This window comes from Pteronotus mesoamericanus, unplaced genomic scaffold (genome assembly GCF_021234165.1).
Source record: "Pteronotus mesoamericanus isolate MK-2021 breed Mesoamerican mustached bat unplaced genomic scaffold, CSHL_Meso_final scaffold_125, whole genome shotgun sequence".
Classification (NCBI taxonomy): domain Eukaryota; kingdom Metazoa; phylum Chordata; class Mammalia; order Chiroptera; family Mormoopidae; genus Pteronotus; species Pteronotus mesoamericanus.
Genome location: NW_026555304.1, coordinates 7,965,711 through 8,109,889, shown reverse-complemented (window position 1 = coordinate 8,109,889; position 144,179 = coordinate 7,965,711). Strand labels below are relative to the sequence as shown.

The 144,179-nt window shown below is 40.2% G+C and overlaps 2 protein-coding genes and 1 non-coding gene across 5 annotated transcripts; all 3 read left to right on the top strand.

Moving 5' to 3' along the window:
• The first annotated feature begins 33,725 nt into the window (after positions 1-33,725).
• Positions 33,726-109,746, top strand: SPIN1 (spindlin 1). Of its 3 annotated transcripts, none has more exons than XM_054588068.1 (6): positions 33,726-33,748; positions 61,746-61,955; positions 82,153-82,201; positions 96,847-97,100; positions 101,547-101,780; positions 106,202-109,746. In XM_054588068.1, exons 2-6 carry the CDS (start codon positions 61,904-61,906, stop codon positions 106,399-106,401), a joined length of 789 nt encoding a protein of 262 aa, XP_054444043.1. In that variant the 5' UTR covers positions 33,726-33,748; positions 61,746-61,903; the 3' UTR covers positions 106,402-109,746. The 3 variants fall into 3 exon arrangements, with proteins under 3 accessions (XP_054444043.1, XP_054444042.1, XP_054444044.1); XM_054588067.1 differs by lacking the exon at positions 33,726-33,748 and adding an exon at positions 33,933-34,022; XM_054588069.1 differs by lacking the exons at positions 33,726-33,748; positions 61,746-61,955 and adding an exon at positions 33,933-34,022.
• On the top strand, positions 56,829-56,935 carry LOC129082387 (U6 spliceosomal RNA). Its single transcript, XR_008530407.1, has one exon. It is a non-coding gene; the product is annotated as a U6 spliceosomal RNA (small nuclear RNA).
• Positions 109,747-123,588: 13,842 nt separating the features above from the next.
• Positions 123,589-132,008, top strand: NXNL2 (nucleoredoxin like 2). The gene is made up of 3 exons (XM_054587956.1): positions 123,589-123,657; positions 124,160-124,494; positions 131,570-132,008. The coding sequence occupies exons 2-3, from the start codon at positions 124,193-124,195 to the stop codon at positions 131,736-131,738; spliced, it is 471 nt and encodes a 156-aa protein (XP_054443931.1). The 5' UTR covers positions 123,589-123,657; positions 124,160-124,192; the 3' UTR covers positions 131,739-132,008.
• Positions 132,009-144,179: the final 12,171 nt, after the last annotated feature.

Genomic DNA, 144,179 nt, shown 5'->3' with positions numbered 1-144,179 from the left:
ATGAACCCAAAGAGTTCCCACACCAAGACACATCATCATAATTAAAATGTCAAAGATAAAGAGAGAATCCTAAGAGCAGCAAGAGAAAGACAGTTAGTGACCTGCAAAGGAGCCCCCATAAGAATGTCAGAGATTTCTCAAAAGAAACACTATAGACAGAAGAGATTGGCCTGAAATATTCAATGTGATTCTTTTTTAAAAAGCAAGACCTACAAACAAGACTATTCTACCCAGCAAAGCTATCATTTAAAATTGAAAATGAAATAAAAAGCTTCCTAGACAAAAATTTAAAAAATTAAAAGTACATTACCACCAAACCAGTATTATATGAAATGTTAAAAGGTCTTCTTTAAGAAGAAAAAAGTAATAAAAAGGTTGAACAATAAAATGGCAATAAATATATATCTATCAATAATTGAGTCTAAAAAACAAAATAAATGAACAAAAAGAACAGAAACAGACTCATACATATAAAGAATGTTTTAATGGTTGCCAGATGGGAAGGGGGTTAGGAGGATGAATGAAAAATGTAAAGGGATTAAAAGTACACATTCGTTGTTACAGAATAGTCATGGGAAGGTGAAGTACACTATAGGGAATACAGTCAATAATATTCCAATAACTTTGTATGGTATCAGATGGTTCCAAAATTTACTGAGATAATCATTTGTTTACTTATGTAATGTCTAATCACTGGGGTATACACCTAAAATTAATATAATACTATATGTCAACTGTAATTGAAAAATGAAAATAATTAAAAAATAAAACTTATGAATTGTTCTAAAAAAATAAGAAATGTCCAAACTCGTAGAAACTTTTTGACCACAACTGACAATTTTCAGGAAGCAAAATTTCATCAGCTTGAGAAAATGCTCTTGAAAATAACAGTTTCACCACTTATTTTATACATTAGAATCAAATGAAAAGGCATAGTGGGTTATATGAAATCCACTGGTGAAAGATTAGGGAGGCAAAAGAAAGGAAAGCAGGGAAATCTCTAAGACTGGATAAAAAGTAAAATATATAGACACATACTTCTTTACATTGGAGTGTATAGGATAATTAACAATTAACATTTATGCACATAGAGATAGTGTGTGGGAGAACTAGATAATAATGTGGGTTTCTGTGATCTTGTGTCCTGGTGGGAAATTGTGCCCTCAAGGGTCTGAAAAAAAAGTATTACTCTGATTTTCCAAAGGCATATTTTCCTAGATGCAAAAGGACAATAGACAGGTTCAGTTAAGGTAAAGATTGACCTGTGTCAAGGAAGACATCAGCCTAGAACATGACTACCTGTCATGACTCACTTTTAGTTAGGAAGTTTTAATTTTAGACCATCCTATGTGGTTACTTTAGGTTTCTGAGTTTGTAAAACCACCATACGGGCCTCCTTTGAGCTTGTCAGAGTTAGTATGTGGCCCCCTTTTCATCCATATCCATTTAAAATCGGTGCCTATTTTACAATTTCAAAAACACAATACTCAACTGCTTTGTATAGCTGTGTAGCTTCACACAAGATGTCTTATATACCAACATATTGACCAATTTTTGTATGTTATGAAAATATTTTTGCCCCTAGGATGCTATAGAATATTTTTTAAGAATTTAAAATGTTGCCCTGACCAGAGTGGCTCATTTGGTTGGTTGTCATTCCACAAAGATTGCAGGTTTGATTCCCAGTCAGGGTATATGCCTGGGTTACAGGTTCCGTCCCCAGGCAGGGTGGATAAAAGAGACAACTGATCAATGTCTCTCTCTCACATCAATGATTCTCTCCCACTCCTTCTGCCTCCCTTCCCCTCTCTTTAAAAATAAATAACTTTTTTTTAAAATTTAGAATATTGAACATGGGGTGCAGGTGAAGGGCAGGAGTAGTTAGAAGTCTTTAACTACCAAGGAGAAATTTCATGGTTTATTCTTGAATATGTAATTTCATTAGTGGTATATATTTTTTTCTTTCTTTGTTCTTTTTGTTGTTTGCAGTGACTATTTCAGAGTTCAAAATTATAAATTTTATTTTTAAGTAAAAATAAAATTGTCCATTTTAATTTATAATATTGAATTTTCAAATAAAATAAAAATATATAGTAGTTGAGGTCCTGTACAATGTAATCAGATAAAAAGGAAAAAAACTAGGATGTATGAATCATGGAATGATGATTGTCTTACGCACAAAATTCAAAATGATCAAAGGAAAAACTCATGGAAGTAATGGGAGAGTTTCCTTAGGGAAGATAAGGTTTTAACAAACAATAATTACTTGCTTTTCTATGGACAATAAACATTGAATTAGAAACATAGTGCAAAATAATCCCCCCAAAACTAGGAAAAATTAATCAATATTAATCAGTAATTCAACCAATCCTAGGCCTTATGGAGCTTTAAAAGTTAATTCTAAAATTCTTTTAAAGATAAAATAAATAGCTCAATTGGCTGGGTGTCCTCCTGCAAACCAAAAGGTCTCCAGTTTGATTCCCAGTCAGTACACATGTGTGAATTGTGAATTTGGTCCCAGATCAGGGCATGTATGGGAGGTAACCAATGTTGCTTCTCTCTCACATTGATGTTTCTCTGCCTCTTTCCCTCCCTTCCCTCTTTCTAAAAATAAATAAATAAGTAAATTTGTATAATTAATTAATTAATGTCTTCTGTTTTAAAAAAGAAAGTAAAATAAATTAAATATGCCTAAAATATGTTGAAGGAGTAGAATAATGAAACATACTGTCCTATTACATCTAAAATACCAGTGGCTTTGAAATGAAATGGTTTTGTCACTTCTGGAGGCAACTTGACCAGTAGGAGTTGAGTACATGACAAAGGTCATAGTTCAAAAACGTACAGAAAGAATGAATAACGTTTTGAATGATTTTGAGACAACTGTCCTTACAGAAAAACTGGTATGCCATCCTAGTTTGAGTCACATATTCTTTAAAAATTTGCATTGATTAAGAACCTAAATGAAAGTGCACAGGTCCACTTATACAGTGATTTTTTTCAATTGACTGTAGTTCAGTTTAACACAGGTTAGGAAATTCCCTGGCAAGTGGAATGAGGAGACTGAGACAAATGGCTGAACCAAATGGCAGAAATAGCAAGGCAGATGGAATAGCTAGGCAATTAACAGCTAGCTAATAAATCACAAGACCAAATCCTTCCTAACCAAAGATACCTAAGAGCAAATGGTTTAAATCACCTTAGTCAGGGAGATAAGTAACAAAAAACAAAACAAAACAAAACATAACAATCAGAGCCAGGCTAATCCAAGATAAAGATGAAATTAACCAGAGAATAACCCCTGACCCCACTATATGCTCATTTTGATACATCAGCACATGAAATAACACACCTATAAATCTATGAATATTTTGTTGAGATCCTCTCCTGGGACCACCCCCCCTAAAATACCCACTTATAAAAAATAGATAAAACCTCCAGGACAAAGGATGCCAGCATGCGCTCCCCCCTGAGCATGCCCAAATCCCCTTTTTCTCAGGTGAGTACTTTGCTTCTTCTATCTTAAACTCGAAAGGGTCTTCATAAGACCTGCACCCAGGGGAGCAATGGGCAGCAGTGTCTTGTCCCAGGCTCACACCTTGTGTCCAGGGATCATTCCTTTTCCTCACTGTTCCAAGGTTTAATAAACTTATTCTCTCTTTCACCTGGACTATGTCTTGAAATATTTCCTGCACAAGTCAAGAACCTGGACACATGCAAAGTTCCAGACCATGCCAGGGCAGGGCCATTCCACAGAACTGAAGCAGTCTGGTGACAAAATGACCCATGCAGTTCAAACCCACATTATTTAAACGTCAACTCAAAAGGTCAATGCTCCTAACCCCAAAACCTCCATGTTGTTTGAGGGTTAAATATACCAGAAGAAATCAAAGAAAGGAGTTCTCACCAAGATGGAGGTATAAGTAGAAATTCTTTGCTTCCTCGCACAACCAAAAGGATAACAACCAATTTGAAAACAATAAACAATCAGAACTGCCAGAATAGCAAACTGCATGGAACTCCGACAACCAAGGAGTTAAAAAATGATTCATCATGACTGGTAGGAGGGGCAGAGGTGAGTGTGGAGGGGAGGTAGGAGGAGGCAGGAGAGGACCCCTAACAAGGCATGGTTGAGGAGGAGGGACTGGCTGACCAGGAAACCAAGGACTAAAAACCTCAAGCTATAAAATACTGTAGGGTTGCGAAGGTGGGAGAAACTCCCGGTCTCACAGGAGAGCTCCTTGAAAAGTGGGCTAGGACAGAGCCAGCTAGCGCCTTGTTCCCTCTCTGACTCTTCCCCCATAGAGAGCACCACAACTCAGCAAAGAGGGTTGCCTCACCCTGGCAAATTCATAAGGCTCTGCCCCTGTATTGCAGCCCCTCTAGGGTAGGCAGGTCCACTGGAGGCTCAGGTAGATGGAAGAAGATGCGTGGAGCCATGGCAATGCATGACATGCCTTTATTCGGGAGAGTCACACAGGCAATAAGCCTGTGTCTGGGGAAATCACACAGGCCACAAGCCCATGTCCAAGTGTGTGCCCTGACTCCCTTGACTTGTCCAAAGATTCTACCACTTAAGTACTAGCCCCAAACAGAGCAGGTTGCAGGCCAGAAAGTGAAGCAACCTAGCATGAGCTGTGCATTTGAGCCTACTTAAGGCTATGGGTCAGTTTATCACACCCAGGCTCAAGGCTATAAGAACACTGCTTTTTCAGACTCCTTCAAGGTTGTGAGAAGCTGCTCCCTCCAGTTACCCACACATCTGGGTGAGGGAGCCAGACTGCCTCCACTTACCCTATAGCCCCCTTACAGCATAACAGGTGCACTGAGACAAAGAAATATGGCCCAAATGAAAGAATAGGTCAAAACTCCAGAAAAAGAGCTAAGTGGCAAGGAGATAGACAACCTGTCTGATGCAGAGTTCAAAACACTGGTAATCTGGATGCTCACTGAACTGAGCTCAGTCGCAAAATGAAGGAAGAAATGAAGGCTACACAAAGTGAAATAAAACAAAATATACAGAGAATCAAGAGTGAAGGGAAGGAAACTGGGACTCAAATCAATGATTTGGAACAGAAGGAAGAAATAAACATTCAGCTAGAACGGAATGAAGGAACAAGAATTCAAAAAAATGAGGAGAGGCTTAGGAACCTCTGGGATGACTTTAAACATTCTAATGTCTGAATCATAGGGGTGCCAGAAGGAGGAAAGGAAGAGCAAGAAATTGAAAACTTATTCGAAATAATAATGAAGGAACACTTCTCCAATCTGGCCAAGGAAATAGAATTCTAGGAAGTCCAGGAAGCCCAGAGAGTCCCAAAGAAGTTGTACCCAAGGAGGAACACACCAAGGCACATCATAATTATATTACCTAAGATTAAAGATAAGGAGAGAATCTTAAAAGCAGCAAGAGAAAAGGAAACAGTTACCTACAAAGGAGTTCCCATAAGACTATCAGATGATTTCTCAAAAGAAACCTTGCAGGCAAGAAGGGGCTAGAAAGAAGTATTCCAAGTCACAAAAGGCAAGGACCTACATTGAAGATTACTCTATCCAGCAAAGCTATTATTTTGAATGGAAGGGCAGATAAAGTGCTTCCCAAATAAGTTCAAGTTAAAGGAGTTCGTCATCACTAAGCCCTTATTATATGAAATGTTAAAGGGACTTATCTAAGAAATAGAAGATCAAAAACTGTGAACAAAAAAATGACAATAGATTCATAACTATCAACAACTGAACCTAAAAAACAAAAACAAAAAAGCTAAGCAAACTGGAACAGAATCACAGAAATGGAGATCACAGGGAGGGTTATCAGTGGGGATGGGGAGAGGGAGAATGGCGGGAGGAACTTTGTACAAGTTATAAGAAGCATAATTGGTAGGCATAAAATAGACAAGGGGATGTTAATAATAGTATGGAAAATAGAGAAGCCAAAGAACTTATATGTACAACCCATGGACATGAACTAAAGGGGGTGGAGGAGAATGCTGGAGGGTGGGAGGGTGGAGGGCAGAAGGGGATAAAGAGGAGAAAAAACTGGAGACAACTGTAATAGCATAATCAGTAAAATATACTTTAAAAAAGGAATCAAATAAGATTTTTTTTATTTACTGATTTGAGAGAGAAAGGAAGGGAAATAGAGAACCAGAGAAATATTGATTTGTTGTTTCACTCATCTATGCATTCATTGGTTGATTCTTTTTTTTTTTTAATTTTATGTATTCATTTTTAGAGAGAGGGGAAGGAAGGGAGAAAGAGAGGAGAGAAACATTGATGTGTGAGAGAAACACACATCGGTTGCCTCTTGCATGCCCGAGCTGAGGACCTGGACTGCAACCAAGGCATGTGCCCTGACTGGGAATTAAACTGGTGATCTTTCAGTTTGTGAGACAATGCCCAACCCACTGAGCCACATCAGTCAAAGCCATTGGTTGAACATTTTATGTGTCCTGACCAGGGTTTGAACTCCCAGCTTGGGCAATTGGGATAACACTCCAACCAACTGAGTAACCTGGCCAGTGTTTAATGGGGAAAGTTTCAGTTTTGCAAGAAGAACAGAGTTATGGAGATTAAGGATGATAATGGTTGCACAGCAGTGTGAATCAATGTGTTTAGTGCCACCAACTGCACACTTTAAAGTGGTTAGTATGGCACATTTGTTATTTGTATTTTACTACAAATTTAAAAACTAAAACCAGGATACTATGAAAAATAAATAACTAAAGACAAAGAGCAGGCTTCTGACTAGCAGCTACTTGGCATTGTGCTCCTTGCAGCTGGTGGTAGCAAAGTAGATGTGACTGGAAGCTGTAGTTTGACATGTAGTAAAGCTCTTGCAGACTGACAGCTGTCGGAACCAGAGGGAAGGCAGGCAGGAGGCAGAGCCTTTAACCATGGAGTATAACCTTGGCTCTTCACTAACAGCCCCCACTTTGTTTTTAATAAGCCCTTGTGATGTGAGCCACCCTTATTAAGGGGTATATGCAGCCAAATGCAAACCCTGACTGATGTATTTTTGTTAAACAGTATGACTGAGACAAAGAAATATGGCCCAAATGAAAGAACAGGTCAAAACTCCAGAAAAAGAGCTAAGTGGCAAGGAGATAGACAACCTGTCTGATGCAGAGTTCCCCCAGCAGCACCTGTCAGAGAATTCTGTTGACCAGTGTCTTCACAAATATTTGTTGGGTGATAAGCATAGATTTCTATAGTAGATTATTATAATATATCAAACCAAGCACAATACAGCAAAGGCTCACTACCCTGAAGGCCTACCAAAGGAAAATAGGAGCCTCCCCCAGGAGGAGGCAAGGACTAAGAGTCCTGGCCCTCTCCACCAAGGCACCTTCCACCAGCCCAGACTAAGGAGAAGGTATATGGATAACACCCCAGCAGATGAAGCACTAAGACAAAGCCCTCACTGTAGATTTATGTGCTCGAGCCCCTTGGGACATCAGTTGCCTAAAGGCAATCAACTTGTAGACATTAGTGCCAGGGAGCAGGTGATAAATCACCCCTGCCCTTTGCAGCTGAAGCCAGAATACCTCAGCTTTCAGGGAGGGAGATGTTAACCCTTTACCATCTGCTCCCATGATAGGGCCATTCATGAAGACTACAGGAGAAATTTTCCTTTATCCTTGGCAGTCAATGGGAATCACTTTTTTGGGCACAAGGGACAAAAGAATTCTTAGCCATCCTCATTAAAATGACTGTTAAACCATAAATCTCACAAGTCATGGAGACATAGAACATTTGAGCAGCTAGCTCTCCCCTTTGATTTTTCAGATCAGAAACTTGGGCCTGGGAAAGCCCAACTAATTAGAGCAACTAATTTGGAAACTTAAATCCTTGTTTGGCAGTGTAGGGGAGGAACAATAATTTTTTGTTTACCCTCTGAGTTACTTTTTCTTTTAATTTGCGGGAGAGAGAGAGAGAGAGAGAGAGAAATACCTATCTGTTGTTCCACTCTTCTATGCATTCATTGGTTGACTTTTGTATATGCTCTGACTGGGGATTTAACTCTCAACCTTGGTATATTGGGATGATGCCCTAACCAACTGAGCTATCTGGCCAGACCATCTTCTGAGCTCTTGGCCGAGACACCCCCCACCCCCTGTAATAGAAGAGGAAAACAAACAGAAGTTTTTCAACATGTATACCTCGTATGCATGAGAGAGACCCAGGGAACAGAGTAACTCCCTGGATGGCTCAAGTGACTACCTTAAATACCATCTTCAACTAAAAACAAAAGAAAGGTATTGAGAGAGGAGGAGGACAGTTATGAGGAGTGATCAGGAAGAGCCAGGTAAACAAAGGTAAGGTTATACAGAAGATTCTTTCCTGGTTTAGTCAACCTCCTCTTCCTGGTTCAAAGAAGAAGACAGGAGACACCTACAAATGGAGATATCTTTTATAAATATAAATGTCCCTTACAAAAGAGGAGTCTGCTTTGCTGTTTCTCAATATTATCCTAGGGCCAAAGAGGCATGTTTTGGACTGGTATATTGTGGTATCCTTCAGCAAGCTCTAATAAATACCTTGAAAAAACTAGATAATTTTGATATTGTTCCCAAATAACTACACATTTACTATCACCCAGAAAAAAAAAATTTAGATGCTTGAATGTATTTTGCTTGGTTGAGATTTTAACTGATCTGGTATTTATGGTTTATAGCTATTTCCCTAGTGAAGCCTATGGTTCTAATGGCCACAGCCCCTCCCCCCCACCCACACACATACCACTACCTCCCTTTCTCTTAATTTTCTTTGACAGTTGGGCTCCAGGTCAAGAAAAAAATCACAGTCTAGGAAAATTATCTAAAATGTTAGTTTAAAATTTTATACATTTTCTATTTTGGATCTTATGTAGAACTTTCAAAAACCATAATGTAAACTGTTGAATTATATTAACACCCAGGCTCATTTTTTCTATAAATCTTATTTGATAGCTAGAAGATATTTTTTCGTAGAACCCCAATATTTTGTTTAGCTGCAGAAATGACCTATTCTCTCTGTCAATGTAAGAAACATCCAAACCTGTGAGAAAGAATTTTTATGAGTTTATTTGAGGCAAACTGCTGGGGAAAAAAATCTCAACGGATTGAGAAAATGCTCCAGAGAATGGTAGTTTTGCACCTTACTTTACACATTACAATCAAAGGAGGAGCCATAAGGGGTTACATAAAATTCATTAGTGGTAGATTTGTAGGGTGAGAGAAAGCAAAGAGGGGAAATCTCTGGAATTGATTGGATAAAAGTAAAATGAATGAATACACACATACTTGTTTTACATAGATGAGTATAGGACAGTTAGCAATTGACAATTAATGCAATAACAATAACAGTGAGGAGTTCTATGATCTCCTGCTCTGCTGGGAGATTGTGCCCTGAAGGTTCTGGAAAAAGAAAATTACCCTGATATTCTAAAGGTTTGTTATTGTAGATGCAAAAAGATAATAAGACAGGCTCATTTAAAGTAAAGATTACCCTTTGTCAAGAAAAATACTGGCCCAAAACATTACCACCTTCAATGAATTGCTTTTTATTAGAAAGTTTTAATTTCAGACCATCCTATGTGATTACTTTAGGTCTCTGAATTTGTACAGCCTACAATGTAGGCCTCCCCTGATCTTGTCAGGTTTAGTATGTGCCCCCTTTTTTATCCACATCTCCATATAAGCTGTAAGAAAATAACACAAATGAAGCCACTTTTAAATGGAGTCAGAGCTGCCATCCCAGAGGAACTGCCTTGTATGTCTTACTCCTCAAACCTTAGGAATGTTAAAAGTGGGCAAAGTTACCTTTGAACTGGGCCTGAAGAAACATCGTATCCCAAATAACTATTGCAAAGTAACAAGAAAGCAGACATTGATTACTGGACTAATAACTTAAAACATTCTTTAGAATTAGCATCACTACGAGACAGGCCAGCAAGCTACGACAAGGAGAATAAGGAAAGTGAGACAGATAGCTGAACAAACTGGCCAAAAAATATACAGCCAGATACAGAAGGCCACCTCCCTAGAGAGAACATCTAGGCCTCACTTGTATTTCAGCTCCCTGTCCAGAAAAGTGGCAAAACTACGTGGGCGGTGCTTGGACCAGCTGCAATGACTAACCACCCCCTGCCCTGGCACTGACCAGTCAGTGGAAACCACTGCCGTGAAACAGCACACCTGGAAAACTGATGAATATTCTGCTGAAACGCTCCCCTAAGATTCTCACCTGCAAACGAGAGATAATACTGGGACAAAGAGTCTAGCACATGCTCTCACTCTGGGGATCAGCCCAAGCCATTCCCTTTCCCTTCTTCTTCCTTCTCTTCTTCTCCGCCAGAGGCATGTATTTCCTAAACTCTAAAGGACCCCAAGAGACTTGTAACCAGGGGACCAATGGACAGTGGCAGCTCATCCCAGTATAACACCCTGAACCTGTCCCCAAAGCCCCCGTTTCTCTGACTTCCCAGTGAACTAACAGCCTAACCAGGGCTCTCTTGTTTCTTCCATGCTACTTTCTTCCTTGTTTCACTGTCACCAGCTTTAATATATGTAATCTTAGAGTCACCTGAACTTGTGTTGTGAAATCTTTCCTACATGAAGTCAAGAAACCACACACTACCAGCTGGTTCTTGGCAGACCCACTCAGGGCCAGGTCCCATGTCTGGTAATGATTATGTTAGATTATCTTTATAATAGAAATGCCTTCCTTCTATTGATGTAATTGTTCCCCTTCCCTTTCTCATGAATACCCCTTACTTTTGCCTCCTAATCAGAACATTAGTTGGGCTTCTGCCTGAATCAGTTCTTCCTCAATAGCTATTTGTTTGGATCTCACCCCAAAGTCACATCAGCTGTAGTCTGGTCACTAGTTGGAACAAAATAAGAAGCCAACACTAGGTTACTTTGCTGTTTCTTTCTCAAACAAACGAAAGAAAATTATTCTGACACTTGTTCAAATGGTGAGAAAGACTTTATTCAAGACTACTACAATAGGGCAAGATACTGGCCCTGCTCCAAATGCAGCAAAGTTGGCTAGGGGTTGATTTTCAAGGAGCATTGAGGAGTTGGTGGGTGGAGAATTACTGAGAAGAGACACCCAGGGGGAAGTGCAGGGGGACTCCTGCTAAACTGACTAGGCAGGATGTTTGCTGAACCGAATGAGTGTGATCAGACATAAAGGTGGGGGGATGAGGAATTTGATCAGATGCCAAGAGTGGGGGAAGCTGGCTAAGCTGACTTAGGGTTCTTTGCAAAAATTGTCTTCAGCAGACCAAGGACAAGGAGGCTGTCTAGTGTTTGGTCAAAGAGAGAATCTTTGTGAGCCGGCAGATTTAAATTAGGGCAGCTGTGTGTGTGCATTCATGCACATTTATTTATGGGAATGGAAGAGGCAGAAACAAGTATATTTTCAGATGAGACAAGTCACTCCTCCAGGCAGTATGAGGAGCTGTCCCTCCCCTTCATCCAGAGATGTGAACCAACAAAAGTTTGCTCCATTCATTTTTTTGCAAATACAACTATAATCTGCTCCCAGGGACAAACCAATCAGAGAAATGTCAAAGTGAGACAAGAGTTAGGGGAGTGGCCCACATACACTGTTGTACACATTTGTTTCCACCTGCAGGATGCCACCTCCCATTGTCCCCACAATGTTGGGGTGATCTGCATTCTAAGCCCTAAGGACAGAACTTGCAGTCTTTAAACAGTCCCTGAGAAGATGCTAAGAATCCACCTCCACTCCTGTGGTCTGGGAGGAGAGGTGGGAAGACCAACACTCCCAGTGCCCTAAGGAAGTAGAGAATGGGAGAGCTGGGTGGGGTGCAGTGTGGTGAGGGGAAGAATGAAGGAAAGGGGGAGGTTCAAGTCAGAGATTTCCTCTCTTCTCCCTCCTACCACTCCTAATCATAGGAGAATTTGTTTTGCTGTTTTGTTTAATCCCAGTACGGTCCCAGTGCCTAACTAACTGCTGGCACATACAGGCTCAAATAAGTAAGTAAGTAAGTAAGTAAGTAAGTAAATAAATAAATAGTTCTTTTGGATTCAGTTAATGAACAAGCCCTATTCTTTCAGAAAGTGGAAGAAAGGCCCCACCACTTGTGGCTTCATGATCTTCTGGTTGGCAGGGCAGTGCTGCCGACTGTCTGCTGCTGCTCTTTTATATTTGAAGTCACCAAGTCCTACTCTAGAATACTGATGAGGGTGTCTTACCCCACTATGAGGAAAAGGTATTCCCTCTGTAGGAAAACAAAAATGTTTTTCCCTCTTCCCTTCTAGGTTCTGCAGGTGTAAATTAAAGCAACGAGATGCAGATTAATAGACAATTGGTTTATGCATCTGTGCAGCACACACAAACACAGGGAAACTCAGTGATGAGTGACTCAAAGGATGATTAGAACTGGGGCTTGTGTAGCATCTCAAAGTAGAGATTCAGAGAAAGTCACCCTAAGATATACCTTTGGTATGCACATTACTTTGAGCAAAAGGCAACCAAGACCCTCTGGACTTGAGAAAAACTTCTGTTCCCCCCTTAACTACCTAGAAGAATCTAAATGGGGAGTTTTGCCTATAATGAATCATTACCAGAAATAATGTTTTATGACCTATATATATGGCAGGACATATAACTAATTACTGATTATCTACTCTTCTCATTATCCTGTAATGACTGACTCCTCCCATCTGAAGCCTCAGGCCCCCTTACTTCATCCTTAGCTCAGAATGTCATCTGTACCTATTACCTTTCTATTTCTGAAAATCTCATGCATGTGGGGTTTCCATGTACAAGAAGTCAAATTTGAATTTCTCTTGTTAATCAGTCTTATGTCTTTTTAATTATTTAACCAGACAAAACAACCATGGGAGGGAAGGGGAAATTTTTCCCTCCCCACATTAACAACCAACAATAAATTGTGAACATAAGAAATATCCATAACTGTGAGAGTTTTTATAAGTTTACTTGAGCCAAACTGACAATAATTGCCAGGAAGCAAAACCTCAACAGACTAAGAAAATGCTCTGGAAAATGGAAGTATTGCACCTTCTTTTATACACTACAATAAAAAAAAGGAGGCATAAGTGGGTTACATGAAATCTGTTGGTGATAGATTGGGGAGGCAGGAGAAAGCAAAGCAGGGATTGGATAAAAAGTAAAATAATGGACACATCTTGTACATAGATGGGTATAGGATAGTAACAGTCAATGATTAACATAACAATAACAATGAAGGGATTTGTGGTCTCTGCTTTGGTGTGCTGGTTATGCCCCAGGAGTTTGCAAAAAGGGTAGTTAACTGACATTCCAAAGGTATGTTATCAAAAATGCAAAAAGACAGTAGACAGGCTCAATTAAGGTAAGGATTGACTTTTTGTCACAGGAGATTCTAGCCTAAGACAATGACTGCCTATCATGACCTGTGGAAGTAGTGGCCCCTCAAATACAATTTATTATCAAATGTCAAACACCCTTATGAAACACATGTTATAAACAAACTGACAGCTTAATCATTATGACTTAACATTAGTCACATACAAATGTACAGCTAACATGACCTTGCACCCATGCACTCTATATATGTAACAGTACTTAAGAAAAGAGTTTATTTGTATGTCTCATATCAGCTGTGACATCAACAGTGTTAATAAATGTTAATTTCAGACCACCCTTTGTGATTACTTTAGGTCTCTGAGTTTGTAAAGCTGTTATACAGGCCTCCTCTGAACTTGTCATATGTTGTATCCACACAGTCTATGGAGAAGTAACAAGACTCAGGAAGAGGTATTCAGGCCTTAAGTGTAGAAAACTGGGGAGGTAAATATGTGAGGGAAGTCTAGTCATCTCAGGTGATTAAGAGTCCAGGTCATACCCTTCCAGGTGCCCTCTATTAGTGGGAATTTAGGTCTTTCTCTGAGGCAAATGGGGGAGGGCAGAGCTTTGTTTGGCAGCTTAAAATAATCCCTATGCTAAAGTAGCATATTTTGGAGTAGCATGTTCTGAACATCTACAGCCTTTAATAATCCCAAATTTTGAGTGGTGGCTAAATCTACACTGCAGGTTTCAGGACAATCATGGTGAACTGGAATTTATATAGTCTATCAAGTTTAAATTTCTGGCTTTGTCATTTCCAAGTGGGGAGCCATGAATAAGCTCCCCAGTCTCTCTGGGCCTCGGTTTACTCATTAGTTATTAGAAATTCTAATTCTAAATACATACTAAGGTTGCTATAAACACAATATTAGTTAGTATACATAAAATACCACATTACTGAGGACAAAGTAAGCACTCTGTAAATGTCACAAAAAGAGTTTAGCAATGATTTATAGTCAGAGGATCTCTGTGAACTTTAGGGTGAGTGTACTTTATGAATTATATGCAAATAAGAAAATTTTAATCTTGCTGAAAGCAGTAACAACATTTATTTAGACCTACACAGAAATCCATGGATGAGGAATATTTCAGACTAACATAATTTACAAGGAAAAATGAGGAGACATAAAGAACTTTCAATAATTTATTTTATTTAAAACATGACAAAAACCAATTTAAAAACAAAAAAACAATTATAACTGTCAGAAAATCAAACTATATGGAAGTCCACCAGCCAAGGAGTTAAAGAAGAAACATTCATCCAAACTGGTAGTGGGGGCAGAGACGGGCAGCCGGGGCAGAGAGGATGCATGGCAGCTGGCGGACAGGGTGGTCTTGCATTTGCATGTGGATAAACTGGGAAGAACAACAGGGAGAATAGGATATAAGAAAGCAGGCTGGCTTCCTCACGCAGGTGTCTGGGTAATTAAGGGAAACAGTTTCCTATAACCCTGAGAATGGGCCTGATACATAGTGTTCTCATAGCCTTGAGACTGGGTCTGATAAACTTCCCATAGCCTTGAGTGAGCTAGAATTTGTAGTATGAAGCTCTGTTGCATAGGATCTGTTGGCATCCTGCTGGCTTTGTCTGTTTTCAGTATATTAAGGGGCAGGGGCCTCATGCTGGGGAAATGCAAGGGCCACACGGGGGCCATACAGGGGGACAGGTGACATGCAGTGTGACACACAGCTTGCTGCATGCGTGGATCACCCACCCTTGAATAAAGGCATGTCAGACATCCCAATGGCTCTGTGAATACTCTTCTGTCTACACAAATCCCATGGGCCGGTCCAGCCTTGAGAGTTCGCAACACAGAGAGTGAGACAGGCTGTGTAACCCAGGGTTCCAGCACAGGAAAAGAAAGCCTCAAAACCTCTGGCTGTAAAAAACCTGTGGGGGTTTCAGCAGGAAGAGAAAATCTCAGTCTCACAGGAGTGTCTACTGGAGGGACCCACAGGATCCTAGAATGTACACAAACACACCCACCTGAGAAACAGCACCAGAAGGGCCCAATTTGCTTGTGGGTAGCAGGGGAAGTGACTGAAAATGGGATGAGAGCTGGACAAGTGGCATTGTTCCTTCTTTGAACTCCCCCACAACATACAGCACCACAACACAGAGAAGTGGGTTTTTCCTGGTGAACCCCTAAGGCTCCGCCCCTTACAATATAGACAGTTATGCCAAGACAAAGAAACATGGCCCAAATGAAAGAACAGATCAAAACTCCAGAAAAAAAGGACTAAGTGACGAGGATATAGACAACCTATCAGATGCAGAGTTCAAAATACTGGTAATCAGGATACTCACAGAAATGATTGAGTATGGTTGGAAAATAAAGGAAGATGTGAAGCCTATACAAAGGGAAATAAAGAAAAATATGCAGCGAACCAAGAGTGAAGGGAAGGAAACCAGGCCTCAAATCAACCATTCGGAACAGAAGGAAGAAATAAACATCCAACCGGAACAGAATGAAGAAACAAGAATTACAAAAAATGAGGAGAGGCTTAGGAACCTCTGGGACAACTTTAAATGTTCCAACATCCAAATCATAGGGGTGCCAGAAGGAGAAGGGGAAGAGCAAGAAACTGAAAACTTACGTGAAAAAAAAGGGAAGCTTCACCAATCTGGTGAAGGAAATAGACATACAAGTCCAGGAAGCTCAGAGAGTCCCAAAGAAGTTGTACCCAAGGAGGAACACACCAAGGCACATCATAATTACATTACCCAAGATTAAAGATAAGGAGAGAATCTTAAAAGTAGCAAGAGAAAAGGAGACAGTTACCTACAAAGGAGTTCCCATAAGACTATCAGATGATTTCTCAAAAGAAACCTTGCAGGCAAGAAGGGGCTAGAAAGAAGTATTCCAAATCACAAAAGGCAAAGGCCTACATTGAAGATTACTCTATCCAGCAAAGCTATTATTTAGAATGGAAGGGCAGATAAAGTGCTTCCCAGATAAGGTCAAGCTAAAGGAATTTGCCCTGGCTGGTATGGCTCAGTGGATTGAGCGCTGGCCTGTGAACCAAAGGGTTGCCAGTTTGATTCCCAGTTAGGGTACATGCCTATGTTGTGGGCCAGGTCCCCAGTAGTGGGTGCACAAGAGGTAACCACACATTGATGTTTCTCTCCCTTTCTTTCTTCCTCTTTCCCCTCTGTCTAAAAATAAATACATAAAAAAATTTAAAGGAATTCATCATCACCAAGGACTTATTATATGAAATGTTAAAGGGATTTACCTAAGAAAAAGAAGATTAACACTGTGAACAGTAAAATGACAATAAACTCACGACTATCAACAACTGAACCTAAAAAACAAAAACAAAAACAAACTAAGCAAACAACTAGAACAGCAACAGAATCGAAGAAATGGAGATCACATGGGAGTATATCAGTGAGGAGGGGGAACAGAAAGGGGAGAATGGGGGAAAATATACAGGGAATAGAAGCATAATTGGTAGGTACAAAAGAGACTGGGGGAGGTTAACAATAGTATAGGAAATAGAGAAGCCAAAGAACTTACATGTATGACCCATGGACATGAACTACGGAGGGGAATGCTGGTGAGAGGGAGGTGCAGCGCAGAGGGAGATAAAGGCAAGAAATAAATGGGACAATTGTAATAGCATAATCAATAAAATATATTTAAAAATAAAAGAAAGAAAATAAGCTTGCTGTCTCTAAGAGAGCCCACCTCAGAACAAAAGTTTCACACAGGCTAAAAATAAAGGGACAGGAAAAGATATTTCATGCAAATGGAAAAGAAAAAAAAAAGCTGGGGTAGCAATACTTATAGCCAACAAAATAAACTTTAAAATAAAGGCTGCAGTAAAAAACAAAGGAGAGCACTACATATTGATAAATAGAACACTTCAACAAGAGGATATAACCCTAGTAAATATTTATGTACCCAACATAGGAGGACCTAAATATATAAACCAAATCTTGATGGACATAAAGGGAGAGATCGAGAGATATACGGTAGAGACAGTGGCCTTAAATGACACACTAGATCAAATAGATTTCATTGATAAATTCAGAGCATTTTACCCAAAGCAGCAGAACATACATTTTTTTCAACTGCACATGGAATAGTTTCTAGTGTAGATTAAATGTAAATCCACAAAACAAGTCTCAAAAAATTTAAAAGGATTGAAATCATCAAGCATCTTATCTGACCATAATGCTATGAAACTACAAATCAATGAGAAGAAGAAAACTGAAAAATACATGAAGACATGGAAACTAAATAACATTTTACTAAACAACAAGTGGGTCAACAATAATCAAGGAAGAAATCAAAGGATATCTTGAAACAAATGAAAATGAGAACACAACAACCCAACATCTGTGGGACACAGTGAAAGCAGTCCTAAAAGGGAAACTTATAGCATTACAGGCCTATCTCAAGAAACAAAAAAATGTGCAAATAAACAATCCAACTTTACACTTAAAGGAACTTGAATAAAGAACAACAAACAAAGCCCAAAGTTAGTAGAAGGAAGGAAATAAAAAGTTCAGAGCAGAAATAAAGGAAAGAATCTAAAAAAAAAATACAAAAGATCAATGAATCTAAGAGCTGGTTCTTTGAAAAGATAAATAAGATTGACAAATCTTTAACCAGATTCATTAAGATGAAAAGTGAGAGGACCCAAATATTTAAAATCAGAAGTGAAAGAGGTGATATGACAACTGACACCAGAGAAATACAAAGGATTGTACAATAAGAAAATATTATGAACAACCATGTGCCAAAAAATTGGACAATCTGGATGAAATGATAAATTTTTAGAAACATAAGTCTTCTAGAACTAAATCAGGAATGAATAGACAGATTACACCTAGTTAAATTGAAGCAGGAAAAACAAAAAACAAAAAACCTCAACCAAACAAAAGCTCTGGACCTGATGGCTTCACAGGGGATCTTCCCAAGCATTCTAAGAACTAACACCTCTCCTTCTCAAACTATTCCAAAAAATTCAGAAGGGGAGACTCCCAAGCTCATTTTCTGAGGCCAGCATTATCCTAATTCCAAAAAAAGATGAAGACACTACCAAAAAAATTATAGGCCAATATCCTGATAACACAGAGGCTAAAATCCTCAGCAAAACATAGCAAATTGAATACAGCAATACATCAAAAAGATCATACACCTTATCAAGTATGACTTATTTTGGGGAGGCAGGTTGGTACAACATTTGCAAATCAATAAATGTGTTTCACCACATCAACAAAATGAAGGATAAATACCACACAAGATCATATCAATAGATGCTGAAAAAGCATTTGATAAAATCCAGCACCCATTAATGATAAAAACTCTCAGCAAAGTAGGAATAGAAGGACCATATTTCAGTCAGCTGCGAGCATTACATTCAATAGGCAAAAATTACAAGCATTCCTCTTAAGACTGAGAACAAGAAAATGGTGTCCACTTTCACCTCTTTTATTCAATGTAGTATTGGAAGTCCTAGCTACAGCAATCGGAAAAGAAGAAGAAATAAAAGGCATCCAAATTGAAGAGGAAGATTAAAACCCTCATTATTTGCAGATGACACGATATTGTACATAGAGAACCCTAAAGATTAAACCAAGAAACTACTAGAACTGATAAATGAATACAGTAAAGTAGCTGGATACAAATTAATACCCAGAAATCAGTTGCATTTTTATATGCCAATAATGAACCATAAGAAAGGGAAATTAAGAAAACAATCCCATTCACAACTGCTTCAAAAAGAATAAAATACCATGGAATATATTTAATCAGTGGCATAAAAACCTGTACATGGAAAATTATAAGACACTGAAGAAAGAAACTGAAGAAGATACAAATAAGTGGAGGCACAAACTGTGTTCATTGATACAAAGAATTAATACCATTAAAATATCCATAATATCCAAGTGACCTATAGATTCAATACAATTCCTATCAAGATACTAATGTTGTATTTCACAGAACTCAAACTAATATATCAAAAACTTATATGGAACCACAAAAGACCCTTAATAGCAACAGTAGTCTTGAGAAAGAAGAACAGTTAGAGAATCAGTGCTACTTAATATGAAACTATACTATAAAGCTATGGTAATCAAAACAGCATGGCACTGGCATAAAAACAGACACATAGATCAATGGAACAGAATAGAGAGACCTGAAATAAACCTACACCTTTATAGTTAATAAATATTTGACAGAGTAAGCAAGCACACACAATGGACTAAAGATAGATTATTCAATAAATGTTGTTGGGAAAATTAGACATATATGTGCAATTAAATAAAACTAGACCACTATCTTATGCCACACACAACAATAAATTTAAAATGGATTAATGATTTAAATGTTAGACCTGAAACCATAAAAATCCTAGAAGAAAACATAGGTAATAAAATTTTGGACATTTCTTGTAGCAATATTTTTTATGATATATCTCCTCGGGCAAAGGAACAACAACAACAAAAAAGCAAATGTGACTACTCAAACTAAAAAGTTTTTTGCATAGTAAAGGAAACCATCAACAAAATAAAAAGACAACCCACAGAATGGGAGAACATATTTCCAATACATCTGATAAGTGGTTAATATCCAAAATTTAAAAAGAATTTATGAAACTCAACACCAAAAAAAACAAACACTTCAACTAAAAAATGGACAAAGGACTTGAATAGACACCTCTCCAAAGAAAACAAATGGATCCAGTATACTTATGAAAAGATGCTCCATGTTAGTAATTATTAGAGAAATGCAAATTAAAACCATAATATCATCTCACACCAGTCAGAATGGCTACCATCAATAAATCAACAAACAACAAGTGCTGGCAAAGATGTGGAGAAAGGGGAACACTTTTGCACTTTTGGTGAAATTTCAGATTGGTGCAACCACTGTGGAAAACAGTATGGAGATACCTCAAAAAATTAAAAATGGAACTGCTGAATGACCCAGCAATTCCACTTTTGCCAGCATGGATGAACTTGGAGAACACTATGCTAAGGTAAATAAGCCAGTCAGAGGAAGACAAATACCGTGTGATTTCACTCATATGTGGAGTCTAATGAACAAACTTAGCAAACAAGACAGAGAGCAGACTGACAGTTCAAGGGGTGGGAGCTAGCAGGAGGGAGCGGGCAAAAAAGAAAAAAAAGTCATGGACATGGACAACAGTGTGGTGATTTTGAGGGAGTGGGGGAAGGGTTGTGACTGGAGGTGAAAGAGGTTATAAGGAGAATAAATGGTAATAAAAAAATACAATAAAAATAACCTATTAAAAAATAACTTTCTAACTAAAAGTGTCATTGCATCAAGTCATGTCCTAGATTGATATCTAACCTAGATTGATATCAATCTTTAACTGATCCTGTCTATTGTCTTTTTGCATCTTGGGTAAAATACCTTTGGAATACCCGGGTAATCTTCTTTCTTTTATTTTTTCTGGACCCTTGAGGGCACAATCACCACACCAGAGCTAAGATCTCAAATTTCCTCATTGTTATTTTTATTCTGTAAATTGTTGACTGTTAAGTATCTTGTACTCACAATGTAAAAGAAGTATGGGTTTATTCATTTTACTTTTTATCCAATGCTAGAGATTCCTGACTCCTTTTGCTTTCTCCCACCTCTGTAGTCTATCACCAATGCATTTCAGATAACCCCTTACATCTTTCCCTTTGATTCTAGTGTATAAAATAAGTGATAAAACTGTCATTTTCCACAGCATTTTCTCAACACATGGAGTTTTTGCTTCTCAGCAACTGTTGTCAGTTTGGCTCAAATAAACTCATAAACATTCTCTACAGGTTTGAATGTTTCTTATGTTAACATAGGTCTACATAAAATTTATTTTGATTCTGACATAACCCTGTAGGGGTAGGTAAGGAGAGTTTAAATTCTGGCATTTGAGGCCCTTCATGAGCTCTGTGTCCTAATAAATTCACATTTTCCAGTATTCTCAGAACAAGTCATGCATATTTATAATAACTAGTAGTTAGCCACTTACCTTCCTGTAAGAAATATATTGATAAGAAAAACATAAAAACAGATCTTGTCTCTTCCTTCTGGACTTTATAATGGGAAGGGAACTAACAATACACAGTAAGCAAATCAATGCCATATATAATTACAACAGAGAATCAGTGCTACAAAGAAAAGTAAGCAAGGATGTAAGTAAAAAAAAAAAAAATAGGACAATCTTCTTGTGCAGGTGGAAGTTCCTCTGAGGAGGTGACATTTAAAAGCATTTATTCGTCTGCTCTGTAGAAAATTGAGGTGGGAGTGATCCAGAGGAGGAAGGTGCATAGTGGACCAGATGGATGAACTCTGACGCTGCTGTTTCTCTCTTACAGTTATTTATTCAGTAAACATTTCCTTAGCACCGTGTGATGTTCCCTCCGTGATTTGTAAACATTCCTTTTTTGGTAGACATAGTGACTCCTTCAGAGGGTACTGCAGTGCCTTCCAATGATGGGTCCACTGGATATTTGTTGAGCCAAGGAGTGAAAAGACTTCTGGTCCTCCTCTTCATTCAGCAGTGCTATGACAGTAAGTTACAATTGTTTGAGAGAAGCCTGGGAGGTGTTGGGAAATGCCCTGTGTAGTTTCAGGAACTGTAGCCTCACTGACAGGCAAGAGGGCCCGAAGGCTGGAAGTAATCAAGGAGGCCTTGGAAAAACAGGCCACCGAGGAGACAAAACCTGTCCCCCTGGCAGGGGCTGCACCCCTGCCTCCTTCACATCACCTTGCTTGGCCCTGTGATGGTCGGTTAGTCAAAGACGGGTAAGATCTCTCACTAGGAGGGACAACCTAAGACAGACATGGCTGGTACGGGCAGCAGACAAGGACTTGGGGGACATGGAGAAAGGGCAAAAAGGCCCACACCCCTTGGCTCAGCTTTGATATGGCTGGAGTCCTCATTCTATCTGAAAGAAGTCTCCTTGTCTCTTGGTGGCTTTGACCCCCCGCCTGGCTCAGGCTTGGAACAATACTAAAGGGAGGTACATTCCTAAACAGGATCGGGCAGTTCCTAGGGGGAAGTCAGGCCTAGAAGTTTCCTGAAGCATGCTTTGTCCTTCCCTCAAAAGCTACGTTAACTAGCTCATACTGGGAAGGAGATTTACATTATTCATAGACCATGACCTAAGGCAGATCTCTTGTGTTCCTTCAATTGTTATCTGTGATCTCTACTTTTTTCCTGTAAACATAGCCTTTTGACATTGATCGATGAGCTTTGCATCCATACCCCTGTGTATGTGGTTCTCAGTAAAAGCCTTTGGACATGGGTGCTTGGGGTCTTCTCCACTAGAGGGAAGAGCCATGTTCCCTCTCCTGGCAAACAGAGAAGTGTTTTCAACAACTCACGTTTATTCCCCCTATCCGGGACAACTCCAAGATGGGCTCTGCAGGATTCAGAGCCCCGCTCCCTCCTCAGCTGGCTCTGGACAGTAACCCTCAGATCCAGGAGCACCTCACGCAGCGTTCCCCTGACAGGGAGGAGCATGGCACTCTTAACTTTTGATTTTGCTATGATCAAAGGAACAAAGATTCTAGGAGCAAATTATCAAGCCAAAAATGAGTGTAGAGAGAGAGACTACCTTCTGAGTGACATGGTTTCTGAAAGGAAAGTGAAACCTTTGGGCACCTTTAGTGCCATTGCTTCCAGACTTCTCAGGGGAGGATTACAGTAGGCTGGCTCCCTGCCCCTTCAACAGGAGACACTTTAGTGTGGGGGTCCACCTTGTTTGAGGTTTCCAGGGAAGCAACGTGGCCAGAGCCCTCCATTCTGAATGGGAAAAGAGGAATTCATACCCTAGTCAACGTGGACCCAGAGAATATTGGGGTGGTCAGTAATGCAGGCCATGAAAGAATTCACAAAGAGAAGACAAGAGAGCAAAGTTTATTCACTTTCCAAAAGGGGAAAGGGGCATGGCGTGGAGAGCTGTACCAGCAATGAAATGTAGGGGCGTTGAGTTATTAGGTTATAATTGGATTATAAAAGGGTCAGGGGTGTTGCAACACAGGAGATTTATGTTGGTTTTGCATAAGCTGCAGTTTGTTCCACTGTTATCTTTTGCCTGCTAGTATGGGGTGGCGGGGTGCGGAGGCAGTTAGTCACAGTCTGTTCTTTCCAGTAATTTCCTGTCCTGGGGACATAAGCTTAGAAGAGTAAAATGGCAGTCATGTTTAATGAGGTCATAGGCCTGCTCAGAAAAAGGCACCATGAGAGCAAATGGTACTGGCTCTATCCTTTCAGAGAGGACATTGGGCTGATGGGGAGAGAGGTCAGAAGCTCAGGGCCTGGGCATTGAACTAGCTGTGTCACCCCTAGGCCCTGCATTAGTATCTGGTGGTAATGGGCTCATTGGGAAAACCTGGGTGTTTTTTCTAACAGGTTACTTTCCCTGGAAGAATAGCATTGAAATTGTGGAGCAAACCTGTAGAAGCCATCTAGAGACCACAAGGGTCTTCAGTAGAGCTTTTAATGAACCCCTTCTCTCCCCAGGCTCTAATCCAGGCAGTGGAGATACAGCAGAAAAAGGAATCAAAGGGTCTACCCTCAGGGAGGATGATAAGAAAAGATAATGTGATGGAGGGTGCTGAGAAGCTTAGAGAATCCACTATCACCCATTCCTAACTCCTGGAGTTCCGAGTGGGGAAAATATCTGGAGAGGTTCCAGGCACAGCTGACTCTGCCCTTCTCTAGCTCTCCTTCCTCCTTTCTCTCTCCCCTTTCTGGTCCCACAGTGAGCCATCCAGTGGTGCTCTGGTCAATTCTGCTTCTGGAATTGTGCTTCATCCTATAGAATGTATATCAAACTGGCTCTCAGAGATCTGGCCCCAGTGCCTGATTAAGACTAGCTGGGAAGAGCTGCCTCTGTCCTGGTGTATTCACCATCTTCTCAGGGTTCACATGGTAGGACTGCCTAATGAAGGGAGCCACAACCCTATAGGCATGGGTGGGAGTGGGAGAGTCAATATAGCAGTTCAGAATGGGTCACCCCAAGATATACCTCTGTGGTATGCAGATTGTTTTGAGCTAAAGGCAATTTTAGCTTCAGGCTCAAAACAAACTTCTGTCCTTCCCTTTAACAACCTAGACAAACTTATATGAGGGGCTTTTTCCATATTAAGAGATTATCAGCAGTAACCTCTTTGACCCACCAATATGGCAGGACAAGCTTTAATTTACTAAACACTGCTCTTACCATCTTCCCAAGACCCTTTAAAGCTCCCAGGGTGCATTATCTCATCATGAGCTCAGAATTTCTTATACATCGCCGCAATCTCCTTTTCTGTTTATAAACATCTCCTGCATGTGAGATCTCTGAACCCTTCATGTATGAGATACATACTGTAGGGTAAGTGGAGGCAGTCTGGCTTCCTCACCCAGGTGTCTGGGTAACTAAGGGAAGCAGTTTCTCACAATCTTGAAGGGGTCTGATAAAGTAGTGTTCTCATAGCTTTGAGTCTGGGTCTGATAAAGTTCCCATAACATGAAGTTGGCTTGTATGTGCTGCTCATGCTATGTTATCTAACCATTTGGCCTGTAGCCAGCTTTGTTCCTTCTACTACTTAAGAAGGTAGGGGCTTCTCACTGGGATGCAGACATAGACATGGAGGCGGAATGCGAGGGCCCACATTGGGTGCCAGGCAAAGGAGAGAGGTGATACGCAGTGTGACACACAGCTTGCAGCATGCATGGATCGTCCACCCTCGAATAAAGGCACGTCAAGCACTCCAATGGCTCCGTGAATATTCTTTTGTATGCACGAATCCTATGAACCTGTCCAGCCCTGATCAGTTGCAACACAGGTGCATACATATGTATGTATGAAACTTTGTTCTCTTATTAATCAGTCTCATGTCTGATTATTAGACCAGCCAGAACCTGTAGGGTAGAGGAAAGTTTGTTCCTCCCCTACACCAGCATGAACCCAAATCATAAAGAGGGCTAACATGTTCTACAGTAAGAACCCTGAGCAATCCCAGTTCAATGACTTTGCCCTGACTGCCTGTGGCCAGGCTATAGGACCACTTGGGGGATAACCCAGGTAGTCACTGGGGAGTGTCAACATAAGCAACATTCTAACCTGTAGAGAATTTTTGTGAGTTTATTTGAGCCAAACTGATGACAACTTCTGGGAAGCAAAACCTTAATGAGTTGAGAAAATGCCCTGGAAAGTAGCAGTTCTGTACCTTACTTTATACATTAAAATCAAAGGAGAAGGCGTAAAGAGGTGGGAGGAGTCCATTAAATCCACTGGTGACTGGAGAGGTGGGAGAAAGCAAAGCAGGATGGGATGCGGGGACACCTTTGGGGTTGAATTAAAAGGTAAAATGATAGACACATACTTCTTTATACAGGTGGGTAAAGGAGAGTTAACAGTCACAATTACCATGATAACAATGAGGGGATTTGTGGCCTCTGGTGTGGCTGATGTACAAAGAGAAGTCTGGAAAAAGAGAAGTTACCTTGATATTCCAAAGACATGTTATCTTAGAAGCAAAAAGACAGTAGACAGGCTTAAGGTAAAGATTGACTTTTGTGAGGTAAGATTCCAGCCTAGAATATGACTAGCCATAAACTGCTTTTATTAATAATAGATAAGTTTTAATTTCAGACCATCTTTTGTGGTTACTTTTGGTTTGAGTTTGCAAAGCTGTCATGCAGGCCTTCCCTGAGCTTGTCAGGTCAACACGTGACCCCTTTTTCATCCACACGAGCGAACATCCTTACCTACAAGGTGACTGGTGGCCCACCACACTCATCCACCTAGAGGTTATGCTAATACAAAGAATTATCCTCGTGTGTGAGGTATGTATGCTGCATATTGAATACTTTTTGTTGTGTTGAGTAACTGAATAATTCTTTAATAAATATAACTAATTTGAAAAGGGTCGGTTTCCAAGTATCACGTCAGTGGGATAAATATTCCAAGGTTCACTCTTGGTCTAAGTTTGCCCCTCTCCCGCATTACAAATCTGGGGGAAAAAAGAAAAGAAATGGAGCCACTTTAAAATGGAGTTGGAGCTGCCATTCTAGAGAATATGAAATGGAAAATCCAGTGTTCATGCTGCCTGTCACCTACCAGGCCCAAAAAGCAGAGACATGGATTGAATCTTTATAGACACTTTATTCAGATGGCCAGTGATCTGAGAAGAGAGCAGGTTCTGTACCCTAACAGACTGACTTACATCCCATTTTAAATTGACTGTTTTTATAAGGAGAGGTGTAGATAAGGGGGTTTGGAATTCATGGAAAAAGTTAATCAGATAAAAGCTGCAGCATCCTTTCATCTGTGTCCTGCGTGGTGGTCTTTATCTGTGTTCTGGGTCAAAGTCTCACCCTGGAGTACAATGGCTCAGATACCATTTTAATTTCTTGAGACCTCCTGAGTCACAGAGGTGGAATAGTTTATGGTCTCTTGGAGTCAATAAGGGTCAGACCTTCAGTCCTTAGAATACTTTTTTACATGCATTGAATACTAAGCTTATTAAGTATTACCTAAACTAAAATTTTCAAAACTGCCTTTCTTTCCTGTGCCTGAAATCTTTGGAATGTTAAAACATGACAGAATAACCTTTGGACTAGGCCTAAAGCAACACTGTATCCCAAATAACTGTTTGCAAAGATAACAAGAAAGCATTATTATGACTACTGGACCGATGGCTACCATAGATAATTTAAGGGATTCTTTAGAATTAGCATTGATGGGGGGCTCAAATGTTGGAAAAATTTTAGTTTCAGGTAATAGCTAATAAGCTTAGTAATCAATATATGTAAAAAGCTATTGTTTCAGGAACTGAAGGTATGACCCAGCTTGACTCCAGTAGACTGTAAGCAGTTCCACTTCTGTGCCTCAGGGAGTCTGAAGCAATCAAGATGGTATCTGAGCCATTGAACTCCAGAGAAGACTAGTGCCTAGGACACAGCTAACAACCACCATCCAGGGTGAGAATGCTGCAGTTTTTTTTTAATCCAATTAACGTTTCTCTGAACTTCAAACTCCTTACCTACACTTTGTTCTGCTTATAAAAAGGGCCATTTTAAAATGGAATTTAGGACGATCTGTTAGGGTACAAAGCCGCTGTCTTCTCAGATTGCTGGCCATCTGAATAAAGCGCCCATAAAGATTCGATCCCTGTCTCTGCTTATTGGGTCTGGTAGGTGACAGGCAGCCTGAACACCAGCTTTTCCAGTTTTCATATTTTGGCGACTCCACTGGGACAGACTTTGGGATTCTCCGGTAAGTCTGGGTATTTGGCGGGGCTGCTTGGGATGGGGGGCCTCTGGGGTGCAGGTTTGGAGACTCCCTAGCAGCTGCCAAGAGATTTCACCTGGGGACTCACCTCCTCCGACTCTTGGTATTTCCCATTATTTTCAATTTTGATTGAATCATTGCGCTTTCTGGTTCAGATTATAATTCCAGGTCACGACTTAGGTCATCAGTAATTAAGGTACCATCTGGTTTACAGGGCTCTGTCTGGGAAAAAAAAGGTGTCTTCTGGTTTTTTTTAAGGTGCTTTCTGGTTTTCTGTGATATTACAGAGCTCTTGTCTGGTAGAATCGGGGGAAAAGCCTCCATTCAGGGAAACAGCCCTTTGGGGCAAGTTTTAGCTAATTGGTTGACCTATGCTTACAAACGTATGACTAAAAACAAAGTGGTTTTTATTGTAATACTGTTCAGTGTATGTATTTTTAATCTAGACTCAGGAGAGCACTGGCCACTGAATGGGTCTTTAAATTACTGTATTATACTGTAACTAGAGTTTATTAGAGATCTGGGAAGTGGGACAAAATGCCTTACCTAGAAACTTATGAGTTTACATAATCAGGATGCAGGATTAAAAGGAAATAGATTTATGGTTCAGAGAGAAAGGAATTTGCCTGAGAAAGATAGCAGAAGCTTAGAGGAGAGAACACAGGAAGATCTAGATATTATGCCTGCTGCAAGCCTGGTCAGGGTTCCCACGGCCCCTACATCCCTGGGAACTTTTCCTCCTTGCTTGGCTGAGGGAATGTGGAAAGTGAGCCTGAACTGCTCTCATCGTCTGGAATCCGTCAGGGAACCAAATTCAGCAGAGGAAAAGCCCCTGCCAGGGCAGGGCAATACCCTTCGCAAGAACTTCCAGGGGAAGTAGGGTCAGAGGGCCAGCCCTCTGGATATTACAGGACACATGCTCTATTTTCTACAACAAATCTGTTAAACTGGAAAAACTCTGAAAGGACCAGAGTATATCCCTTTAGAATGGACAAAGGAGTACACCCAGGCTTTTGAGTCCCTGAAGGCACACCTGGCTTCTGCACTGGCCCTAGTGCTCCCAAACCTGCCAAAGCCCTCTCTGTTATATGTTTATGAAAGGCAGGGCATTGGCCCAGGTGTCCTCACCCAAATACTTAGTGACATTTTGCAACCCATCGCCTGATTGTTAAGGAAACTGGATCACACTGTCCAGGGGTGGCCAGCTTGAGAACTCTGACAGCTACTCTGAGCTCCTACAGGAAGCTGGAGCAAAAGGGAAATTTATGGCTCACTGCTGGAAGAATGCACAGGTACCGAGCCATTCTCGTCAATCCAACGTCTCCCTCAAAACTGTAAGTTAAATTCTGCCTCTCTTCTCCTGGGGCATGACTCAGCTGCACTAATACATGACTGTGCTGAGATAACTGAAGTTTATTCTAGCAGAATTGATTTAAAGGACCACCCTCTAGAAGAGGTAGACTGGACTCTATATGCAAATGGAAGCAGTTATATGGACAAAGGAAACAGAAAGGCTGGGCATGCAGTTTTGACTCTTGAAGGAGTAGTGACTCTTGAAGGAGGCCATGGCCTTGCTGCTTGGTACTTCTGCTCAGAAAGCCAAACTGATTGCACTGATGAGGGCACTGGAATTGTCACACTAAAAGAGAGTGAATGTGTATACCAACTCAAGGTAAGCTTTCCTAATTTTGTAATCACCTGCTTCCATCTGGAAGGAAAAAGAACTGTTATCCTCCCATAAAAAGGAGAATAAACACGCAGCAGAAATTTTAAAATTGTTAAAGGCTGTTAAGGTACCTTTACAGGTGATAGTTATGCACTGCCCTTGGGCATCAGAAGGACACTGAAGTGGCTAGAGGAAACAATCTGGCTGATAGAGTAACAAAAGAGGCTACTAAAGGAACGTTTAAAATGCTTTTGGTACCTGTTCCAGACTTGTCACAATTTGACCCTGAATATTTGACTGCAAACTTAGAGAAAGCTCAGAGCTGGAGTTTAATGAAGAAGGTGCTGATAGTGGATGTAGAAAGATTAAGAAAGGAGTTATACTGCTTCCTGAACATTTCGTAGAGCCAGCAATAAAGTATTTGCATGAGGCCACTCACTATGGAAGGGCTCATTAACCATGTATATTAAAGTGTGGCTCACATGTCCTGGAATTTCTACAGCCATGTGAAGAGTAATTGCTAGATCCCCATCAAAAGAAGGAAAACAATTCCAAGGGCAGTGCCCACTTAAAGATTGGCAAATAGACTTTACCCAGATGCCAAAGGTCTGAGGGTGGATATATTGCTAGTCTTTGCTGACACCTTTTCAGGACTGGTAGAATCTTATCCCACTACAATGGAGAAATCCTCAGAGGTAGTGAAAACCTTACTGAAGGAAATAATCCCTCACTTTGGCCTCACTGGCAGCATACAGAATGATAATGAACCTGCTTTTGTTTCAGAAATCATACAGGTTAGTAAACTTTTAGGAATCAAGTGGAGACAACTGCCATTAAGTGCTCTCGAAAATGGCAGTTTAGCACCTTATTTTATACATTACAATAAAGGAAGACAGGAAGAGGGTTAAATGAAATCTACTGGTCATAGATTTGGGAGGCGGGAGAAAGCAAAGTGGAAGGGTGGGGAACCTCTGGGATTGGCTAAAAGGTAAAATGATAGACACTTCTTTTACACAGGTGGGTAAAGGTTAGTTTACAATACAAATTAACATAACAATTAGGGGATTTGTAATCTCAGTTTTGGTAGTTGTGCCCAAGGGTTTTGGAAAAAGGGAAGTTACTCTCACATTCCAAAGGTATGTTATCATAGATGCAAAAAGACAATAGACAGGCTCAATTAAAGATTGGCCTTTGTTAGGGCAAAAATAACGGCCTAGGACATGACTACCTGCCATGACTGCTTTTAGTTAATAAGTTTTAATTTCAGACCATTCTTTGTGGTTAGTTTAGTTCTCTTGAGTTTGTAAGGCTGCTTTGAGCTTATCAGGTTTAGTATGTGGCCCCTTTTCTTCCACACTTCACATTCTAGGAATTAAAAAAAAACTTGGATTCCACTTTTACAACTTGTTGAAAAAACAAGTTTATGCTGAAAAAATTAGTTTTCAGTCAAGTTGTAAAAAATTGCTCAATGAACACATATATCCATCACCTAGATTCAACTGTTAACATTTTGCTTTCTTTATGTCTATATAAAATACATCTGTTCCTGAGTCATTTGAAAATATTGTATCTAAGAGAACTCTTGACTAAACTCAGCCCACTTCTAATAAGGCATTCTCATAAATAGCTATCATAACACTGAAACATTTAATGATTTGGTAACACTCCCTAATACATATTCCTCAAAGTTCTCTAGTTGCCTTCATAGCTCCTTTCCTTCAACCTGGTATAGGATCAAGAGTTATGAGATGATTTGCTGGTGGTCTCCTATGGAGGGATTCCCTACCTTTTCTGTTTTTCTTTTGGTTATGGGATGATGCTCCAACCAACTGAGCCATACTGGCCAGGGCTTTTTCTGTTTTTCTTGATACTGGCTTTTTGAAGAGTTTGGTGGAACTGTTTTGCAAAATGTCTCTCAATCTGGATTTGCCTGATTATCACCCCCCATCTAGATTCATTTTAAACATTTTTGGACAGATATACACGGATGATGTAAAAACCATTTTTGATATTCAGCATGCTAATGAGCAAGGCTTCAGAAGGCAGCTGAGATACTTCTGGCAGGGTAGGTAGTTGCCTCCTGGGAAGTGCAGCCCTTTCAAATTTAGTGCTGGCTGAGTTCCCTGGCCTTGATTGCTCCACTGATCAGTACTAGTGATACAGACAGATCTGGTCAGATCACTGGGGAGGAAAAGGAAGGGGTTTGGGAAGAGGTTGCCTGAGGCATTGGCAGACAGTCTAGGACAGGATTGGCTGAGAAGCTGAGTGCCCTTGGAGTGCGTAAAATTACGGGCCAGTAGATTTGCAATAAACAGAGCTCGCCTGCTCTCTATCTCTAGGATGCCTGGATGATTGTGCTACAGCTGCCTATGTTGGATGGGAAGGAACTCCAGGCACAGCCTAGGATTCGGCTTGCCTGGCAGAGGGTGGCAGGGTCAATCTTCTCTGGGTGTTCTACAGGGGACAAGCTCTGAGGCAGAAGCCTGCCATTCTTCCAAAATTGTGTAGCTTTTGTATCTTATGCTGTTTTAGTTTGTAAACTAACCTTATAGAAATAAGATCATTAAAACCTATAGGGGAATGATAGAACTCAGGTGTGAAAGAGTTTAGCCTTGATAGTTTTAAGTGATTAAAGCTGTAACTAAAGAGTTAAAGAGTTTAACCCTAATTGATAGGCTTAAGTGACTAATGCAACGGAACGGAACGGTGCTATTCCAAAGTTGTGTAGTTTTTGAATAAAGACGCCTTTCTTTTATCACTAAACCCTTGCCTCCAGAATTTTGCCTACAGGGTGGCAGCAGGCAGCAGGACCCCACTTGCTATTCAGTAACATTAGAGGCAACATATAAACCGTTAGTTCTAGGGGTGGGGGCACATTTGGCTTTGTCTGGAGACATTTTGGTTGTGATACTGTTGGGGTAGTGGCTGTACTACTGGCAACAAATGGGAAGAGGCCAGCTATACTGTCAAACACCCCTCTTGAAAAAAATCATCTGACCCCAAAGGTCAATAGGGGACAGGTGGAAAAAGCCAGAGAGCCACTGAAGTGTTCCAACCAGCTCACCTGTTGACACCATTCGTTTCTGAAATGTTCCACTACTGTCTGGGCCATCAACATTAAACACAAACAAAAACAACAACTTTCCAATGCTTCCTGTTAAGTACAGGATTCACTTTTATATGTCTGTATCTAAACTGGTCCTCTAGTTGGCTTGTGAACTCACTGTGCCTGTCAACGCGTCATCTGAGATGAGCATTTTAATTGTTAGAGCAAGCAGTACCAATCTTTTTTGGAAGAAAAGGTGCGAGTGAAATCCCAAGAGCATTGCTAACAAATGTGTTGCAGGTTAAGGTATACACAGGCTGCTTTCCAATAATAAGTCCTGTCATTTAACCTGACGGCACCCGGGGAGGCAATTTATTATGAGGTAGCTGTCTGGAGCTTTCGAACTCGAGGAAACAGAGGAACCACGTCTGCCCTAGGACCGGCTCGAGGACACTGGCTGGTGGAGGGTGGTGGGTGGGAGGTGGGACGAGGAAAGAGCGCCAAGCGGGGCGGAGGGGGGCGGTAAGGTTCGGAGGGAAGGGGGAGACCGTAGTGGAGGGGGGCAGGCGGGGGAAAAGGTGTGAACGCGGCAGGATTAGATTCAGACCCAGGATTCAGCCACCAGGTCCTGCACTCAACTCCGTAGATGTCAAAACTTTTCCTTCCTCTCCTGCTCCTCTTGCGAACACCTACCCTAACACTCAAAGGGCGCCTTAAATAAAATAAAGTCAAACAAGTTCACCTGTGGCCGTGGGCATGCCTGGCTCCTGCTCTCAGGAGAGCAGGGTTTCCCGTTTGCGGTGGGGGCCGGGCTCGGGGCGGGGAGAGCTCAGGTCTTACAGAGACCGTTCCTTCTCTCTACTCTATGTAGCCTAGGCGACCAGAGGAGGCCCGAGTTGGCGGGGGGGGGGGGGGGGGGGGCGAGGCCCGCGATGAAAGCGAGCCGGCGATGGGGCCCGCGGCTCAACCGACGGACACCCCTGTGCCGTGTCCGGCCTCATCCGAAGGGCAGCGTGAGCGCCGCAGGACGACTTGCTGCTCCAAAGACTAGGAGAACTGGTCAAAGTGTAAAAGGCCTCCCACTGCGCGAAAGCGAAACTCCCCTAGAGATCTTACTTCCGGCGTCAGTAGCTCCCAATCCGGCTCTCAGGGTTCCGAACACAGCCCCCTCCCAGCACGCACCTGGGGCCCAGGAGCCCCGCCCGTCTATTGCGCTGCCAAGTGATAGAAGCCCTAGGCCCCGCCCCATCGTCCGGTCCGAGCCCCGCTAGAGATAGTCCCGTCACACCAGGTCCCGCCCCACCGCCCCGCCCCGCCGCCAGGTGAGTAGCGTCAGTCCCGTTCCGCCGCACGTCACGCCTCTTTCCAGCGCCGGGCCCTGCTGAACTCCGTCGTGTCCCGCCCACCCCACCGCCAGGTGAGCAGCTCCAGGCCCCGCCCATTGCCCGTGGCGCTTGCGCAGTGCGGCCCGTCGGGGCCGGGGCCTGGCGGCGCGGCCGGCGTAGTCGGCGGGTGCAGTGCGCGTGCGCCGTGCGGCCGGGGGCGGGCGGCGGCGGCGGCGGCGGCGGCGGCGGCGGCGGCGAAGGAGCGGGGGCGGGGCGGCGCCGTCTGGCTCGGTCGAGCCGGGGCGGGAGCACGGCGCGGGACGGTGGGGCCCGCGGGTTGAGGACAGCGGCCTCGGTGGCCGACAGGTGAGGCCAGTGTGCCGCAGGGAAGCGGGCGCCGCAAGGGGGGCGCGGCGGGCTCGCTGAGGGGCGGCGGCGCCCGGGGAGCAGCGGGCCCCGGCGCATTGTCCGGGTTGCGGGCGGCGCCTGCACAGCGCCCCCTGCCGGCCGGGCTGCAGGCGGGGGCCTCCGGCCGTTCGCCTTTGTTCACCGCCCCCGCCAACATGGCCGCCGCCCCCGGCCCGGCCGCACTGCGCGCTTTGTTCCGGACGTCGCGGTCCCGGGCGGGCGGCACGGCCTCGGGGTGGGGGGGCGATGCGGCGGGCGCCGGCGGGGGCGGGCGGGGTGAGTTGCGTAACGTGGTCAGGGTTGGAGAGGGGTTTCGGACCCCCCATGCGGGGAAGGGGCTGGAGGGAGGGGGAGGGTTCAAGTCTCCTGCGGCCAGTAGGGAGGGTGGGAAGGATATAGGGAGGGGAGGGAGGGGGCAGGGAAGGGGACGGGGATGGGTCCACCCTGTCCGGGGCAAGGTGGTGCGGGATCCCGTGCGAGGCGGGACTAGGCTGGGACCCCCACGGAGGGTAGGAGAGGAGAGAGGAGGGTGTTCCGTGGCTGGTATCCTGCGGCCTGGCGCTGCTCTCCGGCCCCGGCGGTTGACTTGGTGGAGAAGGCGGCTTTTCGAGGCTTCCCGTGACGCCCACCGCCTCTTTTGCAGCGCGGCACCCTGTGACCTAGGCGCGTTTCGCGGGACGGGAGGGTGGCGAGGTCTGTGCATTCACAAACACTCAAACAGTTTTTCCTCACGATGACCTTGAGCGCATTCCGCAGCTTTTGTGGAGATGAATCGCGTGACGCGGAAACTGCGCAATGCCTTGGGTTCGGTTCTGCCCGTCTCTCCCCTGGAGGTGCGATCCCCCACCTTTATAACTAGGCTGCATTTTAGTGACGGCCTTCGCCATAAATGCTTTGAAATAGACACCCCAAATCTGTTTAGGCAGTTTCGTATTTATTTGCTTTCTTCGATTTGAGGGCTGGGATTCGGGTTTTGGAGAGGGTTTTTCCGGCATGTTGAAGTAGCAGGTGTGGATTATTTGGGTATTTTAGCTGTATATCACAAAGCAACACGAAATACATTTAAGTGTCTTAAGGGGTTACACTGTAATGTGATTTCTACAGAAGACGGCATACCTACAAAAATGCGAATACCTATATAACTTCTGATAGAATATTCTGGAAGGATCTTTGCACTTGGGAAGGATTGATGGAGAATACAGTAATTGCTTTCTAACATAGCTTTTGTTAGGAAGTGAGAATTAAAGCTACACTTGGGGATTTATACTATACTAGGACATACTGAGTTTGTGAACACTCTGAGGTTGTGAACTTTTAAGAGGCTGCCAAATTTCAGAGGGGGCTCATATGAAATGAGACTTTTCCTGACTCCCCTTCCCAGCCTTAGTTAAAGGGCAAACACCAAAAAATTGTAGTAGCTGCTAATTTACAGAACGTTAATTACTGGATTTGATGACCATAGGTAAAGTTGCACAATGTGTCAAATTATCGGTAGTAATCAGTTTCTTGTGAGGAATAAAATAGAATTTCTTTATTTCTAAACTTTTGAGTCGGGTCATACTGTTAAAATGCTGTGAAATGGATGAAGAAAATGGGTCTTGGGTCATCTCTTTATGTTTAACCTAGGATTTTGTTTTCTTTTTTTGAAGACTTTTAACGATCCAGGAATTTCTCTAGTGCTGTTTCTAATGGTACCTTAGTTTTGGAATACCTGAAGCACTGTTGGTTAAGGTGAATTCTTTGTGACACCACAGATTTATGGTTTTGCCCCCAATTTATGGTTTTCCACTTTACAATGGTGTGAAAGCAATAATTCATTCAACACAAACCGAACTTCAAAATTTGAATTTTGAGCTGTTTGCAAGCCAGTAGTATGCCGTACGATACTTTCTCCTGATGCTGGGCAGGGAGCCGCAGCTCCCAGTCAGGCACGTGTTCACAACAAGAACTATGTACAGTGAACTGTTTTGCCAGTGTTTTGGAGACATTGTTTTGGGTTTTTGCATTCCAGCATGTCTACAAAACGGCCATCCGTGTGTCTTGTTTCTGGTAAAAGGAAGGCAATTACTCCTTGGATGAAACTTAAGATAACGGTGATTGCCAAACTGTAGGCTAATGTAAGTGTTCTGAGTATGGTTAGGGTAAGCTAGGCTAAGCCATAATGCTTGGTAGGTTAGGTGTATTAGTTGCATTTTCGATTTAACAACATTTTCAATTTATGATGGGTGCATTGTGATATAACCCCATTGTAAGTCTGGGAACATCTATAGTTCTAAGAGATGCTGTAGCATAAACAAAGGGTTCCTTGGTGACCAAAGTTTGGAAAACAGTGCTATTTCTTCTCTCCTAGGGTCACAGTTCATATTTTTACATTTGGGATGTGAAAAATAATGCACTAGTGATTTCTGTATTTGGCTTCAGATCCTTTTCTTGTTTTTAGTGTAATATCTATTAACACCCAAGAAATCTAGGTCACGTTGGTCATGGGGGTCCTCACAGTGTATCCTTTTTTAAAAATTATATTTTATTGATTATGCTGTTAGAGTTGTCCTGATTTTCCCCACTGTGCTCCCCTCCACCTAGCACCCCCCACACCCTCAGGCATTTCCCCCACCCTTGTTCATGTCCACAGGTCATGTGTGTAAGTTCTTTGGCTACCCCCTTTCCTATACTGTACTTGACATCCCTGTGGCTATTCTGTAAATACCTATTTGTACTTTTTAATCTCCTCACCTATCACCCACTCTCCCATACCCACCCTCCCATTTCTTTATCTTTAACCTTTGGCATTTTAATTATGATGTGTCTTGGCGTGGGCCTCTTTGCATCCATCTTGTTTGGGACTCTGCTTTTTAGACTTCTGTGTCTCTTTCCTTCACCAAAGTAGGGAAGTTTTCTTTCATTATTTTCTCAGGTGATTTCCAATTTCTTGCTCTTTCTCTTCTCCTCTGGCACCTCTATGAAGCGAATTGCTCAAAGTTGTCCCACAGGCTGCTTACATGGTACTTGTTTTTTTGGATTCTCTTTTTCTCATTACAGTCTATCTGAACGGTACCACTCTTTTTAATGGTGAATCGAGGGGTTATGTGGTTTGTGTGTGCCTTTGCATCAGATTCGGCTGTTACTGTATTGATAAGAAATTATGAGCGTTATTAATTTAAAGTTTTAACCAGAAGAAGTTTCATTACAGTGTTTTTAGTACCTGATGACTTACCTGATTACATTATAACTTCTGTTTCCATTCCTTAATTAACATTTTTTTCCCTGCTATGTTAGAAATAAATGAAAAGGATACTGTTGTTTCTGAGGTTATTAATATGGATTTAGAGATTAAATTAATGCTGTTGGATATTTCTTTAGGGTTAGCTGTTAGTAGAATCTTAACTTTCTGAGAAAGAGCAGTTAATATAAATCCATGTAAATACTTTTTTATGCTTATTGACTAATTAAATGGTTTGGGGTTTTTTTTTTTTTGCCTTCAATAAATAGAAATTGGAAGAGAGGAATCAACTACTTTGTTCAGTTTGGAAGACATTAGGGGATTGTGAAAAGGAAATGAGCTTTGGAGTTGGACATGGAGATAGTATGGCCTTTAAATTCAAAAAGTCAGGTTGAAATCCAACCCCCTGGTCCAAAGCCACATAGCTGATTGATTATGTAGCCTTTTTAAACTTTTGATTCCTTATCTATATACTGGGATGAAACCTATCATATAAGGCTATTATGAGAATTGAATTAAATGGATTGTAGAGTTCCCAGTACAATACCTGAAAAAGAGCAACTGATGCCAAACTTTGCTGTAATTATTAACATGATTTTTTTCATGTTAAAGAAGTTCTTAATTGTACCCCAGAATTCAATTTAATTTTTAGTTAAATCTTTATTTGGTGCTTATTTTATGGTCCTAAAATTACTGTATGGTTTTTTCTAGAACAAGTCATGTATGGGTATAATAAAGATGTGCCCTTAGAGACCTTACAGTCTGGTACAAAGAGAGGATACACATGTATGTAATGAGGAAATTAAATGCAGAGGGTATCTGGGAGGAGAGGGTGATGCTCTGGCAGAGTAGGGTTAGGAGAGGATGGAAGGATAGCAGGAACAGACAGGCCATGAAGAATGTGTTTGAGACTATAGTAGATTTGAAACCCAAGCAAAAGAAGGTCCTTGTTATCTTTTACTCCTGTGTATTTTTATTTGTAGCATGAATGAGGACACCTACCTCATTAAGTGTACGTTTCAGTGGAGTGGCTCCTGGATATAGTAAGTGCCCTGTGGATATTGATCATGGTGATGTTCACCACTGCTGATAATACCTGTGGTTTAGCATTGCCAGTGTTTCTAGGGATGAATTTGGGGCCAGATTTTAAATAATTCTACATATCATATTAAGACAGTTGGTGTTTATCCTGTAGGTGGGGGAAGCCATTGACAGGTGTGGAACAGCATGAAGGTGGATTGGAGGACTCTTGACAGTGTAGGAACTTTAGTCATCTAGAGTCTGGCCTGATGGAGAAGGTGGGTGAAGGCTTTTGAGGCCGGAGGAATTGGTCTGGAATCACTAGGATGTTAAATGTGTTTACTTTTTGGAGTATTGCAGTATCTTAATGTTGGATACAATATGGGTATTTATCCAAATTTCAGAGAGTAAATGAAAAGATTGGTAAAACATTTTATTCCATTTTGGATGTGTTCAGGTTGTAGTAATGTCTTTAAAATAAAAGGCAAAACAGCTTTTTTTAAAACTTAGATTATATTTGTTTATAGTAAGTTGATCACTTTGCTTATATACTAATAGCCTAGATTTAATTTTTGGATCTGCCTGCAAATGATGTGTTAGTTGTGAGTTAGTTTCTTTTTGCCTTTTTTCTCTAGTACCACTGTGGCCCGTGGTTTTTTGTGTGTTCAGTGAATCAAGTAGTTACTCTTTTTCTTCAGTTTGTGTTAACTTGTGTGTATGGTGGTGTCCTTTCAAGGTAGTTTTCTTACCTTGGTTACACCCCCATTATTCTATGAACTGTGTCTTGCTCCTGACATAAGATGCCTGGGGCACATTTTGTATTTTTCCAGCCCAGTATTTGTCAGCTATTTCTTTTAACCCCTTTTATCTGGAGTGGAATTTAGATACCAAAACCTGGTGGTGTGCATCCTGATTGCCACTGGGATGCCCCTGTTTTAACTGGTCAGAGTTGGGAAATATATAAAGTTTGATTTTGTATGAATATTTTCAGTTTATACCATTGAAAATCTGCATTTTTAGCAACATGTTACTTTCTCCTACAATATATAGTATTTTGAAAACTAATATTAAAACGACAGTAGGTTTACATTTTATTAGTTATTTTTGTTGTTAAAATGTATCCACTAAAGATGTACAGTTGACATTCTGAATTACTGGGTTGGCCAAAAAGTCTGTTACATTTTTTCCGTAAAATAAAAGACACCTTTTTTATTTTCACCAATAACTTTATTGATTTGGATATTCTGAGTATGTGGATTATCTCCTGCTATTGGCTCCTACTGGTTAGAGGTCATGGGTACTGCTAAACATCTTCCAATGCATAAGACAACCCCACAGCAAAGAATTATTTGGCTAAAACGTCATTAGTACCAAGAAACCTTGCAAACCAGTTTGTCACGTTTGATCAGTCACAGTGTCTTCTCCATACATTGCACAAATCTTTTTTTGCATTTCAGTTTTTTTACCTTTCTCAAATAATAAAGCATAATACGCTGAAAATGTTGTATATCTTCTTCCATCTTCATGTTAAAATGGCAGCATAAAAATTCACCAGTTTCGATAACTTTTTAAAAAAACGCATGTTGATATGACAGTTATCATTATACAATGTAACAAAATTATTTTGAATGAAGTTAAAGATAACTAAGCACGACTAGAGTCATCATACAGAAAAAAATGTAACAGACTTTGGCCAACTCAGTACAATAACATTTAAAAATATTTTTCTCTCTAATTAACAGCTTGATTATTAGCTTTATTTGCATGAAGTCATTAACTTTTAAGGATTGTTCTATATAATGTATTTTTTTCCATTATGTAAAACATTAACGTAGTTCAGAAGTTTAAGCTGTATTACAAATGTATGTTTACAGACTTTCATTCCTGTTTTCTGTAACCATTCTCCTCCTGCTCCGTATTTATTAGTTTCTGGTTTATTCTTTCAGTGTTTCATTTTTGTAAATACAAGCTCATGCATGTATTTTTATTTCTCTGTTTTCTTAAAATGTAGAATTCTGTGTACACTGGTTTCTGTGTACTTAATATATTCTGGAGATCGCCTCACATAAGCTCTTTTTTGTTCTTTTGTGCTTGCAGTTTATTTCCTAATGATGAACACTTGAGTTGTTTATATTCTGTTGTTGTTATACATGTTGCTGGTCCTTCTACCATTTCCTGTGCCCACCATTTCCTTCTCCACCAGGGAGCCTGGCACTTTTTCTTTCCCTGTGCCTGGAATGCTTTTGTCCCTGTTCCATTTTTCCTAGACTTCAGAGCTTGTCGCAAGCATCGCTTTTTCATGATTTGTGTGTGTATGTGTATGTGCGTGCGTGCACATTAAAGGTAGGGACAGTAGTCCAGGAAACCCCATATATCCGCTACAACAACCACCCATTTTCCGAAGTTTTTCTTGACCTCCCTAAAGTCAAGTCTTCCTAATAGAGTCATTGCTGTTCTTGTTAGTGTTTATCAAATTAATAATACTATGTTAGTTTACATAATTTAATGAATTTTTATTTTCCCAAAAAGGCTGAGATTCGTGTAAGCAGAGACTATTACTGTTTTTGCCGGTAGTTTCTGTTCTAGTATTTGGCTAGTGCCTGGGTTGTGAGTGCTCAGACCACCTGGATAGGAACTGTCATAGAATTGTCCAAGGAAAGGTGGAGGCTGTGTGTTTTTATAACTGGTCTGTTGCAGAGAGGTCTCTCAAACAGTGGTTGTTGGGGATCAGAGTTAATGTGAGGGAGCTGATGGAGCAGTTTAGACAAAAAGGCTGTTGTCAGTGTGCCTGATGCTGGAGTTTAAAATTCACAAGGCAGGCATTTGGGAAAGGAAGATGTGTAGTGGGGAAGAACACGAACAAACTGGAGGCCACAGCAGGCCAGATTGAAAGCTATGTCAGTTCTGTTGTTTGTGAGCTTGGTCCTGTAGATTGCCTGTAAGAACTGGGTCCCTGTCATGGAGCTAACTACACACATTTGTCGCAGAAGGCAGTGGAGCTCAGGGAGGGGAAGGTACAAGCAGTTGCTGCAGCTGGTGCAGGTCCAACTATGCGTTGAGTCAATGAGGTGGGTGGGAAGGTCAATGGGTGCAGGTTAGAGAGGTACCCTTTAGTGTGCCCTCTGCCTGCTGTGCAAGAATCTTTCTTGCGGCCCACCCAAATCAGACACAAATGGGGAATGTGATTCAGCCAAGTTCAGACAATTATGAAACAAAATGAAGAGCTCAGGGTTTTAAATTCCCAACCCACGTTCCATGAAAGGAAGTTTCTGTGTCTGCCCAAAAAGTACAAATTGAATTCCCAATTTTGTAAGTGAGAGCACTGATTGGTAAGGAATGGGATCCTGAAAATTGGATTAAGAGCATATGGTCAGATTCTGATTGAGCTGGAGACCTTGAATTCCAAATTCTGCTGAACTATCTTTGCCAGTAGAAGCAGCCTTTCCACCTTGTGCCTGAGAAATGTAATTTCCATTTGCCTGAAAAACCTGTAATTGGCCTCTCTTAGTATAGTCCCAGCAGATTCCAAACGGTGAGGTGTAAAGTATGACTCATGAGGAGGTGCTCTGCTGTACAGAGGATCATCTGGTTTGTGACCGTGTAGATAAGAATCTGGGGAATATGTGTGCGAATGGATCTTAAGAGTGTGGGATAGTGGTGGAAGAAATATGAAGTTGGGTTAGGTTGAGTTTATTGATATGGTCCCATAAGCAGAGATTATGAATTCAGGATTGTAGCTTGCGAGATTAGAAAGGGCTTTGTTTGATCACCCAAAAAAACTCAAAAGATGGCCTGTGCTAAGTGAAGTTGAGCTGCTAGAACTGCTTTTGTGTATGAGGAAGGATCCATAAACTTAGGGAGACTGGAATGTTGGAATGGATTTATTTTGAATGACCTCCATGTCCACCCTGGGGAGATTCAGAGTTTATGTCTTATCCCACAGCTGTAAGACATTTGTGAGGTATACCCAGTATTCTTGAGAGCACACTGGTTACTGTTCTCTGTAGGTCAGAAATCACAGTGGGAATTAGCTGGCATTGATCTGGTGATGATAAATGCGGTGGGAATAGTTGGGTTCTAAGGTTGCTGGTCTGTTGAATGGTATTTTATTTAGAATTAATCTCAGGGTTATAGTTACTGGTAATTTTTTTTTGGTTTACTTTGGTGGTGTTTAATTCTATAAAGTTTTCCCATTAAATTGACTCAGTAAAAGAGAAAAACAATCCCATGTACTTTCTATTTATAATTACTTTTCACAATTTTTGAAATATTTGTAAAGTAAGGTTCATCTAAAATACGTGGCCTTTAAATAATCCATGTTATTGGTGGAACTGTAATTTGGTGGAGACTTTTTGGAAGGTGACTTCACTATACTTAATTTAAAATGCACATACTTTATTTGGCCTAACAATTCCACTGCTGGAAGTTTATTGTATCAGTGCATTAACACAAATGTACCAATATGTATGTGTAAGAGTATTGGAGACAGGGTAAAATAAATGGTCTTTATACCCATTTAAAAATTCATCATGCTGCATGGAAAACAACATTTAGTGAGAGAGGCAAGCTGTAGAACTGTATATTCTCATGTGCACACATGTGCATGTGTCTGTTTTGCATGATGTGTGTTAAGATATTTGTGTATCTATATTATGCTTTAAATATTTGCACAATATTTATTAGATTTATCCAAGGTTTACCAGTGGTTACCTCTGGGGGATGGAGCTGATGGAGAAAAGGGGAGGAGGAATCTGTAAGAAAGCAACACTTTAGCCTCAAATTGCTTTTTTGTAATTTATGTTAATAGCAAATTCACCTTTGATTTTGAGGACTGTTGACTTTTCAGTCTTGTATTTTCTTTTAATTTTTAAAAAAATATTGTGAAATATACTGTAGGTACAGAAGTAGTGATAGATCCATGGATTGTGACATACCAATTGTGGAACTACCACTGATTTCATCATGAATTTTACTTATGTGGTCATATACAGTTGTAGTCTGTCTCTTCATGTATTGTGACTACTCATTTTCCTGTTAGATATTTGGTTATTTCCAGTTTGAGACTGTTAGTTCAGGTTCTCCAAGAACAAGGAGATGGCAAGTTGGGATTAGCTCTGGCTGCATTGAGGGAAATACCAGGGAGGCCAGCCTCCTGCAGGTCTGATGCATGTGGAGGAATGGATAGAGAAAATGTCTGGTGGAAAAAGTCTTATGACCACAGCGCAGTTCTAAGAAAGTTTAAGCAAGGCCAGCTAGGAGGCTTCCAGCCAGATTTGGGTCAGAGGCATTCCTTGTCCTGCAGGAGAGGGCCTGCTTTAGCATCTTGCCTGCTAGAAACAGTCTGTGTAAGGGATGCCTGGGGCTGAGGGTGGAGGGTGGTGGTAATAGATTCAGCTGAGCAGCTGAGTCATTCATTTAAGCTCCCATGGTAGATGAAGCTGCTCCCCATGGTAGGTGGTCCAAGGCACTCACCTCATTTTCATTTTCATGGCTGATACGGGGCTCACGTGAGTTGACTTGTTATGAACATTGAGGCACATGTTTCTGCCGTGCTTTTCTGTTGTGTAGAATTGCTGGGTCATGAGTTATGCCTGTGTTTAGTGTTCATGGATAGTACCAGACTTTTCCAAAGTGGACATACCAGTTTCTATTCCTGCTACAGCAGGGGTTCCCCAATCCCTGGGCCGCAGACCAGTACTGTGGCCTGGTGGGAACCCGGCAGCGAGGGAAGCTCCCCTGAGCTCTGCCTCCTGTTCAATCCCTCGACGCCCAGCCTCCTCCGGGTCAGAGCAGGAGGTGAGAGGCAGAGAACAAGTGAATATCCCTTGAGTTCAGCCTCCTGATCCCCGAACCCCCAACCCCTGCAAGAAAAGGCTGGGGACTGCTGTGCTACAGTGAGTGCAGTCTTGTGGCTCCACATCTTCACCACCATGTGGCTCTTGTTAGTGTTTTTAATTTTAGTCATCCCAGTGGGCTTTGAGTAGTATCTCACTCTGGTTCCTGCCATCTAAGTTAGGTGTGGCCGTGTAATTTGTATTGGCCAATGACATGTGAGCAGAAGAGACTTTTCACACAAACTTTTAAGAGTAGTGGTGAGATTTGCCACATGTCCTTCCTGCCAGTGATCTGTTTCCACACCGAGCTTGCAGTACATGTCTTTTATGTGTTTATTGTGGGCCAAGAGAAGAGGGCCAGGGATGGAGAAAAGAGGAGGAGTGGGGGCTGGAGGGCCAAGGATGGAGAAAAGAGGAGGAATGGGGGCGGGGGGTGCTGGGAATTTGTCTCAGGTAGCTAAGATTTCTGGGGTGGTTTGTAACCGTTGTATGCTTATTATCCTATCCTGACAGATAAACCTTTTTTAAAAAATTTCTTTCTAAGAGCACTTTTAGGTTCTCGGCAAAATTGAGCAGAAAGTAAAGGTTTTCCTGTACTCTCTGATCCCACACAGGCACAGCCTCCCATAGACTGCACCAGATTGTACGTTTGTTACAATCAATAAACCTACATAGACACATTATTATCATCCAAATCCATAGATTACATGAGGTGTGTATATTCAGTGGGCTTTTACAAATACATAATGTGTATTCACCATTGTATGAAATACAAAATAGTTTCGCTGCTTTAAGAATCGTCTGTTCTCTGTTTTGTTTTTTTAACTGATTTCCAAATTTCATTGTGGTCAGAACATTGTGATATTAAAAGTTAATGAAATTTTTGAAGATTTATCGCCCAAGAGAGGAACCAATTTATTGGTTTTTGTAAATGTCTGGTATGTGCTTGGAAAGAATGTGGTTCTGCATTTGTTGGATGCAATGTTTTATATTTGTCAGTTAGTTTAACTTGACTAGCCATGTTATAGTCTTCTACATCCTTACTTAACCTTTTTTTCCCCTTTTGGTCTGATGCTTGTGTTGGTTTCCAAGAGAAATATATTTATACTCTGATGTTGAATTTGTCTGATTCTCCTTAGTTCTGGTAATTTTTACTTTATGTATTTTGAAGTTATGTTATTAGGTGCATATATATTTAAAACTGTGTACCTTCCTCATCAATTCTGTTTTTTTAAAAATTTTATTTTTTAAAGATTTTAATTTATTTTTAGACAGGGGGAGGGAGGGAGAGAGCGAGAGAAACATTATGTGTGGTTGCCTCTTGTGCACCCCCCACTGAGGACCTGGTCCACAACCCAGGCATGTGCCCTAGACTGGGAATCGAACTGGTGACCCTTTGGTTTGCAGGCTAGTGCTCAGTCCACTGAGCCACACCAGCCAGGGCTGTTTTCAAAAATCACTGTGTTCCTCCTTAAGGCAAAAGTATTATTAGAAGTAAAGTTTTCTTAATATTTGTGTATCTACACTATCTTAGGTTAGTGTGTACCCTTTGTTTTTAATATTTCTATGTGTTTATGTTTTAGATAACTTTGTTGTCAACAAGATACAGTTGGAATTTTAAAAATCCATTCTGACAATATTTCTTTAAATTGGAACATTTGGTCTGTTGACAACATTTTAACAAGATAACGGACATGTGGCTCTGGCCTGCAAGCTCAGTTTGGTTAGAGCATTATCCCAAAATGCCAAGTTATGGGTTTAATCTGCAGTCAGGGCACATACAAGCAGCCAACTACTGCATAAATAAGTGGAACAGCAAATCCATATTTCTCTCAAATCAATAAATAAAAGAAAATGGACATAGTTGGGTTTAAATTTGTTATCTTTGTAAGTACTTTCTGTTTCTTATACATATTTTACTGCCTTTTCCTTTACTTTAAAAAAAATATTTTATATTTTATTGATTATGCTATTACAGTTGTCCCACTCTTTTCCTCCCCTTTATTCTCCTCTGCCCTGCACCATCCCTCCCACCATCCCCCCAATCCTTAGTTCATGTCCATGGGTTGTACATATAAGTTCTTTGGCTTCTCCATTTCCTTTATGATTCTTAACCTCCCTCTGTCCTTTTTGTACCTACTGTTTATGCTTCTTATTCCCTACCTTTTACCCCATTCTCCACCCTCCCCCTCACTCTGGTCCCCATTTCTGTGAATCTGTTCTTGTTCTAGATGTTTGCTTAGTTTGGTTTTTTTTTTAGGTTCAGTTGTTGATAGTTGTGAGTTTATTGTCATTTTACTCTTCATAGTTTTTGGTCTTCATGTTTTTCTTAGGTAAGTCCCTTTAACGTTTCATGTAAGAAGGGCTTGGTGATGATGAACTCCTTTAACTTGACTTTATCTGGGGAGCACTTTATCAGCCCTTCCATTCTAAATGATAACTTTGCTGGATAGAGTAATCTTGGATGTAGGTCCTTGCCTCATGACTTTGAATACTTCTTTGCAACCACTCTTTCTTGTAAGGTTTCTTTTGAGAAGTCAGCTGATAGTCTTGTGGGGACTCCTTTGTAGGTAACTCTCTCCTTTTGTCTTAGTGCTTTTAAGATCCTTATCTTTAATCTTGGGTAGTGTAATTATGATGTACTGTGGTGTGTGCTTCCTTGGGCCTAATCTCATTGGGACTCTCTGGGCTTCCTGGATCTCCTGAAAGTCTTTCTCCTTTGCCAAATTGAGGAAGTTCTCCATTATTTTTTCAAGTAAGTTTTCAGTTTCTCGCTCTTCCTCTTATTCTGGCACCCCTATGATTTGGGTTGGAACATTTGAAGTTGTCCCAGAGATTCCTAAGCCTCTCCTCATTTTTTTTGAATTCTTGTTTCTTCATTCTGTTCTGGTTGAATATTTATCTCTTCCTTCTGCTCCTAATCATTGATATGAGTCCCAGATTCCTTCCCTTTACTGTTGGTTCCTTGCATATTTTTCTTTACTTCACTTTGCATAGCCTCCACTTTTTCCTCCATTTTGTGGCCGTACTCAATCATTTCTGTGAGACTCCGGATTACCAGTGTTTTGAACTGTGCATCTGGTAGGTTGACTGTCTCTTCATCGCTTAGTTCTGTTTTTGGACCTTTGATCTGTTCTTTTGTTTGGGCCATATTTCTTTGAGCATGCCTGTTAAGTTGGAAGGGGTGTGGAGCCTTAGGTATTCGCCAGGGCAGGCAACCCAGGTTCCTGTGTTGTGATGCTGTATGTGAGGGAGGGGTCTGAGAGGGAACAGTGCTGCTTGCTTGTTCTTGGCTGGCTTTCAGTCAATTCCCCCACTACCCACAAGCAAATTGGGCCATTCTGGTGCTGATTCACGGGTGGGTGGGTTTGTGTACATTCTAGGACCCTGTGGGTCTCTCCAACGATGTCTCCTGTGAGGCTGGGAGTTTCTGTCACTGCTGCATCCCCCACAGATTTTTACAGCCAGAGGTTTTGAGGCTTGCTTTTCCTGCACTGGAATCCTGGATTGCGACATCTGCCTTGCTCCCCAGCTGTTCTGACTTAATCTGCACACAAATGTGGGACCGCCTGCCTTGCCTGCCTTGCCTGCCTTGCCTGCCTTGCCTGCCTTGCCTGCCTTGCCTGCCTTGCCCTTCATCCACTGCCCTGCTGATCATCTTCTCTGATCTAGCTGCCTGGCTCTGCCCCTCCTGCCAGTCTGGATGAATGTTTCTTCTTTAACTCCCTGGTTGTCAGACCTCTGTATGGTTCGGTTTTCTGGTAGTTCTGGTCTTTTTTTGTTTTTAAATTTGTTGTTGTTTTCCTCATTCTGTTGTGCAAGGAGGGAAGGTGTCTCTACCTCTGCCTCCATCTTGGCCAGAAGTCCCTCTTCTTTTATTGTGTGTTAATCTTTACTGTTTTTTTCCTGTTAACCTGAAAGTTACTTAAAACATGCATCTTTGACCTATCAATATCTAGTATTCGGTTTTTCCCTTTTCTTGGGTAAACTCCATGGATGTCATTTTCAGTAATTTATTACTGTTGTGCTGTTACAATTCTGCATGCATTGTATATTGAGACATTGTTTATTTGTTCAGTCAATAGCCTTTTAAATTAACCCTCCTAATTGCTCTTCATTCCATGATATAATTGCAGTCCTCCATTTTTGAACATTTTCCTTCTGCCTGAATATGTTTCCTACCTGTTGTATGACTGCTGATGCTGAATTCTCTGAGTATGTGTTAGTCGAAATAAATCTCAGATTGACCTTTTTGAAGAATATTTTTGTTGTGTATAGAATAAGTTTTCTTCTATGGCATTGAAAGAAGTTATTCAATTACCTCTTCAGTGTCCATTCTTTCTGTAAGAAATCAGTTTAACATGTGCTCCAATGGGTGTAACTCACTCTTGGGTTGACCTATGTACTTTTCACTTTTTTTCACAGTGGCACCTGATCCCTGGCATCTTTCTTTGTTTCCTATTTGACTGAAACTTGCTTTATTCTCACTACAAAAAAGTATATGTATTTAACTTCCATGAATGGAGTCTGTCTTTCTAAATTCAGGCTTTTTTTCCTTTGTATTTAGTTTTTAACACTTTTACTGTGATGTCTAGGTGTATATTTCTTTTTATTTATGGTTTGTATTTATAGGTCTCAGACATAACACTGAATCTGTGTTAATGTCTGAGAGTCCATTTAAATGCATGTTAGATCTTCCCAGTCTCACCCTCTCCATGGTTCATCCTGGATATTTTCTTTGCGTTTCTCTTGGTTCACTAATTGTTAACAAGAATAATGTACTGTTAATCTTCATCTATTGCATTTACTGTATTTTTTTACTTTGGAAAATCTTATTCTTTGATAGTTTTCTATGCCTTATCTCTTCTGAGCATGATACAGCTATTTTATTTTATTTTTTTTGAGAGAGAGTAAAGGAGGGACAGAAATATCGATGTGAGAGAGAAACATTTATTGGTTGTCCCTTGCATGTCCTCTGACCAGGGACTGAACCTATAACCCAGGCATGTGCCCTGACTGGGAATTGAACCAGCAACCTTTCATGTGGGACAGTGTCCAACCAATAGAGACATGCCAGTCAGGGTCTGATTTATTATCTAATTCTGTACTCTCCTTCCCCCAGCTTTAAATTACAATTTTGCAACTCCAATACCTGGCAGCCCCTGGGTTTGCCGTTTTTGGTCTCTTATTTATTGCTTCTAGTTTGGTTTTTTAAAAAAAAAACATTTTGTTTATTTATTTTCCAAGAGGGAGAGAAATAGCGGTGTACGAGAGATACATCAGTTGGTTGCCTCTCACACTGCCCCAAATGGGGACCTGGCGTGCAATGCAGGCATGTGCCCTGACTGGGAGTTGAACAGGCAGTGTTTTGGTTTGCAGACTGGTACTCAGTCCACTGAGCCACACCAGCCAGAGCTGTTTCTCCTAGTTTTTATTTTGTCTCTTGCTGCTGCATTTTATGTGTGTGCATATGCAGTAAAAGATTGCATTTTAAAAATTGTTTGAAATAATTGGGGTCAAGGATGATATTTCTGGAAAGAATTTATGCTTGTTTCTGCCAGGCTTCTGAGGGAATGGACAGCCTGGGATCACCTCAGTTCAGTTTTAGGGTAAAGAGAAGCTGCAACTAGCTGCAGTTCTTAGCCTGGCTTCCTTACCATTACTCCAGCTCCTGAGAGCAAGTTATGATTTCAGCTGATGTGAAGTGGGTTCACCAGCCCTCTCCTTCCTTTGGTAGACCCTGGGTTCTGGCCTTTGCCTTCTTGCCTTGCAAAGCTGTCAGCCTTTCAGCTGTTCTTAACACTTCGTTGTTGTTCTCAGGGGTAAAATGGTTCCAAAGGCTAAATTGTGCCTTTGAGCTCTACTACCCTCAAATTCTTTGATATCTTCAAGCATAGTTTAGTGTATGTGTCAGTGTGTGTGCAAGTTTTGTCATGGAAATTTTCAATCATATGTAGAAGTCAATAAAATAGTGAAAAACAGCTGTCTTTGTCTCCTTGACTCCACTCCAGTGATAATCTTCCTGGCTTTGATGGCTTCCTGGCTTCTGGTATGACAAAGTGTTCTAGGCTCTTCTGACTTGAAATTAGTCATTCCAATAAGAAATCCTGGTTCCTGATAGTTTCTGTTAAGGATGTTCTTTAGATGTTATTTTTTATTTGTCTATCTTATTTGTTAGCTTTCAGGAGAGGTCTAAATTATTAGTCATTTCTACCAGGAGTTCATTCTTTTTTAAAAAAAGATTTTATTTATTTTTAGAGAGAGGGGAAGGGAGGGAGAAAGAGAAATATTGATCAGTTGGTTTTTGAATGCACCCCAACTGAGTACTGAACCTACAACCCAGGCATGTACCCTGACCTTGATTTGAATCGATGACCTTTTGCTTTCTGAGATGACGCCCAATCAACTGAACCACACAGGTCAGGGAAGGACTTGTTCATTTTTTCCATTGATGTCTCCAAGTATCCTCATCAGAGATTCACAGTTGTTTGTTGCAAGTAGTTTTAGGTGGGGGTTGTGCCATGGACCTTTTAGCAGTCTGATGAAACCTCTGAATGCTCTCTCAGAATATTTCTGAACACAATAAATAAAATACTAGGGATCTTAAATGAAATCAATTATATTTAAATAGTTGTAAAAATATAAAAAGTTTTAATAGAATAACATGGTGTCTTAATGTATTAAGTGATGACATCATTAGCAAACATAAAAATTTTACATTGTAGATAATAAACTGCTTTTGATGCTTATCAGGAAATACACTAAGGCAGTCTTTTGAGTTATCTCCTTTCATATTGATCAACAAATAATTGGTGATGGAATACTAGAGAGCAGTGTAGATCTGTGTATCACTGCACTACAGTCCTGGCATACAGCAGCTCAGAATGAGGTCACATTGTATTGGCCTAGCATCATCCTTCACATAGTTCTTATTGCAGACACCAGCTGCAGCCTGGGGGCTCCCTAGGCCACCACACTTGTGACCAGTGAGGTACAAATTTGGGGTTCCCATGACTCTCAGGTTTAACAGTTTACCAGAAGAACTCAAGTGTTATACTTAAGAATTACAGTTTTATAACAGCAAAAAAAGATCCAAGTCAGCACCAGCCAAAAAAATGCACAGGGCATGGTTTGGGATGGTTTGAGGGAAGCTTTTACAGTGGAGTTAGGACCATTACTCTCTGGCACATGGATGTGGAACTGCGTGGAGTCAGAACATTCATGATCAGGAAAGTTCTTTTCAGCTTCAGTGTCTTAGAGTTTTTATTTGGGGACGGGGTGGGGGGGGTTCATTATTTAAGCATGATTCATTGGCCATGAGGGTGAACTCAAATCAGTAGTTTCCCTCCCTGGCAGTTGTGCTACTGTCATGGAGTTCATAGTCCCAGTCCTCATCCTGTGGTTGATCTTTCTGGTTTGGCCAGTCTCCATCTGGAGTCATCTTGTTAGCATAAACTGTCGGGGAGCCCACCTTGAAACACAAGGACTCTTATCACTCAGGAAATCCCAAGTATTGAGAAATTGCTCCCCAAGAACTGGGAAAAGGGCCAGCCAAACTCTTGTTTTATGACAGTTACCAATTCTTTTTATAGTTTGATCACTAATGACCTCGTGGCTGATTTACTCTAGTCATGTCTATTCTGTGATGGGCCTAATAACTCAATTTAAAATTTATCAGTCTAAAAGCTATTTTGAGATCTGCTACCAGTGCGTTGTTTTGAGAAGATCTGTGATTTCTATAATTGAGAAAGTAAGAGGTATTAGTAATAATACTGTGGTTTGTTGTGTCGACAAAACAATGTTTGAATCTATTGAAAAGGTTTATAAGCATTGATTAAAGCCAAGTCTGAGGACATGCCTGGAAGCAGGATCGTGCTGACTGAGAAACTGCTCTGGAGAGAATGGCAGTTTTGCAGCTCATTTTATATTTTAGAATCAAAGGAGAAAATGTAAGGAAGGCTACATAAAATCCACTGGTGGTAGATTAAGGAGGTGGGAGAAAACAAAAAGGAATATATAAGATTGGGTAAGAAAGCAAAATGGAGAGAGAAATACTTACTTTGGTGGGTGCAAGATAATGTTTAAAAAATTTTAAAGTATATTTCATTGATTATGCACTTGGAGTTGTCCCACTTTTTTTCTCCCCTTTAGTTCCCTCTGCCCTGCACCCCGCTTCCAGCATTCCGCTCCCCCTTTTTAATTGATATACATGGCTTGCATATATAAGATCTTTGGCTTCTCCATTTCCTATACTATTCTTGACCTCCCCTCATCTATTTCATGCCTACCAATTATGCTTTTTTCCCTGCACCCTCCCCCCGCCCCCAGGCTCCCCAGTCCCACTCCCCGCTGATCTCCATTTCTGTGATTATGTTCCTGTTCTAGTTGTTTGCTTAGTTTGCTTTTTTTTTTTTAAAGTTCAGTTGTTGATAACTGAGTTTGTTGTCATTTTACTGTTCATAGTTTCTGATTTTTGTCTTTTTCTTAGATAAGTCTAACATTTCATATAATAAGGGCTTAGTGATGAACTCCTTTAACTTTACTTTGCCTGGAAAGTACTTTATCTGGCCTTCCATTCTAAATGATAGCTCTGCCGGAAGATGTAGGTCCTTGCCTTTCATGACTTGGAATACTTCTTTCCAGCTCCTTCTTGCCTGCAAGGTTTCTTTTGAGAAATCAGCTGAATGTCTTATGGCAACCTGTCTGTAGGTAACTGTCTCCTTTTTTCTTGCTGCTTTTAAGATTTTCTCCTTATCTGTAATCTTTGGGGATTTAATTATGATGTGCCTTGATGTGTTCCTCCTGGGTCCAACCTCTTTGGGACTCTCTGAGCTTCCTGTACTTGCATGTCTATTTTCTTTGCCAAATTAGGAAATTTTCCTTCAATTTTTTTTTAAATAAGTTTTCAATTTCTTGCTCTTCCTCTTCTTCTGGCAGCCCTATGATTGAGGTGTTGGAATTTTTAAAGTTGTCCCAGAGGTTCTTAAGCCTCTCCTTATTTTTTAAAATTATTTTTTCTTCATTCTGTTCCAGTTGAACGTTTATTTCTTCCTTCTTTTCCAAATTGTTGATTTGAGTCCTGGTTTCCTTCCCTTCACTGCTGGTTCCCTGTGTGTTTCTCTTTATTTCACTTTGTATAGCCTTCACTTCTTTATTTTGAGGCCATACTAAGTCATTTCTGTGAGCATCTTGATTACCAGTATTTTATACTCTGCATCTGATAGGTTGGCTATCTCCTTGTTGCTTAGTCCTTTCTGTTAAGTTTTGATCTCTTCTTTCATTAGAGCCATATTTCTTTGTCTCAGTGCACCAGTCTGAATGGATGTTTCTTTAACTCCTTGGTTGTCACATTTCCATAAAGTTCGATTTTCTGGCAGTTCTGGTAATTTTTTTGTTTTTAAGCTTGTTGTCTTTCTTTTGGTTGTTTGAGGAGGCATCTACCTACTTCTCCATCTTGGTTGGAAGGCCTTGAGATTTTGTAGTTCTACATTCAAAAAGCTCCTTGTGTCCTTTCCCCACTTCAACTTCTTCCATTTATATTTTATACTTCTTAAAAATGTAAGAAGTTCAACCACAAAAGTGTAATGAAGTAGAAAGCAATAGAAAGTGATAAGATTAAATATTCTAGTGAGAAGGGTGAACATTCTTTAGGACATTAGTAAGCTAAATTCTTATATATTTATTTTTTTAGAGAGAGAGGAAGTGATGAAGAAAGGGAGAGAAACATCCATGTGCAAGAGAAACATCAGTCGATTGCTTCTCACATGCCCCCAGCTGGGGACCTGGCCCACAACTCAGGCATGTGACCTAACTGGATCGAATCAGTGACCATTTGGTTTGCCGGCCTTTGCTCAGTCCACTGAGCCACAGCAGCCAGGGCAGTAAGCTTAATTCTTGTTATGGAACCAATGTAACTGATTAAGATAGGCTACATTGATATTTGTGTAGATTAAACTATTTCTCAATTTTTGAAGTAGCCTTGTAAAAGGGAGCAGATAAAAGGAGTGGAGTCATTGGATGTTTTTAGAGTTGGGAATACTACATCATTTAGTATGCCGGGGGAATTCTAGTGCTAAGAGAAATCGATACAGAAGACAGAGATACTATTGAGAAGACAAGTAAAAGGGATGAATTTAAACACAGTTCATCTGTTACCATGGCAGCAGAGGAAAGCAGTTGGTGAATTTGGTGGTGAGCAGGTATTTTTTTTTGTTGTTGTTTGCATCCCATTATCAAGCTTATCTGCTGAAATTAGGGTAGTATTCTTGAAAGCTCACTTGAGGCATGAGATTAAATTATTTTCAGTTTTTCAGCTGCATTTACTAGCTTAAGCTGTGAGCTGGGTAGTCAGGGAGTTGGGTTAGGGTTTTGTCACAGAAGTGCCAGGAAGAGACAGTGGAGAAAAGCAAGGGGAATCACTATAGTGGTTGACAATCCATGGAATGTGAGCTGAACTAGGACAATGAAAAAGTTGTCATGATGGAGATTAGTGTTAGAAAGTGGAATGATCAGAGGTGGATTTGAGTGTGAGATTCTCGAAACAGATTCCAGAGGTATTGCAGTCATTGGTGATGAAAGGTCGAGGTTGTGACCCTGGACAGAGGCAGTTAGAAGGGAGTCTGTAATTTGAAGTGAGGATGTTGAAGAATCGAGGGAGCAGTTTGTTGAAAGAATCATATGTTGCCAAGAATGTGATGATAGTTGTGGAAAAGGATGTACAGCAGGTAACAAAGTCCTCAAAGTGTGTGCAGACAAGAGAATTAATAGGAAAATGGGGCAGCAAAAAGGGGAGGTTGCCTTTACTGGTGCTGTGATACATGCCTTCATGTGGTGTGTTGGGGTGGGAGAGATTGTATAAGTATAGACAGTGGGGAATATACACAGCAGCATTGCAGAGAGCTGCTGGGTGGAAGGGACACTAGATAGACTTTGTTGAGACAGCCTGCCTTCCAGAAGGCAGTTGGAGAGGCTTGGGCAGACAGGAAAGAGAGAGCAGTGGGGTCCCAGTAGGTAAGGATAGATCAGTGTGCGGAGAATTTAATGAGGGAAGTTGAGATGTCTGTTGCTGATCAAGGTAGAGGGATATGAGGTTTGCATGGCTTTTGGATGGGTTCATAGGGAAAGGTGGGTGACCAATCAGGTGTCCTGACAGTATTGTCCTCAGCTTAGTCTCTTTAGATCTTTGGTGCTGTGAGGCAGGCTGGTGTACCTGTTAGAAAGAGCACTTGGGACCTTGCATAGGGAAGAATCACCTCCAGAAAAGGTGCTGATCTTGTGTCTTTCTTGATGTTACTTAATGCCACTTGAGACATTTTTTTCAAATATTAATTTATTTTTTAAAAATATTATTCTATTTGTTGTCCCCATTTTTTCCCCCTTTGCCTTTCTCTGCCCAACCCTCCCCCACCTCCCACTCCTACAGTCATTCCCTACCCTGTTGTTCATGTCCATGGGTCGTTCATACATGTTCCTTGAGTAGTCCTTTCCCCTTCCTTCTACGCTTATCCCCCTCCACCTACGGTCTGGCTGCTGTCAGCCTGTTCCGTGTTTCTATGTCTCTGGTTCTATTTTGCGTGATAGTTTTTTATGTTCGTTAGGTTTTTCTTATAGGTGGGATCATATGATATTTGTGTTTCACCCACTGGCTTATTTCACTTAGCATAATATTCTCCTGTGATCATCCATGCTGTTGCAGAAGGTAGGAGTTCTTTTTTTTTTTCTTGCTGCATAGTATTCCATTGTGTAAATGTACCACAGTTTTCTGATCCACTCATTTACTAATGGGCACTTAGGCTGTTTCTAACACTGGCTATTATAAATAGTGCTGCTCTGAACATAGGGGTGTATAAGTTCTTTTTAATTGGTGATTCTTAGGGTATATTCCAGCAGTGGAATCGCTGGGTCAGAAGGCAGTTCCATTTTTAGTTTTCTAAGGAAATATCATGCTGTTTTCCACAGTGTCTGCACCAGTCTGCATTCCCACCAACAGTGCAGTGGGGTTCCCTTTTCTCCACATCCTTGCCAACACTTGTTTGTTCAATTATTGATGATTACCATTTTGACTGTTGTGAGTTGATATCTCATTGTGGTTTTAATTTGCATCTCTCTGATGGCTAGTGATGTTGACCATTTTTTCATGTCTGTGGGCTGTCTGTATATCCTCCTTGGAGGCATGTCTGTTCAGGTCCTTTGCCCATTTTTTATTTGGATTGTTTGTCTTCCTGGTGGTGTTGTATGAATTCTTTATGTATTTTGGGCAATCAAACCCTTGTCCAAGGTATTATTGGCAAATATGTTCTCCGACATGATTGGTTGGTTCCCTTTTTGTTTTGATGATGATTTTTCAGCTGTGTAGAAGCTAAATTACCAAAATAGTTGAATACAAAGTCAGTATCCAGAAATCGAGGGCACTTCTGTACACCAACAATGAAATATCAGAAAGAAACTAGGGGGGGAAATTCCATTTTACTATAGCAACAAGAAAAATAAAGTACCGGGGAACAAACGTAACGAAGAAGGTAGAAGATCTGTACTCAGAAAACTATAGAACACTGAAGAAATTAAGAAAGAAACAAATAAATGGAAGCATATACTGTGTTCATGGATTGGAAGCATTAACATCATTAAAATGTCCATACTACCCAAAGCAATCTATGGATTCAACACCATACCTATTAAAGTACCAATGGCGTGTTCACTTCTGCAGCACAGATACTAAAATTGGAATGATAACAGAGAAGATTAGCATGGCCCTGAGCAAGGATTACACGCAAATTTGTGAAGCGTTCCATATTTTTTCTAAAACTCCTTAGATTCTACATACTGATTTTTAACTCATCTGAATATTTCTTGTATAATGTGTGAAATAGGGCTCTATATTTGTTTTATTTCAAGTAATAGTGGTCCATGCACCTTATTTGTTGAATAAGCCTGATTTTACCCATTGATTTGAAATATCAGCTTAATCATATATTGTTAGATATATATGGTTGTTTCTAGAATGTTCATTATATTTCATTGATCTACTTGATTATTTCTGTGCTGGTGTCATGTTGGTTTAATTGCTGAAACTTTATAATGGTTTTGGATTTTTTAAATATTTTATTATTAACATTGACATATAAAAAAATAAAATTAGTCTGCATTTAAGAAAGACAGAAAGAGAGATGGAACTCCTACCTTTTGCAACAACATGGATGGAACTGGAGAATATTAAGCTAAGTGATATAAGCCAGTTGATGAAAGACGAATACCATATGATCTCACCTATAAGTGGACTCTATTCAACAAAATAAACTAACGAACAAAATAAACCACAGACACGGAAACATGGAGCAGACTGAAAGTGACCAGAGTGCATGGGGAAAGAGGACAGTGGTGGAAAGAAGGGGAAGGGACTAGACAAAGAACATGTATGAATGACCCATGGCCATGGACAACAGAGTGGGAATTGACTGTGGGAACGGGGGGTAGGGGTGGGATGGGTGGAAGGGGGTAAAGGGGTAAAAATTGAGACAGCTGTAATAGAATAAAGATGATTTATAAATTAAAAAAAATACTGATGGCATATTTTACAGATAAAGAACACATACTTCAAAAATTTATGTGGAACCAAAAAAGACCCTTGTTAGCCTCAGCATTCTTGAGAAAGAATAATTAAGTAGAAGGGATCACAATACCTGATATCAAACTGTACTGCAAGGCCACTGTAGTCAAAACGGTCTGGTACTGGCATAAGAACAGACACAAAGATCAATGGAACAGAATAGAGAGCCCAGAAATAAACTCATATATCTTTGGTCAATTTATATTTGACAAAGCAGGCAGGAACATACAGTGGAGTAAAAACAGCCTTTTCAATAAATGATGTTGGGAAAACTGGAATGGAACGTGCAATCAAATCAAACTAGACCACCAGCTTACACTGTTCACCAAAATCAAAATGGGTAAAAGACTTAAGTTGTGACACTATAAAAGGCCTAGAGGAAAACATAACAGTCAAATTTTAGATATCCCACACAGCAGTATTTTTTGCCAATATATCTCCTAGAGCGAGGGAAATAAGGGAAAAAAAATAAACATGGCACTTCAGACACTTCTTAAGTGTTCGTGTACTGTCTCTGCTCTCCTATATAGCCTCTGAATGGTAGGTACTCAGTGAATAGTGAATGGCTTAATTATACAACCCATTTGCTTTTAAATCTAGCTTCCTTGAATATAAAAAATTTTATGTGATTAAGAATTTTTACCACATCATAGTTAGAACAACCATCATTCAGAACCATCAGAAATTGAGCTGAATTGAATGAAGTCCTACAACTATGGAATCAAGAAGCAGCTGCATTGAAACTGGTTGGGGGATGGAGATGTGGAATGGTCTGGTTCCCCACCCAAGTGTGGCAGATAAAAATCGGGAGGGATATCTCAGCATGAAGGGGTCCTAGCCCAGGGTTCAAGTGCCAGGAAGATAAGCCTCCATAACTACTGGCTGTAGAAACCAGCGGACTTGAAGGCTGTGGAAGACAGTAAGCTTTTGGAGTCCCAGGGAGTTCTTAATGGGCCCATGCATAGACTTGGACTCTGTCCCTCTAGCTCCACCATTGGGACAGCAGATTGAAAGGCATCAGAGACATGGGGAGGAACTGAATCGTATGGCTTTAGGGCGAGAGTCGGGGGGTGGGGGCAGCTTTCTCCCAGACAGAAGTGCTGGCACAGGCCATTGTTTCCTTGATGAGCCCTCACAGAGCCGCAGGGATGCCAGGTGGGCACCATATTTGAGATCCAGTTGACCTGATTCACACTATTATCTCTATTTTGGTAATTCCCTGAGGCCCTGTCCCACCTAACTTGGGCCTACCCAAGTTGTTTCAGGTGGCTTTTCTATAAGAATGGCTTGTCTTGGTCCATTCTTAAGATCTTCCTAAATCCTCTCAGTCAAGCAGCATCTGGCTTCAGTAAACCCTGTACCTCTCATGAAGTTGCCCCAGGCCCAGCACTAGCAGCAGCCGGTCTTGGTTCATAGCTTGGCCTTGCCTGAGCACCTCCAAGCTCAGAACAAATAGCAGCCATATGCAGATCACTGTGTTGCTTACTCTGTGTGACCCCAGGCAGAACACAGTTGTTGGCTGATATTCAATGTGCTAGCAGCAGTCAAGGCTCAACTACAGTAGGAAGGTTTATATAGCCCTGTTGGTGGGCTCACCTTGAGTATCCAGCTTGGGTGATAGGGAAGGCTGTGCTCTTGGAACCTAGAGGACACCTAAGGCTACTCTACCAAGTCTGGGAGACATAGTAACTCTAATACATAGAAACAAACACAGGGAGGCTACCAAAATGAGACAAACATGGTCCAAATGAAAGAACAAAACTCCAGAAAAACTAAACAGAATGGAGACAAGCAATCTATTAGATGCAGAGTTCAAAACACTGGCTATAAGGATGCTCAGTGAACTTAGAACATCAAAGGCATGAAAAAGATCCAGTCAGAAACGAGGGATACACTAACTGAAATAAAGAACAATTTGCAGGGAATTGACAGTAGAGTGGATGAAGCTAAGAATCAAGTCTGATTTGGAATATAAGGAAGCTTATAAGAACCAGTTGAACAGCAAGAAGGAAAAAAATCCAATACAATGTGGATAGTGTAAGGAGCTCTGGGACAACTTCAGCCGTACCAACATTCACATAATGGGGGTTCCAGAAGGAGAAGAGAGAAAGCAAGAAACTGGAAACCTATTTGAAAATATGACAGAAAAGTTTCCTAACTTGTTGAAGGAAATAGAAATAGAAGTCCAGGAAGTGCAGAGAATCCCAAACAAGATAAATAGAAAGAGGCCCACACCAAGACACGTGATTAAAATGTCAAAGGTTAAATACTAAGACATAATCTTAAAAAGCAGCAGTAGAAAAACAATTAGATACAAGGGAGCTCCCATAAGACTGTCAGCAGGTTTCTCAAAAGAAACTTTGGAGGCCAGGAGGGATTGGCAAGAATTATTCAGAGTGATGAACAACAAGCACCTACAACCAAGATTACCCAATAAAGCTTAATTTAGAATGAGAGGATAGGTAAAGAGCTTCCCAGAGAAGAAAGGGCTAAAGGAGTTCCTCACCACCAAACCAGTATTATATGAAATGTTAAAGGGTCTTTTTTAAGAAGATAAAAAAGGCGAACAATAAGAAGGCAATAAATACATAACTATCAACAGTTGAATCTGAAAAACAAACAACAGAATTGTACATCCAGAGAATGTTTTGATGGTTGCCAGTTGGGAGGGTGGTGAGGGGCATTGGTGAAAAAGGTGAAGGGATTAAGAAGCACAAATTGGTAGTTAGAGAATAGTCATGGGGATGTACAGTACAGGAAACTGAGTAGCCAAAGAACATATATGCATGACCCAGGGACATGGACTATGGTATGGGGATTGCCTGAGGAAGTTGGTGGGGGTGTTGGTGGAGGGGGCAAAAGGGGAGAATTGGGACAACTCTAACAGCATAAGCAATAGATATAATTTTGTAAAAAAAAAAAGGTTTTTGGTTACCAGTTAAGCTGATTTCTTTCTCCATAATTAACTGTGAGCACATGGCCATAAATTGTGTACATGAAGACTGTTACATGAGAACTGAATGTAGACATGTGGGTAAATGAAGTTTGTGGGGCACATTTTTGTGTTTACAAGACTACATCTCCATATGTTTTACTATGTGGACTGAAACAAACCAAATTTAAGTGATAAACTGATTATGTAAGATGACTTTAACTTTTGCATGAGTTGGAAGTTTCTCTGAGGCTTTTTCAAAGTTGACATTTTCCTCTGGCTTCTGGAAGCTGGGAGGAGAAAGAGAACCATAAAGTCTCATTGGCTATAATCGTTTCCTCTTGCACAAAGCTGCTGGCTTACTGATCTTCTACTGAGCTGTGGCTCTGTCTTGAATTTGATTTCTGTGTGGTCCCTTCTCCAGCTGCTCTTCTACCCTTCCTACCCCCTTACCTCACGTTACTACCTCCATACAACGGGTCAGTGGGTCTCTGTTTCCCCCCTAGAAGATGGACCCTGCCAGTCTAAAGCTCTTACATTCCAGCACCACCCTTTTCTGACTTCTGGCAGCAAAATGGGTTGAGGAAGCCAGGCCCTATATTGTGTTCTAGTTGACTTATGAGGAATTATACTCTGGGGTCTTGCAAATGCTCCAGACTTCCCCATTGAAAGGTCTGGCTTATAGGGGCATCCATCCTGCAGCATGTGGGCCATGCGCAGCCCAGGATGGCCATGAGTATGGCCTAACACAAAATTGTAAATCTATTTAAAACATTATGAGGTATTTTGTGATTACATGTCATACTGTATTTAATGTATAGCCAAAGACATGTCTTCTTCCAGTGTGGTGCAGAGATGCCAAAAGGTTGGGCACCCCTGAAACACTTCCTTTTTTCCCCTATGAGTTGCCCTAGGCATCCAGGTCTGAGGAAATCAAGTTAATTGCTCTTGGCATAGTGCATTTTAGCTAATGTTATGCCTAAAATTTGGTGTCACATTTGATGATTTAGTCAGATAATTTTTCTCTTGTGATGCTGTAGTAATGAACTGTTATTTCACTATTTTACAGAGTGCTTATGATTTCACGTATTTTTGCTGAATTTGTAAAAGAGGCACTTGGATGATGGATTAACAAGAACATTGAAATTCTGTGCACAGTTTCAAATTGGAGCATATTGGATTTTCACCCTAGTTTAGCAGCTCTGCTGCTCACTTAAATACAGATGAATGAAGACCCCATTCGGGAAGACACCTGGCCAGCGGTCCAGAGCTGATGCAGGTAGGCAGTGCAGTTCTCTGTATACCTTAATTTGATAAACTGAAAGTAGTTGTAAAATTGAGGAATAATTTTACATAATTCCTAGTGGTTTGCTCTTATTAAAGCTTTGTGATTTCCAGTACTTCATATACATATATGTGAAAAAACAGGTTTAGATTTTTTGAGAGACAGGATAGTATTTTTTTCCCTGTAGTCTCTCACCTTCTATCAAGTTATAGATGTCCAGTAAATTTAGCAAGTGAATTGTAAATACCTAGTTAATAGGATTATAGTAAATGAAGTAATTGTCATTTTGAAGGAAGAAGTGAAAGTGAGAGTGAGGCGAATAGATGAGTATTAGATTTAGTAAGATTTAGGATATTTATAGCAATTAAAAAAGGTAAACTTGTAGTTTTTGTATATTTATCTGAAAGAACTTTACTGGAATGAAATGTATGAAAATGAATATTTAATAGAAATTATCTTTGTGGCACACAGCTAATAAAATTAGAAGTTTAGACTTTGCATGATTTTTACCCACCCTCAAAACAGATGAGTTAGCCCTGGCTGGGTAGCTCACTTGGTTAGAGCATCATCCTGATATGCAGAGGTTACAGGTTTGCTCTCCAGTCAGGGCACATAAAAGAAGCAGCCAATGAATGCATAAATAAGTGGAACAAGAAATTGATGGTTCTCTCTCTCTCGCCTTCTCTCCCCGCCCTTCTTTCTCTCTCTCCACGCTCTAAAATCAATTAGTAAAAATTTTAAAAAATATATTTAGTGGTAGCACAAACAATAGTGTGAGCTTAACATTATCTTTTCCCTTATTTCTTAAAGCATATGACATAAAACTAAAGACAAAGCAGGTACTCTGTAAATTCTACTTGGCCCATTGTTAGACTTGCATATATTGGATTCTCCTTGTTTCCTGAATACCAGGCCTTTAAAGAGTATGCGTGAGGTCATACTGTTTTTCACTGTTATTTTGGAAAGATTGCAGACTCCTTGTTCAGTATTGATTATAAAATTTTCTTCATCATTCTTCTTGTTAACAAAGACAAAGGGTCTATTGCTATTAAATCCCTACATCAGTAATGAATGTGCCTTCTACAAATAAAGAAAATTCCCAAGGGGGAGTTTCTTTTTTTTTTAATGACAGGAAGCCCAGATAGCCATTCTGTACTTGGTATGGTGGCTCAGCTGTTCCCGTAGGCTGGTCCCATCTCAAAGGTTAGAGCTGGGGGCTTCAACAGTCTGGCTCCTAATGCGTCTTTTTCTAGGTGGGCCTTGGGGTAGCTGGGCTTCTTACATGAATGCTCCCAGAGGAAGGGTCCCAAGAGAAACTGGAACATCTGTGGTCTCTTCTGGCTGAGCCTTGGTAGTCTTACAGGTTTACTTCTGCTGTATTTTGCTCCTTGAGGCAGGCTGGGTGCCTGCCTAGGTTTCAGGGGAGGGAGCTTGTGCTGTGCTGAATGAGAGGAGCATCAAAGTAAATATATTGGATAGTGTTTAACATAGAGTGTGAGGGATCGATTAAAATTAGGAAATTGAATTTTTACATCCTTTTTATATATCTGGTTCAACACATTAGGCATTTATATTTTTAAACCAACAGCTTTGTATACTTAATGGCATTGTGCAGCAAGTCCTGTTATATGGTATAACTTTTTTCATATATTTTTCCCTGAGAGTTAGCTTTCATTTTTCTAGTTTACCAAAGGCTGCAATTTTTGTCCCTTTATAACATACTTTAATCAGATTATTAGGTACAGGGTATGGTCATTATAGATATCCATCTACCCAATACTGATACTTAACAACTAATTTTTGCTATATTCAAATATTTTTAAACCTTGATTTTTATCTTTATCAAATTAATAAAAATTCACGGTTGAAAATGTCAAATAGTGTCAAAGGCTTATACCAAAAAGTAGGCACTCTATTGTGATTTTTGCTTTCAAAATTTATAAATATGAGTATACAGATTTTTTTGTTCTGACAGTTTTACATATTATGTATCAAAATCTGTTGACAATTTTGGCTTGTTCATATAACATCTCCCTCTTTCGTTAGCCTCCTAATAAAGAATTTGGCTAAAATTATATTTTTTGTTTCTATTACAATTAGTATAAAAATACTGAACACTTTTGAGCCAGGTAATTCAGTATGATTACTCTTTGCCTGTATTGTTTTTCCTGGAGTTTAGCGATGGCTTTTTTTAATACCTGCTTAAATTTCTTTGCAACTTTAAGTCCCTTAAACTATCCAACAGCTATACAGAACTCCTATCTCTCCAATTTTTTGCATGTTGAATGTGATAGGCAATCCATCTGTCTGTGATTTTCTTAGAGAGGTTTTTTTAGTGCCTTCTGTTCTTATCTGTGTGGATTTCTTTCTTCATACTTCTTTTTACTTGCATATATTGGATTCTCCTTGTTTCCTGGATACCAGGCCTTTAAAGAGCAGGCAGTGAATGAGTTGATTGTTAAAGTGGTAAGTGGAATATATGTCAATTCATTCACATTCTTTACTTTTGTGCATGTTTGAAATTGTCTTTTAGTTTTTAGAAATGCATACAGAAGATAAAGCTTTTATTGAGACTTTGCATGGACAGTGTCTTTATTCTATTCATGCTCAGCCTTTGGTGGGTTAATAGATTCTAGGTTGGAAATGACTTTTGATCCAGAATTTTCTAGGTTCTGCTCCATTCATTGTCTTTGAGATCCAAATGTTGCTATTTGGAGGAGTTGGATGGCCTCCCTCCCTCCCTCCCTCCCTCCCTCCCTTCCTGCCATCTTATTTTTATTTTTTATTTTTTAAAAGATTTTATTTATTGTTTTTAGAGACAGGGGAAGGGAGGGAGAGAAGAGAGAGAGAGAAATGCTAGTTGGATGGTTGCCTTTCACATATTCCCTAACCAGGGACCTGACCCACAACCCAGGTATGTGCCTTGACTGGGAATCAGACTGGTGACCTTTTCCTGTGCAGGGTGACACTCAGCCAGCTGAGCCACAACTGCCTTTCAGGGCTTATTTCTGAACTTTTAAATGTATCCAGTGGGTTTTCCCTCTTTAGAAACTTTTAGAATTGCCTTTTTATTTGTTCTGAAACTTCATGACAACGTATGTTAGTGTGGGTCTTTTTCACTTGTTTCAGGCTTTTCAGACCTTGGATTCATCCTTCAACTATGTGGAGTTCTCTGTTAACTCTTTTGATTGTTTTTCATTTCTTATCTCTGGAATACATGCTGCTTGGATGTTACACTTCTTAGGTGGATTTCTTTTTTATTCCTTCAATTATTTCTTTTTATCTTACCATTTTTCTGAAGGAGTTTACTGACTTTATTTCCCAAACTTCAAACAATTTCAGTAAGCATTTTAAATTTTTAGGAGCTCTTTTTTTTTTCTCTTCTTATTTCATTAGATGCAAGTAACTTAGGCTATAAATTGTATTTTTAAATGGTCTTTCTTGAATTAGCTTCACCTCTTAGGTATGTATATGCTTTTAGTCTCTGTGCTTCTTCTGGAGGTTTTCCTTAAGTCTCTTTCGGTCCAAGGCAATCACCTAGCAAGGTACAGAAAAGCAAGGTTTATTCACAAGCTATGTGTGTGAAAGTGTGCCTTGTTGCCTGGTGGACTTCAGGTATATTATAGGGGGCTTCCATGTGTCAGTATCCTTAGGTGTTTTCTCTAGAGATGAGATTTCAGATTTCTTGCTTATATGATCAAAATATTGATCACATCTCAGATTTTCTGATTTCTGCCTAAAAGTTATAAAGTCATACTCCTTTACCATCTGTTGACGTGGCAATCCCAGAGACCACTGTTGGTTATTTAAAACTGGGCTTATTAAATTGCTAAGTAGCAGAGATGTCACCTTCAGTTTCCCGGGAATATTTTACAAGAGGAAAAAATGTTCATGGGTGGAATGAGTGAATTGATGGGGTTGGAGGCAGTGAGTGTGATGTGGGGGAACATTACTTGAATTGCTCTTTCAGATGAGTTGCTGGAACAGACTTTGGTCTTTAGAATATCTGGATTCACACCAAGTTAAGTTAAAAGTTGGTAATTTTGGCCCAGACTGGTGTGGCTCAGTTTCTTGGGCATCGTCACACAAGCTGAAAGGTTGCGGGTTCAGTTCCCAGTAGGGGCACATGCCTGGGTTGTGGGTTCAGTCCCCTGTTGGGGTGCATATAGAGGGCAACTAATCAGTGTTTCTTGCATTGATGTTTCTTTCCCTCTCCTCCCTTTCCTTCTCCATCTCTTCCATTCTCTTTTGGGAAAAAAAAGTTGATAATTTTGGAACATGTTTCTGAATGAGCTTCTGTTAGAACAGTTTGAGTGTGTATAGGTTTTCTTGCCCATCATGATTTAGTACAGCTTAAATAACTGTTTTATGAGTCCTAGAACAGTTTGGTTTGTTAACATATCTCTGCTTCTTTTCCTATGTCAGTAAATAAATAGATGTAGCTACCTAGCAAAGGATCTTGTTCTGTTGTCTGTTGAAAATTCTGTAATGTTCAGATGGGTGATATAACCTACTTTCCATTACAAACTAACATCAATGCCAAGTGAATATATACACATCTACCTTCTCTTCTCTTCTGTTACTTGTGTTTTCCATATAGCTGTATGTTTTGGTGACTGCTCCTTAGCAATATACAGACATGATCTTCATGGCTCTTTATGACTACGTAGAATTCCATTGTGTGGATGTACCATATTAGTTTGTTCAGTTGTCAGTTATTTGAACATTTGGATTGTTTCTACTTTTCTGCTATTAGAAGTAATAACTGCAATGAATAGGCTTGTCCATACGTCTTGTCAGTGTTTTAGTGAGATAGCTGCCCAGCAGCAGAATTGAGTCAAATGTGCCTGCATAATTCTGTGAGATGCCACCATATTTCCTTTCATGGGCTTGTGCCATTTTTCATTCCTAACAGCAAGCAGTATGTAAACATTTCTCTCTCCCACAATCTTGCCAGAGTATTTTGTTGTCAATAGTATGTTGTTAACTGTATGGATTTTTGTCCATCTGTTGGGTGAGAAATGGTGTATTTCAATGTAGTTTTAAATGAGAGGTTGAATATCTTGTCTGTCTTGTAAGGGCGTATTTGGCTTTCCTTTTTTGGTCCTTATCCATTTTTCTTCTTTCCTTTTAGAAGTTTTTTTGAAAAATGTCAGTTATTAACCTTTGTAGTATGAGTCATTTATCTTCCTACTGTGTGGCGTCAGCTTCTTGACTCCTGATTCCCTGGTCTCCTGCTCCATCTGTATGGGTCTCAGCCAACTTCACAGAAGTCCTTTTGGACTTAGGCACTTTAGGGTTTTACCTGTGGTTTCTTGGCTCCTGTATATTTATGATGCTTTTCTCTCTTGTTTTCTGAAAAGTATCCTCCAAAACTTGGAGAGAGTTGAATGAGACGTGAATTCTGAGCCCATACATGAATGTAACTGTAAATTTGTAATTTTCTTGGGTATAGGGTTCAAAATCATTCTGCTTCAACTTTGAAGGCATCATTTAACCTCTTGTTGTCTAGCTCAACAAGACATTGTTTACCTTAGAGTTCACTCTTTGTATTATAAAGTTTGGGGGTTTTGACATGTATAATGACATGTATCACCATTATGTTGTCTTTTAATATACCTGTGACTATTTGTAACTGCCAATTTGTACTTAATCCCTTCAACCACTGACTTTATTGTCTTCTTAGATTTTCCTTTTCTAGAATGTCATATACTGTCTGTATGATCCTATCGGATTGGTTCTCTTTTGCTAATATACATTCAAAGTTTCTCCGTGTCTTTTCATGGCTTGATACCTCATTTCTTTTTAGTACAGAAAAATATTCTGTTGTTTGGACATAGTACAGTTTATTTATCTGCTCACTTACTGAAGGACATCTTGGTTACTTCCAAGTTTTGGCAATTATGAATAAAGCCACTATAAACATCCATGTTCATATGTTTGCCTGGACATGTTTTCAGCTCCTTTGGGTAACTGCTAAGGAGCATAATTGCTGGATCATATAGTAAGAGTTTATTTAGTTTTATAAGAAACTGACAAATTTACATTCCCACTGGTAATGAGAGTTCCTCTTGCTCTGCATCCTCTCTAGCATTTGATGTCATTATTTTGGATTTTTACCGTTCTAATAGGTGTTTAGTGGTATCTCATTGTTTCGCGTTTCCATTTTCTTGATGACATATCATATGAACCATTTTTCATATGTTTATTTGATCTTCCAGGTCTCTGGATCTTCTTTGGTGAGGTGTCTGTAATGATATTTGGCCCATTTTTTATAATCAGGTGGTTTTTTTATTGCTGAATTTAAAGAGTTCTTTTTATATTTTAGATAACAGTTGTTTTTTGGATGCATTTTGCAAATATTTTTTCCAAGTCTGTGGCTTGTCTTCTCAGTCTCTTGACAGTGTCTTTCACAGAACAGACACTTTTATTAAAGTCCAGCTTTCTAATTATTTCTTTCGTGGATAGGCCTTTGATGTATCTAAAAATTCCTCAACATACCCAAGGTCTTTTTGATTTTCTCCTATGTTATCTTTTGGACTTTTATAGTTTTACAGTTCATATTTTGTCCTTTGATCCATTTGGAGTTAATATTTGTGAAGGATGTAAAGTGTCTAAACTCTGTGTGTGTGTGTGTGTGTGTGTGTGTGTGTGTGTGCGCGCGCGCGCGCGCGCGCGTGCATGTGTGTGTGTGTTCTGTTCCAGCACCATTAGTTAAAAAGATAATCTTTTCTTTGTTATATTGTCTGTGCTCCATTGTCAAAAATCAGTTGACTGTATTTTTGAAGATCTTTTTATGGGCTCTCTCTTCTTTTTCATTGACCTATTTGTCTACTCTTCCACAAATACCATACATACTGTTGTGATTAGTGTTGCTTTATAGTAAGTCTTGAAGTCAGGTACTATCAATCCTCCAACTACATTTTACTCCAATATTCTATTTGCTATTCTGTGTCTATTGCCTCTCCATACAAACTTTAGAATCACCTTGTTGATATATTCACAAAATAAGTTGTTAGGATTTTAATTTGGATTGCATTGACTCTGTAGATCAAGTTGGGAAGAACTGACATCTTTTCTTTTTTTAAAAAAATTAATTATTTTTAGAGGGGGGGGAAGGGAGGAAGAGAGGGAAACATCAATGTGTGGTTGCCCCTTGTGCGCCCTCTACTGGGGACCCAGCCTGCAACCCAGGCATGTGCCCTGACTGGGAATTGAACTGGAGACCCTTTGGTTTACAAGCTTGTGCTCAATCTACAGAGCCACACCAACCAGGAGTACAAACATTTTGACAGTATTGTTTTTCTGTCTATGAACATGGATAATCTGTCTATTTATATTGTTCTTTGATTTCTTTAATCAGTTTTGTAGTTTACCTCATGTATATCTTGTATGTGGGATATATGGTGATGTTCCCTCTTTCACTTCTCATTTTGTGTCTTCTCTCTTTATTAGTTATCCTGCTAGAGATTGTCAATTTTGATCTTTTCAAAGAACCAGCTTTTGATTTTGTTGACTTCTCTCTGTTGACTTCCTGTTTTAAAATTTGCTAACTTCTGTTCTAATTTTTATAATACCTTTTCCTCTGCTTCTTATTTAACTTGCTCTTTTTTTTTTCTAGTTTCCTAACATGGAAGTATAGATTTTTTTGTTTTAGATTGTTCCTGTTTGCCAGTATATACATTCAGTGCTATAAATTTCCCTTTAAACACTGTTTTCTAGAAATTGTATCCCACACATTTTGGTAAGTTGTATTTTGATTTAGTTCAAAATATTTTAAATTTGTCTTGCTATTTCTTCTTTGAACCATGTACTTAGAAGTTTGTTGTTTAATCTCCCAAACAATGTGGGATTTTCCAGCTCTCTTTCTGTTATTAAATCTAGTTTAATTTTATTGTTGTATAAGAATATAATGGTATGATTTTTATTCTTTTACATTTTTTAAGGTGTGTTTTATGGTCCAGAATGTGGCCTAGCTTGGTGAATGCTCCTTGGGAGCTTGAGAAGGTGTCTTCTATCATTATTGGATGAAGTAGTTGATAAATACCAGCTATTCAGTTGAACTTTGTCCTAGTTGGGATTTGTCCATTTATTGAATACATGTGATAGAGAGGTAATGAAGTCTTTGACTGTGGTAGTGGACTCATCTTTTTCTCCTTGTGGTCCTGTCAGTTGGGGTTTTTGTTTTTGTTTGTAGCTTCTGTCAGTTTTACTTCTTGTAATTTGATGCTCTGTTGTTAGGTTTGTACACATTAAGGATTGTTATGTCTTAATGGAGAATTGACATCTTTGTCATAGTGAAATGCCTCTCCCTGGTGACTTTCTCTGAAATTAATATAACTGTTCCTGCTTTATTTTGATCGTTGTTAGCATGGCATACCTTTTGCATTTCTTTAGTTTTAATCTAAATGTATCTTTGTATCTAAAGTGGATTTCTTAGAGATAACATGCAATGTGCTCTTGTGTTCTTTTGATGAACTATGATAGTCTGTTTATTGGTATGTTTAGACCATTGATATTTATGGTGATTGTTGGACTATTATTTGCCATGTGTGTTATTGTGTTCTATTTCTTGCCCTTTTCAGTTTCTTTCAGTTTTTGTCTTCCACTCTTATTTTTCCTTTTATGGTTTTAATAGAGCATTTTACAAGATTCCATTTTGTCTTTCTTTTAGCGTATCAGTTACCATCAGTCCTTGACCAATGTGGGTTTCAGCTGTGCAGATCCCCTTATATGCGGATCTTTTTTCACTAAATACTGTTAATGTATTTTATTTTCTTAATACCGTTTTCTTTAGTTTATTGTAAAAATACAGAATATAACACATAAAGAAATGTATTAGGCTGTTTTTGTTATTGATAAGTTTCCTGGTCAACAATAGGCTATTAGTTAAGTTTTGGGAGAGTCAGAAGTTACTGTGTGGATTTAGAACTGCGTGGAATGCCTGCTCCCCTAACCCCATCGTTGTGCAAGGCTCAACTGTATGCTTTTAAAAAATGTTTGTAGCCCTAGAATTTGCAATATGCATTTACAACTATTTGAGTCCACTTTAAAATAACACTATAGTGCTTCAATGGTATTAAGAATACCTTATAATACAAAGTATTCTAGTTCTTTTCCTGGTCCATTTACTAATACTGTTTTGAACAAAATGTTACCAGTCAAATTTTAAATACGAAAAGCAGAGTTTATTTTAACATCACTTATTTCTTATCTTGGCTATTGTAAATGTTCTGCAATGAACATAGGGGTGCATATGTCTTTTTGAATTAGTGTTTTGGATTTCTTCGGATAAATATCCAAAAGTGGGACTGCTGGGTGATGTGATAGTTCTATTTTTAATGTTTTGAGGAACCTTCATACCATTTTCCATAGTGACAGCTCCAATTTGTAATCTCACCAACAGTCTGTGAGGGCTCTTGTTTTCCTCCACGTTCTTTTCTTTTTAAAATATTTTATTTATTTATTTTTAGAGAGGAAGAGAGGGAGAAAGAGAGGGACATCAATGTGTGGTTGCCTCTTGAGTGCCCCCCTACTGGGCACCTGGCCTGTAACCCAGGCATGTGCCCTGACTGGGAATCGAACCAGCAACCCTTTGATTTGCAGGCTGGCACTCAGTCCACTGAGCCACACCAGCCAGGGGTCCACGTTCTTAGTAACACTTGTTTGTTGACTTACTGATGGTAGCTATTCTGACAGGTGTGAGGTGGTATATCATTGTGGTATTGATTTGCATTTACCTGATAACTAGTGATGTTGAGCATCTTTCATATGTTTGTTGGTCATCTGTATGTCTTCTTTGGAAAGGGTCTATTCAGGTCCTCTGTCCATTTTTTTAACTGGATTTTTTTTTTTTTTTTTTTTTTTTTTTTTTTTGGTGTTAAGGTGTATGTGTCTCATATATTCTGAGCATTAACGCCATATCAGATGTATCATTTATGAATAATATCTTTTCTCATTCAGTAGGTTGTCTTTTTGTTTTGTTAATGGTTTCCTTTGTTGTGCAAAAACTTTTTAGTTTATTTTTTTCATTTATTTCCCTAGCCAGAGGAGACATATCCAAATACATATTGCAAAGAACAATGTCAAAGAATTTACTGCCTATGTTTTCTTCCAGGACTTATTTGGTTTTCAGGTCTTACATTGAATTCTTTAACCCATTTTGAGTTTATATTTGTATATGTTGTAAGAAAGTGATCTAGTTTCCTATTTTTTGCATGTATTCAGTTTTTCCCAGCACCATTTGTATAAGAGACTTGCCTTTATTCCATTGCATATTCTTGCCTCTTTTGTTGTACATTAATGACTATGGAGGTGTGTGTTTATTTCTGGGCTGTCTATTTAGTTTCGTTGATCTGTATGTCTGTTTTTATGCCAGTACCGTGTATTTTGAGTACTCTTGCCTTGTAATACAGTTTGATATCATGTGGTATGATACTTCCAACTTTGTCCTTCTTTTTGGACAAAGAAGGACATTGCTTAGGTTACTTGACGTGTTTTGAGGTTCCATAGAAATTCTAGGATTATCTGCTCTAGTTCTGTGAAAAATGCCATTGGTATTTGAATAGGATGGCATTGAAACTGTTAGATTGCTTTGGGTGGTATGGACATTTGAATGATGTAAATTTTTCCTATCCATGAACATGATTGTTTTCTTAACTTCTTTTTCTAATAGTTTGTTACTTGTATATAAAAATGCAACTGATTTCTGAATATCAATTTTATATCCTGCTACTTTACTGAATTATTAGTTTTAATAGATTTTGGTGTATTCTTTAGGGTTTTCTATGTATAGTATAATCTCATCTGCAAATAATGACAGTTTTACTTCTTCCTTTCTAATTTAAATGCCTTTTATTTCCTGTCTGATTGCTGTGGCTAGGACTTTCAATACTATGTTTAATAAAAGGGATGAAAGTGGACAACCCTGTCTTTGTTCTGATCTTAGGGAAAATGCTTTTAGGTTTTCCCTAGTGAGTATCATATCAGGTGTGGATTTGTTGTATATGGCCTTTTTATATTAAAGTATATTCCCTTACCACTTTGTTGAGAGTTATCAAAAATAGAGGTTGGATTTTGTTGAATATTATTTTATCCATCTATTGATATGATCAAATGGTTTTCATTCTTCATTTTGTTCATGTGGTATAATACATTAATTGATTTGTGGATAATTGAACCAACTTTGCATCCCAGGAATAAATCTCATTTGATCATGGTGTCTGGCTCAGATATTTTTAGTGAATTGTGAATTTGGTTTGCTAATATTTTGTTGAGGATTTTTGCATCTATATTCATCAGGGATATTGGCCTGTAATTTACTTTTTTGTAGGTTTTTTATCTTGTTTTGGTATCAGGATAATGCTGGCCTTGTAAAATGAGCTTGGGAGCCTTCACTCTTAAGTTTTTGGAACAGTTCGAGAAAGATAAGTGTTAATTTTTATTTGAATGTTTGGTAAAATTAACTTGTGAAGCCATCTGGTCCAGGAGTTTTGTTTGTTGGGAGGTTGTTTTCAATAACTGATTTAATTTTGTTGGTAGTCATTGGTCCATTCAGTTTTTCTGTTGCTTCTTTTTTTTTTTTTTCAAGATACTATTTATTTAGTTTTAGAGGAGGCAGAAAGAAGGGAGAGAGGGAGAGAAACATTGATGTGCGAGAGAGATACATCAATAGGTTGTCTCTCACATGCCCACAACAGGGGACCTGGCCTGCTGCAACCCAGGTATATGCACTGACTGGGAATCGAACTGGCGGCCTTCTGGTTCACAGGCTGGCACTCAAACCACTGAGCCAGAACAGCCAGGGCTCTGTTTCTTGATTCATTATTGGAAGGTTTTATGTTTCTAGGAATTTATCCATTTCTTTCAGGTTGTTCACTTGTCGGCATATATATTTGTTCATAGCGTTACCTTAGAATCCTTTGCTTTTCTGTGACATTAGTTGTCACTTTTTTCCATTTCTGATTTTATTTATTGGCCCCCCCCCCTTTTTTTTTGTGGTGAGTGTACCTGGCCAAAAGTTTATCATTTTTGTTCATCTTTTCAAAGAATGAGCTCTTGGTTTCCTTGACCTCTCCTCCCCTCCCCATTTTTTTCTCTATTGCATTTACTTTTGCCCTGGTATGTCCTTCTGCTCACTTCAGGTTCTGCTTGTTCTCTTGCCTAGTTCCTTTAGTTGTAAGGAACTAGCCTTACAACTAAAGTTGTAAGTAGTTCCTTTAAGTAAACCTGTAAGTAAAGTTGTAAAGTAGTTCCTTTAGATTATTTTTTAGAGATTTTTCTTCTTTCTTGAGGTATTGCTATAAATTTCCCTTTTAGAACTGCTTTAGCTGTGTCACATATTTTTGGGGGTCATCATGTTTTTAGCTTTCTTGTAATGGATTTCTGATATCATACTATTGTAATTAAAGGGTGTGCTTGATATGATTTTAATCTTAAATTTATTGAGTTAAATCCTCTTGTTGGGATTGATCCCTTTATTATCGTGAAATGCCATTTTTAAATTGATTTTAGAGAAAGAGAGAGTGGGGTGGGGAGAGAGACATGGATTTGTTGTTCCACTTTCTTATGCATTCCTTGGTTGATTCTTGTTATATGCTCTGACCTGGGATCAAACCACAACCTTGGTGTATTGGGATGATGCTCTAACCAACTGAACTGTAGGCCTGGGCTGTAATGCCCTTTTTTGTCTGTTATTACAGCCTTTGTTTTAAAGTTTCTTTTATCTCAAAGAAGTATGGTTACCCCAGCTTTTATTTTTTCATTTCCATTTTTATGAAATACCCATTTCCATCCCTTTCAGCCTCTGTGTGACTTTCAGTCTGAAGTGGGTCTCCTTCTTGTAGGTACCATATATGCATGCCTTATTTATTTTTTTAAATCAATCCAGCCACTCTGTCTTTTGGTTGGAGCATTTAATCCATTTACATTTAAAGTAGTTGATACGTTTATAGTTATTGCTATTTTATTGTTTTATGATTGTTTTTGTAGTTCTCTGTTTCATACTCTCTTGCTCTGTTCTCTTTTATGTGTATAACTTTAGTGTTGTGTTTCGATTCTCTCTTTATTGCTTTTGTATACGATTATAGAATTTTGAGTTGTGGTTACCATGTTCTTTATATACACCCAGCTATGTTCCGATACATTCTAAAATCACTACAATTTTATTCACCCCCTTAATGTTTTTGTCATTTTTTAATTTTCGGTGTGTTTATGTATATCCCTTAATTTATTGTTGTAATTACCCATGGTCTTCCTACTTTTGTTTTTCAACCTTTGTACTAGTTTTATAATTGGTTGACCCACTGCATTTTACTAAGTGTTTGCTTTTGTCGCTGAGATTTTTTCTTTCCTATTATTTTCTTATTCCTGTTTTTGGTTGTTTTTACTTAAAGAAGTCCCTTTAACATTTCTTGTAATACTGGTTTAGAGATAATGAACTATTTGCTTATTCTCATCTGGGAAACTCTATTTCTCCTTTCATTCTACAAGATAGCCTTGCTGGGTAGAGTAACCTTGCGTCTAGGTGTTCGTCTTCAATCACTTTGAATTTTTCTTGCAAAATTTCTGTTGAAAAATCAGCTTCTAGTCTTACGGGAGCATCCTTATATGTAGCTAACTGGTTTTCTCTTGCTACTTTTAAGGTTCTGTCTTTGTCTTTAACTTTTGGCATTTTAATTATGATGTGTCAATGGGTGGGGTTGACCTTCAGGCTGACTGGCTGTGAGGGCTGGCCTTGACTACAAGAGAACAAGCTGTTTTGCATGGACTGACCCCAAGGAGCAGCAGAGTTGCTGTAGTGGGGCTCTGGTGCCATCTGAGTCAACCCTTGGGTTTTTGGAGCTGTTCAGGTGGTGCTCTTGTGTGGTCTGAAGCTGGCCACCAGGTGTGTTGGGGCTGGAGCCGCTTGAGAGGGGCTCTATTGCATTCCAAGTTCCGCTGCTGATTGTGCCAGGCTTGGGCTGCTTAGTAGGAACTATAAGGTTGTCTGTGGTAAGTAGCTGGTTGTGCTAGACTGGGAACCTCTTGGGGGAGAGACTGACCTGTGAACTGAGGCTAGCAGCCACAAGTGTCGGGCTTGTCGTTGCTTGGTTGAAGCTACATTCCAGGCCAGGACAAACTGGCGCCCCCCCCCCTTTTTTTTAAAGATTTTATTTATGTATTTTTAGGGAAAGGGAGAGAGAAAGAGAGGGAGAGAAATATCAATATGTGAGAGATACATGGTTGCCTCTCAAACCCCCCCCCCCCCCCCAAAACTGGAGACCTGGCTTGCAACCCAGGCATGTGCCCTGAATGGGGATTGAACCGGCAACCCTTTGGCTTGAAGGCTGGTGCTCAATCCACTGAGGCACACCAGCCAGGGCTGGCCACTTACTTCCTATTCCAGGCTTAGGGTCACCTGATACAGTGCAAGTTGAGATGAGATGCTGCTTATGCTGGGCTTCGGTCTGCTTAGCAAGAGCTACAAAAGGGGCACTGAAAGCAGCTGCTGCTAGTTGGTGGTTTGTGGGCCTTTGAGAGATACTGGGAAAGTTCGTAGCACTAGTCCAAGTGGGCTGCTTGTGTGGAGAAACCACTTGAAGAGCCTCTGTCCAGAGTAGGTTGGGGCATAGTCTCTGAGGAGTCACCAGGGTGGGGCGAGTCAGCAGTATTAGCGAGGTTAATCCGATAGTAAGGATCTCAGTCTTACCTGCACTGGACTGGCTGGGTGGAAGGAGAGCTCCAATAAAAGAATAAACAGTGTGGTGTGCTAGCACTTCCATTCTGTCTCCTCCCCAGAGAGTTGCCCTGATCCCAGCCCCTCCAGACTTTACTCTGAAGTTAGTAAATTCAGGTCTTTCCCACGTGTCCCTGGCACATTGTGAGCTGCTACTCCTGTTTTGAAGCTTAGAGAGAGTGAGGTTGTAAGGAAGTGAGTGTGCACTCACTGGCCCTTGAAGAGCTGAGTGTCTTGGTCTCCTGCAGCCCTTAGTTTCTCTCCGATGCAATCCTCTGCTGATGATTTTCACAGCCACGTGTTATGGGGACTCCTGCTCCCAGCACTGGTACCCTGTGTGGGGCTTTAAGCCTTATCTCTTACTGGGACACCTGTATACCCAAGATGCCCTTCTGATTTCTTAATCACAGATGGTGGATGTTGGACCTGCTCATTCTGCCTCTCTGCCCTTCCTACCAGTCTTGATGTGGCTTTTTCTTTATATCTTTCTTTATAGGAATTCTGTTTAGCTAGTATTCATGTGGTCTCAGTGCTGGTTGTTCTATACTGTAGTTGTAAATTTGATGGGATTGTGGGAACAGGTGAACCATCTTGACATGAAGGAAGTCTGATTTTTTGCATTTTCATTATGATAAACGAATAGACCTCTCTTCCACCCTCACCCTGATTTTTTGGTCCGTTATCCTGCTTAGTGTTTTCTGAGCTTCCTGAGACTGTGGTTTGGTGTCTGACATTACTTTGGGGAAATCGTTATTACTTTAAATATTTCTGTTCCTTCCTTTCTTGTTTTTCTGGCATTTTTATTATGCATATGTTATACTCCTTGTTACTGTCCCATGGTTCTTGGATATTCTGGGGGTTTTTTTCCTGCCTGCATCTTTTTAATTTTATTTGCTTTTCAGTTTTGCTAGTTTCTGTTGACATATTCTCAAGCTCAGAGATTATTTCTTTAGTAATGTTCAGTCTTCTGAGTTCATCAAAGGCATTCTACATTTCTGTTAAATGTTTTTGATCTCTGCCATGTTCTTTTGATTTTTTGTGCAATTTTTATCTTTCTGCTTCCACTGCCCATCTGTTCGTTCTTGCATGCTATCTACTTTTCTCATTGGAGCCCTTACCATATTATTCGTAAGTATTTTAAATTTCTGGTCTGATTATTCCAACCTTCTTGCCATAGCGAACGCTGGTTCAGATGCCTGCTCTGTCTCTCTTCAGACTTCTGCTTTTCCTTTTAATATGCCGTATAATTAAGTATTTGATGAAAGCCAGACATTATGTACTTACTAAAGGAATTCCAGTGAATAGGCCTTTAGTGAGATGCTGGTTTTGGTGTAATGTGTGTGTGTGGTGGGAGGTACATTGTATAGTTAATGTGATTTGGTATCTGTCTTTCAGTGAGTCTATACCATTGACTAATCTTCGTAAGTGCTCCCCCTTATGTGGGACAGAACTGCAGGGAGGCTGATTTTGAAATTCTCTGCACATAAAAGGACCCCTAGAGAGAGTTGGGTATTTCCCTGTCCTCTGCTCAGTTAGGCTCTGATTAAATATTTTCTTTTGAGGGCAGGCTCCTTAAAGACAGAAAGCTATGGTGTATTTCAAAGGGGGCACTTTCCCTCTCCCTCTGCTGGAAGCAGAAGGGGATTTTTCTGTGATCTTCACTGTGTGAAGAACCTGGTAGAGAGCTCCTAGAGATAAAACTCATACAAATTTGGAGCCAAACCCCTCCACCCTCCCCGATCTCTCCCATGACCAGGTTCCCTGAAGTTCTACACTGAGCCTCCAGCTGTTGGTCAATTACCTTTCAGGTTTTTCTCCCCCAGTACTGTTTGCCTTAAGGTGTCTAGATGAGTTCTGATTCTGTGTATGTACATGTCCGTTTCTGTAGTTTTGGGATCAGTGGTTTGCCCTGTGACCCTCCCGTGTGTGACCAGTTTAAAAAGAGTTGTTGGTTTTTTAGCTTATTAGGATGGAGTAATGACTTCCAAGCTCCTAACATACTGTACTGGAAACAGGAGGTTTTCTCTATTCTTTTTCATTTTTGAGAGCTCTTGTTTTCCTTTTTCAAAGTCTCTTGTTCCCATTTATGACTGTAGTATCTTAAGTTCCTTTAGGATAACAATTCTTTTCTTTAATCTTTGTAGCTCTTGGACCATTTTGTGAACAGCAGTGCTGCTTTTTCTCTTAGTTGTATGAAACGTTTATGTAACTGTTGATCTTTGTTCATACCTAAGAATTAAAGATAAATTACTAATGGCTTACCTTTTCTTCAGTGATCAGTAGAACATTGTTCCTGCCATGGTACTCTTCTAAATGGGAAAGTCAACTTTATGGAGATATGTGGGGCCTGATAAGCTTTGCCTAGGATGCAGGGACAGGGATGATTTGTTAATGCTGGGAGTGCACTAAGTGCTAAATAAAGTCAGCTGCCCTTTCCTTTATATTCAGCATGGAAAGGGAGGGAGGGGATCCTGATGCCTGGTACAATGCCCATAGAACTTGATAGAATCCTGTATTTCCCCATCTGCTTTTTTGCATGTCTTATCTCCTGGTATTTGTTTACTAGAAACCTAGAGATGTTCCAGGGATGCTTCAGATAGATTTGTCCTCCAGTCTGTATGTTACCTTTACCCAAGGGCTGCCCACTTCTTTGAAGTGGGCATGCAGGGTGAAAGTGGATAGACCTGGCTCTCTCAGCGTTAGGGCTATGTTTCACCGTCTTTATTTGTGAACTGAAATGGACAGTCTTATGCAGACCAATTGGCCATATCTCCTTTTTCAGTTAACTTTAAAATTGCAAATGTAACAGTAGGGCAGAAATTTTTGTTTACGGAATGGTCACTTTAAGGCCAAGGAGAGAGAGAACTTAGAAGCCTTCCTCCTCCTCACCCAAGGGAACTTCTGTTCTGAGTTTACGGTAAAAATTCCTTTGTTTTCTTTGTATTATTGTTTACATAACGTGAATTTTGATCTATATGTTAAGTACTGCCTTTGCTGTATTGAACAAATTTGATAGATTGTGTTTTCATTTTTTAAAATTCAAAATAACTGAATTTTCATTGTAATTTTTTGTTTGAACCATGGATTTTTTTTTTAGAAGATTGTTTAATTTTCAACACTGAGGTCTTTCCAAGTATCTAACTTGTTCCTAGTTTAATTCTGATGTGGTCAGAGAATATAACATACTTTACTGTGTATAATGTGCACTTTTTTTGCCCAAATTTTTTAGGGAAAAATAAGGATGTGCCTTGTACATGGGTATAATGATTACATTCCATGGGTATAATGATCCTGTATATAATGCACACAAAGCCATGGTTGTGCATTCTACACAGCAAAGTATGGTATTTCATGATTTCAGGTTGTTTTAAGTGTATTGAGGGTTTGCATTATGAATAACGTATGTTGTATCTGAGTTAATGTTCTGTGTGAACGTGGGGGGAAAAGTTTGTTTTGGCATTATTGAATAGTACTCTATAAATGTAAACAACTGTAGTTGACTACTTGTGATGTTCATGTCTTCCATATCCTTTGCTGAGAGAAAAGAGTTTAAATCTCTAAATATGAGTATGTCAGTTTTTCTTGTCAATTTTGTCAGTTTTTGCTTTATGTAATTCAGTAGTTTGTAATTAGGTTCAAACCCATTTATGATTGTTATGGCTTCTTGAATAATTGACCCTTTTATCATTTTGAAATAACCTTTTTGTTATTGCTTGAAGTTAACTTGTCTGATACTAATAATCTCTTTTATAGGGTCTCCTAATTGGTGTATTTCAACTGTATATGTTTAATATGTTGTTATCAATGCTGGGATTGGGAGGTATTTTTGCTGTTTATGGTATTCTGAATTCATAGGCAGGTTGCTTTGTTTCTGTTAGTAGTACCTAAAAGATAGTGTACTGTGTTCCTGGCTTATATTGTTTGTGACAACAACTCTGGAATTAGTATTTTGTGTTTCCTGATTTTTAATGTCTTTTATTCTTTGGCTGTTTTAAAAATGCTTTGTCAGTGGTTTTCAGAAACCTGCTTGGGATGTGATTTGGCACAGTTTTCCTCATTTTTTATCTTTCTTTGGCTGTGTTGACCTTGTTGGCTATGTGGTTATACACTTACCACATCTGGAAATTTTCCACCATTATGTTTTTCAGATTTGTTTTTTTTTACTTCATCCCTCTGTCTCCCTTTTGTGGACTGCAGTTTTATTTATGTTATGTGTCCAGCAGGTCACTGAGACTGTTCATTTTCCCAGTTTTTTTTTGGTTGGTTGGTTTGTTCTTTTGGTGGTAGTCTTCCATTTTGGATACTTTGTAGTGTAACATCGCAGGTTCACTGATTTTTTTATTATCCACGGGGTCTAATCAGCTATTGGTCACATTGTGATTATTTTTTTAAAATTTCAGATCATGTATTTTTCTCCAGTGTCATTTCTTTTTTTGTTCTGCCATTTTTCTATTTTAAGAGTTTGTGTTTTTTAAGATATTTGAGCATAATTATTATATTTCTTTAAACTTTTTTGCCCTCTAATTACATTATTTTGGTCATAACCTGCTTGGTTATAGGGTTACAGTCTCCCACTCTTTTGTATGTCTAGTAATTTCTGTTGGGGCTCTGGACCTTTCATATTTGTTGTGGAGTATTTGGGTTTTGTTGATGCCTGTTACTGAACATTGGAGTTTGTTCTGGAAGCAAATGCCAGGATGGGTCTGTAAGCAGCTTTTTTTTGTTAGGGCTACTTTTGTTAGGGGCACCTTTTATTGTTTTTCACTGATTTCCCCATGTGTTTAGAGAGGTGACTAGATGACTTGGAACAATCTTCATGCCTTTGCAGGTTAGTATCTTAAGTTATCTCCACACTTGCCTCCCACCCCTCTACAATGTTTGGAGCCCCCACTGAGATCTCATTGCCACTACTGTGTCCACAACTCACAGCCACCTTACCCCCCTCAGCTTCAGTCTTACTTTCAACGTAGCAAAACCACAATGTTCTCTTTGGTTTCACATGGCATCATCCACAGTTGTTTGGAACGCAGTCTGGGCCAGTGCGTTACTCAACCTGGCTTTCAGCTCCCTGGTCCCATAGCCCTCTGTGGCTTGTCTTTGCAGCGTCTGGGTGTAGGTGTTTCATATCTTTTTGTCCTGATTTTTAGTTGTTGTGTGGCAGAAAGACAAGTTCTATGACTTTTAGTACTTTATGGCTTGGATTGTCACCTTTATTTGGTTGTACTTTTTGTCCACATGATTTTTGTTTTGTGTTTTATGGCCAATTCGGGGAGATGAAGTCGTTGGTCATTTTATCTTCCCAGAACCCCTAATATCTCCTTTTGGAAAGTTCAGTAAACAAATGAGTTTCTTACAAATTGGCTGTTTACAGTTCATTTCATGCTTTGTATCGCAGCTTTCGTAAGTCAACTTTTTCTTGAGTTTGAATTATTTTTTTAATCCAGTTTTCATTGACTTTACTCACTTCTCTTTTAGGCCATGCTGGTGTGTCTGCAAGCATGATGAAGAAAAGGACGTCCCACAAGTAAGCATTTCTGAAACTTGCTTTTCGATAGAAGGTTGCGGCCTTTGATTACATGGGATGTGAGGTCACCCATATGAGGCCCTGCCCCTGTAAGTGAGAAGGTCTTTGTTCACAGCTGCCAACCTCACAAAACTTCACCACATGCTGAGTCGTGGGGTGGACAGGGATATATGGAGTGGATCATATCCCTGTCCACTCCCTTGTTCTTGGCCTGGACTTGTGTGCCTAGGTCTATCCTTCATTCAGCCTTTAAAAGCCTCTGGTCCACAATTCCCCTCCAGCTTGATGGGAGGGGAATGAAGCAAGAGGTATCCGTTGTAGCAGGTGCATCGTGACCCTCTCCCATTTCTCTTTGGAAGGGCTTCCCCTCTTGGCATGCAGGTTACTCTCTGAGTCTTGGATTCACTACTGAACACGGAGCTCCTTGTGGACAGAAGCCATAATTCATGCTTGAGGGCCTGGCCAGCACACTGCCTGACATACTCACTGCTTTATAATATTTCAGATGAATGAAGAGCTTGTAATTTAGAGAAAGCATATGCATGTTGAAAGAAAATTAAGTAGCCATGTATTTTTAGTGACAGATGTGTTGTGAATCCTAAATTCTATAAGTACCAGACTACAGAAGCCACTTTTTTCTCCCTCAGATTGTTTTTTGAGTGTAACATAATTGTATCTGAAGAGAAAATTGAGATATGATCTTATGTAATACTATTCTCCTGTACTATTATTATATTGAATAGATTTTACAAGTATCCACCAGGATTGGTGACTGCTACTACACCATGTTAACCACTCTAACAAATCAGTTCTGATAGTGTGAGTCCTAACCATAGATTTCTTGATCCTAGCACCTCCTGAGCCTCTCATTACAGCAGTTATTTCCAAATTATTCCTACTGATAGGCTTATGCCCTTGTTCACTCACCATAGTGGTTGAAGACTGTGAGAGGCCTCTAGGCTATTGTGGAAGGTTCCTTTCAGTAATTGTTGGTGATTAAAGCAAACCTGTGTCCATTTAAGTGAATACAAATACGTCATGGAAATGTCTGTGATATTCAGTTCAAGAAATGACCTGGAAAGTAAAAATTTGAAGGTAAGTATTCTCTTATGTTCCTGAGGTTTGATGAAGTTCTTCTCAGTTTCGTTTTATTTCCCATCACTGTCATGACTCTGCCATATCCAGTGATCTGATCAGTGAGATAATATCTCCTCTCTCATCATCCTATTGTTACCGTAAGTGGTAAACCATTTCTTGGCACAAATAGAAGGTGATGATAAAAAGTTAAATACAGTGAGGAATAAAAAGCAAATTACACATTAATTTTGCAAGACTAGAACAGTTCATACAAATAGATTTTGCACTTAGTTTAAAATAAATGCCTTTGAGAATGTAATGTACATTCTACTTTATCCATTTTTGCATATTTCCCTATAGGGGATTTTAGGCATTCATGGATCTGAGTTTTTGGGCCCATTATTATTTTTTGTGTGAGAGAGATTTCCTGTGCCTCATCCTAAGCTGTATTGTTTGTTAACTCATGGCATTGATATACTAGTTTCCTCTTCCTCCTAAAACCCAAGGAATTAACATATGCCTATTAAGATTTTGCAATTCATATGTGTACCAGCTAAAAGCATTGTCAGTCCTGAGTGTTTTGTGATACAGGAAGCTCCCATCGAGTGCTTCAGTAGGAGGTGCATTGTGACTAGAAGAAGCGTTGAACATGTTACTCTGTAGCAAAAGAAACAAGCTGAAATGAAAGGAAAACTAACAGTATTTTACTATTTTTTCTAATCTCAATACAAATATGAAGATGGGTGGAACAGAAAAAAAAAAAGACCAAAATAAAAATTTCCCCATTTCAGCAGTGATAGCTGTTAATAGTTGTCTTTGGAGGGGGAGGCAGGGTGGTACTGATGGAGAGTCCCCTACATAGAAGCTGACTTTGGAGCGGGAATCAGACCGGCCCCATGGTGGGCTCATCAGGTTCCTTTGTCAGCCTGGCGATCAGTTTTCTCATGGCTAAAATCAGTGTTGGATTTGAACTGTGGGGTTTTCAGCTTTCAGCATAGTCTCCTTTCTACAAATGGAATGTTCATGGAAAAGCAGAACTGGAGCCTCATGCATCCCTTGCCTGCCACACTGCGGCTTTCTACCTGTGGTCACATCTGACTGACTGGCACATGTTGGCATAGGGGGGCTGAGCAGTAATCCCATGTGCACACTCCTTTGCTTGCTTGAGACAGGCTTAGGAACACACAGAAGGCAGTACAGCAGAGTCAGCACCCTGAGAACAACAGTTTATCCCCATGAGTGCCAGGATGGTTCAGGAAATCAGGTCTGAGATGCTCAGAGCATTGCCTCTGCTCCCAGTTACGTAGCTGGGTCTTGTTTTTTTTGTTGTTGTTGTTATGTTTTTTAAGAGTAAATAGACACAAACATGTGCCTTCCTGCAGGCCAAGCCCCTTATGTTTTGGGGACAAGCTTGCAGACAAGCATTTTTCAAGAGGTTGTTTGGGAAATACATTTGCATAGAAAGTACATCTTGAAAGTAAAAGTGTAGTTGGGGGAGTCTAAGGTGAATTTAGCTATAGAGGTTATTTGTTTCAGTTTTCAAATGTAAATCTGGTTTTTCCTTCCCTAATTTGAATAGTGGATAGATTTCTCTGTTTGTTGGATGGTATGACTTGGCTTTGATCTGTTTGAACCTACATCTAGAAAATGGGCAGGAGCTGTTACTGTTACACACTAATTAGATGTATTTCCAGGGAATGTTTTCATTCCTTTTTATAAGACACAGATATTACTCACTGACAGAGACTGTCCTTGTGTTCTTCTTCCTACCCATATACCTGCTATAGTTCTTGGGGTTTTCATGGTACTCTCCATGCACATAGAGGTTACGTAACTTGTCCGATGACATAGAAGTGACTGAGTTAGGATTCAGAAACAGGACAGTCTGGTTGTAGAACTCATATTCACTGCTGCACCATATTTCCCAAACAGCATGTTTTGTTGTCTCACATCTGAAAAATGTGTTATTTCAGTCATAAACAGAAAGACTAGATGACTGCTAAGAGGGTGTGTAAATGAAGCATGGTGTTGACAATGTTAAATTGGCCAAAACATTTAATACTTTTTAATCAATTTGCAGTAACTCTGTTATTCACACCAGTGAAAGTGAATAGCACTGTGGAAGACCCTCAGGGCATTTTGATATCTCAGGCATTCTCAGGGTATACATGGTGTAGACAAAGTAATGAAATAAATTATAATGATTGGGATGAAAAACTTCTTTCTCCATCCTATTTTGATATTTTGTTACTTGAAGCTGGGATGATGACATCAGCTGTAGAACTTTTATCAAACAATAAACAGAAGTTTTTTTTCTCCCCACTTGCTGATGTGCATGTTGTAAAGAGACAATTATTTTGATTCAGTCAGTACTTTCTTCTGAAATCCACTGGAACAGAGTAAGGGAACTACTTTTTATATCTTAGTACTAAATAGAATAAGGAGAGTGACAGTAATTAATTCATATAATAAGGAGTGTGTAATAGTTTTAGCTCATGGTAAGATTGCAGTAATTGAAAATTTAATTTAACAAATGTGGAGCCTTTAACTATTAGCTACCAAAATAAGATATTTAACTACTCATGAGGAATAGTGGTTAAATTAAGTTGTTAAGGGAGTCTAGATAAAAGATGAAAGGTCTTTTAACATAGGCTTTCTCTTCTTGAGGACAAAATAGAATGGTACTTTTAGAGCTTATTTAATGTATTGAGCAGAGTACATAAATGTCTCCTACACTCCCAATTTACCGTTTTGGGAACATGGGTGCATAGAAATTAGGGTTTGTTCTGTATCAGCGCTACCCAAGGTGTGGTGCTGGGTCAGTAGGCACAGTGGCACTTGGAGGGAGCTTTTTAGAGCCTTTAGTGCCCTCTCCACACCTGGGAGTGGCATGGACTTTCCTTTCACTATCTCTGCAGGTGATGGGATGCATACCGGAGTGTGAGAAGCACTGGCCTAAACTGTCATGAGGGCTGATATCTTAGGCACATCAGAGAACTACGTCAAGTTGTATGGAAATTAGTACACACTTGTAGCAATGAAAGGTGGTAAGATGCTGTGTACTTGGTTATCACTTACTCCCACTGAAACTATAAGTAAACCTATTCTCGCCATTAAGACAGATAATACCTCATCCTTAATAAAACCATATACTTTCCAGTCTCTCTATTACTTTTTTCTTTGAACCATTTGTTTCAAGAAGTAGCTTCTGGAGATTAGAAACAAGGAAAGTGATGACCACCGTTTAATTCTGGTTTCTCTGCTTTTATCCTTGAATTGTTTGGGTCGCCATGCAGTGCAGCCTTTTGTTTGTATTTGGCTGTATCTTCAGATGACATTGATTGAATGAAGTGTCTTGGTATTTGTGTACAGTATTGCTGTTTGTTTATTAACTGCCTGGTGGGTGACTCCTTCCCAGGAAAAGTGCAAGAGATTGAGGGCTGTTAAAAATGCATGTATCAAGAGGAACATAAATCAAAATCACCATGTTCAAAGAGCCCCCATTTTAAATTAAAAGTTACTTTTAAATTCTTAATCTCACATTTTTGTTTGTGGCTTTTCTTGGATTGCACAGTCTAGAGATGACCAAAGTGTGTGTTTGTGTCCTTTTCATACCTTCTTCCAGTAACTATTTGCTTCTATATACACTAGTTCAACTAAAGTAAGCTTTACTTGTTATTAAAGTTTTTTCTTGTTGCTATTAAAATCTAAATTAGTAATTAGAAATTCAAAATTACATGTAAGAACTTGTTAATGTATAATTTTTAACTTTGTAGTATGAAACATTATAAGTATGTACAAAAATAGAGTAGTATATAGAATATCCTGAATCTCTGTTACCTACCTTCAGTAATTATCAAATTTGCCCATTATTAGTTATTCTTACTATATTGTTATCTAAGGACTTTCTAAACCTTTTCTTCAAGTAGATGCTGGTTGGAAGAACTTAAATATTTTTAAATACTTGGAAACTTTGGTTGCAGGGCATTCAAGGCCCAACAATTAGAAAGCTTGAGTAATGATTTTAAAAAAGTAATACATTTTATTTTATTTTTAAAATATTTTATTTATTTTTAAAAAGAGGGGAGGGGAAGGAGACAGCCAGGGAGAGAAACATTGATGTGTGAGAGAAACATAGAGCAGTTGCCTCTCACACACCCCGACTAGGGGACCTGACCTGCAACCCAGGCGTGTACTCTGACTGGGACTCGAACCAGCAACCTTTTGGTTTACAGGCTATCACTCAATCCACTGAGCTATACCAGCCAGGGCTAAAAAATCATATCTTTCAAATAAAGTCATTTTACCTTCAGTGTGTATTAGGTGTAAAATTATCTTTGTTGCTTCTGCCTTTTTAGCCTGAGTTGTTTATTAAACAAATTGGACAGGAATGGTATCTATATTAGATCTTCCTTTAGAACTAGTGTGAGAAAATATGTTCTGAAAGTAGAATTACCCTTGACTAAAACAAGGCAATAGAGATAAAATTTGGAATTGATAACATTTAAATGTATAAACCTGGCTTTATATATAATTGTGGAATTGGGACATTCACTGCACTAATTTATCAGCAGTTAAATTGAAAAATTGTGTTTTTTATCTGCTTATACAAGTAAAATACTTAAGTCATTGCAGACAGATTTTGAAAACGCAAGTAAAACTCAGAACGAGACAACTTAATTATTTCTAATGCCATCATCCAGGAATTATAGCTGTTAGTAATTTAATGCATATTTTAATTTTTTTCTACGTATCTGTATGGATATTACATGTATAAAGTTTTTCAAGTGGTCACATTTTCTTCATTTGTGGGTATTTAAAGTGTCTTTAAATTCTTTTCTGTGATTTTGATAGCTATGTAGTTATTTCACTATAAAGATACAGTCTTAATTTTTGAATCAGTGAGACCTTTGTTCATCATCCTTACTTCCAGTTTCCCCTATTAATGAACACTGCTCAGAACATCACTGTAACTACATCTTTGTGCTTGTCCATTATTATTATTTTTTTTTTATTATTTTGATAAATTTCCTACATGTGGAATCACTGGGACAACAGAGTGCCAAATTGTTTACCAAGAGGGTTGTGTCAATTCTATAAGCAGATAGAAAATAGTACCTCCCCATAATTTATATTAAAATAACTTCTCAAAATTTGTAGTTTTTATTATTGATATAGAAAAGTCACTTTACCGGCAGATCAGAACACTGAGAAATTTTTAAAAGATAGAAAACAGATGGGGACAGATTTATATAAAAACTAAGCTGAGCCGAGGAAACTTTCCACCACTTTGAGCTGAAAAGGAAGACCTCCAAAAGGTGGATGTTTTTATATGACTCCTACCGTCCTAGTCAGAGACAGCAGTGGCTGCTCACGATCACCAGTCAATTACAGATCAGAACCCTACTGCACACATCCAGCAGCAGATGCTCACCTTACCTCCCTTGACTTAAGGTCTCTCTGCTCACTCCAGGCTGCTCTGCAACTGCCTGGGTCATGGCTGCTTCATCAGAACCTGTACTTTTACTCGCTTAGACATCAGGACCTTGACTTGGTCTGAAGAAATAATACCATAGCCACAGATACCACTTTTTATCTTGGCTTGGCATTTTAATATATGAACATCAGGAATCACCAGATACCTAAGGCATGCTTGCAGCATGAAAGAAATCATACATAGAAAGGAGAGCTAACCAGGAGTCAGCAAACGTGAAGAAAACCACCATGTAGATGGCACCAGACCCAGCACAGAAGGCTGACCCCCAAAGAGTTCACAGAGGAAATCAAGAAAGGAAATGAACATTCTCCTCAGGGATCAACATCATATTCAGTAAAAAGAAAAACTGTTCAAGATAAAGAAACCATCAGTTTGTAGAAACTAAAAATACTATGTAAGCTATTCAGTAGATAGGCTGAACTTCAAGCCTATCTATTTTACCTAATTCAAGAAATTGAACTGAGGAGTTTATGATGAACAGCATGAGAGGGAATTTGAGTCACAGAAGCTAGATAAATCTGGAGGTGCTAGCATTCATTCATCTAACGAGAGTTTCAAAAGGGGATGGAGGAGGAAAATAGTAAATATTGAAGATGATTTTGCACAGCTCTCTTTAGATGGACCAAATGCTAATGAGGGATCATTAAAAAACATATCACAATGTCTTCTGGCGACATTTCAAAATCCAGGAACAAAGAAAATTCTAAAAGCATGTTAAAGAGAAAAATGGGTTACCCCCAAAGAAACGATCAGATTTGCATCTGTTATATGTAACTCTGGGAGATAGGAGAAAATGGAAATAGTTTTCCAATAAAAGTTCTGAGGGGGAAAAGCATTTGGAATGTGACTTGTATACCTATGTTATTTAGGGATGAGGGCAAAATAACATTTTGATGCTTGCAAGAATTTATAGAGTTTGCATTTATGGGTTCATAATCTAATTCACCAGAAGGATACATCTAGAAAGACAAAAAAAAAAGAGAGAGAGAAGAAAATACATGAAAGCATTAAAGAAAGAGCAACAAAAATCCTTCTTTATTTCCAAATAAGGCAATGTATAAAGAAATTCTTGCCCTGGACTGTGTGGCTCAGTTCGTTGAAGTGTCATTCTGTAACCAAAAGATAGCAGGTTTGATTCCCCAGGTTGTGGGCTTGCACCCTTGTCTAGGCATGTACAGGAGGCAACCAATCAGTGCTTCTCTAGCATTGGTGTTTCTCTTCCTTCATCTCTCTCTAAAAGCAGTGAAAAAAAAAAAAAAAATGACCTCAGTTGAGGATAAAAAGAAATTTAAGATAGTAGCAAAATGAAAAATAACAATTTGAAACAAAAGTAAAAATTTCAGCCATGTGGTAAAAGACACCAGGTGAGATTACTATGTGTTAATGGATAGCTTTTTTTTTAAAGATTTTATTTATTTACGTATTTTTGCCTTTTTACAAAATGTATATTTTATTGTTTACGCTATTACACTTGTCCCATTTATTTTCTCCCCTTTATTCTCCTCTATCCTGTACTGCCCCTTCCCCCAGCATTCCCCCCATCCTTACTTCACATCCATGGGTCATACATTTAAGTTCTTTGGTATTTCCATTTCCTATACTATTCTTAACCTCCCACTGCCTGTTTTGTACCTACTATTTATGCTGCTTATTCCCTGTACCTTTTACCCCATTCTTCCCCCTCCCCAGCCCTCTGATCTCCATTCCTATGATTTTGTTCCTGTTCTAGTTGTTTGCTTAGTTTGCTTTTGTTTTTGTGTTTAGGTTCATATGTTGATAGTTGTGAGTTTGTTCTCATTTTACTGTTCATAGTTTCTGATATTCTTCTTTTTGTTAGATAAGTCCCTATAACATTTCATATAATAAAGGCTTGGTGAGGATGAACTCCTTTAACTTCACCCTATCTGGGAAGCACTTTATCTGCCTTTCCATTCTAAATGATAGCTTTGCTGGATAGAGTAATCTTGGGTGTAGGTCCTTGCCTTTCATGACTTTGAATACTTCTTTCCAGCCCCTTGCCTGCAAGGTTTCTGTTGAGAAATCAACTGATAGTCTTATGGGAACTCCTTTGTAGGTAACTATCTCCTTTTTTCTTGTTGCTTTTAAGTTTCTCTCCTTATCTTTAATCCTGGGTAATGTAATTATGATGTGCAGTGGTGTGTGCTTCCTTGGGTTCAACTTCTTTGGGACTCTCTGACCTTCCTGGACTTCCTGGAAGTCTATTTCCTTTGCCATACTGGGGAAGTTCTCCTTCATTATTTTTTCAACTAAGTTTTCAATTTCTTGCTCCTCCTCTTCTCCTTCTGACACCCCTATAATTCGGATATTGGGACATTTAAAGTTGTCTCAGAGGTTCCTAAGTTACTCCTCATTTTTTTAAATTCTTATTCCATCAATTCTGTTCTGGTTGAATGTTTATCTTTTCTTTCTGCTCCCAGTCATTGATTTGAGTCCCGGTTTCCTTTCCTTTACTGTTGATTCCCTGTGTATTTTTCTTTATTTCATTTTGCGTAACCTCTACCTTTTCCTCCATTTTGCAACCATACTTAGTCAATTCTGTGAACATCCAGATTACCAGTGTTTTGAACTATGCATCTGATAGGTTGGCTATCTGTCCATTGCTTAGTTCTATTTTTGGAGCTTTGATCGTTTTTTTCATTCAGGCATATTTCTTTGAACATACCTGCTGTGTTGGAAGGGGCAAAGCCTTAGGTATTCTCAAGAGTGGGACAAACCAGGTTCCTGAATTTGTGACATTGTGGGGGTGGGGGGCGGTCCGAGAGGCAGCAGTGCTACTTGCTTGGCTCTTGGCTGGCTTTCAGGCACTTCCCCCACTACCCACAAGCAAATTGGGCCCTTCTAGTGCTGATTCCCAAGTGGGTGGGTAGTTTGTGTACTTTTTAGGACCCTGTGGGTCTCCCCAACGGACTGTCCTACGAGGCTGGGAGTTTCTCCTGCCGCCTCAACCCCCACTGGTTTTTACCTCCAGAGGTTTTGAGGCTTTCATTTCCCACACTGGAACCCTGAATTGCGCCATCTGTCTTGCTCCCCAGCTGTTCCTCATGGTTTACCCACGTGCAAATGTGGGACCACCCTCCACCTGCCTCCTTGCTGTGTGTCCTCTGCCCCTCCTACCGGTCTGGATAAATGTTTCTTCTTTAGCTCCTTGGTTATTAGACTTCCATACAGTTAGGTTTTATGGCAGTTCTGGTTGTTTTTTGTTTTTAAGTTTGTTGTTGTCCTTCTTTTGGTTGTGTGAGGAGGCAAAGTATATCTACCTATGCCTCCATCTTGGCCGGGAGACTGTTTATTTTTAGAGAGAAGGGAAGGGAGAGAGAGAGAGGGAGATATCAATGTGTGGTTGCCTCTCGTGCGACCCCTACTGGGGACTCGGCCCACAACCCAGGCATGTGCCCTGACTGGGAATCAAACCACTGACCTTTTGGTTGACAGGCTGGCACTCAGTCCAGTGAGCCATACCAGCCGGGGCTGTTTTTTAAAATTTTACTACTTTTTACTAAGAATTTTTGTTTGTTTTTAATCTTCCTTGGTCTAGGAAAAGGAAAGTGTAGGTTTTGATTCAATTAGAGATTTTACTAGACAAATATAAGTTTAAATGTGATATTTTGAAAGTAGAGGTGATTGCTATAAGATATTAAAAGCTATAGCTATCATTAGAAGCTTTATTTGGTGCAAAGAAACCTCACTTATTCTAAGTCTACAGATGAAGAAAGGAATGAGGAAATGAAAGTGTTGCAAACATAAAACAGTGTTAGAATAGACCCAGGTATGTTACTTAACAGCAAAGGTAATTAAAATTCCCTTAAAGAAAGTAAAGAAATAAAGTCCACTTGAGTCTTTTGTAAACCTCAGAAGAGGGAGGAGAGAGAGACTTATGACCACCTCTGAAGGTGAGCGGGAAGAAAACATCTTGTTCTGAAATGTGATTAAAGGAACATGAAGCATTTCCATCTTCAAGAGCCCAACTGCATGTTACAGAAGAATGCCACTCATGAATGTAGAAAGGATGAGTAACTGAACTGGAAAACCACTGATCCGAGTTTCCCAGTTGCCCTTTTCTGCTCTCACTTGGCTATGTTTATATTGGTCTTGTTTAGAGTCATGGTGGTAGAAATTTCATGTCTCTGAGTCTAGGATAGAATCTTTACCTAGTTATAGTCAGCGTTCTCCAGAACAGAACCAGTGGGGTGTGTGTGTGTGAGTATGCACCTGTATATGGGCATATACGAGGAGTGTTTAGAGACCCAGGGAAGAGCTCATGTTGTAGCTGGAAGAGCTCATGTTGTAGCTGGAGTTCAAAGGCAGAATTACCTCTTCTTTCAGAGAGAACACTTTTTCTTAAGTCTTCAATTACTGGGACATGGCCCAACTTACATTATAGAAGATAGTCTGCTGACTTTCACATGTTTTTCTACAGAAATCCCTTCACAGGAAAAAAAATGTAGAGTTAATGACCTGAGTAATATAGCTCAACCAAGTTGACACAAAAGTAACCATTATACTGTTAATTTGTGTCTAATTTTGAAGATGTTGTAATTGTGTCTAATTTTGGTAGTGAATTACAGAATGGTGCATATTACTGAATTAACTTCCTCAGTCAGGTTGGGGAACCAACTTCTGCCTTTGCTGTAAAGAAAGCCTGGTCTATACCTAGCATGAATCACTTTGGATTTCTAAGATCAAAAGATAGGTGATTGATTGTCTCTGATGAAAATGTAAAAGTAAAAATTCCTGTGTTCTAAAGGAAACAATCTCTGTCACTAGTCATTTTCCACAGAGGGCCAGTTGGATATAGTGGCACATTCCCAGGGATTATGAATAAGATCTTGAATTTCACCTTTTGAGGTCTGAGTATTATTAGTATTTACAAGTTACAGACTTGATAGTGCTTTATTAAGCTTTTTTACCTCCATTATGGTTTACGTTGCACAGTCTATTATGTATTTATTTTCCTGGTGATAAAGGTTGGTTCCTTCCCACGAACAGTATTGAATTTAGCTCTTGGCTCTATCCTTTCTCTCTCCCTTAAATGTAAGGTAGTTTGTTCCTGGGAATAGTGAACCATTTCTACTTTACGTGTTCTTTCCTCCCCCTTTTCAGAGTAGTAGTAACTATTGTCAGAGCAGACACTAGTTACTATTCTATTTCTCATGTCCCAATGATTGTTCTGCCGTTAGATATATTCATGGCTTACAATTGGCCCTATGCTGAAACCTTCCCAAGTGTTCCTTGATTATCTGAAACCCTGTCCTAAAATTTCTCCAGGAAGCATCTATGAGGACAGTGTTCCTCAAATTCTTACATGTTTATACAGCTTTGTCTGTGGCCTTTTACTTGAGATCAGTGTAGAATTCTTGGTTGATGATGAAGTCTTTGGCTATATTTTCTTTCCTGAGAACCTTAACTTTGTCACCACATTGGCTTGTGACATATAGTGTTGTGTCACATTCTGATTTTCTTTCCCTTCCACATAATGCATTGGGTTGGCCCAAAAGTCCGTATGGTTTTTTCTGTAAAATACGAGACATTTTTCATTTTCACCAGTAACTTTACTGATTTGGATATTTTGGGTATGTTGGCTCTCTCCTGTGTAGTATAACATTGACTGTCCTCAATTAATGTCTCAATTTGATAGCTACCAACTACAACTGGTCTGCTGACTGTGGAGCGTTGTCCAATGAGAAATCGCCAGCAAGAAACTTTGCAAGCCACTTTGGACACATTTGATCAGTCACAGTAACTTCTCCATACACTGCACAAGTCTTTTGTTGCATTTCAGTTGCATTTTTACCTTTCTTGAAATAATAAAGCATAATATGCTGAAAATGGTGCATATTTTCTTCTATCTACAATATTAAAATGGCTACACAAAAATTCACCAATTTTGATTTTTTTTAAATGCACACTGATATGACAGCTGTCACAATACAATCTAACTAAATTGTTTTGAATGAAGCTACAGACAACTGAGTGCTACTAGCTCCATCTTACAGAAAAAAACGAAATGAATTTTTTGGCCAACCCATAGTTCTTTCACTTGGAAGCCAAAGAGATGTTATTTTCTTTAAAGTACATTTATTTACTAGAATGTCTTATTGTCAGTAGTTCTGAGTCAGCTGTCCCAGGGGTGCGTTTGTACATTTAAATCTTTTTGGAAATTTTTCTTGAATTATTTTAGTATTCTGTTTCTCTGATTTTAGTTTCGGGTAATTTTGTTAATACAGGGGTTGAAATTTTGTATCCGTCACCATCTCTTAATTCTTTCTGTTTTTACCCCATTGGTCTTTTCATCATCTCTTTTCCTTATGTGCCTCATGGTGTCTTTTTCTTCTCATAGTTTCTCTAGTTTAATCATCAGTTTCTGAATAGTTTTCAAATGCTGCTTGCTTCCTGAACTGTCTCATTTTTCTCATGTCTTGTGTAGCTGTCTTGTTTCTGATGTAACCCTCTTTCATAACCACTATTATTTGCCTAACGTTATATGAGTTTTCTTTACCTGGTGGGTCTACCTCCATTACTTGTTGGTGCATCATTCTCATTGTTACGATATCATCCTGTGTTGGCCCCACCACAGTTCTCTTTTGTACTCTTGCACATGAGGAGGGTGAAAATATTCCAGGTCAGCTGTCCTCTCTGCACAGCTTTCAGCTGTCTATTTTCCTATGGCATACTTAAAAATAGGGCCTCTGAGTAGTCTCAGTCATACCTGTTGAGTTCCGTCTCCATTGGGCCTTGCTCTCAGCCTCTGAACTGCCTCTTTCCTTTGTCCTGTGGCCCCGTCCTTGCCATTTAGGATGTTGTCCCCAGCAGTGCGTCCTCAGTTCAGGCTCTGCCTTCCTGGAAGGCAGTTTTGCTGGCTCTTTGCAGAGTCTTGAGGGCTGGGGCAGCCCTGGCGGTTCCTGGTTTCCTCACAATCTATATGGAACCTTGTGAGCCTTTTTCAGTCTGCTTGGAGTTTTCCTTCTGGGTGTTTTTCCAAATGATATTCCCCATTTTGCTTAGGTAAGATTTCAGGCCTCATTGAGGCAGCCCTAATGGTTTTGTGTAACCTATTTCTCTTGTTTCACAAAAGTCAATGAATTTACCAACTGGTCTATTTAAAATATATACAATTGTAGTTTGAAATACTATAGCCTATAATAAATTGGTTTTTTGTTATTTTTTTAGTCTGTGTTTATGCCAGTTGTTCATTACTTTTATTCATGGTATACCAAATGAGAGCTTTATTCCCATAAAATTGGGACAGAGGAATTTTCTTCTCTAAATTGTCTCAGGCTTCAGCTTGTATTCGGGCCAGGTTTTACCCCTGTGGATGTCTTTGGATATCTAGGTGAAACAAAGATTATTTTTCCTGATAGCAAGAGCCAGGTGAATTGTTTGTAAACATTGTATGTAGATTTTTCAATTGTTAATAATCCTGAAAGAATGTAGTTTGGTGTTGGTCCATAGTTTTTAATATTTAAGTTTGTCACAAATTTAAGTGTTTCAGATTATATATTTTCTAGAGAAGTAATGATGAATGCATGAATATAAGCCAGTCTAGACTCCGATTTAAAAAATAAAGTTCAGTGTCTAGTTTATTTTTACTGTTTAAGTTAGCGGAGGAGGATAGAATTATGTGAGCATTAGAATGGATGAAATTGAATAGGCTCACATTTCGTTTTGTCTAAAAATGCATTTATATTCTGAACAGCTATATACATGTATCTTTCTTTAATTAACTAGGATAGATGTGAGTTGATTCTGTTAGGAAACTCAGCTGAAAAACTGATGCTTAATATTAGGGCTTGAGTTGATACCGACTAGTTGAGTTTTTGTGCTTGTCCACAGTTCAGGTGCACAAGAAGCTCCTCCTGCCAACCCACCCTGTACACACACGGTGGTAGAGAAGGGCCCTACTTGCATAGCTGTGGGACTGCCTGGGTGGCACCCTTAACTAGCACAGTCAGTGCTGTCTAGTGAGAACATGCTAGCTAGCAGTAGTTGTGTTGAAATTAGTAGTGCATACCTTTGAACTGATAAGCTTACTTGTGTATATGTGTGAATACAGAAAACACCGGAGCAGTGTGGGGCCAAGCAAGCCCGTGTCCCAGCCTCGGCGGAACATCGTAGGCTGCAGGATTCAGCATGGGTGGAAGGAGGGGAGTGGCCCTGTCACCCAGTGGAAAGGAACCGTTCTGGACCAGGTGCCTGTAAACCCTTCATTGTATCTTATAAAATATGATGGATTTGACTGTGTTTATGGACTAGAACTTAATAAAGATGAAAGAGTTTCTGCGCTCGAAGTCCTCCCTGATAGAGTTGGTAAGTTCTCTTTACTATTTCTGCATATATATACTTTAAAAATAATTTCTGCAATGGATGCTTTCTGATTATTCTTTTGTATTATTGGTATTTTTATTTTTATTAGAGCACAAGCACTCTGTAGTTAACTCAGTCACCTAATACAAAAATTGATCAGTGCATGTTCTAAGCTGTAGTTCAAGGAACTTTGGGGGATATAAATATGTATAAAATTGTTCTCCAAGAAGTTTACAAGCTAATAATTTTTAATATGGTTATTTCTCACATTTTGATCACTATTTAATTGCACTTTGATGGGTAAGAATGTTTCTCCTTTGCTCAAATATTAGGTGTATTTCATCAGATCATAATAGCTAAGAAAAATCTTACACATTTTAGAATCTTTAAGTGAAATGTATCTTGCACTTCATGTTATTACATAAATGATAATTGTACTCAGCCAAATTTTAAGCATCCAAAACATGAGCTTTATTTTACATTTATTTATGGTTTATACTACATTTGTGGAAATAAGTAGCTCTTTTTTTAAAAAAATTCATACATTATTGGTTGTTTTGCATAATTTAAACACCATAAGGTGTAAGGTGTCAATAAATAATAATGATTGATTTTATTTTTATAATGACTAGGATACACCCAAATTACTGTTATTTTCTTCAGAATATTTACTTTAAAATGTTTTCTTACTATTACAGCGTGAGGCTTCTATTGCTTGAATGTTTGCTTATACTTTTGGAACTATCTTTAAAAGCCCATGCATTTAATAAATACAGCTTCAGTAGATCTGGACTTAAAGGGTTAGAACTTTGGGGATCACGTTGTCAGGGGAAGAAGCTTACCTATTCCCCTAGCTGCTTTTGTTTTTGCCATTGTCATCTTGGTACATGTGCTTCCCTCAGCAAGTTAATTCTTTGCCTGAGCATCAAGTTTTATTGTTCATCTTCCCTTTAGATAGTAAATGTTAACTCTTTGTTCATTTTATATAAGCATGGTTCAGTTTTTGTTCTTGAAATTATTCCCGAAGCTAAATATTTGTTTAATAGTAAATCTTTGGCGTTTTTAACATTTTTTTATCCATTGCAAGTGCAATTAAACACCTTAGTTTTCTTATGAGGCATAGTTTATTTCCTTTTGATCTTGACATCAGTCCATCTACCACATAAGAAACTAATCAGTGATTCAAACTTGTAGGGTTTAAAAAATATTATCCAAACCTTTATATTAATTATTTGCACTAAGTAATTATCATGCATTCTTTTTCCAAGCCAGAATTTTATTCCGTGTGCCTTTTAGGGCAGACTACTAGCTCATGTGAAGTTTACAGCATTTTGTTGCATGGCCTGTGTTAGTTCTTTTGTCATCACAGGAAAGGAAAGAAAAATATCTTTTATCTTGATATAAAAAGATAAAACAAAACCCCCAAAATATTTATCTCTGGGGATGAGATTAAGGGTAACGTACTGTTTTTCTCCTGGGTCATCTCAGTTTCTAACTGTAGACATGGGTTTGTTTGTAAACAGCAAAGTAATTTAACACAGGAAATCCAAAGGCCTCTATGCAAACCAGCAGTATCTCATGTGCCTTATTTAATTAATAGCTAGTTACAGTATTCCCTATGATATTGCAGTCTGAACAATTACGATATATAGAAAATGTCTGCTAATTTGTTTCAGACAGTACATTATACTACAGTTACAGTATTCTTTTCCGTAAACTAAAGGTGTAGAAAAATGTATGTCAGTCAGCCTGAAAGCATGTGATGGCAAAGAGAATGGTTCCCAAAGTGTGGTCTGGGGACTCTTGAGGTTTCTTGAAGCCCATTCAGGAGATTTGTGAAGTCAAATTAATTTTCATAGTAGTAAAGTGGAATTTGCCCCTTTTTACTCTTATTCTTTCACAGTTATATACTGGAGTTTCCTACTATTTGGAAGATGTGCATAATTCAGCAAGTACAATATGGGGTGGGGCAAAAGGAGGTTTACAGTGAGGAGTACACAAAACAGTTTTTTTTTGTAGTATTATTATTTTCCACCTAAACAATTGTAAACCTGCTTTTGCCCCCCCCACCCCCCGTATTTTCTATATGAGTAATGCATGACGTTACCAAATCATGTATTTGTTTTTGTTTTTACTAAATCATGTGTTTGTAAAAGAGCCAAAGACCAACAGACTTTTATTGTGTTGTGGTAAGAAACACACACATGAAATTTATTACTTTAACCATTTTTAAGGTATACAGTTCAGTGGTTTTATGTATATTCACATTGTTGTGACACAGATCTTTAGAACTTTCTTATTTTGTAAATCTGCAATTCTCTCCTCCTTAAACAACTTCCCTTTTTTCCCTCCCCTTAGTACCTGGAACCCACCATTCTATTTTCATGTCAATAAATTTGATTATATCAGATATCTTACTAGTGGAATTACACAATATTTATCTTTGTGACTGGCATTCTTTCTCAGCATAATGTCCTCAAGGTTCATTTATGTTGTAGCATATGTAAGGCTGTCCTTTTTAAGGCTGAATAGTGCTCCATTGCATCTATAGACCTTTGCTAATGTTCTGATGAGGTTATTTGATTTTTGTTGTTGAGTTGTAGGAGTTCTTTATGTATTCTGGAAATACATGAGTTTTAATTTAAATAATGGTGTGACAAGTTTATTGATAATGATTTCAGATTCTACATTGCAATTAACCTTTAAGGAGGTACCATGTGTTGAGTTGATACAGTATGATAAAAGAATACCTAGAATTATCTGAAAAGATTAATAGAATACTACTTTTTCAACATCCTGTTTTTCAAAAGAACATATAACAGATTGAATGCTAAAGCAGATAGGAGAATCTAATTTTCCTTTTTAAAGCTAGACTTAAGAGATTTGCAAATACATAAAATTATGGCACTTCTCTTATTAAATTTTTGTTAGACTGTATTTTTCATTAAAAATATGTTTAGGTATTTTTTAAATAAATATTTTTAGGTTTGTCACTTATAATTTCTAAAATAGCTAATACTGATAGTTGTCATCCATATAAACAAAAAACTCTTTTGTGTCTTCAAATTATAAGAATGTAAGGGAGTCCTGAGGTAAAAAGGTTTGAGAACTTCTGGTATGAAGAAACTAGTGGGATTTCATTTTAACTTTGAAATCTCAAGTAAAATCTCAAGTAAAATAGAATTGCTAATTTATTTTAAAGACATTTGTCTAAAACTTGAGGACTGGAAAAACCTTATAATCAGTAAGAATCTTCATAATTTCCCAGTATTAAAGAAATGAAGCTCGTAATTTTTGTCTACCTCTTTAAAGAAGGTGAAGCCAGGCTGCAGAGGGTTGTTGATATACCAGTGGGGAAGCCATGGCGCTCCTAACCATATGGGTTGTCTATAACAGCCCTGCTCTCTGAAATAATTAATTCATCCAACAAATACTAAACCACTATGAGCTTGATTTGAAAACAGGATGGGAAAGGCCTCTGCTTGCATCATGGTATGCAGGCTAAAAGCAAGTAGACAAACACGTAAAACAGATAACCATGGATAAGGGCAAATACCATTAAGAAATAAAACTGGGGGAGGAGACTGGTGTGGCCACTTTCACCAAGGTGGTCCTGGAGAGCCTTTGGGAGGACACTGGTTCAGAAGCCAGCTCCTGAAGATGTGGGGCAGGCAGCACAGGGCCTGAATGAGAAGAAGCAGGGGATATCTCAAAAAAAAAACAAACAAGATGCCAGTGTCTCTCAGATGTAGGCAGCCAGGAGGAAAGTGACAGAATAGGAGGGAGGAGGGCCAGCAGGGAAATAAAGGGGGAAGAATAGCCCATGAGAAGCAGTTTGTTACTCAAAATTATTAAAGAAAAGTACTGGTGCATTTTAAGCAAATGAAAAACATGAACGGATATAACGTCACTCTGTTTGCTGTGGAAAATAAATTGAAGGAGCAAGAATAAAAACATATGCCTTGAATAAATTAATTTTTTGGTTTTAATAAGTGGTCTGTGGTTCTTTATCTAAGATGTTAATATAAAGGGAAGGTTGTTGAAGGGTATATGGGAACACAAGTACTTTCGCAACTCTTCTGTAAGTCTATCATCTCAAAATTCAAAATAACTTAAACAATAACAAAAAAAAAATTATATCTTGAATGAACAATTAAATGCCCCAGTTTAGATACAATACCAAGGGCAGATGAGTGCAGAGAAATTAAAAGGAAACAAAACATTCTCAAAATAACCAACTTGGGGCAATAAAATAGGTCTTATGGAATTAAATCTGGGATGGGTCCAGCAACATCATTTTGGTGGGTGTTCTTAAAACCCACAAGGTGACTGATGCTGGCTGGTGTCTTGTGGACAACATTTTAGGTAGTCTCCTTGAATAAGTTCAATTTTCACAGTACATATTCAGTAAAACCCTTTGTAGACCATTGTTTGCTTTTTTGTCCCCAGCAACATCTCGAATCAGTGATGCACACCTAGCTGACACAATGATTGGTAAAGCAGTAGAGCACATGTTTGAGACCGAGGATGGCTCTAAAGATGAATGGAGGGGAATGGTCTTAGCGCGTGCCCCTATAATGAACACGTGGTTTTACATCACCTATGAGAAGGACCCTGTCTTGTACATGTACCAGCTCTTAGATGATTATAAAGAAGGTGACCTTCGCATAATGCCTGATTCTAGTAAGTATGGATTGACAACCTTTTCTTTTTGATGTTTCAAAAGTAATTTGAATTTCAGAGCAAGATATTTGATTAACTATTTTGCATATACATTTAAAAGTTTTAATTATTAGGGATAAATGATGATTCTTTTAGTCACACACCAAGCGTAGGTTGTGAAATTATTCTTTTGCCAAGAGTAATTTACTTTCTGTGTAGATTTCCATGCTCTGGACTTTGGACTTTCATATGAATGGAGTGTATGATATGGAGTCTTTTGTGACTGGCTTCTTTCATTCGCCATTTTTTTAAGACCCATCTGCATTGTAAATTGTGTCAGTACTACTATTTTTTTTTAAATGGCTAAATACTGGATTGGCCGGAAAGTCCTTATGGTTTTTTCCATAAAAGACACATTTTTCATTTTCACCAATAACTATTGATTTGAATATTTTCAGTATGTCAGCTATCTACTGCATGGTATAACATTGATTGTTCTCAATGTCCCGATTTGACCGCTATCAACTTCAGCTGGTCTACCAACCATGGAGCATTGTCCAGCGAGAAATTGTCATGAAACTTTGCAAATTTGATATGTTCAGTCAGTCACAGCGCCTTCTCCATACACTGCACAAATTTTTTTTTTCGTTTCAGTTGCGTTTATATCTTTCTTGAAATAATGAAGTATAATATGCTAAAAATGTTGTATATTTTCTTCTATGTTCAATATTAAAATGGGTACACAAAAATTCATTAATTTTGATGGGTTTTTTTAAATGCATGCTGATATGACAGCTGTCACAATACAATCTAACAGAATTGTTTTCAATGAAGTTAAAGACAACTAAATGCTACGAGAGCCATCGTATGGAAAAAAAACTAAACAAACTTTTGGGCAACCCCATACAACTTTTTGTATGGCTAGACTGTATTTTGTTTATTTGTTCATCTGTTGATGGACATTTAGATTGTCCTCTATTTTAGTTATGAAGACTGCTGATATAAACATTTGTGTGCAAGTTTCTGAGTGGACACATGTTTTCAGTTCTCTTGGGTATATACCTGGGAGTGGAGTTGATGGATCATAGTGATCACTGTATGTTGAATTGTTCAGGGAAGTGGCAGACTAATTTTCAAAGTGGTTGCACTGTTATTTCTCATCAGTATTGTATGAGGTTCTGATTTCTCCACGCCCTTACAAATATTTAGTTATCTGACTTTTTGATTCTAGTGGTTGTGAAGTGATAATTGCTCATTGTGGTTTTGGTTTGCGTTTATTTCCCTGATGACTGGAGATGGCAAGTATCTTTTCATTGTTATTGGCCATTTGTATGTCTTTGGAGAAATATCTATGTCCTTTGTCCTGTTTTCAACTGGGTTGTCTGTTAGTGAGTTGTAATAGTCAACATTCTAGGTACAAATCACTTGTCAAATATATTATTTACAGACACTTTCGTTCATTCTTTGGATTCTCTTTTCACTCTCTTGATGGTGTTCCGAAATCCATTTTACTTACTTTATCTTTGTTGTCTGTACTCTTGGTATTGTATCTTGTATCCCTTGCGAAATCCAAGGCTATGAAGATTTACCTCCTGTATGTTTTGTTTTTTAAGAGTCTTAAGTTTTAACTCTTACATGTATGTTTTTATCTCTTCTATTTAGAACCCTGGTATGTTTTGAATTAATTTTTGCTTATGATGTGGCTTAAGGGTCGGGCTTTATTCCTTTGTGCCAACACAGTTGTCTTGAGCACTGTTTTTTGAAAAAACAATTCTTTCCCTGGTAAATAGCTTTGGCACCCTTGTTGAAAATCAGTGCTTTATAGATGTATAGGTGTATTTGTAGACTTTTACTTCTGTTCCATGAACCCATGTGTCAGGTTATGTCAGTGCCACACTTTATTACATTGCTTCGTAATGAGTTTTGAAATCCAAAAGTGAATCTGTCCCTGTCCCCCACCCCCCAAAGATTGTTTTTTTCTATTCTGGGTCTCTTGCAATTTCATATGAATTTTGGAATCAGCTTGTCAGTTTTTGCATAGAAAGCAGCTGGAATTCTGATAGGAGTTTGGTTGAATCTCTAAATCAACTCAGGGAGTATTGCCATCTTAACAATGCTAAGCCTTCTGACCCATGAGCATGAGATGTTTTTCGATTTATTGAGGGTTTTTTGTTTGTTTGTTTTTAAATTTCTATCAACTGTGTCTTGTAGTTTCTCAGAGTATAAGTTTGGCACTTCTTTTGTTAAATTTATTCCCAAGGATTTTATTCTTTTTAATGCTATTTTGATGGAATTATTTTGAGTAAGCCTGTTTTGTTTTGTTTTTTCCCATATTCTTTCTTCAAACACATGGAGTACTGGATGGACACAGACGCTCACTATATTAGTAATGTGACAGCACCTGTATTCCCTTTTTTTAGTTCTTCCTAGGCACATACCAGTCAATGAACTTGATCATGTATCATCAGTCTGTGACTTCACATTATAAGGTTTTTTTTCAGTGTTTGTGTGCATTTCTTATAAATGTGTAATGGAAAGTATTTTTACATATAGGCAGGAATTATGACAACATTCCTTAAAAGCATTTCTCCAGCCCTGGCTGGCATGGCTCAGTGGATTGAGCACCGGCCTGCTAACCAGTGGGTCACTGGTTTGATTCCCCGTCAGGGCACATGCCTTGGTTGTGGGCCAGGTGTCTGGTTAGGGGTGTGTGAGAGGCAACCGGATGGTGTATCTCCCACACATTGATGTTTTTCTCCCTTTGTTTCTCTTCCCTTCCCATCTCTCTAAAAATTAATACAATCTTTTTTTAAAGCATTTCTCCAATCTGTATGAAGTTTTATATGTATTTATTTATTTAGGTAGCGATATATTCAGTCAACCTAAAGTATGTAAGTATTGAGGACTTGATGATAGAGAGTTAGAGGCCATTTCCATATTCCCCGTCTCCTCTCCCATCCACATTTTTATCCTCTTCCCTTTCTCTCTCCATATTGCTCAATATTTTTGTGAGTGGTATGGAAGCTTACTTGCCATTAGAAACAGTGTTGATGCTCCACATTAAAGAGCTCTGCAGTGGCCTCTGTTTCAGTCCCTTGCTTTTCTCATGTTACTGTAAAATGTCTGGGGATCATGTTTTTGGAATTCCTATGTAAACATGACGGTCCATGAAAGTATTGTGGTATGATGCTGCTGCTTTTGAGGAAAAAACGTTTTTGAAGAGAAGAGTTCAGCTTAGGTTTCCTCTTTACTTTCTTGTTTAAACATTGTGCATGCTTTAGGCATTTTTTTTGTGACCCTTAGTACCAGAGATCAGAATAAGGTTTGGATTGTGCCATTCAGTGAGAGAATTTGTTGTAATCAGAGAGGCAGACTACCATTAACATAAATATATGGTAATGATCCAAACCAGGATACCTGAGAAAATAAAATGGTACACTTCTAACCATTTTGCCAAAACAACTGGTTTGAGCCTGGGCTGTCCAAGAAAACCAGGTGTCTAGTTGCTCTCTTGAAGGCTCCCCTTCCTTCTGCCACTACATAGGAAAAAGCTTGAGTTCTTCAGGACCTAAAAGGGGTTTCTTAAAATAGAATTGTTAACTATCTTCCTCCATTCTCCTTTTTTCTCTTTTACTTTCTTTGTTGTTGCAGGTTATGGTTTGCTTTCATTTCATGTGTACTACTTAGAACAGAGTTCCTGCTAGGTCATGGGGCTCTGTTTTCCACCATTTGGATTTTCTTGAGGACCTTTTAAAAAGTACTAGTGCTTCAGCCATCCTTGGAGATTCAGTTGTAATTGGTCTGGGGATAGAATTCACTTAGCACCTATTTTTAAAGCATAGGAAATCTCTTTTGTTTTGAAACTGGGTTAGGAAGACAATGTATAATGCAATGAAGTTGAGGATAAAGAAGCTTTAAGAACAGGATTACTTAGGCATTTTGAATGTGTGGCAGCATATTCTGAGTAATATTGCAGAGTAACTCAAACATTTTTAAGGAGACATAATTTAAATTTTTTTCCTTGGCCCTTCTCTTCATTTAGTCCTTACCTCCTCAGGTAATTACAGCCATAATTAAACATGAGCCAAAGGAATTTCTGGTTATGACTTTTTTGAATTTGTTTATGTATCTAGATCTTGGGGGTCAGCACACTGCTTTTATAAATAAAGTTTTACTAGCATGCAGCCACATCATTAATTTATATGTCATCTATGGCTGCTCTCATACCACAAAGGCAGAGCTGAGTAGTTTGTACAGAGACCATGTGGCCTCAAGTCTAATGTATTTATTGTCTGGTCCTTGAAGAAGTTTGCTGACCTTGGTCTAGATAGGATAAACTCAGGATATTAAAAAAAAAAAATTAAGTGTTAAAATAGACATGTGAGTTGGTATGTGTCTGAAAATTGACTTTAAATTCTCCCCCCCCCCCTCTTTACATATAGATGATTCACCTCCAGCAGAAAGGGAACCAGGAGAAGTTGTGGACAGCCTGGTAGGCAAACAAGTGGAATATGCCAAAGAAGATGGCTCTAAAAGGACTGGCATGGTCATTCACCAAGTAGAAGCCAAACCATCTGTCTATTTCATCAAGTTTGATGATGATTTCCATATTTATGTCTACGATTTGGTGAAAACATCCTAGATGTCATCATGAACTTTGCCAAATTTGTGGAACTATTAAATGTATAATTTGTAGACATAAAGACTTGATTGCTTTCCAGTTTAATGAAAGCTTAAATGTCCTGCGAACCCACAATCTCTGCCAGCAGAACTGATTTTGTTCTGAATATTACAGATTTATGTGAACACAAAGCATTTTGTGTAAAGAACTCCTTCCTCTTGAAAGAAGTCTGTCTGTTTGGAGGGGAGTTACAGGCAAGTTTGGTAAAAGTTAAGCTAGTATCATAGTCAGTTAAAACTGTAATAGATCTTACTCATTTTTCCCTTCACTCTTAACATTTTCTTATCTTATTCTGCTGCCACAATGCAAGCATAGTTTGGTATTTTTGTTACTGCCTTTTTTGAGATATATATGTATCTGTATCTACCTATCTCTGTGTGTATACATATATAATATACACACACAGATCTCTGCGTGCGCATATGTGTGCACATGTGCACACACACACTTTATTGGCAGTCCTTTCTCTGTGGGTTGGGATGTGGATTAAGTAATTTTCCCCAGTTTAACAGTAGTGCTCAACCTGAGTCAGTCATATTTAATAAATTACTGCCTTTTACTTAAAATTAAATTTGGGCATAAGAAACATGTAGGGATGTTCAGCTTCTTTGAAAAATCAGAAATTCAGAGCACCTTCTAATTTGTAGGTTTTAAAACCATAAATCTAAACGTGAATCACTTCTCAACAGTTAATGACCCACATTAGAATGTTATAAAACAGTTAAAAATCTGGATAAAAGGCTGCCTTTAAATCTAAGCTTTGTACATTTTTTTTTGTTTACATTTTTAATCGATTTTTTTTTTTGTTTTTTGTTTTTTAAGCAAAGCCCAGGTGCTTGGTCCACACAGTGTAATGCCAGTGTATTTTGGGCGCACATTGGGTCCATTATTTGTACAAATCAGTAATCTGGATTTTGGTACACAGATTTAAAACCAACAGTACATCAGTCATTTGTGTGTATGTGGTAAGTTCCTAGAAGAACATAGTAGTTTTATGTTAACGTAAGTTGAAAAATGACAGCATTGCCCTCCAACAAGTTCTCTGGGACACTTGTATTTTAATTACTACTAATATATGATTATGGTCCAAAGGCTTTTTTTCCACTGGCTTTCCCCCACAAAGAATGTCTAAACAAATGCTAGCTAAAATCCCCTGACAGCTTTTGGGTGTTGTATGTTCTTGTTCACTGTGTGCCGCTGCTATGGACCCTGTCACACAAGGGTCAGTTGGCCATGCTTATTTGTAGGTGTGACTGATAGCAGCCATTAGCCACAGACTCTTTCCATGGTTTATTTGTTCAAGGTGGTTTTAACCAAAAAAACAGTTGGTTTAGCAGCAAGACACCCACCTGTCACTTTGTTTTTGATAGGCCCTGGTGGTTTGAAAGCTAGGATAAAGGCCTTATATGAAACCAGTCTCTTGGGGAGATTGGAAATCTTAGCTAAGATTTGGGCAGAAGGCTAAACGCTCATGCTATCAGTCAAACATCAGAGGTCCGTGCAACCTCCTTTGTGGCTGTTCTTGACATTAGAGATTTTGTAGTACCAAGGTCTCATGGTTTGCATGATGCCCACTTCACCTCCAGGAAGGCTGTGCCTAGTCTGTTGGATAGTCACTTCACGCACCATGTACACACCCCACATTTTCTGCAGCGTGTCCAGTGCCTCGTCTCAGTGGCCAGGGGTGAGCTACTCTTTGTAGTGAGTACCCAAGTCTTAGATGCCCTTCCCTTGTTTGAACTAGTGTCATGCTGCACATCTGTCAGCTGCTTTCCTGATAGCTCTTGTAGGAGTGCCTCATCTGAATCTCAAGGCCAAGCCCGACTCCCCAAGCCCAGCTGAACACGTGTGGCCCAGACAGTGTGTCCAGCATGTGCACTAAACAAACACAGCACAGTGACTTTGGGCTGGAAAGCAAAGTTCTTTGGAAGTATCCTGAGGGTTGGGTCAGTTGAAACATTTCTAGCATTACTTAATGGCTTGTATTGTGGTTTTTCTGCAAGTACCTGTAGCAACTTAAATACCACATTATCTGCCACTCTCTAGATGAATGTGAAAAGTGATTATTATATTTTAATTATTGTTTCGTTTTGGGTTTGTTTGTTTTTTTTGTTTTTTGTTTTTGTTTTTGTTTTTTTTGCCTCTAAAGGCTGAAGGAGGGGGAAGGGGTTTCTGTTTCTTTTTCCATTTTTTTCTTACTCCCTTTTTTGGTGGCTTAAACCACACTTAGTGATGCTGTGACTAATCTGCTCCCTAGCCGAGTATTTCAGGCTTCGTTTTAGGCTCATGTTTCAGATCTGCATGCACTGCTTGCATTTTCCTGGTATCTGAATGTTGGTTCCTTGTCCTAGGAATCCAACATTAATTTCCAAAATCATCATGGGACTTGTGACAACACGAGACATGAATCTCTGTATAAAATGTATTGGCCTTCCTCATTGACCTGCTATAGTATTACTGTGTCCTGTGTGCGTGTGTGTGATGTCTGGCTGCCACAGAAAGCTTCAAAGGAAAACTTTAAAAGCAGACCATCCTTTTTTGCATGCTCTATTCTAAGTAGAATGTTCAGTGTAACTAACGAAAAATGCATGTTAAAGATATTTAGGTTTTTTGTTTTCTTTGTTTTTACTTGTTTTCAGTTTTCTGTATATTTGCTTACTGTGCTGTCTTAGTGGTTGTAGGAGAAAATGCACTGGTGAAGCAAACGTAGTGCCAACAGAAGGTGACTTTCCACTTGTATGTGTCATGCAGCATTTGAAGGGACTGTGCATCTTAAAACAATCACAGTTACTGCTAGACCAGATTTCATTTCTATTATTGTTTTATGTGCCAAACCCCGAAGTGCATTGGGCTTGAATCTCTGAACGTTGTGGACCCATTAGAAAATATTCTGATTGTCACAAATTGTAGTGCCTGAAAACATTCTTAAGCTGATTGTCTTAAAAAAAAAAAAAAGAAAGAAAGAAAGAAACTTTTCCAAAGACATAACAGGAACAAATAATTATGGTCAAAATGTCTGTGGTTCCTTGGAAATGCTGCGCTTTTTGTATTTTCCATCATTGTAGTGCAGTTTGAACGAATGTGTATAGTTCAGAGGTCTTCGTGTTCGCATTTTAAAATTAGGTAATGACCTCATCTTTCAAGCTTGAATTCATTTTTAATTTTAATTTTATTTTATACAATGTGTAGACAGTTCCCTGTTCTCTGCATTTAGAAGTATAAACAATATAAATCTGTTAATTCTGTAAGTAATTTTTATAATTATGATGTAACTCTATCCTATCCTTAAAACATTTAAAATAAACCCTTTATGTGCAACTTTTGACTGTAAATTTTGTGCTCATGAGCAAAATGTGATGTCTTAAACCTTCTGAAAAGTTTTTAAAAACTTAAAGACTTTAAGTATTTAAGTAACCTTTTTTACCCCTTTTCACCACATGTAAATGTCAGATATACATAGAAACAGAAATAGAATTTTTATTTGAATAATAATATTTAATAATAACCTGAAAAGAGAGAGGGCATTAATCAATATCCCAAGTATATTATATAGTTCCAAACATTAAAGTTTGTGATTTGCCATTAATTAGAAGTTATAATTTATCACAAAAATTTTAACTTGTTTTAAATAGAATTAAATGTGTTTTATACTTTCACAGCTATTCTTGCTTTGTATGCTGCCTATAATGCTTTATTTATACTTAAGTACCAGTCCATGAGATTTTGTAGTAAAAAAAATCATATAGGTACTACTGTGACCTATATGTACACTTTTATCTACCTGGGTAATTTTAATCAGTGAGGTAAAAAGTAGAGTTTATGATTAGATTGGTTTTTTATGTCTTGTTGTTGAGTTTGGCTCAAGGACTCTGGTTAAGGCCAGGCCAGGCCGCCTTTCCCCCTCTCCAGAGTGGCTGAGTGAGGCTGGTCGCACAGCAGCTGCAGTGGCCAATGGGAGGCAGAGTGGCTTCTTGGCCTCTTGGGGGAGGAGCTGCAGATGGGCGTGGGGAGAAGATGAACGTGGAAGCACAAGTGTTCACCATGGGCCAGATCTTAGTCGTCTTCTTGTGGCATTGAAGGTACAGCTCAGGAAATATTTTCCCTCCAAAATAACAAAGCAGGTTTAATCTGAATGGTGGTGGTTGCTGACTGCTGTTTGTAGAACTGATGAGTTAGGTTTGTTGAAAGCAGTCATTACTATTAGAGGACTGCAGGGATGGGATTGCCTTCTCATCGTTTTTTCCCAGCACAGTTACAGCCCTGTGGTAACGAAAGCACTCAACACCAAAAAATCAAATGGTTCACAAGTACCTTGCCAAGTGCTTTCTACCCATTATTATATTTAATTCTTAGTTTTGTGAAGAAGGCACGACTTTTCTCTGTGTTGTACAGGTAAGGAAGGGGTGGAGGTTTAGTATGTTGTCTCAGATGACAGATGTCATCGGGACTCAGACCCTCAGTGCTGCTGTGTTAATGCCTCAGAATTAAATTACCTCAATGGGATGATTTGAATAACCTATATTATAATTTCTATGGATAATTTTTATAATCTTAATTGTCCTAAGTTGATAGCAAATTGTCTAATGAAAAGTTTACATTAGTGACCAGAATGAAGGAATCTATGTATGGTAAGAATTAGAACCCCAAGTTACTTTTTTCCTGCAAAAATATTTTGTTTTGGAGAGGAATATGGTGAAGAAATTTAAATAATTTCCATTATAAGCATATAGATGCTATTTTTTATTTCAAAGACACTTAAACATGTCATTAGATTAATAGTCTTAGAACACCTGGAGTTGTCATGTCTGTAGCACAAAATCGTACACAGAATTTTTATAGTAATTAGTTTATGTCATGTATTTGTAAGTTTGCTTTTAGGCAGCTGTGTTTTAGGGATATCAGTGAGTCTTTCAATTATTTCTCCAGACATTATTAGTCTCTGTGCTTATATTGGCCTTAAAACTCTTTTTACTTTTGGTAACTCAATGGCAGATGGTTTGGGGACCTTGCCTTGCATAAATATGACATTGCAGTCTTTCTGCTTAATTTTTATATGAGGGCACTGGACCAGGTGGTGATCGTGACACTGAAGTATAGTCGGGCCCTGTCTGTGCATTTCTCTTTGTCCATGGCCATTAACAGTAGGTGAGCAAGCTGCCCTCTACATTATAGGCATATTCCTGCCTCAAGTATTATCTTCATCCTCTTCCATTACTTCAATTTATGCTTGAAAATTCATGCTCTGGGGAACGTAGGAACTTGAAGTAACATGCAAACTACCTAAAATCCTTTATAGGATTGGCACATTACACATAACTTTAAAGTTCTGTTGTCTTTACCTTGAAACTGCTGAAGCAGATGATGATGTGGAAAGGACAGAAGGAAATCCTTAAAAAAACCTTGATGTTAACAGTAGTTAACAAATTGAGTTGAAATTCAGTTTTCTGAATTGTCTTCAAATACAGATTGCAGAAATAGCTTTAAAACTTTTGCCTTGAATTTGTGTCCTAAAGGATTTGCAAGAAATTTGGTAGTTACTACCCATGCTCTGGCTGTGGCTATTCCTATGAGAAAAACAAGAATGGCCCCTGGTGACTGAGGCTTTTTCTCTTGAAAGTTGTTCTTTATTATGAACTGTGTTTGCTGTCTATGTGTATTATTTACTAGAGACATTATTTTTACCATAATACTGCTTTGAGTTGTTTAGTAATACTTTGGTCAAGTAGTTCTAACCATTGGGTTTGTATCTTAGTTTACCCCAATCTGATTGGTCACATTAGGAGGGGTAAGATTGTGGTCTTTTTCAAAGCAGTCCTGCAGGGGAAAGCAGTATATTAAAGACTGAAAAACATATCTGAGCTGATGGAGTCCATACTCTGCATCGTCCCATAACTGCCCTGACTCCCTCTGAGCAGTTTGAAGAGGGAGAGAATACGTCAGAGCACAGGAAACAATGACATCCATTTGGTTAATTTACACACGTTCATTAAAAAAATACGGAAATGTCTTGACCATTATTACTGGCCCTTTTTTTGTTTGGTAATTTTACTTTTAACGAAGGTCATGCTCTGATTAATTGAACAAATGGGGTAGACCACATACTTGTGATAAAATTCTACACACCATGTGTATCAGTTAGCTCATACTGCTGTAACAGACACCACAGGCACCGTGACTTAAACAACAGATATTTACTCTCAGTTCTGGAAGCTGAAAATCCAAGGTCTAGATGTCAGCAGAGTTGGTTTCTTAGGACTCTCTCCTGGATTTGAAGGTTACCGTCTTCCTGCTGTATCCTGACATGCCCTTACCTTCCTGTGTATCTCTATCCTAATCTCCCCTTGTTACAAGGACCTCGTCATACTGGACTAGGGCCCACACTTACGACTTTATCTTAACTTAGACACCTCTTTAAAGGCCCTGCCGCCAAATAGAGTTGCACTCTGAGGTATCATGGTTAGGACTTCTGACGTGGATTTTGGGGAATTACAATTCAGTCCATAGTATCATATTAAAATTTAGTTGTGCCTTCTTACTGTTAACCCTAAAATGGAAAAGAAATCTTACTGGCAGGCTAATTATTTTTAAAATAATACTAATGTCCTATCTTGATATGAGAGAGAGAGATATTTATAATGTGCCAGAAAGAATATTTTAAGAAGAGCCAAATCGCTCCATTCTTGATCTAGTTGCCTGTCCACCTCCTATTAGTGTGATCTCAGGCAACTGATTTAGTGCTTCTGACTTGTTTTCCCTGTAAATGGGGAACATCCAGCCCTATGACTTTCCAATGAGACACTGGACACGTGGGTGATGCAAACACCCACCCTGACCCTGACACAGAGGAGATGTGTCACCTTTATGCTGGCATTTATCAGGAGGCAGTGCCTTATACAGATGACAGGTTTATTTAAGACCTTACCATGTTATACTTTGATTTTTTGATCTTTGAAATCACACTTTTAGTTTTGCATAGTTAATATTCATTATAAAATGTTAGGAAAGTGTTCATTTTTACTTTTTGCGGGGGTGGAAGGACTAACATCTCCCGCATAATGAGCACTGTGGAAATGTTATTCGGATGTTCCATCCACAGTTTGTATTTTATTGTAACTGAGTGCTAGACTGTAAATCTAACCTTTTTAGATAGAGGTACACATCTGTGTTTTGTTTAGGTTTGCACATCACAGCAGTCTCAAGCAGTAACTTGCCTTTGTGAAATGTGTTGCTAGACTTTGTGATGACAGGCAATGGCCCAGTTGGTAGTAATTTAAATAGTATGTCTACTTTCAAAACATATTGTTGCCAAAGAGGAGAGCTGTGTTTAACAAAGGACAGTTAAGCCCAATGAAATGTAGCTAGCTGTGTGTGCTGTGTGAGGAGAGTGATCATTGTCCGCATTCCAGCCCTGGTCAGTTGTTGGTGCACTCTGCTTAATCGCTGTCATTTCTTCTATTATACTCTGAAATCAGTTCTGTGTTGGAGAAGTTTTAAAAGGTGATTATGTTTCTAGGTGTGAACAGTTTACAGGTGTTAAAATTCATCGTAATTTTTGGACGTCTCATCATTAAATTGGTGCGGAGAGTTAACATTGGTCTGCTTTATTTAAATTGCAACAGAATATCTTTCTATTTTAATGTGTGCTCAAAAGAAATAACCATCAAGATTGCCAGAGGATGGTTAGAGGATTGCCAGAGGACTGGAAGCTAGCGTATCACTGGACTGCTGCCTGTGTTTGTTTCTCCACAGGTGACTGGGAACTTTGGAGGGCTTGGGTATCAAGAACATGTTTTTGTCCTAAGAAGGCAAAGATAAAGAGCTGATGAAGGCATCTGTGACTAACCAGGTTTTCTCACCGTGTGATGCTCCATAGAGGGCTCGTACCCCAGAGCTGCCACTTAGGCATTTTAATTCTTCCTGAAATCAGAATGGTGTGGTTTGGCTTTTAGAGAATACAGAAAGTAAAACAGAATTTGTATCATATTCTCAGTTTACAGTCCTAATTCTTCCAGCTGACCATTAGCCTACAGAATGTTCATTCTTCGGAATCCACTAGGGCTGTTTCTGCCCAGCCTTGTCTAGTGAGGCCACAGTGACCCTGCTTCCTGCAGTGAAGTGGTTGGGGCCTTGCTGGCCAAACATTGTGTCTGCTGCTTCTCAGCCTTTATGTGCTCACCATCCTGTAGTTGTGATGATCTCTTGCAAGGTGAAGTTTCAAGCTGTTTCCTGTTCCTATCCAAACCTTTTTCCTAGTTTCTATGTCTCGATAATTTAAAGTGTCCTAGAACTGCCACGTTTTGCTGTTTAAAACCAATTCTAGTTACAGTGTCAAGTGTGCTTTTAGATAGACAAGAATTTTAACTTTAATTGGATGAATTACCCAGTTAAACAAGGGCTCTGTATTCTTATTTCTATCACCTGTGGGAAAAGACAAGCTTTACATCTCATATAAACCAAGGTATTTTAATGTTTTCCTTATACTGTGGAAAGAATCCAAGTTTTGACTTAATAGTTTATATGCTGATTGAACACTGAATTGGAGGTAAGTTAGAAATTTTTCAAAATTGAGAGGCCTTTATAATCGATTTATTCTTAGGCTAATTGTTAATTTTTGCAAAAAGAAAAATGAAGCCCTTTTTAAACTAACTATATTACCAACATTTCTTTGCACTTTATGAAACCATAATGTCTGTAGGGTAGAACTGTCATATCTTTATTAAGGCTCCTTTTTAAGGACCATGGTAATATAATTCTGTACTTGGTTTTCTTTTTTTTGATCTTTAAAGGGAAGATTGTAAGAATCTTGTGTCATGAATATTTTTAGATGGTTAGGTCCTTATTCACTGGGAAGTACTTTAGAGTACCCTTTCGAAAAAGTCCTGGATTTCAGTGACTTTGAGAAAACAATCCACTCAAAGGGAAATATGTGAGTACACTAATGAAGAAAGGAGTGAGTCAGTTCACACAGTGCTTAGGGTGACTAAGCATTAGAAGGCTCGCCTTGGCTGAGATAAATGCTTAGATTTATCCCCAGTTCACCCAAGAGTCCATCTTTTAAATAGTTCCCACTGTGAGGAAGCCGATAGCTCTGAGCACCAGCAGAGTGTGATGCTGCGCACTTGGGCAGACACCAGGTGGAGTCAGAACAAACCTCCGCTGTCCTATCCTCCAACAGGACAGCCTTTCCAAAAGGTCATGATTAGTGTCACCGAAGCCTCTATAAAGTCCAGGGAGCATCCCAGCCCTGATGGCCAGTGGTAAGTGCAGTTCCTGGTGATGTATCATGTCAGCTGGATATTGAGAGGACATGCACACCTCAGAAGGCAGAATGTCCACTGGCCCCTAAGGACCATGCTGCCCAGCCTCCCCTTAGGCTACTTCCTGGAAGGAGGAGCAGTGAGAGAACTGCTTTCTTCACACCGAGATCTGTCACATAACTACTGTCTCAGATACACTCCTATTGTGGATGGTCAGGTGGCCCACAGAGAAAGGGCTTCATGGAAGAGCCACACCCGAATCCCAGCGACCATGCAGGAGGTGGTCCTGCATGACTGGCAGTGAGGAGCAGGTGTTTTGTGGCAAGGTTTGCCATGGGCAGTTAGGAGCACTCTCCTAATTCCTCATGGCGATTCATTCTCTGGTGCCTGGGTAGGCAGGTGAGGGTCTGACCACCTCCTTGCACCACACATTGGTTGTCACCAACAGGAATTCAGAGAAAAGAGCAGCCAACCAGCCCAGTTGGCCTGTTGGCTGACATGACAATTTTCTTTTACACAAATTAGTCCCCGTCTTTTCATACCTTTATTTCCCTTGCCCTGTCCTCAGTTTACATGCTTTTGCTACCTTATATCTTAAAATGCTTTTCTGTGAGCGTTTCCTCAATGTCTGGCATTGTGCTTATAACTTACCATTAAGTTATTTATTCCACTGGGGCAGAAAGGGATTGAAGAACCAAGAAATAGGAACTTATTACACACTGGTTTTGCTAATCATCAGAAATGGATGGTCTTTAAGAATGATCTGAAAAATGAGAAATTCTTAGGCTAGTGGCTCAGTGCAGGGTGAGAATCAGGTCTATGATTAGGTGAGGGTTATTAAAATGAAGATTCCTGGCCTTCACACAGACTGAAGTTGGGGCCCAGGAAACTAATCTAATGAGCATTACTCTCCAATCTTTAATTTTATGAACACAAGTTTGAGACTTCCTGTCTTGGATCTTAGGGGTAGTTAAAATTCATGGAGTTTTTAATATTTGCAAAGCTGATTCTCAGGGATGATCAGGACATGCTTTTGTGTTTCTAACAACCTTGACCTGAATCTTCCTTTGTTTTAAAGTTCCAGATTAAGTTTCATATCAGTGTGTCCAACCTTTTGGCGTATCTAAATCACACTGGAAGGAGAGTTCTTAGGCCACACATTACATACACAAACAGTAATGGAAACTGATGAGGAAAAAAAGGTCAGTGCATAATTTTTGTACTGTCCACCACCACAGATAAGCAAAGAAGTCCCCACATAATAACCCTAATTGTGCAGCAGCCCTTTGATAATCTTTTAAAATCATCAAGCAGGTCCCAAGTTTGTGATCATTAACATAGAAAATGTACATATCTAAGTAATAAAACAGTATAAAATTTAGTAATAAAACTAAGTAATATTTTAAGTAAATTTACAATTTTGTGTTGGGCTGCATTCATAGCCATCCTGGGCCATGGGTTGGACACCTCTTTTATATCAATATAAGAGTCTTACTTGTAAAAGACTGGAATTGTGGAAATGATTAAAGTTGTTTAGAGTTCTGTGAATGTTTTCCAGGTTTCTCAGATTATCAGCACATGGCATTCCTGTGTTCTGCCCATTTACAGTCAAGCTATGTTAGTTCTAGGTGCCCCTCGTCGTCTCTTGGCCATTAGGAATGACTTCCTGATGGAAAACAACCCTCAGGCTGCAGCATTCAAATGATGTTGGTAGCTCCATCAGAAATGAAACTCAAGTCACTTTAGAGTACCTTTATTTTGTTCCTGAAAGGATACCCAGTATTGGTATATAGCGTTCAAACAAAACAAGTAAAAAACCTGCAGGACAGGGAAATCCTTGTATCAAAATGATTTTCACCTGGAGGATACTGTCTCATTCTCTCACATGTTAACTTTGGAAACAGATACCATTTTATAACTTTGGAAGATATTTATTATTTATTGCAAGAAACAACTACTTTTAATAGGAACAAAGTAATAGCATTTTATCAGTTCTATCAGCTGTGTGTGTGATAGCATTCATATTTGGTATAAGAGGCTGAAACTCAGTCTGCAAACCATCTGAATTATAACGTGTGTGTGTGTGTGTGTGTGTGTGTGTGTGTGTGTGCAGTAGCCTTATACCGAATATGCCGGTGTTTACTTTCTAGATAGCTCATATTAGTCTGATTACTGGGCCACAATCCATAGGTAAAGAAAGAGATCTTAATATGTTTAAGATTTTCAGAATCTGAGAGCGCTTGAATTGGTTAATCAGTAACCTGTGTTTTATATTAAATTCCTTGTTACCTTTCTTAAAAAGAGTTGACCTCTGCAAAATTTGTAAATGTACATTAGAGGTCTTGGTAAAATAAATTGAACATCACACCTAATAAGTGCTGAACAAAACACATCAAATTTTATAGCTGTAATATCTATATGAAAAAGATCTCAATAGCCTAATCTACCTTAAAAGCTAGAAAAAGAGCAAAATAAACCCAAAGCAAACAGAAGGAAAAAAAACAAAGATTACTATGGAAATCAGTGAAATAGAAAGCAAAAACAGAAAAAATAAGCCAATAGTTGGATCTTTGAAAAGATCGATACGTTTGGCAAACCTTTGGTTGTACTGACCAAGAAAGAAACACAATCACCATCAGGAATGAAGGAGGGGCCATTACTACCAACCCTACAGAAATCAAAAGAATTGTAGCCCTGGTCAGGTGGCTCCATTGGTTAGACTGTTGTCCCATACACCAAACGGTTGTGGGTTTGATACCTAGTCAAGGCACATGGTGATCGGGTTAGGTCCCCTGTTGGGATGCAGGTGGGAGGCAGCCCATAGCTATTTTTCTTTTTGTCCCTCCCTGCCTCCCCCCTTTCTCTCTTCCACCTTCCCTCCCTCTCTGTCTAAAACTCAATAAGCATATCCTTGGGTGAGGATTTAAAAAGAAAAAAGAATTGCAAAGAAATTTTGAAATACTATGAATAACTTTATGCCAACACATGGGACAACTCAAGGGAAATGGAGAAGTCTTAGACAAGTTACCAAAACAGTCAAGAAGAAATAGAAAATTTTAATAGATCTATAACAAAGAAATTGCCTAAAAAGAAGATTCTTCTCCTGAAATAAAGCTCAGAACCAGATAGCTTCACTGGTGAATGCTATCAGACATTTAAAACCAGTCTTTCACAGACTGAGAAAATAGAAGAGTCTGAAAATACTTATTAGCTGTATGCTACAAACGAGGTCTCTTTATTACTCTGATACTGAAGCCAGACAAAACACAAGAATACTACAGACCAATATCCCTTGACTATAAATAGAAAAAAGTCTTCAACAAATCCAGCCACAAAATGAATTCAGCAAGGTTGAAAGATAAAAGGTTTATATATAAAAATTAATTACATTTCTTTTTCTAAAAAGATTTTATTTATTTTTAGAAGAAAAGGGAGAAAGGGAAACATCAATGTGTGGTTGTCTCTCATGCGCCCCCTACTGGGGACCTGGCCCACAACCCGGGCATGTGCCCTGACTGGGAATTGAACCAGCGACCCTTTTGGTTTGCAGACTGGCGCTCAATCCACTGAGCCACACCAGCCAGGGCTGATTGCATTTCTATATAGTCAATAAATACAGCAAAGAACTATCCAAAATGGAACTGATTTCATCCACAATAGCAACAAAAAGTTTAAAATATTTAGGAATGAAATTTAATAAAAGTGTGAGATTGTACCCTGAAATCTACATATTAAAGGAGATCTAAATAAAGGGAGAGACATTCCATGATCATGGGTCAGAAGATTCATTATTAATGTGGCAATCCCCATAAAAACCCTAGCAGACTTTGCTGGAGGAATGAACAAGCTGATGGTAAAATTTTTATGGAAATGCATCACACTCAGAACAGCCAAAATAATAGAGAAGATAAAAACAAATTTGTAGAACTGATACTTCCTGATTTCAAAACTTACTGTGAACCTATAATAATCAAGATAGCATTGTAACAGTATAAGGATATATCTATAGCTATATATCTTAGTGATACAATTGAGAGTCCTGAAATTAATCTTTACATTCATGGTCAGTTTGTTTCCTCAGAAGGAGGACAGTAATTTGGTGGGGGGAAAAAAAAGATTGCCCTTTCAACAAGTGAGGCTGGAAGAACTGGATATTCACATGGGAAAAGCTGAATTTAGCCCTGGATGGCATGGCTCAGTTGTTTGGGCGTCATCCCGCAAAGCAAAAGGTTTCCAGTTTGATTCCCTGTCAAGGTATATACCTGGGTTGTATGCCGACTCCCCAGTTGGGGCGCATGCAAGAGGCAGCCAATTGATGTTTCACACACTTAACTTTTCTCTCCCTCCCTTTCCCTAACTCTAAAAATAAATAAAAATATTTTTTAAAAAGTTCAACTTAGACCATTCATCACAATGTGCCATAGATCTAAATGTTACAGCTAAAATTATAAAATTTAGAAGAAATAAATCAGGTGCGAATATTCATGACCCTGGGTTTGATAAAGATTTCTTATGTACAGTATCAAAACCACAGTCCATAAAAGGTAAAGTTGGTAATTTAGACCTCATCAAAGTTAAAATCATGGTAAAGAAAGTGAGAAAAGCCACAGACAGGGAGAAAATATTTGCAAATCATATTGATAAAGGATTGGTATCCAGAATATATAGAGAACTCTTTAGGAAGAAGACAGTTCAAGTAAAAGTGCGAATATTTGAGTGCAAATATTAGAAAATGCTCTTCAGAAGATATACAAATGGCCAATAAACACAAAAAGATGCTTAACATCATTAGTCAATAGGAAAATGAAAATTACAACTGAGATACTACTTCCCAGTCATCAGCATGACTAATCCCCCCCCCCCAAAAAAAGGCAATGGCAAATGTTGGTCAAGGTGTGCAGAAGGTGCTGCAGGCCCTCTGGATAACAGTTTAGCATGTTCTTTAGAAGTTAAATGTAAATTTACCATAAGACCCTAGGCTCCTAGGAATATAAACATGAGAATTGAAAAAAAAATATACATATATTTACAGAAAATCTGTAAAGATTTTATTTAACTTTAGAGAGAGGGGAAGGGAGGGAGAAAGAGAAAAACATCAATGTGTGGTTGTCTCTCGTGCGCCCCCTACTGGGGATCTGACCTGCAACCCAGGGATGTGCCGTGACTGGGAATCGAACCAGCAATCCTTTGCTTCGCAGGCTGGTGCTCAACCCACTGAGCCACACCAGCCAGGGTAGCATTGTTCATAATAGCCCCCAAATGGAAATAATCCAAATTTCCATCATCCAGTGGATGGACAAACAACATGGTGTATCCACAAAATGAAACACTACTCAGAAGGAATGAACTGATAACATGCATGCTAGAACATGGATGAACCTCAAAGACATGGAAAATGAAAGAAGCCAGATGGAAAATAACATATATGATTCCACTTATATGAAACAGCCTAAAAATGGAAAAGAAGAGATGGAAAATTACTGTTTTTGGGGAGGGGAAGGGGGGTGTGGGGCTAGGAATGGAGACCTGCCAGTGCACACTAGGAGTCGTTGGCATGGGGGAAATGTTAAAAATTCCATTGTTGTGATGGTCGAGCAACTAACTTTATTAAAGTGAATTGTTCACTTAAAATAGGTGATTTTGTGATACCTACATATAAGTTATACCTTAATATAGCTGTTAGGAGACTCCTGATAGGGGACCTGAATTCTAAATAGAAGGAAAGGAGGGAGGAAGTATTTGTGATTCTGAGTTTGGGCTGATGCCTAAGAATTTGTTTCTGACAAGCTTCCAGGTGGTATTTATATTTGGGGGTGGCCTGGATGGTAGTGTTTTAATGAGCTGACCTTCATTTGAATGAGACAGACTGATCTCCACAATTGGTGAGCATTTTTGTGCTCTGGGTCAAATGCTGGGGAATAGTGTCAGGACTATAATCATGAAAAACTGAAGTGTCTCTTTTTAGGAAAATACCTGGTGGGAACCAGAAGGTCATCCCAAGTGGACACTCTTGCTGAAAAGCTGATAGGAAGGAAGAGCAGTAAAACAAGAAAAGCAGCTCTATGTACTCTCATTGCTGGGTGGCTCTGGGCCCAGGCAGAAGCAGGCTTCGGGAGGCTCCTTGGTTGTGATGTGCTTGGCAGCTTGGGGAACAGCAGTGGTTGTGCAGTGAGTCTGGGCTGTGCGCCTGCAGGTCACCAGAAGCTAAAAGAAGGATCTTGGCCTGGAGGTGGTCCCTTTTTATGCTAACTGTGATTCTACCTGGAGACCAAGGGAGGGGGACTCAATCTCGACGAGGAGATATGCCCATGAGAAGGGCAGAAACAGTTAAGAGGCACAGCCAGCAGACCAAAACAGGAATGTGAAAAAAACAAAACAGCTGAGTATGAGAACTGGTGCACTTTATTTTCACTTCCCATAGTTTGTTACCTGAAATCTTATGCTTTTTTAGACTAGGCTAGCTGGGAATTAATCGTGTGTGCCACGCTTTGGAACCTGGCATCCGTAAGGGTAAGGACAAATGGAGAGGCGGACCCAGGTCACCCAGGCTGAACTGAGAACCCTTCCTGTTGCCTCACTCAACAAGAAGCGACCAGGGAAGTCCTTTTAAAGACTGGTTGAGAAGGCCCTCTAGAGGGAGCTAGGGAATGAGCCTAACTGTGCCTTCCTCCTCCAGGCACGTGTGAGTTCTTGAGGATGAAGTTCCCTCCTCCCCTCACACACACTCAGAGCGGCCACAGGAATAGGGATCCCTGGTGAGGAGGGATGTCCACTCGAGGGTCTCTACTAGGACTCCCTGGAGGAGCGGAAGGGCTGCTCTGGCTTCAACAGTGCGAGAGTGGGGGCGGGCGGGGGGGGGGGGGGCGGTGCCTAGATGCGCTGCTCTGGGGAAACAGACACCAACCCCTCCTTCAGCACAGAGTATTTATGCAAATAATTGGAAATTTCATCCTTGGGTGTGTAGCACTAAAAGGAATGTTCTCTATTTTGCTCACTGCTGTGGTTTAAAAAACAAAACAAAAAAACCAAACAGATCAAAATACTGTCTTGATAGTTTAGGGACATTCCATTCGTCTTATTTCTGAAATTTAACAAGTCATGGGCTTCCACATGCAAGATTTATGATGTCCACAACTCCTCGTTTTTTTCCCCCTTCAATTTGCCTGTAAATTCCTATTCTAAGACGACTGTGAATGAGGCCTTGGTAGCGCCCTTCATGGATCATCATCCGCCCCCCATCGTAATTCCCACTTAGCCCTGGCTGTCAAGTGCACTTACACAACCGACCCAGTAGGTAGTGCATAGTGTCTTCGCGTCAGTCTCCTGCCTCAGGAAAGCGGGAGGGGACGGACAACCGCGACTCGAAGGACACCAGCCTTCACCGCTCATTCAAACAGCCTCTCGCTCAGGTTCCAGCCTTCCATCCCCAGAGCAAGCACAACGAATTTCCTTCGTTCACCTCGTTCCTCCCCGCCACCGCGCCCCACTCCCCGGGGCCCCCCGGAAGTTAAGCTCCTCCTCGAGACGGGGAGTGGTGGAGACTACGCGCCCTCGGAGCCTGAGGGCAGGATGGGATCCTATCCTATTTCCATGTTTGATGTTCATCATGAACTTTTTGGGCATTAATTCTGAATTTTTGAAATACTGCATTATAGTATTATTTTTCTGGATCACTGAGTTTAATGGCGCTACCTTAAATTCTGTGCCCACGGGAGTGTCTCTTCCGCCGCGTCAGGGAGTTGGGACTATTTGGTCCCAGGGCATCCAGCAGTGCCGGATACTTTAATATTCTGCTTCTTAAATAAATTGTTCTTTAAGAACCTACCCCAATTACTTGCAGGACTCCAGGACCCTCCCAGGCCGGGCGCAGGCCGTCTAGGCAATCCGGAGAGATTACAGGGCACATCTCTCCACTGCCCCGCCATTGCTGCTCCTGACTGAACCTCCCTGGCGCTTCCAGGTGGGCAGAACACCTGGGGCAGGTGGGGCGAGACGGAACGCAGGATGGGAGCGAGGAGGTAGAGATGCGGGGTGGGGGACTCCGCGCTAGGGCACGGTGGGCTCCCCGCACGGGGAGCTGGGAGGGGAAAGCGCAGAGGTGGGAGAGCTTGGAGACAGCCCCGGAGCCGGGGGCGGGGCGCGGCGGGGCGGGGCGCGGCGCGGCAGGACCGAGAGTGGCGCTGAGGAGGAGAACGTGGGGCGGGACACAAGGGTATGGGGAGAGCTCTGGGGCGGGAGGGTGCGACTTGGCTCCCTGGAGGCCAGTGCTGCAGCGGTTCCAACTAGGGTCGCTAGTGTTTGTGAGTTTTCTCCGCCTCTTCTCCGCAGGTGCTGAGGCCAGGGAGGGTCTTGCGCAGTCCAGGGGGCAGGACGTGCGAAAGGAGACGAGCCACCGCTGCCAGCCTGCCAGTGGCCCTTTACCTGCGCTCATTGCCCCCTCCTCCCTCCTTTTCTCTCCGCAGGTGTGCTTCTCCACAGGTGTCCCAGGGCAGGCCATGGTGGACGTGCTGGGCGGGCGGCTCCTGGTGACCCGCGACGGTGCGTGGGTGGAGGCTGAGGCAGCTCTGCAGAACAAGGTGGTTGCGCTATACTTCGCTTCGGCCTGTTGCGCGCCCAGCCGCGACTTCACGCCGCTGCTCTGCGAGTTCTACGCGGATCTGGTGGAGCGGGCGCGCCCGCCCGCGCCCTTGGCTGTGGTCTTCGTCTCCGCCGACTGCAGCGCACAGGAGATGGAAGACTTTTTGCATCAGCTGCCTGGCGCCTGGCTGGCGCTGCCCTTCCACGACCCCTACCGGCAGTGAGTGTGACCCGGGTTGGAATTCGCCAGCGAGTCCCCGGAAGCCCGAGCCCTGTTCCTGTTCCCGCAGTGGGAAGCTTTCCTCTCCTCAGACCCCCTATCCCGGGTCAGGCCGCTCCAGGATACCTTCGTAGTCTGCTCCGGTTCCTCGGGAGGCTATAGCAGCTGGCAGACTGGAGCAATCCCTTCCCCGCGGATCTCGGGGTGTCCCGAGGCCCTATCTCAGAGGGTCTGCTCAGGCGAAGCTGCGGTTCGAAGAGCAAACCCTGAGCCCCGCAGCCCCTGGTGCCCCGCCCCACTTGCACAGGGCGGACCCCAAGTCTGAAGAGCAGGAGAAAGGACTTGGGAGGGCGCTCTGGTCAGAACTGGGGACCATGGCGGGGTGGGGGGTGGAGGTGGGGCCGGGCTCTGACCAGGCCAGCAGTGCAGGAACTAGGGGTGAGATGCGGAGGGCGGGGGTGGTGGTGGTGGTGGTGGTGGTGGAGGGAACTGGCTGGAACTCCAGGTGGGAGGCACCCAGTGCTAGCCACGCTGCAGTTTCATTGTTACTGCCAATGCCTGGAATTTCCTAATGGCAAAGGCAATTTCTGCACCGTCTGTAGGGGAACCAGATTCCTGCACTAACTGTAGGGGAAACCTGCAGAGGCAGAAGTCAGAAGTGACACAAATCCTTGCTTTGAGGGAACTCATCCGGTTCCTAGCATTAGAAAAGAAGTGAGAGGGCGAAGACCCTCAGCTTTGTTGGATTTCAGAGTTTGTGACTGAAGGAGAACTTGAACCCGTAGTTCTCCATCAGCTGTGATCAGGGGCTCCGCGGAGGGAAGGAGGGTGGACTCGGGTAAAGAGAGAGAGGATGGAAAGAGAACTTGGGTGTGGATTGGCAGAGAGGGAATATGACCTGGGCCCCAATGTCAGCCTCTTGGGGTCTCCTGTGACACAAGCGTCCAGCCTTGGGTTTAAATCACACTTTGTGAAGTGCATTACCGCACCATCTCCTTAACAGACGCAGAGAACTTCTGTGCTTTGTTTTTGCAGGGGAAAGTTTTGCATTTCTCCGGGACTTATTATTTAGTTGTGGCATTAACTCCCAAATTAATTGTCCTGAGAGGACATTCCTTCTGGACAATTAAAAATGAAAGCTATCTTTGGAAATCCCATTTCCCCAACACCTGCTTTTGGTGATGCTGAGGAAGAGATGAGGTGGGCAAGCCTGCTTCTCTCACAGCAGGAGTAGCAAAGTCAACAGATTATGGGTCCAAATGAGCATGACTTACTTGGCAAAAGGATGCATTATAGCATCACATCTAGAACTGGGTTGTAAAATGGGTTTGATTTCTTTAGTACTCAAGTTATACACAGCTTTTAAAAGAACACAGTTTTGAAAGTGACAGTAATCATGCCAAGAGCTCAGGCTCCCCAGCAGAGCCCAACTCTGGGAATCACTGGTAGGGTGATGAGAGGCAAGGCATGAATTGCTGAGCAGAATGATGCATCACAATCAGAAGTTCCTTCTGTTTCACCTATTATCTGGTGGGAGCCAATGAAGCCCCTCAGTCGGCTGAGCAGCCCAGGCTCTGGAGGCATGTGGCCTCACTGGGCAGTCTCAGGTCAGGAACCTGATTTCTTGAGGGATCTAGCCTCAGGTCTTTCTTTTGGGGATATTAGCTCCTTGTCCCTACCCCTTTCCAGACTGCACTTCATTGACCTTGTCATTGCTGTTTGTACATTCAGAAAGAGGTTTTTTGTTGGGATTCTTAGAGCTGTGCCCTCAGTTCTGCTACCCTAGCCTGCATTCATGGAATCAGAAGAGGTGCAAAATGGAAGTAGCCGCCACCAAGGAGAACTAAGGAATGTAGGAAGCATCCAGGCAGCAGAGGGGGAAGATCCTAATGTGTTCAGAATCGAGCATTCTGCTTGGTGCTGTGGTAAGGTGGAGCTGGGACAATAACCTCCTGGGCTCCTTGGGTCATGGTGAAGGCCCTGGGCTGTCTTCCCTCAGTGGCTGCCCGCCAGATTACTGAGGATGGCAAGTCTGGGGAGGAAGAGAGGAACTCACCACAGAGCATCTGCAGGGTCACTTTGGCATGGCTGGTGGTCGACCACTGCAAAATGCCCCTGCAGGAAGAAAATGCCTGGAGTTGTCCATATTGTCCTCAGAGTTGCTTAGATCTTGGCTTTGCTGTGCAGCCCCTACAAAACCTGTGTGAGTGATGCCCTTCTGCCTGGACAGGGACAGGTTTCCTGGCACTCCTCCAGAGGCAGCATGGGAAAGGCGAAGGGCTGACTTTCCAGGCCTGGACATGGGGATAGTGCCAATGACAGGCCATTCTGCCCAGCTTCCTTCCCTTTGTTATGGGCCCAAGAAAGAAGTAACAACTAAATTTGCCAGCAGGAATTCCTGTCACATGCTGCTGTGCAGCTGACACCTGCTCCTGTTGATGTCACATAGGTTTTATGATTGTTTCTTAACAACACTCATGCTCACTTGGGCTCTGGAACCTCACCAGAGCCCAGTGAGGCCTGGAGTAGACTCCCCTTACTGTTCTAGTTCTCACCACTGCCTGCAGCCATAGGCCAGGTGGATGGAGCACTTTAGCTTCCAGTTCAACAGGTTTGGATTAGATGGAAAATAGCTGGCTGTGGCTTCATTTCCTGGGTAGAAAGCAGTTCCATTAGCAATATCAGTGCCCTGGGGTAGACTTAGTGCATGTGCCAAGCTGCTCAATTCTGCCCTCTCCCCTGGGAGTCCAGCTCCTCCTGGACTTACTGATTCAACACATCCCTGTCGGGCCCTGAATTGGCTAAGCCTATGCCTCTCCAGTCCTTTCCTTCTTTCTCCTCCTTTCTACTTTCTTCACTTTCATCCTTATTGTTAGAATATTCTAACTGGCCCCCCTAGACGTTGTGTCTTCATTTGATGGATTCCTTTTCTCACATCTCCTTCATCATATCATAGACAGGCATGGTACTGCCATGCCCTACCCCAGCTCTCCAGTAGTTTTCTGAGTTCCTGTTGCCCACAGGGTTCATTCTACATCTTGCCCTGCCCTCTAGTCTTTGGCTGCATTTGTCTCCCACCCCCACCCTTTCCACCTGTGTTCTGTCCAGATCAGACAACTGAAGTTCCAGAATACTTTGCACATTTTCCCAACTCTAGAGGTTGTACATACCATGTCCCCATAATGCTGGAGCCACCCTGGCAGTCCCTCCTCCATGCCCCCGGGGACACTGGGAGCATTTCTGGCTTGGGAGGCCTTTCCCCTTCATAGCTTGAGTCTAACAGCACCCTGTGTAGGAGTGTGCGTTTGGGGCTCTCTGTAGCCCCTATTGTTGGACTTGACATTGTTCAGTGCTTGGTGTCTACAGGGTGCTTGTTAGGTACATGATTGGAACAGGAAGAAAGATTTGCTCTGTAGCAGTCCGCTAGTGGCCAAGATGGAAAGGGACTGGAGCCAGAAGTTGCCATGGCAACCCAGAAGTGGTTGTGCCAGGCAGGGACAGTGAGGCACTGCTTTAGGTGAAGGGAAGACATCAGTGTTGCAACAGCACCCAGCACTGAGAGCAAGGAGGAACAGGCCTCTTAGATTTCCTGAAATGGTTAAAATGCTCATTTACCACAACTTCCCTCTGCCCAGTGACAAGGTTCTCTCCTTTCCAAGCACAGACTATTCTCTCTGGACACAGCTCAGCCACCAGAGGGATCAGATGACTCCAGGGGAGGAAGGTGTGGTTCCAAGGTTACAGTTGTCCCCAGGCAGAGTTTGCTAGGTTGGGGATTTGAAAGCCCAAGTAGGTGACTCTTTCAAGATAAGCTGGAGCAACAAAATGTCTACTCCAAACCTCTTCTGTGTTCCTAAAAGCCCAGTTTGCCTAGCATCCCCCTGACTATCAGGGCTTGATTTAATGTTGCAAATGATTAAAACAACACCAAATCCAGGCTTAAACAAATGAAAGATATCCATCAGCTTAACTGGAACACCAGTAGGCTGGTCTGAGGAAGCAAGGAGGCTACTAAGGATAGTTTTGCAGCTCTGCCTTTGGCTGGCTGTTTTATGCTTAGGTTGCAGCTGGAGGCTGGCTAATAAATCCAGTCTCTCCTCATGAAAAGAGTGGCTGTGGTATCTTGGGCTACTCATTCTTATACCTTCCTCTTTCCCAGCACTCAAGCAAGTGCTCCACAAAGTCTCACCAGTTGAGCCTGTTAGTTACCCATTCTCATGCTAGTTGAAATAGCCAAGGGCAAAGACTGGGCACCTGGCCCAACTGGAATTGGGGCCGCATCATTCCCACTGAGGGAGAATAGCCAGTGTTTTTTGAGCACTTACTATGCACCAAGCCCTTTGCTAAGCTACATATGTATTAATCATTTCATCTTCACAACTGGGGGTTCTGTTATTCTGCAGCACAGGTGAGCTATCTGGGGTGTAGGGAGGTTAACTAACTTGTCCAAGTGACACAGGTAGTTAATGCCAGAAAGTGGAAAGGCATGCTTTCCAAGGGTGGGCCAAGGGTGCTGAGCAGCAAGCCATAGATCTCTACTACCCTGGCTGTCTAGGGCACTGTCCTCAGCTCCTGCCTGCTCTCCCCAACACTCCTGGCCTCTAGGTCCGTGGATGGGAATGTGGAAGGCCCTGGAGGTTAGGCAAACTTGGGCAAATGGGCTTCACTGTCAGGGATGCAGATTGCATTTCTGACCGGTTCCCAGGTGATGCTGCTGCTGTTGGTCAGGGATCTCACACTCCAAGATGCTGCTGTTCCAGACATGCTGCCCAAAGGTGGGACCTGGAGCCATAGTGACTGCAGTGCTGGAATCTGACAGGGATGCACATGCTGAGTCATGCCCCTGGTGGGCTCAGGATTTCCAGGTTCCCCTCATCACCCTCCAAAGGCCACCTAGTCTTCTTGCGGGTAAGCCCCAGGCCCTGGGTGGAAAAGACACAGGCCAGACCACGGCTTCCCTTCCTGGCTGCATGCCTGCCCCCACTGCCCAGAGTCAGGTGCTGACATAACCCAGTTGCCCACATGGCCACAGAGAGCTTCAATGAGGCCTCTGGTCATGTCCCTGAGCTTTTGTGCAGAGAGCCTTTTGGGTTGTTCCTCTTTAATATTTTTGTTTTATGCCTTTGGGGAAAGCTAGTTCCTTAGGCATTTCAAAATTCAGGGGTTGTGCAGGGTTTTTAAATACTGAAGAGGGTCATCTCCTCTGTCACATCTCTCATCAGCCCCACCTGAGTTCCCAGACCACCGTGGCTTTTCGGGGTGGATCCATTTGTGCCCTCAGTCTGCAGTTTGATGTGGTTTGGGTTTTTCAGGCCTGTAATGCGGTTTCAGCAGGGCTGTCTCTATCATGTCTTTCTCATTATGCATGATTGTTTTCCTATAATAGTTCACATATTTTTTTTCCCCACTTATTTCTTTTTCCTCTTCATGTAAGTAGTGGACATGTGTGGACTGGCTTCCAGAAGCTGCTGGAGTGGCAGTCACATTCAAGGTTTCCTCAGGGAATAAGCCATCTGGGGATTGCTGAATGTTCCTAGAGCGACAGTGGCATCTGCCTGTGCCCCTGCCTGAAAGAACCCCTGATTTCTGATATTCTTGTCTTCCCTTCTCCTTAGCCCAGTTTTGATAGAGATTTACTCCAGTTTTTAGTCTTTCCTAACAAGATAGTTTGATTTTATTGCTCACCCTATTTAGATTTATTTCCTATTTCAGTGATTTCTGTCCTTAAACTTCTTTTGCCTCTTTCCACCTTCCTTAAGTTGGCTACATCATTGTTTTTCTAGCCTCTTAAAATAAATACAGAACTGGTCGATCTAGAGGCCTTCTACTTTTGGATAAGGATGTTTAAGAACAGAGCTTCCTGTGTCAAATTATATCTCCAGCTTGGGATCTGTGGTATACTCCATATTATTTCATGTTAATTATTTTGTAGTCTGCATTGCTATTTTACATTTAATATATATGGTTATTTAGTTTTTAAGCTCATTGCAAAAAAGTGTTTTTTATTGGTTTCTAATCCCATTTTATTATGGTCTGATCGAGTGGTCTCTGTACTACTGGTTATTTGAAATTCAGTAAGACCCCCACTCTGATGGAGAGCACAGCCAGTTTGTCACTCTTTCACTGGTGTTTGAAAACAAGGTATATTCTCCCTGTTGGATATAGGTGTTTTTCTGCTTGAGTTGAGACTTGTCTTTGACCTGGAAAACACTGGGAAGACCTTGATGGAGCTGTTGGTGGAAGATTTGGTAACATGAGGGTCTCAAATGCATTCTCCTCCACTCAGGTTCACCGCCCTGAGGCTGACAGAGGAGGGAAATCAGATTACCTTTGACATTGATGTGAGGCCCTTGCAAGCTGGCCAGGGACACAGAAGGGGGATTTTCATCAGCTGCCCTGACCTGAGAGTAGTAATCCCCATCATGGGGAGATTTGGAAAACTAAGGAGGACACTCCTTTCCCTGAATAAACACAAGTCATTTTGTAAACAGGCCTCTTATGGGGTTGCACTCGAAATGTTTCATCCATAATGTTAATCAGCATGACCTTGGATTTGTAGGGCAGAATGTCGAATAAGGCTTTGCATTTATTTAGAACTCATGAAATTTTAACTTTTACCATCCTATATACATGCTATTTTCAACCTCGAGATGTAGAAAGGGATATAAATTTATTGGGTTTGTGGGTTTAAAATTGCACTGTGCAATAGGAGAGCCGCAAACCACATGTGGCTTCCTAAATTTAAATGAAAGATTCAGTTCCTCAGTCACAGCAGTCACATTTTGAGGACTCATTTGTCCCTTGTGTCTGTGGCCATGGACTTGGGCGGCACAGACACAGAGCAGTCCCACCACTGTACACTCCTCTGGGAGAGCACTGGTGTGGAACTGATAACAGGAAAGGAAATAGGCTCAAAGGGGACCCGAAGCATACGAGGAGGGCACGGGCAGGTTGGGTTCTGAGGCTGTGTAGGGTTGGCTCGTGAGCATAGGAGAGGCCCCAATCCCTTTAGAGGTGTGGCAGCAGATACCTCACCCCTGTGCTGACCCCTGGCCTGTCCTCTTCTCTCCTGCAGTGAGCTGAGGACCAGGTACCACATCACAGCCACCCCCAAGCTTGTGATCCTGAAACCCAGTGGGGAGGTCATCACCAACAAAGGGCGCAAGCAGATCCGGGAGCGAGGGTGTGCCTGCTTCCAGGACTGGGTACAGGCCGCCGAAGTCTTTCAGAACTTCTCTGGCTGAAGTGGGGGATCTCTGGGGACCTGGACAGGCGTGAAACACACTGGCTCTGCAGCAAAGTTATGAGGACAAGAGAAGTGGGTGGTTCAGTGTATGTCAGAGCAGAAGCACTCAGCTGTGGCAGAAACACTGCTCAGGAAGCATGCCCTCCTGTTCAACTCCCCTGGCCTGCTTATAGCTATTTTTATTCTCAGCACAGCATTCTCCACATGAGCTTAGCTGTGTTTACATTGAGCTGTTGGAAATCTATGCAAAACATGTATTGATACAAGCTCTTCAGGTACAGTAATATATAAGTTGATACATTTTCTGTAGCTCAACTTATTATAGAGATATACTTAACTACAGTTATTGCTAAAGTTTGACAAATCTATATGCTTTAATAAATAAGCCTGTTTCCACTGGAGCCCTCTGATTTCCATTTTCTCCTGGTGAACCAAGTGCTCTTAAGAGGAGAGTGAAGCCCTTGGGGAATACTGTTCTCAGTTTAATTATGAGTCTTCTTGGGATTTTTTTTCTTTTCTCTTTTTTTTGTTTCTCACATTTAGTTTTAATAGTATCATAATAGCCTAGAAATACGTGAAAATATCAAGGCTGTATAGTCACGTCTTCAAGGTCAAACCTCAACATCTCCTAAAAGGTGCTTATGGATCCTCATGAACAAGAACCCACACACAGTATTTGAAAAGAGCAAGAGAGGAGCCATCAGCGTTCCACTTTCCCTTTCCAACAGTGTTTTGATCCAGATGATTTGGATCATGAAATACCAACACCTACCTCTAGCCCAGTCCTCATCGGCAGCCCCACTCAGCTCACTGGGTCCCTCAGCTGGGAATTGGAGCATACCTGTTCCTTGTAGGACCCAGGAATCCCCAACTTCCTCTAATAGGAGTTAGAGGAAGTGGAAGAGTGCGGGGAAGAGTGAAGAAGGCCTTGGGTTCCTTTGGTAAACCAGCAGGTGAGAGCTGAGTCCCTAAGGGTAAGACCATATTGTTGGCTTAATCAGAATGGAGCTGTGGGCTCCATGGCTCAGTCACTTTGACCTCTCTCCCCTATCCTCTATCAGTCAGGTTTTACAACAATGACCCATCATCATTGGGGTCCATGAATTGACTAAAAATGTAGTTAATGGAGTTGACCTGGTCATTATTTGCCCCAGAAATAAAGCATATAGGGATGCAGTTCTCTTTCTAAAACAACAAATGAGATATTTATTTCATTGTGGTATTTTTCCTGCTTTATTGAAATATATATTATACAATAATTAACATTGTGTAAGTTTAAGATGTACAACACGTTGATCTGATACATTTATGTATGACGAAATGATGATCGCCACAGCTCAGCCAACACCTCCATCCTGTCACATGGTTACCATTTCTTTTTTGTGGTGAGAACATTTAAGATCTAATTATGGTACTTTTTAAAATTATTTTTTATTGTTATTCTATTATAGTTGTCCCAATTTTTCCCCTTTTGCCATCCTCTTCCCCTCCCAACCCCTGCTCTCGTGGTCAATCTCCACCCTGTTGTCCATGTCTGTGGGACATTCATACATGTTCTTTGTTTAGTCCCTTTCCCTTCTTTCCACCACTATCTCCCTCCTGCGTCCACTCTGGTCACTTTCCACCTGTTCTCTGTTTCCATGCCTGTGGTTCTATTTTGTTTATTAGTTTATTTTGTTCATTAGGTTCCTCTTACAGGTGAGATCATATGGTATTTGTCTTTTACCGCCTGGCTTATTTCACTTAGCATAATAGTTTCCACTTCCATCCATGCTGTCACAAAAGGCAGGAGTTCCTTCTTTTTTTCTGCTGCATTGTATTCCATTGTATAAATGTACCACAGTTTTTTGATCCACTTGTTTATTTGTTGGGCACTGACCAATATCCCTTGTTGGGCACTGAGGCTGTCTCCAGCACTTGGTTATTGTAAATAGCACTGCTATGAACATAGGGGTGTATAAGTTCTTTTGAATTGGTGATTTGGGATTCTTAGGGTATATACCCAGTAATAGAATTGCTAGGTCAAAAGGAAGTTCCATTTTTAGTTTTTTAAGGAAATTCCATACTGTTTTCCACATTGGCTGCACCAGTCTGCATTCCCACCAACAGTGTACTAGGGTACCATTTTCTCCACAGCCTCACCAACACTTATTGATTTATTAATGATGGCCATTCTGACAGGGGTGAGGTGATAACTTATTGTGGTTTTAATTTGCATCTCTCTGATGCCTAATGATGTTGAGCATCTTTTCATATGTCTATGGGTTATCTGTATGTCCTCCTTGGAGAAGTGTCAGTTCAGATCCCTTGCCCATTTTTAAATTAGATTGTTTGTCTTCCTGGTGTTAAGTCATATAAGTTCTTTATATATTTTTCAAGTTAAACCCTTGCCCGATGTATCATTGACACATATGTCCTCCCACATATGGTTGTTCCCTTTTCATTTTGATGATGGTCTCTTTAGCCATACAGAAGTTTTTGGTTTGATGTAGTCCCATTTGTTTATATTTTCATTTATTTACCTTGCCCTAGGAGATACATCAGCAAAAATATTGCTACGGGGGATATCTGAAATTTTCCTGCCTGTGTTTTCCTTTGCAACTTTTATTGTGTCATGACGTATTTAAGTCTTCTATCCATTTTGAGTTTTTTCTGGTGTATGGTGTAATTTGAATGTCTAGTTTAATTTTTTTTTCCATGTACCAGTCCAGTTCTCTCAACACCATTTATTCAAACAGTTATCTTTACTCCACTGTATGCTCATGCCCCCTTTGTCAAATATTAATTGACTGTAGACGCTTGGGTTTATTTCCAAATTCTCTATTCTGTTCCATTGATCTGTGTGTCTGTTCTTATGCCCATACCAGACTGTTTTGATTACAGTGGCCTTGCACTATAGTTTGATGTCAGGTATTGTGATCCCTCCTACTTTGTTCCTGTGCCTCAAGATTGCTGAGGCTATTCAGGGTCTTTTCTGGTTCCATGTACATTTTTTAAGTATTTGTTCTATATCTATGAAATATGTCATTCATATTTTAATAGGGATTGCGTTGAATCTGTAGATTGCTTTGGGTAGCATGGGCATTTTAGTGATGCTAATTCTTCTAATCCATGAGCACGGCATATGCTTCCATTTATTTGTATCTTCCTTAATTTCTTTCTTCAATGTTGTGTAGTTTTTCAAGTACAGGTTTTTTACCTCCTTGGTTAAATTTATTCCTAGATACTTTATTTTTCTTGTTGCTCTAGTACATGGGATTTTTTCCCTAGTTTCTCTATCTGATATTTCATTGTTGGTGTACAAAAATGCCATTGATTTCTGATTATTGAGTTTATATCCTGCTATTTTGCCAATTTCACTTATTAGGTTAAGCAGTTTTTTGATGGAGACTAATGGGGTTTTCTTTGTACACTATCATGTTGTCTGTGAATAATGACAATTTTACTTCCTCCTCTCCAGTTTGGATGTCTTTTATTTCTATTTCTGGTCTGATTGCTGTGGCTTGAACTTCCAGTACTATATTGAATAAGAGTGGTGAAAGTAGATGTACTTGTCTTATTCCTGATCTTAAGAGGAAAGCTTCCAGTTTTTGCCCATTGAGTATAATGTTGGCTGTAGGTTTCTCGTATATGGTTTTGATTATGTTGAGATATGCTCCCTCTATTCCCACTTTGTTGAGTGTTGTTCTAAATTGATGCAAGATTTTGTCAAATGCTTTTTCAGCATCTATTGACATGATCATGTGATTTTTGTCCATTTTGTTTATGTTATGTATTACACTTATTGATTTGCAAATATTGTACCATCCTTGCATCCCTGGGATGAATCCCATTTGTTCATGGTGTACGATCTTTTTAATGCATTTCTGAATCTGGGTTGCCAATATTTTGTTGAAGATTTTAGCATCTATGTTCATCAGAGATACTGGTCTGTAGTTTTCTTTCTTTCTTGTGTCTTTACCTGGTTTTGGAATTAGGATGATACCAGCCTCGTAAAAAGAGTTTGGGAGTCTTCCCTCTTCTAGAATTTTTTGGAATAGTTTGAGAATGATAGGATTTAGTTCTTCCTTAAGTGTTTGGTAAAATTAACCTCTGAAACCATCCTGTCCCAGGGCTTTTGTGTGCCAGGAGTTTTTTGATTACTGCTTCAATCTCACTAGCTGTTATCGGTCTATTCAGGCATTCTGCTCCTTCTTGATTCAGTTTTGGAAGGTTGTATGTTTCTAGAAATTTGTCCATTTTCCTCAGCTTGTCCAATTTCTCGGCATATAGTTGTTCATAGTAATTTCTTACAGTCCTTTGTATTTCTATGGTATTGGTTGTAACTGCGTATTTCATTTCTGATTTTATTTATTGGGTCCTCTCACTTGTTTTCTTGATGAGTCTGGTTAAAGGTTTGCCATTTGTTTACCTTTTCAAAGAACCAGCTCCTGGATTTATTGATCCTTTTATTTGTTCTTTCAGTCTCTATGTCATTCAGTTCTGTCCTGATCTTGATTATTCCTTCCTTCTACTCACTCTGGGTATTGTTTGCTGTTGTTCCTCTAGTTCTTTTAGTTGTAGGATTAGGTTATTTGTTTCACATTTTTATATCTTCCTTACGTAGGCCTGTATTTCTATGAACGTCTCAGTACTGCCTTCACTATGTCCCATAGGTTTTGGGTTTTTGTGTGTTCATTTTCATTTGTTTCCAGATACTTTTTGATTTCTTACTTGACCTCATTGTTGACCCATTCATTATTTAATAACATGTTATTCAGTCTCCATGTATTTGAATGTTTTTGAGTTTTTTCCCTGAGGTTTGTTTCTAGTTTCAGTCTATTTTGATCTGAACATATGCTGGATATGATTTCAATTTTCTTGAATTTGTAGAGGCTTCTTTTGTGTCCTACTATGTGGTCTATTTTTGAAAATGTTCCATATGCATTTGAAAAGAATGTGTATTTTGCTTCTTTTGAGTGAAAGGTTCTGTATATATCTATTAAGTCTATTTGATCTAGAGTGTCATTCAGTGCCACAATATCCTTGTTGACTCTTGTTTAGAAGATCTATCCATTGTTGACTGTGGGGTGTTAAAATCCCTGCTGTAAGTGTGTTGTTGCCTCTATCTTTCTCATGGTTTTCCAATATTTTCTTTATATATTTAGGTGAACCTATGTTGGGTGCATATGTATTTACAAGGGTTATATCCTACTGTTGGACTATTCCTTTTAGTATTATGAAGTGACGTTCTTTACCCCTTTCTGTGCCTTTTGTTTTGAAGTCTATTTTGTCTGATATAAGTACTGGTACTTCAGGTTTCTTTTCCTGTCTATTTGCTTGGAATATTTTTTTTTTCCATATCTTTGCTTTCAACCTGTGTAGATCTTTTGTTCTGAGGTGGGTCTACTGTAGACAGCATATATGTGCGACATGTTTTTTTATCCATTTAGCTAACCTATGTGTTTTTGATTGGAACATTTAATCCATTTATATTTAAGGTTATCATTGCTAGGTACTTATTCATTGCCATTTTTTTACTGTACCTGTGTTACTCTCCTCCCAACCCCCATCTGCCTCTGTCTCTCTCTCTCTTTCTTCTCCTTTTTTATAGCATTCCTTTTAGCATCTCTTGCAGAACTGTCTTGGTGGAGGTGTACTCTTTTAACCTTCCTTTGTCTTGGAAGCTCTTTATTGTGCCTTCCATTTTAAATGAGTCTTGCTGGGTAGAGTAGTCTTGGTTGTAGGCTCATGCTTTTCATTACTTGGAATATTTTGTGCTAATCCCTTCTGGCTTGTAGTGTTTCTGTTGATAAATCAGCTGATAGCCTTATTGGACTCTCTTGTATAGTACTAGCTGTTTCTCACTTGCTGCCTTTAAGATTCCCTCTTTGTCTTTAAAATTTGCCATTTTAATGTTGATGTGTCTTGGAGTGGGCCTCTTTGGGTTCGTCTTGAATGGGCCCCTCTGTGCTTCCTGAACTTGCATGACTTTTTTCCTCACCAATTTGGGGAAGTTTTCTGTCACTATTTTTTCAAACAGGTTTTCTATCCCTTGCTCCCTATAATGCAAATGTTATGTTTCATGTTGTTCTGCAGCTCCCTAAAACTGTCCTTGTTCTTTCTGAGTCTTTTTTCATTTTGTTGCTCTGCATATTTCTTTCTACCTTGTCTTCCATCTCACTGATTTGGTCCTCTGCTTCAGCCAGCCTCCTTTTAATTCCTTCTAGTATATTTTTCATTTCAGATATTGTATTCTTCATTTCTTCCTGGTTCTCATTCATAGTTTCTATGTCCTTTTTCATGCTGCTATACTTCCCCCTAAGTTCCTTGTAGTTCTCACTGAGTTCCTTGAACATCCTTATAACCATTATTTTGAATTCTATGCCTGATAGATTGCTTGTCTCAATTTAATTTAGCTCTTTTTCTGGGGATTCCTCCTTTCATTTTGATTGGGGGTTCTTTCTTTGTCTTCCCATTTTAGGTGACTCTTTTTTTTTTTTTTTTTTTTTTGCTATCTCCGGTTGTGCTGCTCTGCCTGCTTGTCTTCGTGGTTGGACTTCTGTGGTAGGAGTTCTGTGGGACTCAGTGGTGCAGTCTCTTTGCTCTAGTGGTGCAGAGGATGCTCTCGGGTTTCCCTTTTTCAGTTTATGTGGGCTTTCTTGTTGTACTTGGGCTTTGATTATTGGTGGCTCATTCATCGGTAGGTGTTCCCCTCCAGCTGGCTGACTGGGAGTCACAACTCCCGCTATGTTTTGTATGTACCAGTTGTGAAGCATCTTTTGTGCTCCTTGCCTTCCAAACTTCATATCAACTAAGAATCCATTGAATGCTCTCTTTATTTTCTGGAAGATCAGCCAAGTGTCTGAGTTGGGTGCAAGAACAGGTGGATTCAGTTCCCACCTACTTGACTGCCATTTTCTGAACCTGGTTGCTGTGGTTTGAGTGGAGGTAGGGTGCAACCAGGTGGTGGGCTGTTTGGAGAGGAATGCAGATATGCTTCCAAGAGGCAGCAAGGAATGGCGCTCCTAGTCATGGTATTTTTAACCACATGTTCTTGGGGGGACATATGGACATCTCGTGGAGGTGGAATGTCCAGAATCATTTGTGTGTTTATGGGTGTTATGACTGTGTGTGCATGCATGTAAAACCACAACCACAGACTTCTTAAAGACTGGAGATGCATTCCTCCTGGTAAACATGCTCATAGCTGCCACATGGGAGCCCAAGACCCATGCTGACTCTGTGGGCTGAAACAGTGTGGCTGGGAGGGGCTGTGTGTGTGCTGGGTGTTAAGGCACCTGGAGGGAGGAAATGTCCTAGGTAGGGGCCACTCCACATTAACCCTGCAGGCAGGCACCTTCTCCCTCACGGCATGTCCCAGGCTGAGAGAGTGGTATGCCATTTACATTATTGTAAGCAGAACCCATTTCTTTTAATAACATCGCTAACAAATAATTTTTCTTAATCTCAGGCAAAATATATCCAGCTTTTTATCAGGGAACTATGTAACTGAGTGCTATTTTTACAAGTGCCTTTTGCTATTCATATTACAATAGCAAAAATTGTGGAAAATGAGGGGAAAATTTCTGTCTTCCAGAGGTAAAGCCACTGTTGGTGTTTTAGTACCGGTATGTATCCCACTAACGTCACTAAAGGACTCATTGATTTCCATTTTTACTCTACAGCTTTGAGACTTAAGTGTGGCTCTGGACCAACACCAGCAGCATCATGTCGACAAACCAGAAGTGCAAGCTGGGAGCTCATGAGACACACATTAGTGTGGCTGTTGTGCCAGCTCAGGCTTCCACCACAAAACACTACAGACATTTATAATTTCTCACAGCTCTGGAGGCTGAAGTCTGAGATCAAGGTGCAGGCATGGTTGTTCCTGGTGAGGGATCTTTCCTGCTTGCAGATGGCCACCTTCTTGATATGTCCTCACAGGGAGAGAGAGAAAGCCCTGGTGTTTTACAGGGTATTAATCCCATCACCAGGCCACACCCCCATGACCTTCTCTAAACCAAATTACCCCCTAAAAGCTTCATCTCCAAATACAAGTACATGGGAGTAGGACTTCAGCATGTGAATTTTAGGGGCACACAAACATTCATCATAGCAGTTTCCCCACCCCTGACTCTAATTCTTCCAGTAGGGAACGAGTCTAGGGTCTAGGGACTTCATGAACAAATCCCAAATGGAGGTGGAGTCAGCATCAGGATCCTGCTGAGTACTCGCTAAGTTCTCTCCCCAAAGCCTCCTTCCCTAGTTTCTCCTCAGGTGCCTCTAGCCCACTCTGCCCCTGCCTTTGCTGGAGGCCAGGGTACGTGGCTGCAAATAAAAATGTGTGCATTGGCCCTTTACATGGCTCTTTGTGTCTCCAGCCTCCTATCTCTGGTGGAGAGCAACCCTGCTGCTTTTTGTAGCTGGTTGTTATCTGTGTACTTTTTGGGGTCTGGTGCTGTAGGCTGGAGATCCCTGGTTATGGTTTTGACCCCACTCTTCTCAGGAGGTTCCAACTAGCCATTTCAATTTATCTGTCTGGTACTGCTGCCCGTGGGCACACCCCCTGCCATTTCAAGTTTCTACCTCACTCCTTACCAGTTAGGTTGTACTAAAGCTGATTCTTCTGTCAAAGGTTATAAGTCACCTCTCACTGTTGCTTTACTCATGACTGTGGAAGAGCCCTATTTCCCTTGGCAACACATTGAACAAACCCAAGCGTGACCAAGCCACACCTAGCAGAATGACTGAATTATGAAGTGAAAAATGCCAAGTGTAGCACACCAGCTGGGGCAGTTGAAGTCTCCACTGCGGGGAGTGTTGATCCATGTAATTATTGTGGAAACTGCTTTGATGGATTTTGCTGAAGCTGAAAATTTGCATACCCTATGAACCAGGAATCCCAAGGTTTAGCTCAACAGAGTAAATGTTACCGTGCTAGACAGTGCGTAGCAGCACTATTCATAATAGCCCCAAACCAGGAGTTGCTGATGGCCCAGCAACAGCAGAATGGGTACATTATCTGTAGTGCATTTCTACAGTGACCTGTGAGTGCACACAGCCATGGGGCTGAATCTCAATGATTAAGGTGGAGCAAAAAGCACACAATATATGTTTTCATCTACATAAAGTACAACAACAGGTGAAGTCCACCTGTGTAGTCAGGGTAGTGATTGCCCTGAAGAACAGGTTGGAGATGATAAGGGCACACAAGAGTGTATCAGGGCACTGATTACACAGGTCTGGGTGCTTGGTGACAATCAGTCAAGTTATTCTTTTTGGTTAACTTTCAATAAAAAGAAGATAAATAAAAATAAAGAAATGTGAACTAGTTTAAATTGTAGTAGAGCATTAAGAAAATTACAAATAATAGAATAGATGGTAGAGGAAATATGGCTTATTGACAAAATATTAAAATAAATTAAGACTGAGGGCTTTCTATGTGTGGCACCAGGGTTAGAATACAGACCTAGACTGACCTGCCCCTGCTTGTGGCACCACACACAGATATGCACGCACACACAGGGCCATGCCCTGTCCCAACTGTTCTGTAGCTTGTATTTCTCACTTCATTGTGTCTGTTCCTGATTATTGACTATTTGTACACTGATATCCTCCATCTTCCCATTGTTCAAGTCAAAAGTCTGGGAGACATCTGCAATTCTCACTTTTCTCTGGCTTCCCACACCTGGCTCCTCAGAGGGCCTTCACCTCCAACTGTCTACCCCTCCCTTGTCCATCCCCATCCCCTTGCCTGCCACTTGGTCAGTCACTGTTGTTCCCTGGATGGGCTCCATTTCATACCTTTTGGAATTTCTGGTCCACATAACAACTATAAGTGTCCTTTGATGTTGAAATCTGTTATTTCCCTGCTTCTCAACACCTCAGACTACAGCCCAAATCCTTCTCTTTTTGCTAGCCCACTGATCTGTGTCTCTGTGACCCACTTTCTCCACCCCAAACACACCATGTCTCCTTCTTCTCTTCCTGAAATGTCCTTCTCCACCTCTTTGCAGTACTCACAGTTTCAAATTACTCAGGTCCCAGACCAAGGACTCCTCAGAGCCTTCTTCCCTGACCATCCTACTTCAAATGGCACCTCACTTCTTGCTGTGCTTGATCTTCATCAAAGCCCTTCTCTGATGTTATCTATCTATTTATCATCTATCTATATATCTATATATCTGTATATCAGTAATCTATATATCAGTCACCTGTCATCTACCTATTTATATCTACTGTCAGTGAGAAAAAAATTTCTTCTACCCTTTTAGGTTTTTCTGGCTGGTTTAATAATTAAATGGACATGAAGCAGATTAGCTGAGGGAAATCAAGTTTAATTTTGTACATATGGAGGTCTCATGTATATGGGACCTAAAGAAATGACCAGAGCAGGCAGCTTTATGCTTTTTAGACAAGGAAGCAAACATTTGTGAGGAACTGACAAGACAAAGAAACTTCTGCTTGGGTATACTAAGCAGAGTTCAGTCTTCTAGACTCTGAATCGCCTACCTCTGATGATAATGATGTCTCTTTACTTCCTGGTGCAGAGACAGTACCTTTCACATGGGTACCTTGCTTTCAAGAAGACAGAGAGGAAGGTCAGAGTGTTCTTGCACCAGCTCTTAAGTAATTTTAATTCAAAATAATCAATATACTACAGTGGTATATTTTGGGGTGGCAAATTTTGCTTCCCTACATTATCTATCGATCATCAATATCTATAACTACTAATCATCTGTCATATCTATTTCATCTATCTATCGTCATCTATCATCTACCTATCTAGTCTATCTATTGTTTATATACCATCTTTCTTCCCAGACAGAATGTATCCTCCCTGAGAGTAGAAATTCCACTTATATCTGGTTTGTAGAACTGGTAAGTAATAGATGCTCTGTAAGTATTTGTTGACTTGCTGAATTCTTTCTAATGTCTATTGAATATGTTCCTGTGTGGACACACTACACATTATTCTTTCCAGTCATACATTGATGGACTTGATGCCAATCTTTAACTGTTACTAGATGTGCCTTCCAGCATTTTTGTTGGAATATAATGAATTCGTAAATTAAGCGATTAAGAGTAAAAAAAAAAAAAGAAGAAGAAGAAGACTCATCTTAATTTTTCCCAGTGGTGTGCTGCTGTCTCATCATGATTTAGGAATAACCTTTCTCCTGTTGTACTAGTAAGGGCACTGGCTGTGCATTAAATACCATGAGTTTTCCTGTCTTTGACAATCCAGTGAGGAACCGTCCACAGGCCAGGTACACCTGCTTCTCTCCATCCAGATGCTCTTTGCTGTCCAGTGCAGGACCAGCCTGAGGCAAGCAAAGTATCCAGGCAGTTCAAGGCAGCCCTCACTCCCATGACACTGAGCACAGTGCTTCCTTACATTGCCTTGCCTGGTCCCAGCCCTGCAGTAGATGTTGTCTTTTCCTGTGTGACCATAGGTGGTCACTGTCATATGTCGACCAGGCCTCCTCCCAGGGGAAACTGAGGAAATGTTTGTAAGTTGGAGATGACCAAGTTCATGGAAACACACATTAACCAGGAACATGTGAAATGTGGCTGGTGTGACTGAGTGAGTTTTTAGTGATAATTAATTTACACTTAAAATTAAATGGCTACATGTGGCTAGTGGTTACTGTATGACAAAGCACAAGAGAGTTCACACTCAGAATATTCTTCCATTTTCCTGGCCCAGGCTTGTTCACATGGGCATTTGAGGATGAGCATGTCTGAGATGTCCCTGCTGGCCAGCCAGGTGCCAGCCCTGAATTGGGAGCAAGCAGGACATAGGCCTGCGGCTCTTACTGCAGTGGCCTGGGGTGGTCAGCAGTGGGGCCACAAAGCCAAGACTTGAAAAATGGCTTTCACCTGTTTTTCTTTCCATATTCATGTATATTTGGGTCTCTTTTTAGTCTTTCCCTATTGTAGACCCATCCATTTGTCATATGAAACTTTTAATTCCTGTAATTACAAAGTGTTCTAACATCTGGTAGAGCTCATCTTCCCTTGTTTTCTCTAATTTTTTGGAATTTTCTTGGGTATTTTCTTTTTTTTATTATTGTTCAAGCACAGTTGTCTCCATTTTCCCACCATCACTTTCCCCTTCCCTACTCAGCCCCACCTCCCACCATCAATCTTACCCCCCTTTGACTTTGTCCATTGGTCCTTTATACATGTTCCTTGATGATCCTTTCCCTTCTTTCCCCTGTTTTCCCTGCCTCCCTCCCCTCTGGTTACTGTCAGTATTTTTTTTTTTTAATTTCAATGTTGCTGGTTATATTTTCCTTGCTTGTTTTGTTGATTAGGTTCCACTTATAGGTGAGATCATATGGTATTTATCTTTCACCCCCTGGCTTATTTTATTTATAATGCTCTCCAGTTCCATCCATGCTGTTGCAAAAGGTAGGAACTCCTTTCTTTTTGCTGCATAGTATTCCATTGTGTA

What these genes read in the sequence shown, in the direction of transcription:
- SPIN1 (XM_054588068.1), top strand. Translation starts at nt 61,904, where the DNA reads ATGAAGACCCCATTCGGGAAGACACCTGGCCAGCGGTCCAGAGCTGAT. An exon ending in AGTCCTCCCTGATAGAGTTG is followed by an intron (nt 97,101 to 101,546) that starts GTAAGTTCTCTT and finishes TTTTGTCCCCAG; the next exon opens with CAACATCTCGAATCAGTGAT. An exon ending in TCGCATAATGCCTGATTCTA is followed by an intron (nt 101,781 to 106,201) that starts GTAAGTATGGAT and finishes CTTTACATATAG; the next exon opens with ATGATTCACCTCCAGCAGAA.
- NXNL2 (XM_054587956.1), top strand. Translation starts at nt 124,193, where the DNA reads ATGGTGGACGTGCTGGGCGGGCGGCTCCTGGTGACCCGCGACGGTGCG. An exon ending in TTCCACGACCCCTACCGGCA is followed by an intron (nt 124,495 to 131,569) that starts GTGAGTGTGACC and finishes TCTCTCCTGCAG; the next exon opens with TGAGCTGAGGACCAGGTACC.